The sequence below is a fragment of the Hyaena hyaena genome, unplaced genomic scaffold (assembly GCF_003009895.1).
Source record: "Hyaena hyaena isolate Hyena2069 unplaced genomic scaffold, ASM300989v1 scaffold_70, whole genome shotgun sequence".
NCBI classification, from domain to species: Eukaryota; Metazoa; Chordata; class Mammalia; order Carnivora; family Hyaenidae; genus Hyaena; species Hyaena hyaena.
The window spans coordinates 2067855-2209876 of record NW_024080701.1 but is presented as its reverse complement, the minus strand read 5'-3'; the positions used below and the strand labels follow the sequence as shown (position 1 = coordinate 2209876).

At 46.0% G+C, this 142022-nt stretch overlaps 5 protein-coding genes and 2 pseudogenes across 8 annotated transcripts in view; 3 read left to right on the top strand and 4 right to left on the bottom strand.

Annotated features, from left to right (window-relative positions):
* MGA (MAX dimerization protein MGA) overlaps positions 1–37998 on the bottom strand; it is a 166763-nt gene extending 128765 nt beyond the window's left edge. Inside the window, exon 1 of the mRNA XM_039232925.1 lies at positions 37959–37998. The gene's annotated coding sequence lies outside the window, so the exon portion shown is untranslated. The remainder of the gene's footprint in view (positions 1–37958) is intronic.
* LOC120232296 lies at positions 1336–1727 on the bottom strand (annotated as a pseudogene).
* Positions 30556–30992, top strand: LOC120232295 (annotated as a pseudogene).
* Positions 37999–76370: 38372 nt separating the features above from the next.
* TYRO3 (TYRO3 protein tyrosine kinase) lies at positions 76371–93378 on the bottom strand. 2 transcript variants are annotated; one of them, XM_039232826.1, is made up of 19 exons: positions 93140–93378; positions 91156–91339; positions 90794–90894; positions 89862–90032; positions 88292–88378; positions 87363–87478; positions 85639–85816; positions 84772–84932; positions 84121–84265; positions 83607–83736; positions 83423–83523; positions 82761–82856; positions 82343–82423; positions 81803–81895; positions 81271–81392; positions 80751–80860; positions 80404–80563; positions 80052–80188; positions 76371–77883 (listed from the first exon to the last, which is right to left on the bottom strand). In XM_039232826.1, exons 1-19 carry the CDS (start codon positions 93270–93272, stop codon positions 77493–77495), a joined length of 2697 nt encoding a protein of 898 aa, XP_039088757.1. In that variant the 5' UTR covers positions 93273–93378; the 3' UTR covers positions 76371–77492. The 2 variants fall into 2 exon arrangements, with proteins under 2 accessions (XP_039088757.1, XP_039088758.1); XM_039232827.1 differs by having other exon boundaries at positions 84787–84932; positions 93140–93377.
* Positions 93379–101321: 7943 nt separating this feature from the next.
* RPAP1 (RNA polymerase II associated protein 1) lies at positions 101322–118345 on the top strand. 3 transcript variants are annotated; one of them, XM_039232867.1, is made up of 25 exons: positions 101322–101365; positions 102406–102662; positions 102972–103120; positions 103403–103492; positions 104155–104275; positions 104985–105206; positions 106074–106211; positions 107279–107394; positions 107674–107772; positions 108619–108720; positions 108929–109096; positions 109343–109528; positions 109646–109780; positions 109875–110045; positions 110560–110717; positions 111181–111339; positions 111464–111665; positions 112086–112195; positions 112509–112704; positions 112916–113068; positions 113312–113454; positions 114041–114797; positions 117360–117536; positions 117684–117743; positions 117851–118345. In XM_039232867.1, the coding sequence occupies exons 2-25, from the start codon at positions 102482–102484 to the stop codon at positions 117998–118000; spliced, it is 4143 nt and encodes a 1380-aa protein (XP_039088798.1). In that variant the 5' UTR covers positions 101322–101365; positions 102406–102481; the 3' UTR covers positions 118001–118345. The 3 variants fall into 3 exon arrangements, with proteins under 3 accessions (XP_039088798.1, XP_039088797.1, XP_039088799.1); XM_039232866.1 differs by having other exon boundaries at positions 106074–106253; XM_039232868.1 differs by lacking the exons at positions 101322–101365; positions 102406–102662; positions 102972–103120; positions 103403–103492; positions 104155–104275 and adding an exon at positions 104527–104592 and having other exon boundaries at positions 106074–106253.
* Positions 118346–121581: 3236 nt separating this feature from the next.
* LTK (leukocyte receptor tyrosine kinase) lies at positions 121582–128737 on the top strand. Its single transcript, XM_039232886.1, is given in 16 exon segments — positions 121582–121653; positions 122140–122293; positions 122436–122563; positions 122787–122866; positions 122868–123147; positions 126115–126198; positions 126704–126859; positions 126952–127031; positions 127216–127345; positions 127434–127531; positions 127697–127788; positions 127892–127991; positions 128095–128229; positions 128305–128395; positions 128487–128616; positions 128619–128737. Coding segments are annotated over 16 exon segments (1929 nt in total).
* A 412-nt stretch (positions 128738–129149) lies between these two features.
* On the bottom strand, positions 129150–137810 carry ITPKA (inositol-trisphosphate 3-kinase A). The gene is made up of 7 exons (XM_039232929.1): positions 137197–137810; positions 131181–131277; positions 130879–131095; positions 130543–130747; positions 130212–130313; positions 129877–129948; positions 129150–129760 (listed from the first exon to the last, which is right to left on the bottom strand). The coding sequence occupies exons 1-7, from the start codon at positions 137683–137685 to the stop codon at positions 129557–129559; spliced, it is 1386 nt and encodes a 461-aa protein (XP_039088860.1). The 5' UTR covers positions 137686–137810; the 3' UTR covers positions 129150–129556.
* Between the last annotated feature and the right edge of the window lie 4212 nt (positions 137811–142022).

Genomic DNA, 142022 nt, shown 5'->3' with positions numbered 1-142022 from the left:
AACTGTCAGCACAGAGCCCAACATGGATCTCAAACTCACAAGCCATGAAATTATGACCTGAGCCAAAGTTGGACACTTAACCAACTGAGCCACCCTGGTGCCCCTCTTTTTCCCTACCAATGTACTGTATTCGGCATTGTTACTGTTTCCCTCTTCAAATTTTGGATTCATAAGCATATTGGTGGCACATGGTAGACACTCAAATATATTTTAATAAATTAATAAAAGTATAAAATGAAACAATACCATGAACTTTTCTATCGACAGAATGAGTTAAGAGTCAATATCCCATGAAACGTCCATGACAATTAACTACAATATCAAGGGCCAAATCTGACTCAGCAACATGTATCAATGAAGTAATTAGTTCAATTACATGGTTTTCTCCAGTCCTCCTCAGCACTCAGAAATCATAAATAGAAACCCGGGACTGATGATAACCAAGGGCAAAGGAATAGAAATGGTAACTGAACTTAAGAGTGTTAAGAAAAGCACAATGCAAACTTATTTATTTATTTATCTATTTATTTATTTATTTTACTAAATACCTTATGATAGACTCCCTACATATAAAAATTGTACCTGTAGGGGCACCTGGGCAGCCTAGTTGGTTTAAGTGACTGACTTCATCTCAGGTCATGATCTCATATTTCAGTTCATGAGCTTGAGCCCCACGTCATGCTCTGCATTGACAGAATGGAGCCTGCTTCAGATGGTCTGCCTTCATCTCTGCCTCGCTCTCTTGCTCTCAAACATAAAAAAAAAATTGTGTTAGAAATAAGCCCACTGACCCAATCAAAGGAGGGACATAGAGACTCGGAGCACAGTGAAGCGAGGCTTTAATCAATGTACTTGCAAGAGCTGGTGTCTCATGGACAGGCACACTCTGGGCAGTTATAGCAAACAATTTATTTCCTAGCATCCAAGTCCCTTCCCTGGTTCCTCATTGGCTGAGTACTACAGAGGTTACAGCCTAATCCAGACATCACCTATGCCCATGTAAGGTAAAAAGTAGTCTGACTGGAACAAATGTACATTCCCTGAGGTGACACAGACACTTTCAGTCCCTCCTCCCTTTGTTCTTTGGTACTTGCTTATTGCTAAGCCTGCAAAAATAAGCCTGAGAAACAGAGAGGAGGAAAAAGAACCAGGAAGTGAAGTGTCTAAAGGTCTGGGACTCAGGGCACCTGGGTGGCTCAGTCGGTTAAGCATCTGACTTCAGCTCAGGTCATGATCTCATGGTTCGTGAGTTCAAGCCTCTCATCCTCTGTACCCTTCTCTCTCTGACCGCCCCCCACACACGTGCTTGTTCATTTGCATGTATGTATTACATCCCTAGAAAAAGAATCCCAGGATTTTCCCTCCTGTGTGTTTTCATCTTGCTTCTTCATGGTCCACGATGCCGACTGAGGTCGTCAGTACAGTGAAACCAAACTGGTAGAATGGGAGCAGATTATTCTGCCATTTTCTAGATCCTTGAGTTTTAAGTCAAATCTAGGGCTGATCTCTCCACACTTGTTTAACCTGCCTGTGAGGTTCACAACAATTTCCCCAGCTCTGTGATCATCAATGATTTCAAATTCACTAATGTAACCGTGCTTCAGCATCATCATTATAAATCAGATGACAACTCTGGAACATGGCTTAATAAGACCCTGGTGTTTGCCTCTCTTTTCAGCATTGTTAACGCTCTTAAGAGCACCTGCCAGGACATTCCTGTGCATCATGGTGGCATGGAAAGATGGTGGAAAAAAGCTGAGCACAAATAAATCTGAGGCACCAAATCCTTAAGAGTTGTACTGCACTTTCATCTCTCCACTAAAATATTCCTTATTAAAGCTCACCAGTGATTTTCTAGTGGCCACATCCAATAACCACTCTTCAGTTATTATCCTCAGGTGTTCAATCTTTGTCCTAAGCTAACTGACACTGCTGATCACTCTAGCCTTTCTAAAACTTGCATCACTCCTGCACTCTGCTATGTCCCTCTTTCGTTATTTTCCTACCACTGACTTCCTTTTTAACATCATTTGCAAATTACCTACCTACCTGTTGGTTCTCTGCTGAAGCCCTCCCCATTGTCCTGCCCTTTTCTCTTCAGCTAAATACTCTCCCTGAACAATCTCTGCCACTTCCATGCCCTCAGTTTCTAACTATAAGCCTATGATTTCCTAAACTCTATGGTCTCAACACACCCTTTCATTCCTTGACAAAGAAGCTACAACAAAACACAAGTGACTATCAAATCTCTGGGCAGGAAGGCAAAGAACATGGAACCATTTTCTAAGCTTAGAAACAAAAATACAGATTTGACTGCATAAAAAATTTAAACTGTTAACTAAAATAATATGGAAAATAAAGTAAATATACATACACATATTAATCATACACATCCATTAATCTAAAACATCATAAATAAATGGAAAAAAATTTAGAAAGAAAGCTATTTTAAATTTTATTAAGTTTATTTACTTAATTTGAGAGAGAGCAAGCAGGGGAGGAGCACAGAAAAGAGAGAAAGAAAGAGAATCCCAAGCAGGATCACACTGATAGCACCGAACCCGATGGGGGCTCGAACTCAAAAACTGTAAGATCATGACCTGAGCCAAAATTAAGAGTCACATGCTCAACTGACTGAGCCACCCAGGCGCCCCACTTTCATAAAATTTTAAAACTGTTTTTGAACCCCTCAAATCAAGAATTAGTACTATTCTAGATAGATTTCTACTCATGTTCTAAAACTGCATCGGGCTTGTGTGTGGGTGTACGTGTATGTGTGGGTGTGCATGCTCTTATAACTTTGACAACCAGCAAGCAGATAGTTCTCATCCATGTTTACTATCTGCAGATTTTTTAGTACTCACAAGAACAAAGGTAACCAATATACAACACAGCCTGTTTGGTGAATCTTCATTCTATGTTTTTGGGACAAACACATACAGTTTACGGTAAGAAACATTCTTTATTCCTTTGGCCCAGACAGATGTGTTGAGCTTGGTATCAATGACCACATCTGGAGTTTCCATCCCCTCCATGGCAAATTTATGAGTCTCTCTGAGGGCCCAAAGGGTACCCTTCCTTTTTTTTTTTTTTAAGAAAGAGAGCATGAGCAGGGGAGCAGGGGAGAGAGAATCTTAAGGAGGCTCCATGCTCACTGCAGATCCAAAGGGCATACTTCTTGAAGTCCACTCCATGAATGTACTTGTTAATGGTGATAGTATAATCTTTGGTCACAACTTCACTGATAGCAGAATGGCCCTCCTTATTCTCACCACCATTCTTTGCAGGAGCCATTGTGTCAGGCCCCAGTCGGAAAGGAAGAGCATGAGGTACTGTCGCATTAACTTTTTAAACATTAAGCTATGTTCTTAACACTCAGAGTCACCTCCTACCACATGTGAGGCACTCTTATAGGTACTAGAGGATACAGGAGTGAGCAAAATAGATAAATTGTCCTACCCCCTGCTTATATAGGATTCTAGTATGGGAATAGGGAGAAGAAACAAACAAAATTAAACAAATATTATATATGTTATATGGTGACTAAGGCTATGGAAATGATGTAGGAAAAGGAGATTAGCAGTGCTGCAAAGGGTCATAAGTTTAAACAGTGTGGTTAAGGACTCGTTGAGAAGGTAACATTTGAATAAAGAGGTAGAGAATAAGCCATATCTCAGAGAATATTCCAGGCAAAGGCCTGCAAATGGAAGCTTTCCCAGAGTGTTTGAGGGATAGCAAGAAAGCATTAAGGCTAAAGAACAGTGTTAGAGAATTGAAAATTGAATTTTTTAATCTCATTGAAAATGGGATCACGCAGCCTGTGGTTTCAAGCCTCTCATCGGGTTCTGTGTTGCTGGCTCAGTCTAGAGCCTGCATTCGATTCTCTGTCTCCCTCTCTTCTGCCCCTCACCTGTTCACACTCTGTCTCTCTCTCCTTCAAAAATAAACATTAAAAAACTTTTAAAAAGTGAGACCAAAGGAGTAATGGGGGAAAGAGGCAACAGATTACCTAATGTCCACTATAAGCCCTAAGTATGTCTGCACATATTTTCTGAGTATGCTAAACCACAAGGCTTAACTGCCCTCTAATTCTAAGCCATTTCTGTGGCTATTCACATATACAACTAATAAATAAGTCAAGACAGAGTGACCACAGCTTGACTACTGTATGACTCCTAGCTCCAAGGGGGTGGCTGGAGAGTTGGAGATTTGGAGGCAGAAAAAGATCAAGGCTCAGTTTTGGACAAATTTAAAATCCTATTAGACATCCAACTGGAAATATTGTGTAGGTAACTGAACAGGAGTCCAGATTTCAGAGAAAAGGCCAAAGCTGGAGATATAAATTTGAAAGTCATTTGTGTAAGAGACTAAATGAGCTAAGGAAATAAAGTTTTCTTATTTTTAATTTATTTTTTCTGTAGTTTTTCTTTTTTTAATGTTTATTTGTTTAGAGAGAGAAAGAGAGAAAGCACACAACCAGGGGAGGCAGAGAGAGAGATAGAGAGAGAGAGACAGAGAGAGAGAGAGAGAGAGAGAGAGAGAGAGAGAGAATTCCAAGCAGTGGAAGCCCTGTGGAGCCCAACTCAGGATTCTATATGAGGTCATGACCTGAGCTGAAACTGAGTTTGACACTTCAGTGACTGAACCATGCAGGCACTCTCACCCCCACTTTTTTCTTCCTTTTCAAATTTTTATTTAAATTCTACTTAGTTAACACAGTGCAATATTGGTTTCAGGGGTAGAATTCAATGAGCACCCAGTGCTCATCATAACAAATGCCCTACCAACCCTCAGTTGGAAATAAAGCTGTTTTTCTTTCCTTCTTTCTTGAGAAAGAGAGCGAGCGAGCACACATGTGCAAGAGGGAAGGGGGGGAGAGAGAGAGAGAGAGAGAGAGAGAAGAGAGAGAGAGGAGAGAGGAGAGAGAGAGACAGAGAGACAGAGAGACAGAGAGAGAGAGAGACAGAGAGACAGAGAGACAGAGAGAGAGAGAGAGAGAGAGAGAGAGAGAGAGAGAGAGAATCCCAAGCAGGCTCTACGCAGTCAGCACAAAAACTGACTCAGGGCTCAATATAACAAACTCCAGATCAAGACCTGAGCTGAAACCAAGAGTCAGATGTTGAACCAACTGAGCCACCCAGGTGCCTTAAAATAAAGTTTTCTTTAAACACTATAATCAAGGTGTGAGCCATGAAGTATGCTAACACTGAGGGGTAGGTAGGTAAGGAAGAACTAGCACACAGCAAGAAGGACAGACCCTGAGATAAGAGTACAACTAGGAGAATGTAATGTCCTGGAAGCCAAGTGGGAAGCTGCTAACAGGCCATGTGGAAAAAGGAATGACTGATGGTCACAAAGTATAATTCTAGAAGAGAAGCAGGGACAAAAGCCTAATAGAATACAAGAAAAAATGTGAGGAGATTAACTGTAGACACAAGACAAGAGTTTCACTCTAAATAAACATACATTAATTGGGATGCCTGGGTGGCTCAGTCAGTTAAGTATCTAATTTCAGCTCAGGTCATTATCTTTTTGTTCTTGTGTTTTTGTCCCTCTTTTGGTTCTTTTCTGTCATCTCAGAGCCTGGAGCCTGTTTCAGTCTGTGACTCCCTCTCTCTCTGACCCTCCCCTGCTCACACTGTCTCTCTCTCTCTCCTAGAAATAAATAAAACATTAAAAAAAAAAAAATTTAAAAATTTTTTTAATTTACGGGGCGCCTGGGTGGCTTAGTCGGTTAAGCGTCCGACTTTTGCTTAGGTCATGATCTCGCAGTTCATGGGTTCGAGCCCCACGTCGGGCTCTGTGCTGACTGCCAGCTCAGAGCCTGGAGCCTGTTTCAGTCTGTGACTCCCTCTCTCTCTGACCCTCCCCTGCTCACACTGTCTCTCTCTCTCTCCTAGAAATAAATAAAACATTAAAAAAAAAAAAATTTAAAAATTTTTTTAATTTAAATAAACACATTCATTGAATGAATGATGGAAGAAAGACTGTATGATACTTGACATACTTTGCTCACAGAAGTATTAAACAGTACAACCTCTCTGGACAGAGCCCTAACATACACTTCAGCTGGTTTTTTAAATGTGTAGGCCAGGTCAGGTCATGATCTTGTGGTTCGGGCTCTGCAGTCACCTCGGAGCTGACTTCAGATCCTCTGTCTCCATCTCTCTGTGTCCCTCCCCCAAATCACACATTCATGTGCATGCTCTTTGTCAAAAATGAATAAACATATTTTTAAAATAATAACAATAATAATAGATAGATAGATAGATAGATAGATAGATAGATAGATAGACAGACAGACAAAATGTGTAAAATATGGTTGCCTCGCTGGCTCAGTCAGTTGAGCATCCAACTCTTGATTTCATCTCGGGTCATGTTCTGGTAGTTTGGGAGTTGGAGCCCCACATGAGGCTCTGCGCTGACACTGCAGAGCCTGTGTGGGAGTCTCTCTCTCTCTCTCTCCCTCTCTCACTGTCTCTCCCCAGTACTCTCTTTTTCTCTCTTTCAAATAAATAAACTTAAAAAATTCTTTATAGGGGCGCCTGGGTGGCTCAGTCAGTTAAGTGTCCAACTCTTGGTTTCAGCTCAGGTCACAATCTGTTTTGTGGGTTCAAAACCCACATCAAGCTCTGCTGACACTGCAGAGCCTGCTTGGAATTCTACGTCGCCCTCAGTCTCTGCCCTTCCCCCACTTGTGCTGTCTCTCTCAAAATAAATAATCTTTAAAAATCTTTATAAAAAAATAGGGGCGCCTGGGTGGCTTAGTCGGTTAAGCGTCCGACTTTCGCTTAGGTCATGATCTNCTTTATTGTTGGTTTTGATCTTTATATTTATATATTAGTACTTTAGCAGGCAGGTAAATGATAAAACAAATGAATATTGAAAAAAATGAAATTTGCTTTTAGGCAGCTGTGTACAATTGTGAGTTGATGAACTCTGTTAAAAACCCTAGAGCACAGGGGCGCCTGGGTGGCTTAGTCGGTTAAGCGTCCGACTTTCGCTTAGGTCATGATCTCGCGGTTTGTGGGTTCGAGCCCCGCGTCGGGCTCTGTGCTGACTGCCATCTCGGAGCCTGGAGCCTGTTTCAGTCTGTGACTCCGTCTCTCTCTGACCCTCCCCTGCTCACGCTGTCTCTCTCTCTCTCTCTCCTAGAAATAAATAAAACATTAAAAAAATTTAAAATAAATAAATAAATAAAAATCTTTATAAAAAAATAAAATGTGAACGGGTGCCTACATGGGTCAGTTGGTTAAGCATCCTACTCTTGGTAGCAGCTCAGGTCATGACCTCATGATTTGGTTCTTGGGATCAAGCCCTGTGTCAGGCTCTGCTTGGGATTCTCTCGCTCACTCGCTCGCTCTCTCTCTCTCTCTGCTCCTCCTGGCCCATGTGCTCTTGCTCACTCTCTCTAAAAATAAATAAACTTAAAAAAAATTAAAGTGTTTAAGATATACAGATAAATATTATAGATCTCTAGAAAGGAATACACCAAAATGTTAAATCAGTGGTTATCACAGCATTGTGAGATTCAAGCTGACTTCAATTTTTTTAATAATATTACTATATTCTTCAAATGTTCTAAAACAAGCATGTATAACTTTTTTACTTAATAGCTCTTTAAATGTTCATATCCTCCACCCCAGAAGCTATATTCAAGTATTGCTCCTAAGGAAACACCCTGAAACTTACAAAAAGTTTAATGCACCAAAAATTTTTAAATTTTAAATTAAAAATTTAATTTTTTTAATCTTTTTTTTACATAGGCTCCATGACCAATGTGGAGCTTGAACGCACAACCCCAAGATCAAGAGTCGCATACTCTGCTGACAGAACTAGCCAGGTGCCCCTATGCACCAAAATTTTTATTACGGTTTACCTAAACAGTAATATTAACACCCAAGTTTCCAATAGCAGGGGATAGTAAAAGTTTAAGATATGTTTCCTCAATTTAGAAGGATGTTGGTTAACTGGAAAAATGCTTATATTAAAGTGTTAACTGAATAGAGGCACATGGGCGGCTCAGTAACTTAAATGTGTGACTCTTGGTCTAGGCTCAGATCATGATCTCATGGTTCATGGGATCAAACCCTACATCAGGCTCTGCGCTGACAGCACAGATCCCACTTGGGATTGGGATTCTCTCTCTCTCTCTCTCTCTCTCTCTATATATATATATATATGACCCTTCCCTCTTTCTCTCTAAAAAATAAACTTTAAAATAGCTGAATGTTAATAAAAACTGAACACATACTGGACTAGTCAGATGTGTGTCTCTCTTTGCCTACCTAATCCCCTCTAAAACAACAGCGAAATTATTTTTAAAAGGGAAAAAGATGGGGCACCTAGGTGGGTGCAGCTTCTCTCACTCTCAATAAATAAATAAACTTTTAAAAAAGTGCGGGGAGGTGACAATGAAGACTATAAAAAGATAAAGAAGGGACAAAGGACTATTAAAGGACACAACAAATGATGTAAACAAATTCTGTAACTTAGAAAAATGTTCAAGTGATTAGCAGAACAGAGGAAGGGACAAATTAAATGCCTGGCAAGGGAGGTATCAAAAATGAACAAGCCATTTTACCTGATTGAATAAATATTTGTAATTAATTGACTATTCACATTCTTTCATTTCACAAATGTTTCCTAAATACCTACTAGGTGCCAGATTCTGTAATATGCATATAGTATAAAAAGTGAAAAAAGTCCTTTAAGGAGCTCACCTCTTATCATCTACATTTCCATTCTGAAGTTTGTAAACTAGGCTAATACTCTGCCTGCCATTTAAACATATACCGTCAGGAAGACAAAAGAAATTCTTCATTGAGCACACCAACTCTTTCTAGCCAATTCCAAAAAATGATACTAAATGTCACTGCACACTTCCTCTGGAGGTACACAATTATAAGTGCTCAGATTACCAGATGTCTTTGGCAACCTTTACAGAGACTCTGTACTTAGAATAAAAATGTACCTATTGGGCGCCTAGGTGGCTCAGTTGGTTGAGTGTCCGACGTCAGCTCAGATCATGATCTCACTGTCTGTTGAGTTCGACCCCCGCATTGGGCTCTGTGCTGACAGCTTAGAGTCTGGAGCCTGCTTCAGATTCTGTGTTTCTGTCTCTCTCTGCCCCCTCCCCATTCACACTCTGTCTCTCTCAAAAATAAACATTAAAAAAAAAATTTTTTTAATGTAGCTATTAACACATTATCCAGTGCTTTTAGTGTTCACTGTTTTGGGCTTTCATGTTTCTAGAGACATTTGTGATGTATTTCTTTCTTTATTTTTAAAGAGAATGAATTTTTTTTCTGTTTATTTATCTGAGAGAGATGCAGAGAAGAGAGAATCCCAAACACACTCCATACTGCCAGTGCAGAACCCAATGTAGGGCCTGATCCCACAAACCACAAGACCATGACACAAGCCAAAATCAAGAGTACGATGCTCAACTGACATAGGCACCCCTATGATGTATTTCATTTAGAGAAAAATCAAAACTTAATATTGTATCTTATGCAAAAGTGTAATTTACTTTTACTCATCTTTTTATCAGGTGAACCACACCTGAAAAGATTTCCATTCAGAGTGTCCATGAGGTTCTGGGACTGCCAAAGCAAGCAAGTGAAGGGGTTCCGTTAATAACATTAAAATCCATCCACATCAGGCGCCTGGGTGGCTCAGTCAGTTGAGCATCTGACTCAGGTCATGATCTCACATCTTGTGAGTTCAAGCCCCACATCAGGCTTTGTGCTGACAGCTCAGAGCCTGGAGCCTACTTCAGATTCTGTCTCTGTCTCTCTGTCTCTGCCATTCCCCTGCTGGCACATGGTCTCTCTCTCTCTCTCTCTCTCAAATATAAACAAACATTGAAAAAAATGTTTTTAATCCATCTACATCAATGAACTGGAGAAAGCAAATAGAGGTAAAAAGTTAAAAGCAAGATGACCATTATTAAGCACACCCCTAGTCAAAACTGGAAAATACAATAAAAATAGCTCCTACTGGGAGGAAAAAAAAAAAAAACAATGGGGACACTTGGGTGGCTCAGTCAGTTAAGTGTACGACTTCAGCTCAGGTCATGATCTCACAGTTAATGAGTTTGAGCCCCGCACTGGGCTCTGTGCTGACAGCTCAGAGCCTGGAGCCTGCTTCAAATTCTGTCTCCCTCTCTCTCTGCCCTTCCCCCACTCGCACTCGGTCTTTCTCAAAAGTAAACAAACATTAAAAAAAAAGAAAAAAAGAAATACAATGATGATTTTCATCTTCCAGATGGAGATTATGTAATACTGGGATAATTTACAATGGTGATCATATCACAAAAAGTATCTACATGAAAAATTAGAGCCAGTCATCCCAACAAAGTGGTTTCCTATATTATACTTCATAGTTAATGACAATCTCCTAATAACAAGGTATTTTCTACCACAATTTATATCAACATGTGATATACTAAGTGGTAGTGATGTATTATCAAGAACCTTTGCTTAAACCCAAAAGATGACTGAGAGAATTACTCAATTTAAAAATTGGTGGTACAGGGTGTCTGGGTGGCTCAGTCAGTTAAGCATCCGACTTTGGCTCAGATCATGATCTCACAGTTCATCTTGAGTTTGAGCCCCACATCAGGCTCTCAACTGTCAGCACAGAGCCTGCTTGAGATTCCTTTCCCTCTCTCTCTGCTTCTCCCCAGTTCACATGAGCTCTCTCTCCCTCTCAAAATAAATAAACTTTAAAAACAATTAAAAGTGGTACTACACATGATCATGGATGGGAAGAATACTGTTAAAATGTCCATACCACCCAAAGCAATCTACAGATTCATGCAATCCCTATCAAAATATTAGTAATCAAACCACAATGAGATACTTACCAGTTAAAGAAGACTACAATCAAAGAAACAGAAAATAACAAGCGTTGGCAAGGAAGTGGAGCAATTCTAGAACCTTGCACAATAGCAAGTGGGAATATAAGATGGTTCAGTCACTGTGGAAAACAAAAATTGGTGATTCCTCAAAAAGTTAAACCAAATTACCCAATAATTCCACTTCTGGGTGTATACCTAAAAGAACTGAAAGTGGGAACTCAGATACTTCTACTGCAATTTTCCTAACAATATTCACAGTAGTCAAAAGGTAGAAACAACCAAATGTCCACTGATGAATACATAAACAAAATATGGTATATGCATACAGTAAAATATATTCAGCTTTAAAAAGGAAGCAAATTCTAACACATGCTACAATATAGATGAATCTTGAAGACATAATGCTTAGTGAAATGAACTAGGCAAAAAAGGACAAATATTTTATATGATTCAACTTATATGAGATACCCAGCAAAGTCAAATTCATAGAGACAGTAAGTAGAATGGTAATTGACAAGGCCTAGTTAAAAAAGAGAATGGAAAATTAGTGGCTTTAATGGGCACAGAGTTATAGTTTGGACAGATTAAACAGTTTTGGAGACAGTTGGTAATGATGCACAATGATGTAAATGTTTTATGTACTTTTATATACTATTAAAAATGGTTAAACTGGTAAGTTTTATGTTTATCTATTATCAAAAAAAGAAGCACTGTAGGTAAAATTTTAGTAAAACTGAAAAGATAGGACTTTATCCTCTCCTTTGAAAAGAATCTGGTATAAGAATCAGCTACCTTTAAATAACCTTCGTAAAAAATGAATAAATCATACTGCTGCAAGTTTGCTCACCCATCTCAAAGAATAATCCTTTATGATTCTGAAATTTTATTTCAATACAATGCTCATAAATGAATTATTTTCATTTAACCTGTGTCCATTAATTGTCCTGATTTTCTTTTTATAGATACATATATGTTTGTTTATTTTGAAAGAATGAGAATGAAGGAGGTACAGAAAGAGAGGGAGAGAGAGAATCCCAAGCATGCTCCATGCTGTCAGTACAAAGCCGGATGTGGGGCTCAAACTGACAAACCAGGAGAGCATGACTGACCCGAAATCAAGAGCCAGGTGGTCAACCAACTGAGCCACCCAGGCGCCCCTACCCCATTTTTTACAGCGTTGATCTATTTTGAGAGAGAGAGAGAGAGGTGTTCTGATTTTCAAGATAATTCACACTGTGCTCTCAAAGAGCCCCTTCATCTTTTACTTCCTATCATTTCCTGCCATAAATAAATACTCCCCTTCAATTCTACTTTATATTGATCTTCCTCAGTAGGTTAAGCAGCCAACTCTTCATTTCGGCTGAGGTCATGATCTCAAGGTTCATGAGCTCAAGCCCTGCATCAGGCTCTGTGCCAGCAGCATGGACCCTGTTTCTCTCTCTCTCTCTCTCTGTCTCTCTCTCTCTCCCTCCCTCCCTCCCCCTCTCTCTCTCAGTCTCTCTCTCTCTGTCTCTCTCTCTTCTCAGCACCTGGGTGGCTCAATCTGTTAAGCATCTGACTTTGGCTCAGGTCATGATCTCACAGTTCTTCAGTTCGAGACCTGTATGAAGCTTTCTGCTGTCAGCACAAAGCCTCTTCAGATCCTCTATCCCCCTCTCTCTCTGCTCCTCCTCTGCTTCTGCGCTCTCACTCTTGCTTTCTCTCAAAATAAATAAATAAAAATTTTAAAACTTTTAATAAAAAAATGATTTAAAAAAAATTTTTATGAGCAAATCAGAGAACTCTAGATGCTGGTGAGGATGTGGAGAAACGGGCACCCTCCTACACTGTTGGTGGGAATGTAAACTGGTACAGCCCCTCTGGAAAACAGTGTGGAGGTTACTCAGGAAACTAACACTAGAACTCCCCTATGAACCAGCAATAGCACTGCTAGGAATTTACCCAAGGGATACAGAAATGCTGATGCATAGGAGCACATGTACCCCAATGTTCATAGCAGCACTCTCCACAATAGCTAAAACATGGAAAGAGCCTAAGTGTCCATCAACAGATGAATGGATCAAGAAGATGTGGTTTATCTATACCATGGAATACTACATGGCAATGAGAAACAATGAAATCTGGCCATGGGTAGCAACATGGATGGACCTTGAGGGTGTTATGCTGAGCGAAATAAGTCAGGCAGAGAAAGACAAATATCATATGTTTGCACGTATAGGAGGATTAGGAGGAACTTGACGGAGGAACAAGGGGGAGAAGAAGGGGGGAAATGGTGGGGGAAAGGGAGAGAGGCAAACCATGAGAGACTCTTGAATGCTGACAAAAACTGAGGACTGATGGATGTGGGGGGGAGGGGAGATGGGCATGGAGGAGGACACTTGTGGGGATGAGCACTGAGTGTTATGTGGAAACTAATTTGACAATAAACTATTTGTAAAAAAATAAAAATAAAATAAAAAGGAAAAAAAATTTTTTTAATATTTGTTTATTTTGAGAGACAGAGCATGAGCAGGGGAGGCACAGAGAGGGAGACACAGAATCTGAAGCAGGCTCTAGGCTGTTAGCACAGACCCAACCCAAGGTCTGAACTGCGAGACCATGACCTGAACAGAAGTCGAAGGCTTAACCCACTGACTCACCCAGGCACCCCAAAAATAATTCAAAAAATTAAGACTATGCTCAGGAAAAAAAAAAAAGAATATACCAAGCAAATTCTCTCTTTAAACCAAGTAATGATTTTATACTGTGATGACAGCAAAAACCAATGAAGCAATAAGAGAAGCTGTTTTAAACCTGGTGATCAGGAAAGACCTGAGAAGTGATTTAAACTGTGAACTGACTGAATGACAGGAAGGAACCAGAATTAGAGAAGAACACCTAAGGCAAAGAGAAGGTAAATCCAAAAGGCATTAAAGTCAACACAAACAGCCTATTTAAAGAAAAGAAATAGCTTGTGTGGCTACAGCTCAGAGAGTGAAAGGAAAAGTGGCAGAAGGTAAGGATGCAGAGATAGGCAAAGATAAGATCATGTAGCATGTTGTAGACCACAGTAAGGAGTTTGAATTTTATAAGCCATATTTTAACTATCTCATCTCCGTGCTTTAATTTCCACTCTCACTTCTCTCTTTTGGGGTGGGGGAGGGCGCAAATCTTAAGTTTTTTTTTTTTTTTTTTTAATGTTTGTTTATTTTTGAGAGGGGAGATGGGGGAGGGGAGAGGGAGAGAGATGGTGAGCAGGGGAGGGGCAGAGAGAAAGGGAGACAGAATCTCAAACAGGCTCCCCACTACCAGCAGAGAGCCCAACTTGGGGCTCAAACCCAAAAACCATGAGATCATGACCTGAGCCAAAATCAAGAGTCAGACCCTTAACCAACTAAGCCACCCAGGAGCCCATCTACTCTCACTTCTCAATTTCAGCCCTTACTGCCTCACTTCAGGACTATACCACTAATCTCCTAAATCATCTTCCTAATTTTAGCTTCTTCCCACTCCAAGCCATTCTTATCACCACAGCAAAATCAAACATTTTTATAAAAGCAGTGTTATACGCATTATCACTCTCCTTATCAAAAACCTTCCAAGGCAACAAGGTAAAAACATCATCTCCTTAGTCAGAAGCTCAAAGTTCCCTATAACAGGGCCATAATTCTCTCCCCCTCTCTAACTGTACCTTCTATCACACTCCTCAACAAAATCTCATTCTAGCCAAACTGCTCCCTGACGGTACATGTGTTTCCCACCGTATGACCTTAGTTCACAGTATTCATCCTTCCACCTCCCCAAACTTGACTCTTCTCTGAATCACCATTTTTTCTGCAAACTAAGTTCTACCTAAGTAGGCAGCAGGAAAGAAGAAAATTCCCACTGAGGAAATATCATGAAGGAAGGCACAGAAGCTTGAATATGTACATGATAATCACATACACAAAAATAATGTCTATGACTGAGTAAAGAAGGCATGGTGAGATATAATAGGAAATAAAGCCATTCAGCAGGCTGATTAAGAACACTGTGACCTTATGCAAATTATTTAACCTTTCTGGCCTTCAGTTTCTTCCTGCAGAATGAAAGCAGTAACAGTGCCCATGTCACAGTATAGTGGCAATTTATTCACTCACAAGGCAAACATTTCCTGAGCACTTATTCTGTACACCAGCATTGTTCTATCAGATGTAGAAACAGCAGTGAACAAAACAGACAAAAATCCCTGCCCTGTGGTACTTAAATTTTAATAATAGAAACATCAAACAAGCAATATAAATAAATATACAATATGATATGTTATCTAGTAATAAATGCTACAGAAAACAAAATAGAGAGGAGGAAAAGGGAAAAAAAGCAAAATTTGAATCAAGACGTAGAAGAATTTAGGAAACAAGCCATGCAATTCCAGACAGAAGAAACTAGAAATGAAAGGGAATGATCAACGAAAAACAAGGAGGCTAAGGAGATGGGCAGTGTGGAGAGTAAGCCGTAAATGATGGAGGTCAGAGAAGTTAAGAGGGGACCAGGTCAACACAGAACCCTACAGGCCACTGCAAAAATTTTAGCTCTCATTTTGCTAGAAATAGGAAGCCATTGGAGGGTTTTCAGCATGATATGACCATGACCTGACTGTAACAGCATTTTAACAGTCATCTCTGATTTAACAGCACCTCTGTATATTAAAATTATACTTAATTATATTAAAAGTATACATATAAAATTATGCAATACTAATTATACTATAAGAAACTAAGGTCAGGGAAGAGATCACTTAGGAAATTAAATTAGATAATGACGTTTAACACAATGCCCGGCATAGAAAGAAGTAGGTTATTTTTCCAGGAATGGGAATGAATTTCTCACACCATTGGATCAAACACCAGTAAAATAACCAGCTGAATTTGATATTGCTGATGTTTTAGGGCAAGGTAAATGTATCTATCTTAAGCTCATCAAAACTAAAACCTTTTTTTAATATTTATTTATTTATTTTTGAGAGAGAGAGAGAGAGAGAACGCTTGTGGGAGAGGCAGACAAAATCCCAAGCAAGCTCTGCACTGCCAGCACAGAGTCCCATGCAGGGGTCAAACTCACAAACCATGAGACAATGACCTAAGCCAAAATCAAGAGTCAGATGCTTAACCGATTGAGTCACCCAGTTGCCCCCAAAATAAAAACGTTTCAACAACTTTTTTGATTACCTATTTCCCATAAAGACAGTGCAGAGGAGGTCTCATGTTGTCCACATCTTTACTAGCATGCCAGTCTAAACGCAAATGTCATCAAAAAAATAAATAAGGGGAATTTTAGGAAATAAATTATGCTTCTATATAAAAATATTTCAGCTTAACCGACTGAACCACCTAAGTGCCCCAAAAAATAAATATTATTGATCAGTGAAGTATTTCTCTTTTCCCTCAGTTTATTAGATTCCTTGGGATTACATTTGTTATAACTTTCTGACTATGCCACATAATCACTGACATGATTGTTTTAAATATATCAAAGTTAATTGTAGCATTGGTAAATTTTTATACAGATTATTAATTCATAGAGGTTTTCCATTCCACTCATGTTACTTCTAAGAAAAATAACCTGCTCAAATAAAAGTTATTTTAAAATATTAAGTTATCAATAGTAAATGAATAATACATTCAAAAAAATAAATAAAAATATTTCAATCTGGAAGAATCCGCTTTTTTCAAATCTACTATTTGAAATGGCACCAATATTGGTTACCTCTTTTGACCTAATTATCTTAAATTCTCAGAGGCAATATAAAATGCCAGTTCTAAGAAATGACACTATTTAAAATGAAAAGGCAGTTGTAACACTTTAAAAGGAACTGAAAAGTGCCATACAATGCTGAAAACCTTTCATTTTGAAAATATAAATACAGTTAACAGCTTGGAAAACACTATGATTGACACTAACACAAATAATCCTGGTAAGAGGTCACCTGGCGGAGAGAAAAGTACACATGTACTCTGACCTCTCCCTCTAACTCAGGGAGTACAACTTGGGACCAAATTCTATGTGACTCTATTTTCTCTATCAGGCTCAGGGCTATAGGACTATCCCATTCCCATTTCCTGACCTTAAAATCTTCTAGTAACACTTCAAGCTATCCCAGGCTTCGTCTATGAAATCAAAACTCCACAATAACAACAACAGCAACAAAAGACTCCACACCATAGGAATCCTACAGTTGTAAGAGGAAGTTATAAACTGCCAAAACCACTAAAAAAGGCATTTCAGTTTGTAAGATGATGATTATATTGATAATAACAGCAACCACCATTTAGTAAGTGCTTCCTATATGCCAAGCATTGTTTCTAGCACTTTATATTCCTAATCTCATTAATCCTCAGAACACGCCTGAGGTAGAAATTATTATCCCTATTGTACTGATAAGGGAAAGTGATGAGAATTTAAGCAACGTGTAAGATGCATTCAGAAAGAGGTAGTGGGGGCTCCAAGGTGGCTAAGTGGGTTAAGCATCCAACTCATGATTTTGGCTCAGGTTATGATCTTAAGGTCATGAAACTGAACCCCTCATAGGGCTATGGGCACAATGACAGCCGGCAGAGCCTGCTAAGGATTCTCTCCCCCTCTCTCTGGCCCTGGCCACCAAATAAATAAATAAATAAATATTTCAAAAATTCTGAAGTAAAATAACTTCCAACCTAGATTTCTATTATTAGATCTTCATGAATGGTAAAGGTGGTGGGTCCATGGTAAGGGTCATCAAACTACTTGGACTAATGTTTGTTGGCCCGATGTTTGTTTTTGTTTTATAAATAGTCTTACTGAAACACAGCCATGTTCATTCATTTATGTATCATCTATAGCTGCTTTTGTGGTACAACAGCACAGGTGAAATGCTGAGGCATAGAACCTCTAGCCAATAAAGACTAAAATATTTACTATCTGGTTCTTTTTTTTTTTTTTTTAATTTTTTTTTTTTTTTATTTATTTCTTGGAAAGAGAGAAAGAGACAGCGTGAGCAGGGGAGGGTCAGAGAGGGAGTCACAGACTCTGAAACAGGCTCCAGGCTCCGAGCTAGCAGTCAGCACAGAGCCTGATGCGGGGCTCGAACCCACGAACTGCGAGATCATGACCCAAGCAAAAGTCAGACGCTTAACCGACTAAGCCACCCAGGCGCCCCTATCTGCTTCTTTACAGAAAAAATTTGCCAACTCCTAGTCTATGAATATAAAAACCAATGACAGCCAGGAAAATGGAGGGCCTACACCAGTTGACAAGAGTTTGAATATAATGTTGGGAAATCAGGATAAGACTATCATGCACATTTTCCTGGGGGGAAAAATATGTTTGCAATGTCACTTGTAGACAGTTCCGAAGAGATGAGTTTCTGATTTTTGTCCAGGTACTTACTTCCTGCCTTTTCAGGAATTCTAAAGAAGGCCCCCTAGGAAATGTATAGTCATTAAATTATTTGGAGAATAATTATAAAATGTGTAGATTTCCAGTGGTTTTATTTTCTGTCTACCCATCTTTTGAATAGCCTACTACTTTTTTTTTTTTTTTTTAAGTAAGCTCTATGTCCAACATGGGGCTTGAACTCACAACCTCTAGATCAAGAGTTACCTGCACTACCGACTGAACCAGCCAGGTACTTCAAATGTTCTACTACTTATTACCACTTCCAGTGAAAGTGAACAGGGAAGACAAAAATACATGAAAAGCAAGCTGGCCAGTTCTATTATATCAGCAAGTAAACACACTGGGAAAAGAATTGGCAATTCTTATAAAATGTATTAGGAAAAGTACTTTTCTTAAAGATTTTACTTTCAAGTAATCTCTACACCCAACATGGGGTTCAAACTAACAACCCTGAGATCAAGACTACACGCTCATCTGACTGAGGCAGCCAGGCGCTCCTAGCAAAACTAAAAATTTAAATACCCACAAAATAAGTTCGATATAAGCCAACATCTCCAAAGAACTCTAAAATGGAGGTGTGGCATCCAGATCCTAGAGGAAATAATTCTTCTATATGCTACACTGGTTTGTCAATCTGAACTAATATTATTGTTTGGGGCATCATTTTTTAATGTTTTTTTTATTTTTTCTTAATGTTTTATTTTATATTTGAGAGAGACAGAGACAGACTGTGAGCAGAGGAGGGGCATAGAGACAGAAATAGAACCTGAAGCAGGCTCCAGGCTCTGAGCTGTCAGCATAGAGCCTGATGTGGGGCTCAAACACACAAACTGTGAAATCATGACCTGAGCCGACGTCAGACCCTTCTTAATCAACTGAGTCACCCAAGTGCCCCTTTTAAATGTTTTTTTTTTTAATTTTTAATGTTTATTTTATTTTTGAGAAAGACAGAGCATGAGCGGGGGAGGGGTAGAGAGAGGGGGAGGCGCAGAATTCGAAGCAGGTTTCAGACTCTGAGCTGTCAGCACAGAGCCCGATGTGGGGATAGAACCCACAAACTGCAAGATCATGACCTGAGCCAAAGTCGGATGCTCAACCAACTGAGCCACCTAGGTGCCCCTTAAATGTTTATTTTTGAGAGACAGAGAGAGACACACACACACAGAGCCTAAGCAGGGGAGAGGCAGATAGAGAGGGAGACAGAATCTGAAGGAGGCTCCAGGCTCTGAGCTGTCAGCCCGACCGGGGGCTCAAACCCACGAACCTTGAGTCATGACCTGAGTTGAAGTTGGACCCTTAACTGACTGAGCCACCAAAGCACCCCTTGGATCATCATCTTTTTAAGAGGACCAAAGGAGGCCAGGAAAGGTGGTGAGAATATGCAGAACCTATGGTGTATTAAACAAAGACTGAAATCACTGAGGGGCATCTGAGTGGCTTAGTAGGTTAAACGTCTGACTTCAACTCAGGTCATGATCTCATAGCTTGTGAGTTCAAGCCCCAGGTCAGGCTCTGTGCTGACAGCTCAGAGCCTGGGGCCTGCTTCAGATTCTGTGTCTTCTTCTCTCTCTGCACCTCCCTCACACTTTGTCTCTAAAAAATAAATATTTAAAAAATCATTGACAAGTTTTTTAATTTTTGTTTTTAATTTTAATAAGCATTACTAGAACATTAAAGACATTAAAGCCATTAATTCATTAAACAATCACAAGTATTTACTGAAAAACTACTTTAAGCCACGAACTGTTCTAAAACAAAAATCCCTGACCCACTTCGAGCTTACATTCTAGTGAGGAACACAGAAAATAAATAAAACAATAAATAACACAATTTCAGTTTCCTACAATCTTACCACTAACCATAACCTTTGAATTTCCACATGCACATATATAGTTATACATATTTAACTTTTTCATAATTTAAAGCAATAATCTTGGCATCTGGGTTCTACTCTTCATTTAACATTATTTTGAGAACATATTTTCCAAGTTGCTACAGAGTTTTTAATTTGTATTTTTTTACTTTTTTTTTTTTTTAATAGGCTTCAAGACAACTTGGGGCTTGAACCCACAACCCTGAGATTAAGAGTCAGGTGTCCTATCAAATGAGCCACCTGGGCACCCCTGTATTTTCTGCTTTTAATACTACAATTTACTAACTATTCCTCTATTCTTCCACACACGTTATGTCCAGCCTTTGCTCTAAGTGCAACAAAGGACCAGAATGGCCATCACTTCCCTCTCCAGAGGAACGTGGGCAGAGTAGGCAGTGAGCTGCTGGTTTTGCAGCAGGATGTTAAAACTGATAGTAGCAAGCCACATTAGGGCTAAGATGCTTCAATAAGAAAGAAACAGGCCATATCCAATCACTCCAGGCAAAACCTCAGATATAAAAAGAATCTGTGTTGAGGCAAAGAGTAGAGAAATCTGGGCTCTTGTCAGGAACACTGGTTGACTACTGGTAAGGACAGAATCCTGTAGCATGTGATAGTGCTCTACCAAGTCCAGAGGAACTTTCCTCAAATTCCTTGAAAGTCTTTGCAGAACCAACAAATCGACATCCAAACAACAGTCACAAGCCACTCAACAGTCCACAAGAATGTGCAACCATTTGATGATAATCGGTCTCAAAATCAAAGATGATTTTCATTATCACTGCCTAGAAAATTTAAGATATGAGAATGGATCATGACAGTAATTTTTTTTTAGGATGATAATATAAAGGGTCATTTGAAGGCTGTCATAGAAATAGTAGACTATTCCTTATGTTCTAGAGGGTCCTGGAATGGAAGTTTCTGGGCAGAAGATTTCATGTCAGTACAAGGAAAAACCTCTGACCTCTAAAACTATACAATAGTAATACAAGTTTCATCACAAAGTGGTAAGCTGTCACCAAATATATTTAGCTAAAAATTAACTGATTGCCTTTTGTGGCTTTGTAAAGGAGACTCAGAATCTGACTGGGGGGTTTTGTTCTTGTTCTTTACTAGTATCTTTAATTTCATTTTGTTTTGTTTTATCAAAGCTATCCATAAACAGAGACTAAAGAGGTAAATACATACAATGGCTTATTACAAAAGACAGTGATCCTCCACTCCAACAATTTCCCAATTCCCAGCAGCAAATTTTCAACTTTTTTAAAAATTTTCTCTTAATGTTTACTATTTTTGAGCGAGAGAGAGACAGAGCATGAGTGGGGGAGGAGCAGAGAGAGAGGGAGACACAGAATCCAAAGTAGGCTCCAGGCCCTGAGCTATCAGCACAGAGCCCGACACGGGCCTCAAACTCACAAACTATGAGATCATGACCTGAGCCGAAGTCAGACGCTCAACCGACTAAGCCACCTAGGCGCCCCAGCAAATTTTCAACTTTTATGGCTGATTCTTTTACTATACACCTCCTTATCATTATATGCTTTTTTTCCCCTTTTCTCCAGTTTTAGGCACTATTCACTTTCCAAGATATGAGATTTAGCTCTTCTTCCTCTTCACATCTCCCTGTACATGCACTTCCCATCCCCTAGTCTTCCCAATATAATTATATAATTCTCATTAAATCAATACTCAAAGTTCAGGGGCTCCTGAGGGGCTCATTCAGTTAAGCATACAACTCTTGATTTCAGCTCAGGTCATGACCACACAGTTCAAGAGCTTGAGCCCCAGCTCTGCACTAAGAGCATGGATCCTGCTTGGGATTCTCTTTCCCTTTCTCTCTGCCCCTTCTCTGCTCTCTCACATGGCACTCTTTCTCTCTCTCAAAATAAATAAATAAACTTAAAAAAGAAAACCTCAAGGTTTATATAAATCCAAATCAGAGGTAAGCATGCAGTATACTTATTAGGGTAGGCTACACGAAGAGATCCCAAAATACTAGCCTGGTGAGTGAATATGCAGATCATTAATTAAGCTAATTCTCTTCCACAGTCATCCTAAGACTCAGGCTGACAACAGTTCCATCTTAAATACAAGGCTTCCAAAGCTGTCCCAGATACCTCCCATATAGTCAGGGGAGGCAAACAAAAGAACACATGAGGGAGATCAGGCCCACTTTCACTCACATTCCACTAGAGAAAGTATGTCATGAGATCTAATCAAACTACAATAGTGATTCAGGAATCCTGCCTAGCTATGTGCCCAAAAGAAAGGGAGAGAAAATCTGAGTACATAGTTAATGGTCTTTGCCCCATATACCTTGATTACTTTTCCTCAAAAATATTGAAAAAAATTGGAACAGACCTTAGAAATAGATGGTACAGGAAGAGGAAAGGAAGGATAGAAGGACAAATAAATCAGTTAACTAAATCTAAAGGAAGGTTAATGAACATCCCACAAAATTGGAGAAAAATTACAGGGCACCTGGGTGGCTCAGTTAGTTAAGCATCCAACTCTTGGTTTCGGCTCCGGTCAAGATCTCGCAGTCTTGTAGGCTAGAGCTGAGCTCTTTCTTCATCAGGCTCTGTGCTGACAGTGCAGAGCCTGCTTGGGATTCTCCTCTCTCTCCCCCTCTCTCTGCCCCTTCCCTGCATTCTCTCTCTCTCTCTCTCTCTCTCTCTCTCAAAATAAATAAATCAACTTTAAAAAAAAAAGGGAGGGGGGGCCTGGGTGCCTCAATCATTGAAGGTCCAACTTCGGCTCAGGTCATGATCTCACAGTTTGACAGTTCAAGCTCCACACTGGGCTTGCTTCTATCAGTGAAGAGCCTGCTTTGGATCTGCTATCCCCTCTCTCTGCCCCTGCCCCACTTACGCTCTCTCTCTCAAAAGCTAAACATTAGGAAAAAAGAGAGAAAAATTAAAAGGTGATTAATTTTTTCAAGAAACATACTCCTTTTGTTATGTACCACACTCCATGTTATGTATAATAAAAAATATATAGACTAAACGCAATACATTATCCTCAATTAGATCCTGGAATAGAATACGGACCTTAATGTAAAAACTAATGGAATCCAAGGCAAGTCTGGAGTTAACTAATAGTAATATATCAATAATGGCTTCTTGGTTTTGACAAATGTACCACAGTAATGTAAGACGTTAACATTAGGAGAGGGGCGCCTGGGTGGCTCAGTGGGTTGAGCAACCGACTCTTGATTTCAGCTCAGGTCATGATCTTGCAGTTCATTAGATCGAGCCCTGCATCAGGCTCTATACTGACAGTACAGAGCCTGTTTGGGATTCTCTCAATCTCTGTTCCTTTCCATTCACACTCTCACAAAATAAAATAAACAAACATTTAAAAGAAAAAAATGTAAATATTAGAGTAAATTGGGTGATGGGTATACAGAAACTCTACATGATCTCTGTAACTCTGCTCTAAATCTAAAATTATTCCCCAAAAAGGTATTTTTAAAAATCAGTAACAATGGTTCAAACACTGCAGTGCCACAAAAAATTAAGCAATATGATTCAACAATTTTAGGTCTGGATATCCACTCATAAGAACTGAAAGCAGAGGAGCACCTGGATGGCTTAGTCATTTAAGTGTCCGACTTCAGTTCAGGTCATGATCTCATGGTTTATGGGTTTGAGCCCCGCATCAGGCTCTGTGTGTGCAGCTCAGAGCCTGGAGCCTGCTTTGGATTCTGTGTGTCTCTCTCTCTGCCCCTCCCCAATCGTACTCTCAAAAATAAACAAATTTTTTTAATTTTTTTAAGAATTTAAAGTAGAGACTCAAAGAGATACCTGTACATCCATGTTCACAGCAGCCTTATTCACAATAAACAAAAAGTGGAAGCAATCAAAGTGTCCCTCAATGGATAACAGGATAAACAAAAAAATGTGGCATATACATACAATGGGAATATTATTCACCCTTAAAAAGATGCTACAACATGGATGAACCCTGAAGACATCAGGCTAAACAAAATAAGCTAGTTCCAAAAGGACAAATATTTTGCATGATCCCACTTATGTGAGGTACCTAGAGTAGTTAAATTCATAGAGACAGAAAGAAGAATGTGGTTTCTAGGGACTGGAGGGAAAGAACAGTAAGTTAGTATTTTCTGAATATAGAGGTTCAGCTTAGAAAGATGAAAACTCTAGAGATGGATGGTGGTGACTGGTTGCACAACAATGTGAATGTACTTAATGTCAAAAAATCTGTACACTTAAAAATGGTTACAATGGTATATTTTATATATATTTTACTACAATTTAAAAACTACAGCTCTATAAGCACAATGACAGAGGTTTGAACAAAATATTTCCATCACCAGAAAAACATCTAAAACAAATTCTGACTTCCCTGAGATTATGACATCTAAGGTAGTTTTGAGCAAAACAGTCACATTAGGGAAGAACATGGAAGGTAGGAGGTACTGAATAAGACAGAGGCACAGCAAGTTTGGTAGACTAGAGCAGGGGTCAGCAAACTGTAGCCCCATAAGTCATGTTCTCCCACAACTTTTTGTACAGCCCACGAACTAAAAACGGTTTTTACATTTTTAATGGTTGAAAAAAAGTTAAGATAACATTTAACGGCACGCAAGAATTAAATGAAATTCCAATTTCAATGTCCATAAATAGCTTCCCTGGAACACAGCCATAATCATTTGTTTACATGTTGTCTATGCCTAATTTCATGCTACCACAGCAGAGGTGAAGAGTTGTGACAGAAACAGGAAGACCCACAAAGCTTAAGGGGCGCCTGGGTGGCCCGGTCATTTGAGCGTCCAACTTCAGCTCAGGTCATGATCTCACACACAGTTCACAAGCTTGAGTCCCGCATCATGCTCTGTGCTGACAGCTCGGAGTGTGAAGCCTGCTTCAGATTCTGTGTCTCGCTCTTTCTCTGCCCCTCCTCTGCTCATGCTCTGTCTCTCTCTCTCTCTCAAATATAAATAAACATTTTTTAAAAAGTTTAATATTTACTATTTGACCGTTACAGAAAAAATCTGCCAACCCATCTACAGGCCTGAAAGTAGTACATATAGTACAGATAAAGCAAAAATATATATGAGGGAGATGCATGGCAAATAAGGTAAACTATACAGTAGCGGGCTTCATGTGCTAAGCTAAAGAATCTGAACTTGTCTCAGCTTGAGTCCATTCACTCTGAGAAGCCACTGAAGAACTGTGTAGAGACTAATCTGATTAGATAAACCTTATGTAAAGACAACAGCCACTTGCTTTTAAAGGTATCTAAGCTATTCGTTTTATTTACTAAAAGAACATAGCTTTCCACTGAAACAAAAAGGCATCAAATAAAATAAGCCTAGAAGCATATCAATAAGCATAACAGTGATAGCATATTAAAAATTTTTATCTCCTGAGGTGCCTGGCTGGTTCAGTCAGTGGAGTATGCAACTCTTGATCTCAGTGTTGTGAGTTCGAGCCCCATGCTGGATGTAAAAAATAAATTCATTTAAAAAAACTTATCTCCTTCTTTGTGCTTACCTAGGTTTTTCAATTCTTCAAATCTGAATTATCAAACTGCTTTTGTAATCCAAACCAAAAAAAAAAATCTGTATTTTTAAACTATTCACACACACACACACACACACACATAATTTGTTTCCTATGTTCTATAGTCTTCTCCCCACCTTTAGGTGGAAAAATATGTCTAGGAAAACTTACACATAGAAAAACTATTAAAGTATGCCACTGTCACACTTGTAAAGGATACATGACATTCTACCTTTTTCAAAATATGTATACATATTTGCTTTGCAGACATGAAAAAATAAAATGTTTGAATGCAAGTACTGGCAGAACAATCTCTTCCTACATAAGGCTTTTATTATATCCAACAAAGAACCAAATCAGTATCTTAATGAAACTAAAAATGTTAAAGGATAGAAGAAAATGCAGAGTTGGAAAATCAAGTCAAAATGTTGAAAACTGATGCAAGATAAGACTGCATATAACCCTGAGAATATAATTATGTGCTTAAGAAATGCAAAGTACTTGATTTATACCAAAGTACTTTGCACTTAATGATACACCGCTTGTTAAGATTAAATTATTTTTTAATGTTACGTTTCAGTTCTTGCACTAAGTTGTCAGAGATTCATGTGCAGAGAACCGTGTCTTTTATTTCTTTTGTGTGTCCCCCACAGCACCTCATACAGTGCCCATATATGGTAGGTGTTCAATACATGCTTAGGATTGAATGACAAAATAATGAACCCTATTTTGAGCTCACAGACTGAAACCCTCACACCTACAATTCACACCATTAAGCCTCCCTCTATGCAACAGTTTAATGGACATTCCTGGGGCGAGTACTGCTGACTCTACTGGATTTATTACATTAGGCTTCTTCCCCAGCAAAGAGCTCAAAGTACACGTGTAATGTTAAAATAGAATTCCTGACTACTGAGAAGGTGGGTGGAAAAGTAGGCAAGTGAAGGAAGAATCTATTATAATAGCCTGCCTCCAAAGAAATAAGCATTATTCAGCCCTAGAGATTAAAACACTCCTAAAATGTCTCCAAATTAAGACTTCTGACACCATTTCATTAAATATTGTACTAGGTAAATTCTATCACAATATCATTAAAACCAAAAACTGACCATTAAAAAAGTCCATCTCCGCTAACAATCCACACTACTGTGTATTGTAAGATCTAGCTGTAATTACTCTTTTCCCAAAAGAAAACTTCCAAACTTTTTCAAAGCATTATGATTGAACATCTACCACATGCTAAGCACTGAAAACACAAATGAATAAAAAAAGCAGCCAAATAGCAACTGACTTTGTGTTCTGCTATAAATTAAAGTACTAACAACAGAGCTGAGGCAGTACCATGCAGTGAGGAGCAAAGTTCTATCTGTGGAAATTACACACCAAATTTAAGCTGGACAATGAAGACTGAGTAGGAGTTTGAGGCAAAAGGCAAGACGGGGAGAAAAGAGTATTCCTGACAAATTCAGAGCTATACACAAGCAGACCACACTAGTCATGGCAGGATAGTGGAGAGAGAGGTAGAGTTAAACAATGATGGGTCTGGTATGAAAGCTATGAAAGTTGGAATTTAGGCCCCCAGGTAGTGGACACAACATGGAAAATATTCAGGTAGGCAGTAACAAAAACCTGCAGAATCAGTTCATAAAACACAAAGAGGTCATATTACAATCAGCTCAAAGGAATGATTTAATACTGTACCATACAGACATAGCTCAGCACTGTGCTGATGAAGATACAAAAGAAATCTAAGTAAGTATAGGGGCGCCTGGGTGGCTTAGTCAGTTAAGTGTCCAACTTCAGCTCAGGTCAGATCTCATGGTTCGTGGGTTCGAGCACCGCATCGGTTCTGTGCTGGCAGCTCAAAGCCTGGAGCCTGTTTCGGATTCTGTGTCTCCCTCTCTCTCCGCCCCTCCCCTGCTCATGTTCTGTCTCTGTCTCAAAAATAAATTATTAAAAAAATTTTTTAAAGAAATCTAAGTAGAACTTATTCTTCTGTCCATGCTTTCAACGGAGTCTCAGGGCTCAGCCACTGGCCCTCTTTACTCCCTGTCTAATGTTATCAAACCCATGTTTTTAAAACACTATATACTGATGGCATCCCAAATGTATATTATATTCACAGCCCTGACTTTGACTGTAAGCTCCAGACTTAAACAGTCAACTGCTTATTCAAAGGTTATTACTAGATATCTAGTGGTATCTCACATTCAACACTATCCAATTAAATTCTTCATATTAAACCCCAAACTAGCTCCTTCTAATTTTCACCTCTATACATGGCACCAGTTGCTCTAGCAAAAAAAGTTGTTACCATGTTTGATTCCCTCTTTCTCTCATCTCCCACAACTAACCTATCAGCAAAGTCTATTCATTCTACCTTCAAAACATACCTTGAATTGGACCCCTTCTTACTGCCTCCAAGCCATCATACTTCATCTTACCATTCCAGTGACTTCCTAAATGGTCTCCTACTGCCCCTCTTACACAGCTAAGTAATCTTTTTAAAATATAAATTAGACCGTATCATCTTTCTTTATAAAACCATCCAATGAATCCCATCATACTTAGAATAAAATACAAAGCTCTTCTGGTGTACCAGACTCTATACCATCTGAGACCACCAAATACCCAGTATCATTTCCTACCATTGTATCTCACCACTACCACTTCCAAATATTACTCCAGTAATCTCCCAACTACAGCACACTAGCCTTTTTGTACTTCCTTGAAAATCAGAAACTGATTCTCACCCCAGAGTCTCTGCGTTAGTACTCTGTCTCATCATTTGAAATGATCCATGGTAGCATGGCACACTCCTTAACATTCAGGTCTCTTTATGCTCAAGCATTCAGAGAAGCCTTATCTGACAACCTGTCTTTTTTTTAATTCTTTTAAATGTTTTATTTATTTCTGAGAGAAAGAGAGAGAGACAGCATGAGCATGGGAGGGTCAGAGAGAGAGGGAGACACAGAATCTGAAACAGGCTCTAGGCTCTGAGCTAGCTGTGAACACAGAGCCCGACGCAGGGCTCAAACCCACAAACCATGAGATCATGACCTGAGCCCAAGTCAGATGGTTAACTGACTGAGCCACCCAGGCGACCCACCTGACAACCTATCTTAACCACCAAACTCACCATCACCACTCACTATTCTATCATACTATTTTCTTCACACCATTTTTTTTTTTTAATGTTTTATTTATTTCTAGGAGAGAGAGAGACAGCGTGAGCAGGGGAGGGTCAGAGAGAGAGGAAGTCACAGACTGAAACAGGCTCCAGGCTCTGAGCTGGCAGTCAGCACAGAGCCGGACGCGGGGCCCGAACCCACGAACCGCGAGATCATGACCTAAGTGAAAGTCGGACGCTTAACCGACTAAGCCACCCAGGCGCCCCCTTCACACCATTTTTATAACATCTGAAATCATATTATTTATTAGTTAAGAGTCAAACCAGAATATAAATTCCATGAGAAAAAGGAGTTATTCACTGCTCAATCCCTAGACCTAGTAGAATACCTGGCATACAATAGGGCTCATTAATTACTTGTGGAATGAACAACCTAATTGGTCTAATCTTAAAATATTTCTATTTTGGGGGGAGCCTGGGTGGCTCAGTCAGTTAAGCATCCGACTTCGGCTCAGGCCATGATCTCATAGTTTGTGGGTTCCAGCCCCGTGTCAGGCTCTGTGCTGACAGCTAGCTCAGAGCCTGGAGCCTGTCTTTGGATTCTATGTCTCCCTCTCTCTCTGACCCTCCCCTGTTCGCGCTGTCTCTCTCTGTCTCTCAAAAATAAATTTTAAAAAAACATTAAAAAAAATCTTTTTTAAGATATTTCTATTTTTTTAGTCCCCCCCTCCCCCCGAGAAAGAACACACAAGCAGAGGAGGGGCAAAGAGAGGGAGAGAGAATCCCAAGCAGGCTCCACACCATCAGCACAAAGCCCAATGCAGGGCTTGATGCCACAAATCACGAGATCACAACCTGAGCCAAAACCGAGTCAGGCGCTTTACCAACTAAGTCACCCAGGTCCTTCAATCTTATTTATATTTTTCTCCTGTCATGCATAACTGAATAATTGCTTCCCCACTTTTGGATTTAGATCTATTTCATGATTATCAGGCTTTTCTTCCTAGAACAGAGATCTAAAATAGTTTAAAGACTGTTAAAACAAGCTATACTATACTAATGCCTTTAATTCCTTTCTATAATTAGCCCTGCCAGCAACTTGTTCAGTTATTTTCTTTGAACATACATCCATTATCCTCTTTCTACATTATCAGAATTTTCAATGTACTGCTTATTATAAATACTATAAATACTGACTGACATAACCATAAAGAAGGTTATAACATTTTTTACATTACAAGTAACACAAATTTTGGGGTGTTTTTTTTAAGAAAAACATAAGAAAAAGTACCAAAAAGGACATATAGAAAAGCAAACATTTAAGAAAACAAATTCAGGGGTGCCTGGATGGCTCAGTTGGTTAAGCATCCAACTTGAGGTCAGGTCATGATCTCACAGATCCTGAGTGTGAGCCCTATCAACGTTGGGCTCTCTGCTGTCAGCACGTAGCCTGCTTTGGATCCTCTGTCTCCCTCTCTCTCTCCTCCTCCTCCTCCATTCATTCTCTCTCAAAACTAAAATAAACATTAAAAAAACATATTTCAAAATATACACTAAAAAAAGAATTCACAAGCAGGTAATGAAGGTCAACACCAAGAGTAACATGTTGTGCTGATAGTATGTACTCTAATCCCAATCTAATCATGAGAAAAACACCAAATCCCAACTGAGGGACAAATTACAAAATACTGACCACTACTCTTCAAAACTGTCAAGATTATCAAAATAAAGTCTCAGCTCTTTTGCCCAGGCCCGTGGCACTGGCAAGATGGGCAAGTGTCATCGTCTTTATATTGCCAAGAAGCTCCATAGCCCTAGACGGGATCAGAAGTAGCATGGTAAACAGTACAAGCAAGCCCATTTAGGCACAGTCCTGAAGGCCAACCCTTTTGGAGGCACTTCCCATGCATAACGAATTGTGCTGATAAAAACAGAAGTTGAAGCCAAACAGCCAAATTCTGCCACCAGGAACTGTGTCAGAGTCCAGCTGATCAAGAATGGCCAAAAAAAAAAAACCACAGTCCTTGTATCCAATGATGGTTGTTTGAATGTTATTAAAGAAAATATGAGTTTCTAGCTGTTGGATTTGGTCACAAAGGTCATGCTGTCGGTGACATTCCTGGAGTTTGTGTTAAGGCTATCAAAGTAGCCAATATCTCTCTTTTCGCCTTATACAAAGGCAAGATGGAAAGGCCAAGATCATAAGTTTTGATAGTGAAAACATGACAATAATAAACTTTCATATGCCACAAAAAAGTCTGAGAAACTATGATAACTAAGAGAATCTCAAAGAGACATAATTACTAAAAGTACATGGCTGTGTAATAGTTCTAAAAGGCAATAGCTTCATGTGACCTCTCTGGGGATGCCTTGGAAGACCAAGCAACCAGCTTTGTTTGCAATGAAGCTATGGCCATCTTGATAGCACATTCCTTATTTGTTTTCACTTTTCCCCTACCTCATTTCCTTTTCCTCTCTCACACTTTCTTCACTGGAATTTCACCCATTAATAAAGAATATACCAACATTACCTACAATAAACAAATTATGGAAACCACCCAAGTGTCCATTGATTGATGAATGGATAAAGAAGATGTGGCATACATACACATACACAACGGATATTTTTTTTTTTTTTTTACAAATAGTTTATTGTCAAATTAGTTTCCACATAACACCCAGTGCTCATCCCGACAAGCGCCCTCCTCCATGCCCATCCCCCCTCCCCCCCACATCCATCAGTCCTCAGTTTTTGTCAGCATTCAAGAGTCTCTCATGGTTTGCCTCTCTCCCTTTCCCCCACCATTTCCCCCCTTCTTCTCCCCCTTGGTCCTCTGTTAAGTTCCTCCTAGTCCTCCTATACGTGCACACATATGATATTTGTCTTTCTCTGCCTGACTTATTTCGCTCAGCATAACACCCTCAAGGTCCATCCATGTTGCTACCCATGGCCAGATTTCATTGTTTCTCATTGCCATGTAGTATTCCATGGTATAGATAAACCACATCTTCTTGATCCATTCATCTGTTGCACAATGGATATTTTCTCAGCTAAAAAAAAAAAAATGAAATCTTCTCATTTGCAATGACATGGATGGAACTAGAGAGTACCATGCTAAGCAAAATAAGTCAGTCAGAGAAAGACAAATACCATATGATTTCACTCATTTTGTAGAATTTAAGAAACAAAACAAATGGGAGGCACCTGGCTGGCTCAGTCAGTGGCATATAAGACTCTTGATCTCGGGGTTGTGAGTTTAAGCTCCACGTTGGATGTAGAGACTACTTAAATAGATATTTAAAAAACAAAAACAAATGAGCAAAGTAAAAAACGGGGAGAGAGAGGCAAACCAAGAAATAAACTCTTAACTATAGAGAACAAGCTGATAGTTACTAGAAGGGAAGGCGGGGGAATGGTTAAATAAGTGATAGGGTGTTATGATGAACACCTTGGTGATATATCAATGTGTTAAATCATTATGTTGTAAGTTATATTACACTGTGTGGGGCGCCTGAGTGGCTCAGTGGGTTGAGCGTCCAACTCAGCTCAGGTCATGATCTCACAGTTCATGGGTTCAAGCCCCGCGTCAGGCTCCGTGCTAAATGCTGGCTCAGAACCTGGAGCCTGTTTCGGATTCTGTGTCTCCTTCTCTCTCTGCCCCTCCCCTGCTCATGCTCTGTCTTACTCTGTTTCTCAAAAATAAATAAATGTGGAAAAAAAATTAAAAAATAAAGAAATGTTTAAAAAAATATTACACTGTGTGTTAGTTAACTAACTAGAATTTAAATAAAAACTTTTAAGAACTAAAGCATTAGTACATTAAAATATATATATATATATAGTGATATCCTGGAATAGAAAAAGGACATCAGAGGGGTGCCTGGGTGGCTCAGCCGGTGAAGCGCCCAAATCTTGGTTTAGGCTCAGGTCATGACCTCGGAGTTTCATGATTTCCAGCCCCGCATGGAGCTCTATATTGGTAGTGCAGAACATGCTTGGGATTCTCTCCCTCCCTTTCTCTCTGCCCCTCCTCAACTCATGCTGTTTCTGTCTCTCTCAAAATAAATATATAAACTTTAAAAAAATAAAGAAGACAAAAGGACATTAGATAAAACTAAAGAAATCTGAGGCACCAGGTGGCTCAGTCACTTAAGTGTTCAACTCCTTGGTTTTGGCTCAGGTCATCATCTCGTGGTTCCTGGGTTCAAGCTCAGCTGGTTTTGGCTTGAGTCAGGATCTTATGGTTCCTGGGTTTGAGTTTGGCACTGAACTTGGGGTTCATCCAACTTGGGATTCTTTCCCTCTCACTTTCTTTCTGCCCCTCCCCTGGTCACACACTCATGCTCTCTCTCAAAATAAATAAATAACCTTAAAAAGAATAAAAACAGAAACTAAAAAGGGGGCACTTGGGTGGCTCAGTCAGTTAAGCGTCCAACTTTGGCCCAGATCATGACCTTGCGGCTTACAGGTTGGAGCCCCACGTGAGGCTCTGTGCTGCCAGCTCAGCGCATGGAGCCTACTTCAGATCCTGTGTCTCCCTCTCCCTTAAAAATAAATAAACATTAAAAAAATTTTTTTAAAGAAATCTTATTATACTAGAGACTTTAATTAATAATAATATATCAATACTCATCAATAATAACCAATGCTCATTGGTTCATTTTTTACAACACATATACCATACTCACATAAGATGTTAACATGGAAAACTGGGTGTTGGGTATATAGAAACTACATGATCTTTGCAGTTTTTCTATAAATCTAAAACTGTTCTAAAAAATGTTTATTTTTTAGGGGCGCCTGGATAGCTCAGTCGGTTGAGTGTCTGACTTCAGCTCAGGTCATGATCTCACAGTTCGTGGGTTCAAGCCCCGCGTCAGGCTCTGTGCTGACAGCTCAGAGACTGGAGCCTGTTTCAGATTCTGTATCTCCCTCTCTCTCTGACCCTCCCCTGTTCATGCTGTCTCTCTCTCTCAGAAATAAAAAATATTTAAAAAATTAAAAAATAAAAAAATTAAAATGTTTATTTTTTAAATTAAATTCATACAAAAACCCTACCAATCAAATAAAACCACCATTACTTTACAGTTGAAGTATGCCATTTTATTTCTTTTAATATCTATTTATTTTTGAGAGAGAGACAGAGCATGAATGGAGGAGGGGCAAAGAGAAAGGGAGACAGAATCTGAAGCAGGCTCCAGGCTCTGAGCTGTCAGCAAAGAGTGTGACACAGGGCTCAAATTCACGAACCCAGAGATCATGACCTAAGCCAAAGTCAGACGCTTAACCAATGGACTTACCCACGCAGTCACCCCTAATGTATGCCATTTTATTTTTTACAATGTTTTTAATATTTTTATTTTTGAAAGAAACAGAGTGCGAGCAGTGTAGGGGACAGAGAGAGAGGAAGACACAGAATCTAAAGTAGGCTGCAGGCTCTGAGTTGTCAGCACAGAGCCCAATGCGGGACTTGAACTCGCGACCCACGAGATCAAGACTTGAGCAGAAGTCAAATGCTTAACTGACTGAACCACCCAGGCGCCCCAATGAATGCCATTTTAGACTTTTATGTAAATTTTAGATTTGTAGACACATACAGGGATAGTCCTACAAAAATGTGATCTACTACATAAAATTTCGTAACCTTTTACTTAACAAAATATATGCTTTCTAAGTCATAAAATTTTTTTTTAATGTTTATTATTTTTGAGGAGAGAAACAGAGAGCAAGGAGGGGAGGGGCAGAAAGAGAAGGAGACACAGAATGAGAAGCAGGTTCCAGGCTCTGAGCTGCCAGCACAGAGCTTGATGCAGACTCAAACCCACAGACCGTGAGATCATGACCTGAGCTAAAGTGGGCCGCTCAACCGACTGAGCCACCCAGGCACCCCTCCAAGTCATTAGAACATCATGTCTTTAGCTACAAGGTATTATCCTGTATAAAAGTACATTTATTTAACCAACCCCCCATTATTTAACATTTAAGACTGTCCAGATTTTAGCTATGATAAAAAATAGTACAAAAACAATTCTTAAACATCTTTACAAACTTACAAATTAACCAAGAAGAGCAGCTGCTGAGTTAAAGGGCACACAGGTTTTTAATGCTTTTAATAGGTAGAGCCAAAATGCCCTTCAAAAAGGATGTTCAAAGATAAATATCCACTAACAGCAGTGTATGTGTGCCAATTTCCTCACTCGTATGCCAATACAATATTAACACTTTATTACATACACACTGCCAGACAGGGTGGGGAAAGTGGAGGAAGTTGTTTTGTGTTGTTTGTTGTTTTGTGTTACTTGTTTATAAATGAAAAATAATGTATTTATCTTTAGTTATTTTTCACCATCTATTCATGTCTTTTGCCCATTTACTAGATATATTAAGATCATTAAACTTATAAATCCAACACATGATGCAAATTTTCCCCCCACAATCTGCCTGGCCTTGCTCATCACTGGATCCCCTACAGCTGAGAAAATGCCTGTCACATGGTAAGCACTCCATAAATATGTTAAACAAATACTAAGCGAATAAATTTGTCTTTATGATGTTTTTACCAACTACAGGTTGTTAATTCAAACAATATGCACCATTTTATGGATTCTGCCTTTGCAGTCATGCTTAGAACAGCTCATCCCATTTCAAGATTGGAAAAATGTTTACCCATTTTTTTAAAGTAGCAATTTCCGACTTCACATTTTTTTAAAGATTTTATTCTTGGGGCACCTGGATGGCTCAGTCAGTTAAGTGTCGAACTCTGGCATGAGGTCATGATCTCCCAGTTGGTGGGTTAGAGCTCCCTCCACCTCAGGTTTTGTGCTGACAGCTCAGAGACTGGAGTCTACTTTAGATCCTGTGTCTACCTCTCTCTCTACCCCTCCCCGCACTCATGAGCACACTCTCTCTCTCAAAAATAAATTAGCATTAAAAAATTATTAAAGATTTTATTTTTTTAAATGTTTTATTTATTTCTGAGAGAGAAAGAGCACGAGCAGGGGAAGGTCAGAGAGAGAGGGAGACACAGAATCCGAAACAGCCTCCAGGCTCTGAGCTAGCTGTCAGCACAGAGCCAGACGCAGGGTTCGAACCCACAAACCGGGAGATCATGACCTGAGCTGAAGTCAGACGCTTAACGGACTCAGCCACCCAGGTGCCCCTTAAAGATTTTATCTTTAAGTAATCTCTACACCCAACATGAGACTTAAATTTACAACCCCAAGATCAAGAGTCAAATACTCTACCAAAAAAGTCAGCCAGGCACCCCCTGACTTCACATTTTATATTTAAGTACTTAATTCACGTTGATTTTATTTACATTTTAAGCTAAAATTCCATTTTATTTTTTTCAGTTAGCCAATTGTTCCAACACAGTTTTGAAATTCCTTCTCAACTAATGTGAAATGCCATCTTTATAACACTAAATAGCTTTATTTATTTCTAAATTTATTATTCTGTTCCAATGCTCTATTCCAGAGCTACTACTCATTGTTTCATGATAGGATAGTTTTATTTGTATACTCACTAATACAATCCCACACACACACTTTACTTTCAAAACTATTCTTACTTTATAGGGTCATTCTTCCAAATGAACTTTGGAATCATTCTGTCAAATTTTTCAAAAGGTATTATGGTTGGAATTCTGTGAAATTACCAGCCATATGAGCTAGTTCAAGTTACTTATTCTCTGTTGCTATTCTCCTTGCCGGTAAAATGGAGAAAATAGTACCACCTCATAGGTTTGTTAACAAAACTAAATGAAGGCATATAGAGTATTAAGCTAGAAAGATGTTAACTGTCACTATAATTGTTTAAAAATGGTAACTATTGTTATAATGATTACTCAAAAAATGTTTTCCAAATTGTGCTCCCACAAAACTCAAAGGCCCTTTAAGTTACATCAAAGGGTAACACAAAACATAAGCAGTGATACGAAAAACGCACGTCTGCATCATTTCACTAAAGCCCTGACTCTCGGTAAAATGAGGAGCTGGGAGCAGAAACCATGAAAAACATCAAAGGTTCGTGGAAGGAAGCCTCAAAAATTTTACAAATAATGGCCTACCAAGTGGAGAAGACGACTTCTAGGTCCTTCTAGTCAGCTTTATAGGACATTAGCAAATCCCTTCTACTTGTTTCCTAGCTCCACCATTAAGGACAATACTACTTACCTCCTGGTCTCTTTCCAGGAAACAGAGATTAGCCCTCTAAAACACAATACTTTTCAAATGACTGAGTGCGAAGGCACAGAATATAAATGCAATTGATAAATATGGACAAATATGCCCAGAATATTAAATGAAACTACATCCAGGTTTCCTACATCAATGCAATGATGGGAGGGATGGGGGGTGGCTTCTGGAGACAAGACTTATCGTTTCGTTGTTAATTCTTTTGTTATCTGCATAACATTGGGATTCGGTAGAGGTCACATACCACAGGAAGGACTTAAAAAAAATCCTACACAAAATACAAATGAGAAAATGGAGGATGGGAACGGCAACAGGGCTTGCTCATTACAAAAGTAGCCAAAGGCCTAGACCCCTAATTCCTAGACCACAGCTCATTCCACCACACCATACAGCCTCTCGCCGACGCTTGCCACGCTTCGAAGTGGGAGGAGCAAAAGCAGACGGATCCGGCCGCAGCAAAGACGCTAAAGAAAACCACAGGTCGGCTCAGTCGGAGGCACGTGACTGGCCACGCCTCTCTCCTACCACCCTCCCCCTTCCCCGCGCCAGCAGCACGCGCTGCCAACCTCATCATGTGACCTTCACGCGGCCCCAGCGCTCCCCCTGCTAGGCGACTCTTTCCAGCAGCCATTTTGCAGAGAACTTGCCGTCCGTGCTCACAGAAGGGCAGGACGCCACGAAAACCCGTGGCCAGATTTTACAGGCTGCACACGCGCTTCGAAAGTGCGCTCGCACCGTGAGGGCTGAGCCGAACCTCACTGAACACGTCGCACCCCGGGGCGCCGGGGAAAGCTGTGGGTGCGCCTCAGCCTGCGATTGGCTGTGGCATCCACGTGATGCCACGGCCCCCCCCTCCATTTTCTCCTAACGCCCCCCCACAAAAACACCCTGACTCTTAACACCTCGCGCCAAGTACACGCCACTGGGCGCGTGGGTACCAACGGGGCGCGTGGCAACCAAGGCGCCTGCGCGTACCTGCCAGGGCCGACCGGAACGGGCCCACGCGCCGCTCCGCTCACGGGTCCCGGAATCCTCGCGCTGCCGGACCACCCGGCTAGTCATTGGCCGCCAGGTTTGGTCACGTGTTAATCTCAGGACCGCCCCTAACCGCTAATCACCTGGCACCGTGCTCGAAGCGGCGCCGAAAGTCTTTCGCACGCGGAAAGGGAGGGTAGTTAAAGGATCTTCTTTTTTGCCGCTTTGGTGTTACATTCGTAAAGGGGAAACGAGAAAGCTGGGTCTCAAAACTAAGTAAGCTCACACCTACCGGTTTAACTTCGCGTGCCTCTCCAGGAGCCGAGAACCATCGCCCTTGGGCGCTCCCCGATGCACGCCGGGATACGTCTGGCGCCCCTCAGTGTGCTGCAGCGCATGCCGGGAAAGGCACCTCTCCTGATTTCCTGGCTCTCACCTCCAGGGTGTTCTTTCATGTCCCCTTGAAAGCCTGTTCTTGGGCTGGGAATGAAGCGACTTGAGTAATTATGGGAGTGTGACTGGATGTAAAGAGGCACTTTCAGTGCCCTTTCCCCTACTTGTTCCGTCTCTGTGGTCTTGGGAAAACCGCTTAACCTTTCTTCGTGGAGCGTGCTCTTAGTAAGTGCCTGCTGAGTGCCTTTGTGAATATTGCAAAAAACAAACAAACAAACACACAGGGAGAGTGCTTGCCTACAATGAAACTATCAGCCTTTTATGGTCAATGGAAAATAATGCTAATTTAAGTACAACTGAACTGCAAACCCCACTAAGGAGTAGAAATAATGCTTGGAGTTTGTCTTAGGATAGAAGACCAGGCTTTTCTTGCTAACCTTATGGCTATTGTTGCGGAAAGTGGGGGTGGAAGGAGCAGGAGGCATTTTAAAAGGGCCCTTTTCTGGTTCTACTTGCTCCAGCAATGGTATATTGGAACCAAGAAAAACACCATCTCCTAACAGTCTAACACTGAGAAAAAGTGGTCTTAGATCATAAGCAGTTAATTTTGTGATATTCACAGGCTGACTACCGGGCCAAACCCTGATATTTTATTCCAGGAAGCCCCCAATTAGAACAATTCATATCTCTTTTGCTTTGAACTCCATTCCTCAGCTATTCTGATTTCAAAGCTATTTTTTCAGTTAACAAAGAGATGATTAAGCTTGGGGAATTTGACTAGCACTGGTCAGACTCACAAGAGTGCTGATTTATAAAGTAGAAATTAAATGTATTAATTAACAATGTGGTTACTGAGACAAAACACAGTTTGGGACTTTTGTTTCAAGATAGTCAATAAGCCTACTTAGAAAATTATTGGGGCTCCTGGGTAGCTCAGTCGTTCAGCATCTGACTTTGGCTCAGGTCATGATCTTGCAGCTTGTGAGTTTGAGCCCTTTGTCTCTCAATCTGTCTCTCTCTCTCTCTCTCTGTGTCCCTCCCCTGTTGACATTCTCTATCCCTCTCTCAAAATAAATAAACATTAAGAAAGAAAAGAAAATTATTTTCTGACTAGAAAATCAAAAGAAAGGGGGGGGCGCCTGGGTGGCTCAGTCAGTTAAACATCCGGCTTCGGCTCAGGTCATGATCTCACGGTTCGTGAGTTCGAGCCTCGAGCCCCGTGTCGGGCTTTGTGCTGATGGCTAGCTCAAAGCCTGAAGTCTGTTTCAGATTCTGTATCTCCTCGCTTTGAACCTCCCCTGCTCGCGCTGTCTCACTCTCTCACTCTCTCTCTCTCTCTCTCTCTCTCTCTCCCCCAGAAATAAATAAAACATTTAAAAAAATTTTTAAGGGAATTAAATTAATACATTTAATAAAACCATAAGGGGCCCCTGGCTGGCTCAGTACAGCATGTGACTCCTGATCTTAGGGTTATAAGTTTGAGCCCCTACTTTACGTGTAGAGGTCACTTTAAAAAAAATCTTTAAAAAAATAAAACCATTAAATTATAAGCAAAACTGTGTTAAACTTGAAATTTATAAAACACTCCAGTATATTTGATTACATTTCATCCTAACAACCACCAGGAGAACAAAGTACTATACTAATATTATCATCTCCTGAAACAATCCTAAGTGGGAAGCTGGAAATATGTTTTAACATGTCCTCCTAATGATTTTCATGCACAAGTAGGTTTAGGGTCTGTTGGCTATAGCTGAAAGAGCCTAGGCCTTGAAGTCAGACCCATCTGGGTGAACCTGCATATCTCTCCTTTATTGTACGTTGACCTTGAACAGGTTTTGTTTTTTTTTTAACTTTCTGAGCCTCAGTTCCTTTATCTGCAGGTTGGAGCCAATCACACCTATTCTTCAATTGTCATGATGATTCTGAGAAAGAAATATTTAAATTTTTTAATGTTTATTTATTTCTGAGAGAGAGGGAGAGACAGAGGGAGACAGAATCTGAAGCTGTCAACACAGAGCCTGACATGGAGCTCAAACTCACAACCCTGAGATCATGACCTGAGCTTAACTGACTGAGCCACCCAGGCACCCCCTCTAAGATAAAAATATTTAAAACACTTGTCACAGTCCCTGATGCCTAGGAGGCATTCTGTAAATGTGACTACTAGTTAGTCGTAAAGGTTGTATTCTAACCAGTGTCCTGTACTCTGTCCAACAGCACACTCTTGAATCCTTTTTTCTCCACTATTCTGTTTCTCCCCTAGACAGTGCTAGAGGCACACTAACAGATTCTTACACTACAGATCTTTTTTAGATTTTGGTGACTGTTGCCCATCTGTTGGTGCATATTGTTACATTATCTCCCGCCTTCATTTCAAGTTTTTTTTCTCTGTCTCTTAACATGTTAAAATGCTGAACTGCAGACATTATTGAAGTAAAATAATGATGATACAGAGATACTTAGAGAGTGGAGAGGGCACCTGTGCTTTGCTTCAAGTAGGTTAAAAATTGTTTTCATTTAAATACCTCAGAGTGAAGACACCCTCAAAATTTGCTCTTTACTTATATAACACAGTATTTTAGATGTTCCCTTCCCAGTCTCCTTCCAATGGTTTCTTTTCCAGTATCTTCATATGTTTCTAACAAAAAGAGGGTTTAGCTAAGGCAGAGTTTCCCACAGACATCTGAAATGTAATATTTCCTGAGTCAAACTACCCATCCCTTCACTCTACACACCAGCTACTACTCCCTTCCCTTACATGGGCAGTGACAATAAGTCTCCCGGTCTAGGAAACCTCCATTATCCTTACCTGTTCCTTCTCATCTGTTTAGCACATTCAACTGGTTTAAAAAAAAAAAAAAAAAAAAAAAAAAAGATCTGCTGCTTCTAACACTTAAACATCTTTTAAATCCAAAACCTACTTTCCCTTTCTTCTACCATTACATTAGTTCAATCCTTATCTTTGTGAGACCCTACAAATACAAATATTTCATTATAATGATAAGAGCAGGTTAAAGTTGATTTCAGAATACAAAACGTGTCACCTATACTGTTTTACAATAGACCAGTGAAAGGTTTATAAGGGCCTACACAGTGAATGCTTTTCATAAGAATGAGTGAAACAAATTTCTTTAATATAAGTGAATATATCTAATTATATACTATAGGAAATTATAAGGTCTGGAAATTGTGGACAGATATTTTACTAAGTGCTGAAGAGTAGTAGTATTGATTTTTAGTATTAGTAGACATTTATGTTATTCTCAAATATTTCTGGTTCACCCAACTTCCTAGAACATGATATAATTGTTTTTTCTTGCTCCATTGAAGTTCGGAGTGACTATAAGGCTTGCTTTGGCAATGTATTTGAGTGTAAGTGACATGTATCACTCCTATAAAGAAGCTTTAAATAGCAGTGTGCAGTTTACCCATATTCTCTTTCCTTTTGCCACAGCTACTAGCAATGCTCCAAGTGGTACTTACACTATCAGCATTGGGCCCATAAAATGCAAGACACAGAACAGATACCCTCAGCCAGTTAGCAGAGAATGTGTAGTATGAACAAGAAATAACTTCTAGTGTTCTGAGACACCAAGATTTGAGATTTTCAGTTAATACACATAACCTAGCACACATCAAATAATATAGAAATGGAGGAAGTTTCCACAAGTGTCCAAAATCCATTTGGTTAGACTCCAATTGTCAGTGACCACGATGTAATACAAATTTACAAACACAGGACAATAAGAGGGACAACTGCCTGATTGTGGTATAAAAGAAGAGCCTGGAGGTACCTGGGTGGCTCAGTTGGTTAAGCATATAACTCTTGATTTCAGCTCAGGTCATGATCTCAGGCTGTGAGATATAGTGAGTCCTTTGTCAGGCTCTGCGCTGACAGCGCAGAGTCTGCTTGGCATTCTCTCTCCCTTTCTCTCTGTACATCCGCTGCTCATGCATGTGTAAGCTCTCTCAATAAACAAACAAATAACCTGAAGAACATTCATTGGAACCTTGCTTTTTATCTCCCCTCACTACATTATCATTCTGCACAGACACCCAAAGTGATCTTTTAAAAATATTACTGAGATCTTTTTTAAGAGAAAGGTCTTACCTGACTACCCTATCTAAAGTGGACTGCCTCCAACCGCTGGTCACCTTTGTCACCCCCTTTTCTTTTTCTTCTAATTTTAAGTATGTTTATTTACAAGCTCTACACCCAATGTGGGGCTTGAACTCACAACCCCAAGATCAAGAGTTGCATGCTCTTCCTATTGAGCCAGCCAGACACCCCTCACCCCATTTTATTTTCTTTATGGTACTTCTCATTTTCTCAAAGTACCTTATCTATTTGTTTCATTGTTTCCCTTCTGTCTCTACCCAAAAGAATGCAAACTTCATGAGAGTAGAAGCCTCCTCTATATTCTCAGCATTTTGAAAAGTATCTGGTACATAAAACACAGCCAGTGAGAAAATACCTGCAAACCATATATCTGATAAAGGTTTAATATCCAGAACATACAAAGAACTCCTACAACTCAACAACAAAAACTCTATTAAAAAATGGGCAAAGGGGGGGTGCCTGGGTGGCTTAGTCAGTTAAGTGTCCGACTTTCGCTTGGGTCATGATCTCGCGGTTCGTGGGTTCGGGCCCCGCGTCGGGCTCTGTGCTGGCTGCCAGCTCGGAGCCTGGAGCCTGTTTCAGTCTGTGACTCCCTCTCTCTCTGACCCTCCCCTGCTCACGCTGTCTCTCTCTCTCCTAGAAATAAATAAAAAACATTAAAAAAATTTAAAAAAAAATATGCTTGCTGTTTTGACCTCTGCTGACATATCACCCATAAATCTTCCATTTATGCATCAATGGAAATCTTTCAAAGAACAATAGTAAAACCAGGAAAACAAAACCTATATTTCAAAGGANGCCCCGCGTCGGGCTCTGTGCTGGCTGCCAGCTCGGAGCCTGGAGCCTGTTTCAGTCTGTGACTCCCTCTCTCTCTGACCCTCCCCTGCTCACGCTGTCTCTCTCTCTCCTAGAAATAAAACATTTTTTAAAAAAATGGGCAAAGGGGGCGCCTGAGTGGCTCAGTCGGTTAAGCATCCAACTTCGGCTCAGGTCACGATCTCATGGTTCATGGGTTCGAGCCCCGCATAGGGCTCTGTGCTGACAGCTCAGAGCCTGGAGCCTGCTTCAGATTCTATGTCTCCCTCTCTCTCTGCCCCTCCCCTGCTCATGTTCTGCCTCTGTCTCAAAAAGAAATAAACATTTAAAAAAATTTTTTTAATGGGCAAAGAATTTGAATAAATATCTCTCCAAAGAAGAGATATGAATGGCCAATAAGCACACGAAACAATGCTCAAAAACACTGACCTTTTAGCAAATCAAAAACACAGTGAGATACCACTTCACACCTCTTACAATGGTTACTATTAAAAAAAATTTTTTAAGAAAAATCTTTTTTTATTTTTTTAATGTTTACTTATTTTTGAGAAAGAGAGACAGAGTACAAACAGGGGAGGACCAGAGAGAGAGGGAGACACAGAATCTGAAGCAGGCTCCAGGCTCTGAGCTGTCAGCACAGAGCCCAAAGCTGGGCTTGAACCCACGAACCATGAGATCATGACCTCAGCTGAAGTTGGATCCTCACTCAGACACCCCAATTTAAAAAAAAATTTTTTTTAACAGAAGATAACAAATGTTGGCAAGGATATGGAGAAATTGGAACCCTTGTGCTTTGGTGGTAGACATGTAAAATGGTGCAGCCACTATGGAAAACAGTATGGCAGTTCCTAAAAATATATATATATAGCCATACAATCAAGCAATTCCACTTCTGAATATATACTTACAAGAATTGAAAGTAGGATGTTGAAGAGATATTTGTACACCTAGATTCACAGCGGCATTCTTCAGAATAGCCAAAAGATAGAAGCAACCCAAATATTCATGGACAGATGAAGAGATAAGCAAAATGCGGTATGTACATACCATGGAATATTATTCAGCATTCAAAAGGAGGGAAAAGCTGACACATGCTACAACACAGATGAATCTTGATGATATTGTGGTTTATGAAATAAACCAGATACAAAAAGACAAACACTTCATGTTTCCACTTAAACAAAGTATCTAGACTAGTCAAATTCATAGAGACAGAAAATAGAATGGTGGTTGCCAAGAACTGGAGGGAAGGAGTAATGGGGAGTTCTTACATAAAGGGCAGAGAGTTTCACTTTTGCAAGATGAAAAGATTTCTGGAGACTGGTTGTACCACAATGTAAATGTACTCAACACTATTCAACTATCCACTTAAAAATGCTTATTAGGATGGAAAAAAAATGGTTAGGATGGTAAATTTTATGTTATATATATTTTATCACAGTTTTTTAAAAAAGAAAGTCAGCAGATATTTGTTGATAGAATTAAGGAATGAATGAATATATAAGCTAGGACTGATGCTTTTGATAATCATTTACCATTTTAATTCACTGGAGTTGACCACTTCCAATGCTTACTAGTATTGGGCATTTGTGAGTGTGTGTGAGAGAGACAGACAGACAGAAAGATAGACAGTCCTCTATACTGCTCCCAGATTTAGGTTCCTTTCCTGAAGCACAGATCTCATCATATAATGCCTTAATTTGAAAACCATTGATAGGAGTGCCTGGGTGTCTCAGTTGGTTAAGTGTCAGCCTTTGGCTTAGGTTATGATCTAATGGTTCATGAGTTTAAGCCCCACATCAGGCCCTGTGCTGACAGCTCACAGCCTGGAGCCTGCTTCAGATTCTGTGTCTCCCTCTCTGTCTGCCCCTCTCCGGTTGTGCGTGCTCTCTTTTGCGCGCCCGCTCTCTCTCTCTCTCTCTCTCTCTCTCTCTCTCAAAAATAGATAAACATTTAAAAAATAAAAATAAAAAATAAAAAAACAAAAACAATTGATAAAGTGTAGGGGTGCCTAGGTGGATCAGTCACTTGAGCATCCAATTCTTGATTTCAGCTCAGGTTATGAGTTCAAGCCCGAGATTGGGCTCTGTACTGAGAGCACAGAGCCTGCTTAGGATTCTCTCTCTCCCTCTCTCTCTGCCTCTCCCCTGTTCTCTCTCTCTCTCTCAAAATAAATAAATAACCTTTATGAAAATAAATTGATAAAGTCCAATTTATTGACCTTTACTTTAATGGTTACTTTTGTGACTAGCCTAAGAAATCTTTGCCTACCCAAAGTTGTAAAGATTTTCTTAGCTTCTTTAAAAATATTTAAGTAATCTCTACGCTTATTGTGGGGCTCAAACTCACCACCCCCAAAACCATGTTCTACCAACGGAGCCAGCCAGGTGCCCCTTAGCTTTAGGTCTAATATCTACCTCAAATTAATATTAGTGTATGGTGTGAGGTAGGGGTTAAGTTGTTATTTTCATAAAAATATCAAGTTGATTCAACACTATTTATTGAATACTTTTTTCTACCTTTGAATTACTTATGCACCTGTATTCATTATCTATCACTGTGTAACAAATTTCCCCAAGATTAGCAGGTTAAAACAGCAAATATTTATTATCTGAGAGTTTCTGTGGTTAAGGAATCCGGGCATAGTTTACCTGGGTGCCTCTGGAAGAAAGTTTGTCATGAGGTTGCCGTCAAGCTATTGGACAGGTCTGCAGCTTATCTGAAGGCTTGATTCACGAGGAGCAGAGTCTGCTTCCAAGCTCATGCATATGATTCTGGGCAGACCTTGATTTTTTGCCATACTGACTTCTCTACACAGCTACTTTCAACATGTCAGCTAGCTCTTTACCAATAGCAAGCCACCCAAGAGAGAAAGAGTGTGCCCAAGCTGTAAACTGGAGTCTTTTTTTGTTTTGTTTTTAATTTTTTTATTTGTACTTTGTTTTTTTCAAATGTTTATTTTTGAGAGAGTGAGAGAGCCTGAGCAGGGGAGGGGCAGAGAGAGACAAGGGGACACAGAATCACAAGGAGGTCCCATGTTGACAGCAGAGACCAATTTGAGGCTAAACCATGAGATCATGACCTGAGCCTGAAGTCGGATGCCTAACCAACTGAGCCACCCAGGCGCCCCAGTCTTTTTTTTTTTTTTTAAATTTTAATGTTTTATTTATTTTTTGAGAGAGAGAGACATGGTGAGCAGGGGAGGGTCAGGAAGAGAGGGAGTCACAGAATCCAAAGACAGGCTCCAGGCTCTGAGCTATCAGCACAGAGCCCGACGCAGGGCTCGAACCCACAAATTGTGAGACCATGACCTGAGCCAAAGTCAGACGCTTAACCGACTGAGCCACTCAGGTGCCCCAACCCCAGGCTTTTTTAAACCTAACCCCAGAAGTAACATCCTATCACTTGTCAGCCTACACTCAAAAGGAGATCACATAAGGATGTGAATACCAGGAGGCAGGAATCACTGGGGTCCATCGTAGAGGCTGCCAACCACAACATCTGTTTTCAAAACTCAATTGACTAGGGATGCGTAGGTGGCTCAATTAGTTAAGCGTGCAACTCTTGATCTCGGTTCAGGCCATGGTCTCACTGTTCCTGAGATTGAGCCCCATGTCATCAGGCTCTGCTGACAGTACAGAGCCTGCTTGGAATTCTCTCCCTCTCTCTCTGCTTCTGCCTGTGCACATGCTCTCTCTCTATCTCTCAAAATAAAATAAACCTTAAAAAATCAATTGACTACATATTTTTGGGTCTGTTTCTAGGTTCTATTTTGTTTCATTGACCTGTTTATTTTTCCACATATTAATGCCATGCTGCCTTGGATTTCTGCAGCTCCATAATAAGTCTTGAGGTCAAATTGTTTTTTTATGTGGGTTTTGTTTTTTTAAACAAATTTTTTTTAATTTTTTAATGTTTTATTTATTTCTGAGAGAGAGAAGCAGCATGAGCAGGGGAGGGTCAGAGAGAGAGGGAGACATAGAAGTTGAAGACAGGCTCCAGGCTCTGACCTAGCTGTCAGCACAGAGCCTGATGCAGGGCTTGAACCCACAAACCATGAGATCATGACCTGAGCCGAAGTCAGACACTTAACCAACTGAGCTACCCAGGCGCCCCTGTTTTGTTTTGTTTTTAAGTAATCTCTATACCTAACTCAAGGCTCAAACTTACAACCCCAAGATCAACAGTCAGATGCTCTCCAGACTGAGTCAGTCAGGCACTCCTTTCCCCTTTCAAAACTGTTTTGACTATTCTAGGTCCTTTGTATTTCCACATAAATTTTAGAATCAGCTTGTTAATTATTATGAAAAACCCCCTGGTACGTATGTATGTATATATGTAAGAGTGTTTCTTTTTGAGAGAGAGAGAGAGTGTATATGAGCGGGGGAGGGACAGAGAGAGAAAGGGACAGAGGATCCAAAGTGGGCTCTGCACTGACAGCAGTGAGTCCAATACCGGGCTCCAACTCACAAACCATGAGATCATGACCTGAGCTGAAGTCGGACACTCAACTGACTGAGCCACCCAAGTGCCCCGAAAAAAAACCCTGGTATTTTAACTGGAATTGCATTGACTCCATAGATCAATTGTGAATAACTAATACCTTAATAACATTGTCTTCCAATCCATTAATATGTGCTCACAATACAGACATCTGACAAAGAACAAACATTTGAAACATATAAAAGAACCCCCTTAGCTCATAATAACAAGACAGCAATGTAATTTTTTTTATTTTTTAAGTGTTTTATTTATTTCTGAGAGAGAGATTAGAGAGAGACAGTGTGAGCAGGGGAGGGTCAGAGAAAGAGGGAGACACACAATCTGAACCAGGCTCCAGGCTCTGAGCTAGCTGTCAGCACAGAGCCCGACGCGGGGCTCGAACCCACAAACTGTGAGATCATGACCTGAGCCGAAGTCGGACGCTTAACTGATTAAGCCACCCAGGCGCCCCAACGTAATATTTTTTTATATGGACCTTGAATTGACACTTAACAAGAAATATCTACAAATAGCTAATAGGCATACAAAAAGATGCAAAATACTATTATCATGAAAATACAAATTAAAACCACAATGAGATACCATTCATACTCCCCAGAATGTCTAAAATTAAAAAGACTTGATGGGGCACCTGGGTGGCTCAGTCAGTTGAACATCCACTTTTGACTTAACTGAGTCATGATATCACAGTTTATGACTACAAGCCCAACATTGGGCTCTGCACTAACAGCATGGAGCTTGCCTAGGATTCCCTCCCTCTCTCTCTCTTTCTCTCTCTAACCCTCCTTTGCTCATATGTTATTTCTCTCTCTCTCTCAAAATAAATAAATGAACTTAAAAAAAAATTTTTTTTAAGGGGCACCTGGGTGGCTCACTCAGTTGAGCATCTGACTTCAGCTCAGGTCATGATCTCACGGTCCATGGATTCAAGCTCCACATCCAGCTCTGTACTGACAGTTCAAAGCCTGGAGCCTGCTTCAGATTCTGTGTGTGTCTCTCTCTGTCTCTCAACAATAAATACATGTTGGCTAGATTTGGAGCAACTAGAACTCTCATACATAGCTGCTGTGAATGTAAAATGGTAAAACCCTTTGGAAAGTAGTTTGGCAATTTCTTAGATTTAAACATATACTAGGGTTCCTGGCTGGCTCAGTCCATAGTGCAAGTGACTCTTGGTCTTGGGGTCTTCAGATCAAGCCCCACATTGTACACAGAGACTACTTAAAAAATAAAAAAGAGGTACCTGGGTGGCTCAGTCAGTTAAGCATCCAGCTCTTGATTTCAGCTCAGATCACAATCTTATGGTTTGTGAGTTCAAGCCCTATGTGGGGCTCTGTGCTGACAGTGCAGAGCCTTCCTGGGATTCTCCATCCCTCTCTTTCTGCCCCTCCCCAACTCCCTCTCTCTCAAAATAAAAAATAAACATTTTTTAAATAAATAAAATTAAATTAAAAATAAAAATTTTTTTGACATATACCTACCCTATGGCCCAAAACTCAACTTTTTGGTATTTACTCAAGAGAAAGGAAAACATGTATCTTCAAAAAAAAGTGTTGTGTAAGAATTTTTATGCCAACTTTATTCATAATAACCAAAAACTAGAAATAAATATCCAAATGTCCATCAATAGAAAAGTGAATAAACACTGATTATCAATGAGCTATTACTCAACAATAAAAAAGAGTGAACTATTGATATATGTAACAACATGGAGGACTCTCAAAACACATGTTGAACATAGGAAGCCAGAAATATAATACACTATGATTCCATTTATGTGACATTCTAGAACCAACAAAACTAATCTATGATATGCTGGAAAAAAGATGACCTAAATTCTTTGCTACTATCCTCACTTAAAAGTGAGATTTATTTCTCCACCCCTTTGAATTAAAAAAAAAAATCTTAACATTCATTTTTCAGAGACTGAGAGAGACAGAGTTGAATTGGGGAGGAACAGAGAGACAGAAGGAGGCACAGGATCCGAAGCAGGCTCCAGGCTCTGAGCTGTCAGCACAGAGCCCAACATGGGGCTCAAACTCACAAACCCTGAGATCATGACCTGAGCCGAAGTCTACCCCTTTGAATTTAAGCTGGTCTTGTGACTGGTTCGACCTATAGAATACAGCAGAAGTGATGCTATACCAGTTTGGGGTTCAATCTTTAAAGGAATTAGCAGCACCTCGCTGTCTCAGTCAGTTAGAGCACATGACTCTTGATATTGGAGTATGTGAGTTCCAGCCCCACGCTGATGGAGTTTACTTTAAAAATTTTTTTTACGTTTTTAAAAAAGTGGGCACCTGGTGGCTCAGTGTGTTAAGTGTCCAACTTTGGCTCAGGTCATGATCTCTCAGTTTGTGGGTTCGGGCACCATATAGAGGCCTCTTTAGACCCTCTGTCTCCCTCTCTCTCTGCCCCTCCCCTGCTTGCTCACACTGTCTTTCTCCCTCTCTCAAAAATAAACATTAAATAATAATAATGATGATGATAAATAAATAAAGGGCGCCTGAGTGGCTCAGCTGGTTAAGCATCTGACTTTAATCTCAGCTCAGGTCATGATATCATGGTTGGTGAGTTCAAGCCCCGCATTGGGCTCTGCGCTGATGGCACTTAGCCTGCTTGTGATTCTGTCTCTCCTTCTCTCTGTGCCCCCTCAATTTGTGTGTGTTTTGGAGGGAGGGGGGCACATGCATGCACTCTTTCTCTCTCACTCAAAATAAATAAATAAACTTTAAAAAATTATTTAAAAATTAAAAATTTAAAAAAATATATATTTTAAAGGAGTAGCAGCTTCTATTTCCTCCTTCTTGGAACCCATACTGTGAGGAAGTTCAAACAGCTGTGTGGAAGAAAAACAAAGTCCCTTACTGACAGCCTTAGCTGCATTCCCAGCCAAGAGCCAATCCCTACTTGCCAGTCATGTGAGTGAGTCATCTTGGAAGTAGATTCTCTAACCCCAACCTTAGTCAAGGCTCTCTCAGCTGATGTCACAGAAAGCAGAGACAAACTGATTCCACTGAACCCTAACTAAGTTGCAATACTGTGAGCCAATAAATGATTTTTATTGTTTTAAGTCACTAGGTTTTGGGGTGTTTTACATATCAATGAATAACCAAAACATATGGTAATAGAAAAATCATATTAGTAGTTGCCTTTGGAAAAAAGTGGGATAAGTTGCAAAACACAAAAGGGGATTTTCAGGAGTGATAGAAATGTTCCATATCTTGATTGGGGTTGCAGTTATAAGGGTATATATATATTTATCAAAACTTTTGAACTGTAGACTTGAAATCTATGTATTATAATGTATGTAAATTATACCTAATTAAATTATTATAAAAATAATAATAACTTTGATGATCATCTACTAACTAGAATATAAACACTAAGATCCTCACTTGCTGAGGCACTCTTCACAAAGTAGCCCCAGCCTGAATTCCCAGGATATTCCCTTCCCACCCTTCACACTAAAGCTAAACAAAATGATTGGCAATTCCACATGGGCCCAGGCTTATTGAGGTTGAGGTTGTTCTGTCTTCCTGGTATGTCATTCCTGATCTCAGGCTCCTAAAGTCCTAGTCATCCTGTGACACCCACCCTTATGTATCCCTGTGCTGAGACATTCTTAGTTACCACCTGCTCTTGCTCAAAGAACACTTTGTGAGAACTTTTATTATAATACTTTTCACAATATAGTGTAAGTTTTTGTTTACACGTTTCTCTACTAGACTCTGACTTCCTTCAGGAAAGAGAAAACTTTTTTTTTAATGTTTATTTATTTTTGAGAGAGAGAGAGAATGCAAGCAGGAGAGGGGCAGAGAGAGAGAGGAGACACAGAATCTGAAGCAGGCTTCAGGCTCTGAGCTATCAGCACAAAGCCCTACATGGGGCTCAAACCCATGAACCGTGAGATCATGACCTGAGCCAAAGTCAGATGCTCAACTGACCTAGCCACCCAGGTGCCCCAGGAAAGAGAAAACGTCTGATTCATTTTTGTGTCACCATATCTAAGTACTGGGCAGGGTAAAAGATGCTCAGTAAGTGATGAATGAATTATTATACATTAGCCAGAGGCTTTTTTGGCTCCTCTCATTATTTTACTGGTCTTTTCCAAACTTCTGTGGTGTAGGTGTCCCTTGTGTCTACATCCACTGCCATCCTCATCCTCCATTATCTGCTTCTCTCTCTCTCTCTCTCTCTCTCACCATTCGACAGTCTCTAAAGGCTCACCCAACATCATGGCTGCAATCATTTCCTTCACTACAGGTATTTCTGAAATTCAGTCATTATCAATACATTTTTACTGAGCATTGAGGACACTATACTAAAGGCTAGAATACAAAGACTTAACAAAAGAATCCAGAGGAAGTTGAGGATTTGAAGGGTCCTGAATGTTGGAAACAAGAGACCAAAAGGAACTGAAAATCTTCAAGAAACTAAGTCTGTGTGCCCTAGAGAGTGCAGAAGCATTAAAAAAATTTTTTTTAATGTTTTTTATTTTTTTTTTGAGAGAGAGAACATGAGTAGAGGAGGGGCAGAGAGAGAGGAGGACAGATATCCAAAGTAGGCTCCGTGTTGACAGGCTGACAGCAGCAAGTTTAATGCAGGGCTTGAACTTATGAACCACGAGATCACAACCTGAGCCGAAGTTGGACACTCAACTGACTGAGCCACCCAGGTGCCTTAAGGAAGCATTTTTTTTTATTTTTTTAATGTTTTATTTACTTCTGTGAGAGAGAGAGAGAGAGACAGCGTGAGCAGGGGAGGGTCAAAGAGAGAGGGAGATACAGAATCTGAAGCAGTCTCCAGGCTCTGAACTAGCTGTCAGCACAGAGCCTGACGTGGGGCTCGAACACACAAACTGTGAGATCATGACCTGAGCCGAAGTCTGACACTTAACAAACTGAGCCACCCAGGCGCCCCTAAGGAAGCATTCCTAAATGGGTAAGTATGAAGGAGGAATTGGTTTGGGGAGAAAAAGAATGAATTTTGTCTTAGCCACTTTGGGTGTCATACTCTTACATTGGAGTGAAACAGTGTTATAAACAGAGATACAGAATTGTATTCATTTTTGAATGTCTTCCCCCCCCCAAAAAAAAAAGATATATATATAGTTTTGCCTTCATGAGACTTGAGGTGACAGATACATATCAAACAATTCTTTAATATAAAATTACAATTTATAATAAATACTGCAAAGAGGAACATATTCCTGTGAAATATATAGCACAGAGAATTGACCTGTTCAAGAAACTGGCAATGATTGCTCAAGGAAGAGTAGAAGTTGACTGGGGGAGGGAGAAAAAAGGTTCTAAGCAAAGGAATAGCATATGTAAAAGACTATAGCATAGAAATAGAAAGTAGCCTGGGTGACTTAATTGGTTAAGCATCCAACTCTTGATTTCGGTTCAGGTCATGATCTCATGGTTGGTGAGTTTGAGCCCTATATCAGACTCTGCACTGGTAGCACGGAGCCTGCTTGCCTGCTGGGATTCTTTCTCTCTCTCCCTCTCTTCCCCTCCCCTGCTTTCTCTCTCTCTCTCTCTCTCTCTCTCTCTCTCAAAATAATTTTAAAAATAAGCATTAAAATTTAAAAATAAATTTTTTTAAGTTTTTTAAAATTTATTTCTGAGAGAAAGATAGAGAGAGCACGAGCAGGGGAGAGTCAGAGAGAGAGGGAGATACAGAATCTGAAGCAGGCTCCAGGCTCAGAGCTGTCCGTGCAGAGCCCAACACAGGGCTTGAACCCACAAACCGTGAGATCATGACCTGAGCCAAACTCGGACGCTTAACCGACTGAGCCACCCAGGCGCCCCTAATTTTTTTTTTAAAAATTGGGGTCTCAGGGATGCCTGGGTGGCTCAGTCAGTTAAGCATCTGACTCTTGGTTTAAGCTCAGATCATGATATTATGGTTTGTGAGATGGAGCCCTGAGTAGGACTCTGTGCTGACAGTATGGAGCCTGCTTGGTATTCTCTCTCCCTCTCTGTCTGCCTCTCTCCTGTTCTTGCTCTCTCCTTAAAATAAACATACATTAATAAAAATAAAAAAGTGAGTTTAAGAGAAAAAGATAATTTCTTGCTGCGATTATTCCTGGAGCCCTTATCACAGGTAACAAACCTTTTTAAAAACCAAGTATAAATTTGCTAAAAACTTTTTGTATGTTCCATAATTATTTACATCACCAAGGAAACTGAAGAATTTACAAGAAGCCAAACTGTCTCTATTCTCTTCTTCAAATGTCAGTGGTGTGTTGGCAAAGATTCCTAGAGGAGTGAGAACAGAAAAGCAGCAACACTAAAAAGCCAAAAACCTCCTCATAGAGAGACATCAATCAAAAAATGCCAAAACCCAAATTGTACTTCACAGAAAGGCAAATTGGATTCAGAATAGTTTCCAGGCAAATTTGCATCGTTGCTATTACTTCCTCCGGCAATATGCATTAGTAGTTTTTCACATGAAAACATTGTGAAGAACTAGCAACTTCTTAACGATAATTCTTTTGATGTAAGGACATAAACACAATTCAATATTCCAGTTCACATGCACAGGTAAAGCCAGCTTCATGAGGTTTCATGACTCAAAAGGATAAATACTGGCGTAAATACATTACAAACCGGGCAGCCTAGATACTCAGCTATACAACCAATTGGGAATCAAACTCAGATACAGAGATGTACAGATCCATTGTTCCTGAGATGCGAACAAGGAGCAAACACAGCACAGAATGGAATTGGGTGTAAGAATGTGTCATGTGAATCCGCCTACGGACAACTCTGGGAACTGTTCCGGAAATGGGAGGAGGCTGTCATCACCTCTCCCTCGGAAGCACCATGTGCTTCAGAAATCATTTTTGTTTTGGAAGTGCATGTTGATATGCCGGCTCCCTTCCCCCGTTTCCCTCCTCCCTACTCTGGGAAACAAACTTGAGGCTCATTGACCTCTGCATTTGCTGTCAGAGAAAGGAAGTAGGGGGAAGTTTTTGCAAACACCCACCCCGAGAAGCAGGGCATCACCCAGGCGGGCATGCTCTCTGACTCCTCCTGGTGGACACGAAGGAAAGACCAGTTCCTTACAATGAGGCGGAAAGACCTGAACTGTGGGTAACTGAGAGACCCGCAGCGGAGGTCAGTTCAAAGGGACTGATGAGTAAGTTTTGACCTACTTTGTTCTGTGTGGACAGACATAAGAGGAGTGATGAATGGCAACATCTAGTCCTTTACTGGGAAAAGAAGCCTACAGTTTCTCTAACTGTACATCAATAAAGATCAACATTGCCTGACGCTAAAGCAGACACAGTGTAGATGGCCCCAAACCATTATATTAACAACTTACCATTGCTATCCAGCCACAGTCCTTGGGACTTCTCACGTGTCAGCAAATACTTTTTGAAACAGAAGAAGACAGTGTTCTAATTACTGTTTCTAATCAGAGATGGCTGTTGTGCATCCACTCGAGCAAATAAATCACACATTGAGGATGACTTGTCATCATGCCATTTAACCTGAAGCTCTCATGTCTTTTCAGGAATATTCTATGTTGCCCTGAAGGCCCACCAAATTTCTGCCTCTCCCAGCAGAATAAGAAGACACCTATAGATTATAAAATCTGTCTTTCCCCCTGGTACTTTTGCTCCTGGACAGGCTAAAACCCTCTGCCTGAGTGTTTACATCATATTTCATTCCCTCTTAGTCACTGCTTAGCTACACAGATTTTGGTCTTTACATTTCTACCAGAGATCAGCTCTTCTTTTCTCTCAGCCACTTGTTCTACTCTCCTATTGTTAGAGTTATTTCAGCAGAATCGCTCAGAAAACCTGCTACTCCATTACTTATTTCTGTAGAAATTTCATGTTCATGCCCCTAACACACATACACACACTCAGTATTAATATGGAGTCCAGATGTTCTGGGCCCAAGTAGACTTATTCTAAGTGGGTTTGCAGAACCTGAATCCATAGCTCTTGGGGAATTTGGCCCCAGAATACCTGCTTAACTAAATGAAGGGAGGGCAAGGCTGTGGGTTGTGAATATGCAAGGTGGACCATTGTCCATAGGGCCAAAAACAAGACCAACTGAGAGGACAGACTTCATGTCAACCCCAGTGAGCAGGCAGTGGTTTCCCCAGTTCTCATTAACATTTCCGGCTGGCCTAGGAAATAGGGAAATTCTGAAAACATACCGGTAGCAACTTTTCTGACAATCAGACTGAGGGACAGCCAGCTTGTATGTTGGGAAAGCAATCTCATCCTAGGTTACAGCCATCACAATTAATACTTGGGTTGTAATTTGCAATGGGCAAAGCATTTTATGAGAGCCAATCTGATCTTTGCAGCACTCTAGGGAAAAGGCCCAAGAAACTGTTCTTGAGTAAAGAAGGTCCACAAAAGAGGGCACAGAGCAGAATGAGAGAGAAAATTCAGGAAAGAAAGAGACAAAGCGAATAGTCTTCAGAGAGCTGCTGACATCTCAACTGTTGTGATTGATATGGGACCCTCTGCCTGCACGGGGGTGCAGGAGTGCAGCAAAGCCACTTGGCTTTGCTAGTCCACCCAGTTTTTTTTTTTTTAGTTTTTTAAAATTGTTTTATTTATCTCTGAGAGAGAGAGAGAGAGAAACAGCGTGAGCAGGGGCGGGTCAGAGAGAGAGGGAGACACAGAATCTGAAACAGGCCCCAGGCTCCGAGCTGGCAGTCAGCACAGAGCCCGATGCGGGGCTCAAACCCACAAACTGTGAGATCATGACCTGAGCCGAAGTCAGACGCTCAACCAACTGAGCCACCCAGGCACCCCATCCCCAGTTCTGAACTCCCAGGTGTGTTACAGAGGAAACCCACCTCTATTACAGAGCGAAGTTAGCCCATACATCTTCCCAGGGATGGGGACCATGGACACACTGGGCTTTATCATTAATTAAAATTGCAAGCTTCCTTCCTTATTTTCTCACACATATTTCATGGGTCACTATAAAATGTTACCCAGGAATTCAGGTTAATGTTGTTATGAGCAGAACTCTGCCTTTCTGCCTTTCCCTCCCGCCCTCACACTCCTATTTTTTTTTTCTGCTCCTGCTGTTGCTGCTGTTGCTGTTTGCCTTTTTCTCCTCCCTCAGTATCACTCACTTCCTCTCCCTCTTCTGCATGAGTCTTTTTCTCCCCACTCCTCCTCCTCACTGTTTCCCTCCTGTGCTCCTTCAGGAACCAAACAGTTCCACTGTAAGGACTCTGAAACACAAGAAACAGACTGTGGTTGACTGAGCTGGTGAGTGGAAGACATCACAGGATACCACACGGGTGTCCCAGGGCCTGTCAACCTGAGTCGGGCTGGAGTTTTCCTGCTGTCCTGTTGGCAGCAACTCCAGGGAGTCCAGATGGTCCTAGAAAAATCTCTGGCCCAACAATAGACAGGGAGAATTTATTTTAAAGCCCTAGAAATGTCGAATTGGAATCAGGTTGAATCTGGGACCCCTGATAGCTGGAACATAACCTAAACATACAAGGAGTCCAATGTGGCCTCCCTCAAGGGCCATTAAACCCTGAGCATAGTCAGGAGCTCCATGGATGTTGGTGCTGGGGTTGCAGACTCAGAGGCACACAGGCTACTTCTCGATGGTAGTAATGGGGAAAGCCCAGAAACTTCCTGCTGGAAAGGAATATGGTTCAGGAGAAGCTACTCTACTCCCAAGGACCTCAAGAAGGGACAGTGCTGGGCTGAACACATCATCTGCATACTTCTACTCCTACATGGTGCCCAAATGCTGTCCTGAGACCACTATATCAGTGGTGAACATATGCACACATCTTCTCCTTGTGGACAAAGATGCCCTTTCTGGTGCTGGGAGCTGATTATATTTTGGTTTAACATTTGTTTTAAAATATTATAAGTGGCGCCTGGGTGGCTCAGTCCGTTAAGCATCTGACTTTGGCTCAGGTCATGATCTCACAGTTCGTGAGTTCGAGCCCTGCTTCGGGCTCTGTGCTGACAGCCAGCTCAGAGCCTGGAGCCCGTTTCGGATTCCGTATCTCCCTTTCTCTCTGACCCTCCCCTGTTCACGCTGTCTCTCTCTCTCTCTCTCTCTTTCTCAGAAATAAAACATTTTTAAAAAATTAATGTCAAAAAATTTTTTTAAATAAAATAAAATATTATAAAAGGGACGCCTGGTGGCTCAGTCGGTTAGGCATCTGACTTCAGCTCAGGTCATGACTCACGGTTTGTTTGTGGGTTTGAGCCCCGCGTTGGGCTCCGTGCTGACAGCTCAGAGCCTGGAGCCTGCTTCAGATTCTGTGTCTGCCTCTCTCTCTGCCCCTCCCCCACTCACACTCTAGCTCTCAAAAATAAATAAATCTTTAAAAAAATAATAAAAGAATGTCTTTAAGAATGTTTAAAATACATACATTATAAAAGGTAATACTGTGGCCTTATGGAGTCCATTTTCCACTTCCTCACCCCAACTGAGTGGATGTTTGCAGCTAAGAAAAGAAATCGCACCAAGTGAATGGGCAGGACTAAGGGCCATGAGCTAGACCTGAGTTGTGTGAGTCACCAGCCTTGGAGTTGGAACAGAGGAACTGCCAGAGCAGCTAAGAGAAGAGAATCTAAAAGACAAACGAAGAGAAGGTTTTTTGTTTTTTACCTAGTTAATAATGATAGTAGAAGTATCTGGGATCCCTAAAGACAAACTATATGGTACAGACATGGGCAAAATGGCAATTTCCTGACAGCAGTAACTTCTAGAGAAAATAAGCTGCAGACTGGGTTAGAATAATCTAGTAGAGAGATACGACTTCTTCATCCAAAAACTTACTCTAAGAATTTGGCTGGAGAACGTGGTAGAGACAGAACAACCCCAGAATCACAGAGCTAAGAAGGAACCTGAAGATTATCTACAGTCCTTTTTATTTACAGAACTAGGATATACTGGGGTAGAAGGACTACACACAGGGTATTTCAAGTCAGAGAGGTAACAGGGGTCAGTAAAGGAAGTCCTGATCGTGGCAACCCCAGCAAAGGGCAAAGGAAACTTCTGGCTTCTGCAAGATAAGAAGCCTGAAGTCAAGGCAGTCCACTTACTGAAGACCCAGATAAGACATAGCACAATGAACTTCCTAACTCTGGGACACAAAAGACTGCCCAAAACAAAACAGGAATGGCTGGTTCCCAAGTAAGACAGGAGGGTTCTCTAGCATTCAGGAGGAAAACTAGCTAAAAGATCCTGGTCTTCCCAGGATCGAGGTGACACAAAAAGAAACAGAAGGTAAGAAATGTACAGCTGGGTTCAGTCTTTCTGGGGCTTTTGTGTGCTCTGGGAAAGATCTGACCATGGAAAAAGTCAACAGCTTGAACTCAGTCATAGGATAAGAGTTAGAACAAGTGCTAAATGAGAATGAGGTCTTTTTTAATTCAGAAGAATTCTCTTTGCATATCTCTATGTGTATACTTCTCCCTTCTGCGCATATAGCATTTGCTTTAAGACAGTGATTTTCAAGGGGGTGGAGGGTGAGGAGAAGACAGGGCAGATTTCTTGGGTAGGCAAGAAAGAAGGGGATAGTGGGCATTGATAGTCTATAAGATTACCCAGCTGACTCTGATATGTTGATCCCTCCACTTCTTTGAGAATCCCTGTCCAAGAAGTCACCCAAACAGAAGAAGAAAGCAAGCTGCTTTGTGGGGATCAGTATGCCTTCTGTTGGCCCACCCAGAGGGGTAACAAAGGGAATATGGTTTAAATTATTACCATATTGGGGCATCTGGGTGGCTCAGTCAATTAAGCGTCCAACTCTTGGTTTTGGCTCAAGTCATGATCTCACAGTTTTGTGAGTTCAAGACCCAGGTCACGCTCTGTGCTGGCAGCCAGGAACCTGCCTAAGATTCTCTCTCTCTCTCTCTCTCTCTCTCTCTCTCTCTGCCCCTCCCTCACTTACACTGTCTCTGTCTTTCTCAAAATAAATAAATAAACTTTTAAAAAATAAAATAGGGGCGCCTGGGTGGCTTAGTCGGTTGAGCGTCCGACTTTCACTTAGGTCATGATCTCGCGGTTCGTGGGTTCGAGCCCCGCATCGGGCTCTGTGCTGACTGCCAGCTCAGAGCCTGGAGCCTATTTCGGAGTCTCCCTCTCTCTCTGACCCTCCCCTGCTCACACTGTCTCTCTCTCTCCTAGAAATAAATAAAAATATTAAAAAAATAAAATAAAATAAAATAAATCATTACCAAATTAATAGTGCATCCGAGCTGGAATTATCCCAAACTTCTTTTTAATCCATTTGTGCTGCTATAACAGAATATCATAGACTGAGTGTATCATAAACAACAGAAATTTCTTTTTTCCCCCCCACTGGTTGTCAAATGATCTTTCGTTGAAATATTTTCCTTGGTAGCCCTTAACTAGCTGGGCATTCCACTGTACCGCTATTGATGTCATCTATGATTTCATGAGGGTGGCGGCAATCAACATTGCAGCCCACAGACTGGGCAGTTCCTAGGATCTCTTTAATGGTTCCGGAGAGTTCTCCAGCTAAAGATGGGTGCCACATCTTTCAGGCAATGTTGACAATTTCATCAAAAGTGATATTTCTAAAAAAAAGAAAAGAAAAGTGATATTTCCACTGTGCTTAATGTTTTTCTGACTCTTTTTGTCTCTTGGCAGTTCCTTGAGGGCTTTGATAATCAGGGCAGAGGCAGAAAGTACCATTTCTATCTGGGCCTGTCTGTTCTGAATGAAGTTCCACTGTAATCCTTAGACCCTTCTAATCACCAGTTGCCTTGGCAATGTCATTACCAACCTTTTTTGGCTGATCTTCAGAGCCAGGGCACTGACCTCCCCACTGGTGCACCGCAGGTATGACTTTGATTTCATTAGGGTCAAACTTAGGCAGCATTGTGGAGATGGCTGGTGTCAGATGAACCTGGATTTGGGACAACCAAAGACAGTTTCACCTTTGCCTCCTCCAAGCCAAAAGCCAAAAGAGAAATTTATCCCTCACAGTTCTAGAGGCTGGGTGTCCAAGGTTAAGGCACCACAGATTTAGTATCTGGTGAGGGCTCACTTCCTGGTTCAGAGACAGCCATCTCCTTGCTGTGTCCTTACATGCTGGAAGGATCAAGGAAGTTCTCTGGAGTCCCTTTTATAACTGCACTAATTCCGTTCATAAGGGTTCCACCCTCATGACCAAATCACGTCCCAAAGGCCTCACCTCCAAATACTCTGAAATTAAGAATGAGACTTCAACATAGGAATTGGGGGGAATACAAACACTAACTCTTCAATCAACCTCAAAATCACTTTAGCACCAACCCCAAGAAGTCCATGTTATTTAAGATTGTGAGTACCTTACAGGGAGATAGCATGATCCAAACTAAATTTTCTTTCCTCTAAAATTAGAAGGATTATTATTTAAAAAAAAAAAAAGGTAGTAGATTTGTCCTTGATTCATTAATTTAGGTAGCCAACAAGCATTTATTCAAGACTCTACTTGTTTTCTATTTTTGCTACAACAAATTACCAGAAATTTAGTGTTTTAAAATACCACACTTCTGGGGCATCTGGCTGGCTGACTGCACAATTCTTGATCTTGGGGTTGTGAGTTTGAGCCCCATGTTGAGTGTACAGATTACTTAAAAAAAAGAAAAGAAAAGAAAAGAAAAGAAAAGAAAAGGAAGGAAAGAAAGAAAGAAAGAAAGAAAGAAAGAAAGAAAGAAAGAAAGAAATCTTTAAAATAAAATAGGGGTGCCTGGGTGGCTCAGTTGGTTAAGCATCCGACTTCAGCTCAGGTCATGATCTCACTGTTTGTGAGTTCGAGCCCCATTTCCAGCTATGTGCTGACAGCTCAGAGCTGAAGCCTGCTCCAGATTCTGTGGTGGGCTTTGTCAGTTGAGCATCCAACTTTTGGTTTCTGCTCAGGTCATGATCTCACAGTTTGTGAGTTAAGGCTCTCCATCAGGCTCTGCATAGGCAGTGCAGAGCCTGCTTGGGATTCTCCCTCCCTCCCTCTCTCTCCCTTTCTCTCAAAACAAATAAATAAGCTTTAAAAAAAAGAGTTTACTATGTCTTTATATACATCACCAACAGTTATACTCCTTATAACCCTCTGAGGCAGGAGATACTCTATTCCCATTCTATAGATGAACCTAAGGCTCAGAAAGATGAAGTGAACTCTCCAGGCTCAGACCTCTAATTAGTGGCAGAGGCGGGACTGGAACTAAGTCTGTGTGAACTCCAGAGCCTGTACTCTAACCTCCAGCCTCTTCCTTCAGTACATACTCCACACGCCACCAAGGTGGCCTGTGCTCATTTCACAGATGGTGTCCCCAAACTGCCACATCCATTCCCACAACCACATCTCTAAATGACTGTTCTAAAGCTACTACCTCTGAGGAGCCCTCCTCATCCCCTCACAAGTCTTCCCAGGGTCTCCCAGCTCTGCTAACCACTGCTCATAGAGCAGTTTTCAGTCTGTTTTATGATGGTATGTTATAGGTCACCTTCTTTCACTAGATTCTTTATCTTTCTGAGTCTGAGAGCCTTTCTTACTCATTTTTGTATCCTCATAGTGGCTCATCAGTTCATTGTTCACTGTGCATTCAGAAATATTTTTGAGATACTTTGAGTCAGGATGGCTCTGTAAGTTCGCTCTTTTGGCATTCCCTCTGCTATAAATACATAGCAGGGATAGATAAAACACAAAAAAAGAAAACAACAAAATGATAGTGCTGAGTTCAAAAACAAGATTATAATCTCTATAGAGAACTGAACTAAATAGAAACACAAAGTTATGAGTAAGACTAAAGCTATCTCATCCTAGTAGAGATGCAGGGGAGGCAGCCAGGCACTTAGGGGACAAAAAGTACTCCAGTCTAGGTCAGGAACTAGAGTCAGGCTCAGTGCTTCTAGCAGGGCTTGGGGCAGTTTCTTCACCCAAGGGAGAAGACTGACAACCATAGCTGCTAAAAGCATTCAGAGATGTAGGGGTGCCTGGGTTGCTCAGTCAGTTAAGCTTCTAACTCTTGGTTTCAGGTCAGGTCATGATCTCAAGGTTCATGAGTTCGAGCCCTGCTTCAGGCTCTGAGCTGACAGTATGAGGCCTGCTTAGGATTCTCTGTCTTCCCCCTCTCTGTCTGCCCCTCCCCCACCCCTTGCTCTCTATCTTTCTCTCAAAAAAATAAATAAACTTGAAAAAAAGAGTTCAGAGATGTACTTTATTTGGGTTATAAAGAAAATTTGGGTAAATAATAAAAGATTTAGGGTTGAATGATAATAGATGTAATATATAGCAAAATTAGTGGAGTGAGGGAAGAAGACAACCATGGTAGCAAAATGCAACTGGGATAGAAAACCAAAGATCCATGGATAACATCTCCAGAAACCTGGATGCCAAGGCATTCTTTTGAATCCACAAATTCAAGCTGGTAAGAATAAACCCGGTCAGCTATAAGACTTGTGTGGGATCAGAATCCGTGCAGAGGGAGGCAAATAGAAGGAACTCGGCTTTTGGCAACCCTGAAAGCAGACAACCCCACCCCCACCCCAAATTGACAACTCTCAGTGGAAACCCAGAGGGGATCCTGCAGAGTCCAGCTCACCAACGAGAGCAACAGGACCATGAAGATGCAATAAGGTCTCATAGTGATGGGGCAGATTGGGTCCTATAAACTCTCAGAAATACAAACAAAGCTCCTTCCAAGACAAAGCTCTTTAGGTCTTTGATGAGGAGAAACTTCTAGGGATGAAATCCCAGGGACAGGGACAAATAGGAAGAAGGTCCAAATAAAAGTAAGGGAGGAAAGTAAAAGAGGCAAATCTCATAAAATATAAGGTTATTTATTTTTTTAATTAATTTTTTTTAAATTTTATTTTAAAGCCACTATATGAATACAACCAGAAAAGGAGCTCTGTTCTAGAACTTGGAACTATATATTGAAAGAGCATGCCATGAATCTGGGTAAATTGATCCAGAATGACATAAGAAGACATGGTCCATTGAAACTATTGGACTTAAAAGAAAAATAAATGGTTATTAGCATCCAGGCAAAAAAAGACCAAAGGGAAAAAATTCTATTATACTTTTTGTTAGCTAACACTTTAGATCCAGAAAGTAACACAGTAACATTTTTAAGACAATGACAGAAAATGGGAATCACAGATTCTGTAGCCAGCCAAACTGATCTTCAAGTATAAAGGCTATAGAGAAACTGTTGAGAATACTGCAAGCACTCAGAGACTGCTGTTCCCATGAGTTCTTTCTGAGACATCAACCAAAGGAAGACCAGAGAGACATAAAGACTGGCAGCTAGAATGTAGTTGCAGGAGTAACCCAGCTCTGACCACACATAAGAGGTCAACACCTTCACCTTAGGAAAATGTGGGGGAACAAGATGGAAGGAACCTGGGTCCCTGAATCAGCATTGGGAACAAAGCAGCCTACAAGTCTTAGACTACTATCACCTCCGGACGGTTGGATGAGAGTGAAAGAAATTCCTATTTTGTTTGAGCCATTATGTTCTGTAGTCTCTTTGTTATATCAATTTACCATATAATTTAATAATGTAGAAACTGATACATGGAAACGGGGTTGCTGCCTTAACAGTAATCTAAAACGTGGGGTTTTGACTTATTGGTAAGGTAGACTGTGACAAAGAACCTGATTTTGAAAGCTGGATATTTGGGGACACATCAGATTTTTGAAAAATTCTTCCTTGTAAAAATATGGAAGACAGACCTATAGAGCTGATAGTTCTGGGGAAAACGGGTGGTAAAAGCCATGTTACTTGATACTGCCCTTAGACCTGCCAAGTCAGCTCCCAGCCCCAGACATTTGCTTGCCTCAGGGAGTCTGTACTGTGACATGCCTTCCCTTGGGTAGTTGGGAATGGCTGGGGCCAGAAAATGGCAATTGCGTGGGAAATCCAGGTCCCACAGCAGTCTAGATGACCAGAAATGCCTTCCTAAGGATTTTCTAAACCCTCCTCTGATGCCAGGACCAACATCATCTAGGTAGAGATCCTGAGCCCAGACTGGAGCTGGGTGGGCCCTAGGAACCATTTCTCCCCTTCAGAGCTCTCTCCAAACCTCTACACCCACCCACCCATACCCAGGCTACAAGTTATGGTTTGTCTTTTTTTTTTTTTAATTGAATTGTTCTTGACTGGTCAGTAAATGGTGCTGGGATTAAATATGCATAGGAAAAAAATGAAATTACCTTATACCATACACAAATATAATTCCAGATAAAGACTTTGATTTGAAAAGAAAATCTTTAAAACTTTTAAAAGAATGTATAGGAGACCAACTATATGACCTTGGGGGTAGGAAATAATTAACTTTATTACTTATTTTTAAATAAATCAACATTTTATTTATTTATTATCTATTTAATAAATAGGGAGAGGAAAGAGAGAGAATCCCAAGCTTCTGACAGAGCAGAGCCTAATGCAAGGCTCGAAATCACAAATCATGAGATCATGATCTCAGCCAAAGTCAGATGCTTAACTGACTGAACCACCCAGATGCCCCTATGTTTTATTTTTTAATTAATTTTTTAAAAAGTTTAATGTTTATTTATTTTTGAGGGAGAGAGAGAGAGACACAGAATCTGAAATGGGCACCAGGCTCTGAGCTGTCAGCATGGAGCGTGACCAGGGGGGTCGAATTCACGAACTGTGAGACCATGACCTAAGCCAAAGTCAGACGCTTAACAGACTGAACCACCTAGGCACCTCTCCTATTTTTTATTTTTTAAATATTTTATTTTTAAGTAATTTCTACACCTAACGTGGGACTCGAACTCACAACACTGAGATCAAGAGTTGCGTGCTCCAGGGACTCCTAGGTGGCTCAAGTGGTTAAGCACTGACTTCAACTCAGGCCATGATCTCACAGTTCGTAGGTTTGAGCCCAAGTTGGGCTCTGTGTTGACTCCAGGCCTGGAGTCTGCTCTGTCTCTCACTCTCTGCCCTCCTCAGCTTGTATGCTGTTTCGCTCTCTCTCATTTAAAAATAAAAATAAACAGGGGCGCCTGGGTGGCTTAGTCGGTTAAGCATCCGACTTTCACTTAGGTCATGATCTCATGGTTCGTGGGTTCGAGCCCCGTGTCGGGCTCTGTGCTGACAGCCAGCTCAGAGCCTGGAACCTGTTTCAATCTGTGACTCCCTCTCTCTCTGACCCTCCCCTGCTCACACTGTCTCTCTCTCCTAGAAATAAAAACATTTAAAAAAAAATAAAAATAAACATAAAAAAAAAAAAAGAATTGCATGTTCCACTGACTGAGTCAGCCAGGCATCCTGGAAATAATTCTTTAAGTCACAAAAAGGTATAAAGTAAAATATCAGTACATTTGACTACATTAACATTTATATTTCTGTCCAAAAATAAAAAAAGACAAAGTGAAAAATAAGTTGCAACCAGGAGAAGGTTGTTTGCCTCATATACAGCTAATATGTGATTAGTCCAGAATATGTGTACAATTTCTATAATCAGTAAGTAAAATAAAAATGAGCAAAGACAAATCAAAGAAAGAAAAATCCAGTGTCCCATAAACACCTGAAAAGATACTCAGACTCACTAGTAATTCAGGAATTAGAAATTAAGACAGAAATGGGGTATCATTTCACATCCATTTGGTTGTTAAAAATTAAGACATCAGACAATACTGCGTACTACTGAGATTGTGGCCCCAAAGGAACTCTCAGTTACTGCTGATGAAAATGTTACTGTTACAGCCACTGTGAAAGCCTGGCAATATCTAGCAGAGTTGGAGATGTGCATTCCTAAGAACCAGCCTGAAACTCTCTTGTGTATATAATACCTAAACAAAAATGTGCATTGCAGCATTGTTCAAATTACAAAAAGTAGGAACCAAATGTCCATCCATAGGAGAATGAAGTGATTGTGTTGTGACCATACAATGGAGAAGTCGCGGTTTAAATGAATGAACTAGACCTACATATCAAAGTAGGTAGGTCTTAAAAATAAATTGATGTATTTTTGTTTCATTCATAGGTATGTGAATGTAGTGAAAAGAATAAAACGTGAAGGGGAAGATAGATACCAATTTCAAATAATGCATGTCTGGGGAAGAGAAAGGAGAAATGGGAATGAAATCAGGGAGTAGTTACGGGAAACTTTCACTGCATCTACAATGTTTTATTTCTTTCCAAAATATCAAAATCAAATATGGAAAAAGACTGAGATTTATATTTGTCTTAAAACTTTTCTGAGTGTTCAAAACATTTTTTTAAATTTTTTGTTTATTTTTTATATTATTATTATTTTTAAAAATCGTTTTAATGTTTTTTATTTATTTTTGAGAGTCAGATAGAGACAGCACAGCAGGGGAGGGTCAGAGAGATAGGGAAACATAGAATCCGAAGACAGGCTCTAGGCTCTGAGGTAGCTGTCAGCACAGAGCCCGATGCAGGGCTCGAGCCCACGAACCTTGAGATCATGACCTGAGCTTAAGTCCAACCCTTAACCGACTGAGCAGCCCAGGCACCCCTATGTTTATTTATTTTTTGAGAGACAGAGAGAGAGAGAGAGCATGCGTGGGGGAGGAACAGAGAGAAGAGTAGACACAGAATCTAAAGCAGGCTCCAGGCTCTGAGCTATCAGCACAGATCCTGATCCTGACGCGAGGCTCGAACTCACAAACCATGAGATGATGACTTGAACTGAAGTAGTATGCTTATCCGACTGAACCACCCAGGCACCCCCAAAATATTTTTCTTCATGTTTATTCATTTTTTGAGAGACAGAGTGCAAGTGGGGGAGGGGCAGAGACAGAGACAGAATCTGAAGCAGTCTCCAGGCTCTGAGCTGTCATCACAGAGCCCATACACGTAGATCCCATACAGGCACGAACCTATGAACTGCAGGATCATGACCTGAGCCAAAGTCGGTCACTTAACTGACTGAGCCACTCAGGCGGCCCCAAAATATTTTCTAATTTAAAAAATATTGAGGGTTTGGGAGCTCCTGACTGGCTCAGTTGGTAGCACATGTGCCTCCTGATCTCTGGGTTGTAAATTCGAGCTCCACAGTGGGTGTAGAGATTACTTAAAAAACAAAAAACAAAAAAACACCTCGGGACACCTGGGTGGCTCAGTCAGTTAAGCACCCGACTTTGGCTCAAGTCTGACCTCATGGTTCATGGGTTCAAGCGCTGCATCAGGCTCTACACTAGCAGCGCAGAGTCTGCTTGGGATTCTCTCTGCCCCTCCCCCACTCAAGTTCATTCTTTCAAAATAAATGGATAAACTTTTTAAAAAAATCTTTAAAAAATAGAGATAATAGTCTCTACCCAATACAACTGTTAAGATTAAATATGTTAAGGGGCACCTGGGTGGCTTAGTCGGTTAAGCGACTGACTTTCGCTTGGGTTATGATCTCGCGGTTCGTGGGTTCGAGCCCCGTGTCGGGCTCTGTGCTGACTGCCAACTCAGAGCCTGGAGCCTATTTCAGAGTCTGTATCTCCCTCTCTCTCTGACCCTCCCCTGCTCACGCTGTCTCTCTCTCCTAGAAATAAATAAAAATATTTTTTTAAAAAGATTAAATATGTTAATATTATAAGGTTATATTGAAAAAAACCTGAGTGGTGCAGTGGGTTAAGTGACTCTTGAGCTCAGCTCAAGTCATGATCTCACAGTTTGTGAGTTCGAGTCCCACATTAGGCTCTGCACTGATGGCCTGGAACCTGCTTGGGATTCTGTCTCTCTCTTTCTCTCTCTCTGCCCCTCCCTAGCTTGTGCTTGCTCTCTCTCAAAATAAATATACTTAAAAAAAAAAAGCCACAAAGTAAACAGTTGTGTTTGCTAACTAAGCTAACACATACAATGGTTGAGAATTTAAAATAATGAAGTTTACAAAGGTACAAGAAGAGTAACTGGTATGTAATAAGTGCTTGAACAGAGACTGTTAGGAACAATGATTGTAGTGTCAAATAGTTTCAAGGTATCAAAAAAGGGGCATGATCTAATTAAAAGAAATAATAGTATAGAGAAGAGGTTTGGAAGAAAGTTGTCCAGTTCCAATAATACTCATTGTAGTTCTAGAAGACCGCTACTGATGCACTGCAAAATTCTATTTCTATGAGGTTTGACACTTTTCTCATCACAAGTTTGCAACTCAGGGTAATGTGAGATAGTGCTGGTAGAAATACATGTTCTAATGTTACAATGCAAGTTTTAGCAAATAAGAAATGATTCTGGCTATCCTTTTTTTCCCCCCTCTCGTTTGTTTTTTTCCTCAGTCGCCAGCCCAAGGTCCCTCAAGGTCAAGAACAAGAGAACATTTCCCAACAAACAATGAAGATTTTAAATGTTTTGAGGACCACATATATTTCCAGCCATTTTATATATTGATGTTATACATAATATTTCATTTTAATAAAAGACTTCTGGTACAAAATTTAAAAGAGATGAAAAATTGTTGAAGTGGATTATAGTTTATTTGTTTGATTTGTTTTGTCTTTGCTTCAGCAATTTCCTCGGACCCTTCACCTACTGTCTGCTCAGTGAGCATCTGCAGACCTTGTTTCGGTGCGGCATCCCCACAGCTCCAGCTACCCGGCTAGAAGGTCTTCCGGACTCCACTTTGTCCAGATGGCTCCAGCCACCCCCCTGCCAGCTCTCTCCCCCTCTGCCCTCCCGGGGCGCCTACTGTCCACACTGACCCTGAGCTCTTTCTGGACAAACTCTGGGACGCTTTGTTTCTCAAAGCCTAAGCTCGTAGGGCGGAAAAACCGGAGCTCACAGTTCTTTTATATTCCTCGCAACCAAGTCAATCCTTGAGTGAAAGTTTACCTCCAGAAGAGAAAAACCTCGGGCCGCTTTAACAAAAGCAGCGCGGGCATCAGCGCCGGTACCCTGTTCTGAGTGGCGGGAGGCCCCACCCAGCTGACCTGGAGCTGCCAGGCTCCCCCTCCCGGCGTCTCTAGGCGCCCCCTCCGGGGAAGTGCTCCCAGGGCCACAACAGCCAGGTGCCCCCTGGCCAGCCGCGCTCCGCCGCGGCCCTGCAGCTGGAGCCCCTCCACGCCACGGACAAAGAGGCCTGTGTCCCGCTGCCCCCACCCCCACCCGCACCCCCACCCCCCGCCCGAGCCTTTCCCAGCCGGCCGCCAGGAGGCCTCCGCTGAGGTCGGGGCTGAGCGAGCCCCGCGTGATCCTGCGTGTGGTTCGGCCCCTAGTGGGCCCGCGGAGCCAGCGTAGGTTAGGCCACGCTAGGCCCCAGCCCCAGCCTCTGCCCCAGCTTCCCTTGTCGGAACTCTGGTAGAAGGGCCCTCACCCGACATTTCTGCAGCCCTCGAACAAAGTTCAAGGAAGGGCGTCTGACTTGGGCCCTTTTGGGTTCTCAAGGGTGGAGACCTAAAATTCCTTTCTCCCTTTTAATGACCCATGGTCTTCCTCCACTTCTCTGTGTCTTGGGGGTGGGGGGTGGGGTGGGCAAATAGCTTCTTTTTTGCTTTACCCCAGGGAAAAATAGTAATTTGGGGGAAGGGTGAGAAATTGTGCCTAGCATTTACTGAACCTTGGGTACGTGCCAGGCCCTCCTCTAGGCACAGATACTTTGTCTTGGTTAATCATAAAAAGGATTTGTAAAATAAATATTTTCCCATTCTACCTTTCCATTTTTAGAAAACTGAGGTTAGGATTTTGTCCTAAGGTGCTGGGCATACTGCAATGAATAAAGAAGACAAGGTGCTGTGCTCACTCAACTCACATGGGGAGAGGGTGGATAATCACAACTAATTAATTAATTACAAAAGGGGAATGAGAGCCCCAAAGACAAATTCCCCAGGTGCTGAGGGATGGGGCTTTATAACCAGGAGGGCCACTGATTTGGGTTGAGAGAGGTCAGGAAGCTTCCAGAACTGTTGCAGTAGTTTGAAGAACAGGGGAGAGAGATCTGAGAAGCTGATGGCAGGAAGAACCCATTCAAAAGAAACTAGAAGAATGTACTCAAGAGGACTTAGAAAACTGTTAGTTGTGGATGGTGACTGAAAAGTCAATCCAGCCTTTCTACCATCTCTACCTCCAAGTCTGGGGCACTGGAAAGAGGAACTAGGTAAATCCCTGGTTTCTGATCCTGACTGTACCCCTTCTTTTGGGTGACATCATAGACAAATCACTCTGTTAAACCTTGGAAAGCCTACAGTCCTTCGGAAGACTGCAGGCATGCTATGCCCTATGAAGGTGTGCTTTAAACCTCGAGAGAACATTGCAAAAAAAATGTAAGAGGAACACGTAGGAAAACTACACCATACATCCACAGTAGTCGTACTGGCACATGGAAATGGAATATAGTCTAGAAATTAACCCAAATACACATGTGAACATAGTAGATGACAAAAGAAGTATATAAATACATAGAGATGGATTATTAAAGAAGTGTTTAGAAAATTTATATCATTCAGTATACACTGTTGGAACAATGGATAGCCATCTGGAAAGAAATAAATTTGGATCCAAATCTCACTTCTTATTCTAAAATACATTTTAGATGACTCAAAATAAAACAGTGAAAAATAAACTTTAGAAGCACTAGAAGAAAATGCAGGGTTTTAAAAATTATCTTGCACAGGGCACCTGGATGGCTTAGTTGGTAAAACATCCAACTCTTGATATCAGGGTTGTGAGTTCAAGCCCCATGCTGGGCATGAAGCCTACTTGAAAAAAATAAAAGTAATCTTGCAGTGGGGAAGTGCTTTCTAAGTATGACACAAAACCCAGAAGCTATACACATACACATTCAATAACCACAGCAAAAAACATCATCTACACCACATATCACAAAAGAATAATTTCCTTTATATAAAATGAACACTTACAAATTAGTAACAAGGGACCAAAAACTCAGTAAAGTCTATGACAAATGGTTCACAATAAAGAAGATCAAAATGGCTAAGACCATATGAAAAGATGTATCATTTAGAATAAGAGAAATGCAATCTGCACTTATAATGAAATACTGCTCTCACTTACCAGATGGGCAGAACTCACCTTGGATTCTTGGGCTCTTGGCAGTATCAACCACAATTTAAAATGCAGATTCCTTCAGCAGTTTTTCTTTAAGGAATTCTTCTATAGATACATCCTTACAAGTATGCAATGATATGCCTAAAAAGTTCATTGCAGCACTATTTATAATAGCAAAGTATTGGAAACAACCTAAATGTTCACTAATAAGGAACTTGTTAACTTATGACACATCACACAAAGGAGTAGAGATGCATACGTACAGCTAGGGAAAAAGCTTCATAATGGGCTCTGGAGGGTATACTAGATTTGAATTAATCCATAAAATGGAAATATTTTGTACCTACTGCACAAGGTTGCTGTGAAGATTACAGTTAAAATATCGAAAGCACTGAGAACAATATCCATAGTATATACCATTAGCTATTTACTTACATATTGTTCATAAAAAGAGCAAAGGGGCAAAACAACATGTACAATAACCTACCACTTGTGTGAAAGAAAAATAAAAGTGTATAGGTTATTGAAAATTTCACAATAAATAGGTAATAGTGGTTGCCTCTGGAAATAGAAACTTAAGAGCTAAGGACAAGGCAACTTATTTTCATTGAATACCTTTCTACATGTAATTTTTTAAATTTTTTATAATTTATTTAGTTTTGAGACAGAGAGAGACAGAGCACAAGTGGGGGAGGGACAGAGAAAGAGGGAGACACAGAATCTGAAGCAGGCTCCAGGCTCTGAACTGTCAGCACAGAGCCTGACGTGGGACTCAAACCCACAAACCACAAGATCATGACCTGGGCCGAAGTCAGATGCTTAACCGACTGAGCCATCCAGGCGCCCCACCTACATGTAATTTTTAAGGTTGATTTATTTTTGAGAGAGCGAGCGAATGAGCAGGGGAGGGGCAGAGAGAAAGGGGGACAGAGGACCTAATGTGGGCTCCATGCTGGGGCACTTGGGTGGCTCAGTTGGTTGGGCATCCAAGTTCGGCTCAGGTCATGATCTCACAGTTCATGGGTTAAAGCACCGTGTCGGGCTCTGTGTTGACAGCTCAGAGCCTGAAGCCTGCTTCAGATTCTCTGTCTCCCTCTGTCTTTGCCCCTCCCCCCCTCCCCTGCGCTCGCTTGCTCTCTCTCTCTCTCTCAAAAATAAGTAAACATTTTTTAAAAAATGGTTTCTTCAGTGGGCTCCATGCCGACAGCAGAGAGCCCAATGCAAGGCTGGAACTCACAAACCGTGAGATCATGACCTGAGCTAAAGTCAGATGCCTAACTGACTGAGTCATCCAGGCACCCCTACCTTTCTATACTTTAAACATTTTCTTACCATGGGTATTTGACAACTATTTGAAAAGATTAATTAATATTTTAAAGTAGAGAGATATCAATCAGAAACATAAAAAGTAATTAAATTTTATAAGATGTAGAAATCAAATTATGCTCCAATCTTTTCCATTAGTGTTATTTTTTAAGAATGATCCTATATTGCAGTCACTGAATGAGTTTGCAAGTACTTGCAGCACCCTTTCAAATTACTGACAGAGAATAGTGCTTGTACCTCAAAGTGTGGACCAGCAGTATGAGCATCACTTAAGAACTAGTTAGAAATGCAGAATCTCAAGCCCCACCCCAGACCTACTGAATCAGAGTCTACATTTTAATAAGAGTCTCAGGTGATCTGTCTGGGGATCTTGTTTGAGGTATGAGAGGCACTGAGCTAGGTACATAATAAAAAACAGAAATATAAAACAGAACAAAACCACCGTTCTCTTATCTCTTCTTTTTGACCCCACTTCTCAAAATTGCTGTGTTTAGATGATTCTGGAAAATACACTGCAAGTGCAAGAAAGCACACACAAAATAATCCAACCTATATGACTCTATATGAACTTTAAAAAGAAGTACTTTAATCCATGATGTTATCAATCTGGATAGAGGTTACCTTTGGGAGGAGGGAGGAGGCAGAGGCCGGGGCAGGGCCTAAAGAGTTGCTTCTAGAGTGCTGGGAATGTTGTCTCTTGATCTGGTTCCTGGTTAGTTGGATCTGTTTGTGAAAATTCTTAAGGACTGTGCACTTCTGATTGACGTATTTTTGGGGGATGAATCCTATACTTCAAAAAAAGGCTTTTTTTTTTTTTCAACATTTATTTATTTATTTTGAGAGAGCAAGAGAGTGGGAGAGGGGTGGTGGGCGAAGGAGAGAGAGAAACCCAGTCAGGGTCCATGCTCATTGTGGAGCCCAACACAGGGCTTGATCCCATGACAATGAGATCATGACCTCAGCTTAAGTCAAGACTCAGACGCTTAACCAACTGAGCTACCCACATGCCCCCCAGGAAAGGTTTTTAAAAACTCCACTATTGTGGGGCACCTGGGCGACTCAGATGGTTAAGTTTCTGACTTCAGCTCAGGTCGTGATCTCGTGGTTCATGGGTTTGAGCCCTGCATCACACTCAGAGCCTGGAGCCTGCTTCATTTGCCATGTCTCCCTCTCTCTCTACCCCTCCCCCATTCTCTCTCTCTCAAAAATAAACAAACATTTTAAAAAAATTTTTTTAATACCTTGTTGGTTAAGCAACAGGCTCTTGATTTCAACTCAGGTCATAATCTCATGGTTTGTGAGATCAAGCACTATGTCTGGCTCTTCACTGACAGTGTAAAGCCTGCTTAGAATTCTTTCTCTCTCTCTCTCTCTCTCTCTCTCTCTGCCCCTCCCCTGCTCTCTTTCTCTCTCCTTCTTTCTCTCTGTCAAAATAAATAAACATTTAAAAAAACCCTCCCCTCAAACCGCTTGATCATGGGAGGCCAAGACAGTTGAGGAAAAGAGACTGCGCTGAGAAAATTATTTACATAGATTTAATTACTGGTAGATAACTCCCACTTTGTCACACACATGCACACACACACACTCATATCATAACTCCTATACATTTTAAAAGGTACCTACATTCACCCAAATGATAATATGATTACAACAGAGCTGTTTAGGGTGCTCTCTGGAATGGTAGGGGAGAAAAAGACTCTTTAGGGTTTCAAGCCTGAATTGACCATTAGCTGCATAACCTTGGACAAGCTACTTATCCTGCATTTCTGTCGCATCAGAGGATGATAATTATATTCCCATCCTATAGGAATGCTCTCTGTAGGGGCGCCTGGGTGACTCAGTCAGTTGAGCGTCCGACTTCGGCTCAGGTCATGATCTCATGTTCGTGGGTTTGAGCCCGGCATCAGGCTCTGTGCTGACAGCTAGCTCAGAGCCTGGAGCCTGTCTTTGGATTCTGTGTCTCCCTCACTATTTCTGGCCCTCCCCTGCTCGTGCTGTCTCTAACTCTCAAAAATAAATAAAAAACATTAAAAAAAATTTTTTTAAAGGAATCCTCTCTATATTAAATGAGATAATACAGACGAAGTGCTTGGCACAGTGCCTGGCACATAACAGGAGCCCATTAATGGTAAACAATTATTTAAGAATAAAGGTCTTCTCAATCAAGAATTCTCAAACATTACCGCACAGATAATCCTTACAGGCAGTTAAAGCCAATCACAGCAGGAAACATTCTAAAAACCACTTCCCTGGAAGTGAATTCAGGTCTTATGATCCATGTGGGAACCAGAATCTGGGGTGCCAGCAACAGGTTTTTCAGGATATTTGCTTTCAGAAGCACCCGCCTCATTCCACTGCCCTCAGCCAGCAGGGCAATACCTGTGTCCCTCCCTGTCTTCCCACACCCCTCCACACAGAGAGGGGCCAGTTCTCACGCCTCCTGCTACATATTCCCATGAGTTTGCTCTCAAAGCTTCTAAACTAAAATTTCCTGGTGGAAATCCTTAGAAGCAAACTTCATGCTCTTATTTCTAATGCTTAAGAGGCATACCATTCTCTTTGCCCATTTCTTTCTGGAGTTTCCCCTGCGTCCCAGCAACAGTGTAAAGGTGAGAACAGTCCCCACACCCAGTGATAGAAGGAAAAGTCTGACAGAGGGGTAGGAGGCAGCCAAAGCAGTCTTTGTCCTTGTTCCAACATAAAGAACTTTTTCACAACATTTACATTTTAAAAGGTCAAGAGTGGTTATCTCTAGGTGGTAGGATTATAGGTATTTGGCATATTTAAAAATGATTTTCTACACTTACCTGTCTACAATAACTATGTATTATCTTTAACGTGATAATATCCTTTGGGCTCTTCTTTAATTACAAAAGCTTTTCTTTTTTTTTTTTTTAACTTTTTTTTAAGTTTATTTTTGAGAGAGAGCACACGCAAATGAGGGAGGGGCAAAAAGAGAGTGGGGAAAGAATCCTATGCAGGCTCCAGAAGGTCAGCACAGAGCCCAGTGTGGGGCTCAAACTCACTAACTGTGAGATCATGACCTGCGCCAAAACCAAGAGTCGGACATTTAACCAACTGAGCCACCCAGGCGCCCCTAATTACAAAAGCATTTTGTGCTCAATGCAGAACACTTGGAAGGCACAAAAGAAAACAAGTCCCTTTAACTCACATCATGTAAAGATAACAGCTGTTAACATTTTGGCATATGTCTTTCCAGACTTTTCTCTATGTAGAGATGCTTCATTTTTGTGATCTGGAAAAAAGTAAACAGTTAAGAGACAAAGCCTTGGGTCTTTAGTTCTCAATTTTATTTCTGTTTTTAAACAGCTTCTAACGGCTTGGAAATATCCCTAACAGCAAGGGCCCGCCCCATGCAATCCCGGGGGCTCCCCTAGCCAGTGCTGGGGTCCAGGCTCCAGTAACTCCCCCTCACCCACGTCAGCCATCAGGCCTATTTTCTCTCTGTCTCTGGAGACTTGGAACAGAAGAGGGTCTCCAGGGAGGGAAAATTGGAACTAAGGGATGCTGCGTGGAAGGACTGAGCTCAGACAGTTGCCTTTGTTAGTCTTAGGATATTTTGGGATTTGGTAGCATGCTCAGACAGACTGTGGGAGGGCGTAAAGAGGGGCTCCTGGACTCCTCTCCGGCCCCACGCGTTCCTGGGCAGGGCCTACAGCACCCCTTCCTCTTGCCAGGCTTAGCGCACTGCCCTTACAGGCTGGGCAAATGGGAGCCTGCAGTAATCCAGCTTGCCTTGCTGTGACCTGGTCAGTAAAGCTGTACTTTACTCCTGGCCTAGGCAGGGTGGGTCATCAGGAAGGGGATAACGATTCAGACCTGAGAATGCCCCACTGTCTCCTACCACAGGGCTTCGGACCTGCCTGTATCAACCCCTCAACAACTCTCACCTAGAGGAGAATAATACAAGGGCATCTCTTTGTGAGGAGGAGCAAACCTGGGCATTTAAATCCCCCAAGCATGGGCAGAGCTAGGCCCCCAGGTCAGAGACACCTCAATGCATGCACTAAAGCAGCAGGGGCAGCTCAGCCAGAGAGTAGGGGCCCACAGGGCTGGATCTACCCTCCCCCAAATCCTCTCCACACCCATGGTAACCATGGAAACATAACCACCCCCTCCTGCCAGCTGCCTGGGTTTAGACAACCAGGCCTGGCCCACCTCCACCCAGCCAAGGCCTGAACTGACGCCAGGCAGGCCAGAGTGACCGCAGGAAGAACTGGGATTGGGCGATTTGGTCAGTCCAGGCTTCCAGCGCAGCTTGGGAGGACTACCACAGGAGCCTCCATGCCTTGCTGCCTGGGCTGGGGTCAGAAAGGGCCTTCTCAGCCAGCGGCGGGCCAGCGGGCCGGCAGAGCCAGCAGCATGGCTCGGGACGCCCGCTGCCTGTGGGCTAACAGCTACTGTGGGGCAGTAGCCCTTGCTGCAGAAGCAGCAGCCTCTGGGCCTCACTGACGGGGCTTTCTGGCTGCTGCTCCTCCTGCGTGGGCCGCTCAGATAGCCCCCCAGGGCTGAGGATGTACCGATAGTCACTGGGGGTGCCCCCCACCGCCCCCACACCACTGCCATCCCCAGCCCCGCTGCTGGCCTGGTCCCCGCCAGGCAGCTCTAGGCAGCCTCCCTCGGCAGGCTCCTTGGCTCTCTCAAGGTTGATGTACAAGGGGTCCTGGCTGGTGGACAGCACTGACAGGTGGCCCAGGATGCTCTCCAGTTCCATTCGTAAGCATGTGAAGCTTGGGCGCTGCTTGGGGTCAGCACTCCAGCACTGGTACATGAGCTCATACCTGGGCAGAGAGAAGGGTGAGGGGAGGCAGTGAGGAGCCCGAAGGGGAAGCTGAAGCCCCTGAATCATATAGAACCAAGAGTTTGAAAACTCTTCTTTAACACACCCATATAAAGCCCTTACTGTGTATCAGACACTCTTCTAAGTATTTTACGTGTATTATTTAATTCTCACAACTCTGTGAAACAAATGAGCCCGTTTTCACCAATGTGGAAACTGAGGCCCAGAGAGGTTAAGAACCTTGACTAAGGTCACACATGTAGAAGCAGGTAGAAAGTGAGGCTCCAAGAGTCCCTCCAACGTTATAATGGGAGGGGGCTCTAGGAGTGTTTTTGTCTTGCAGAACACAGCATGGAGTCACTGTTATTTTAATGGGAAGGATCTGAATAGCCGCCCTTTGTCCTAAATCCTCCCCACTCAGACAGACTTAAATCTTCATTTTCATGGACACCTTTGAATATAGAAAAGCTTCCAACCCTCTCCCCCAGGCAGGAACACTTTTTACATACACTTTCAGGAGCCTTACAAATTCCCTGAGGTCATATCCCTGTTCCCAGGGAATGCCTCAGGCTGAAGGGAGAGGAAAAAAAAAAAAAAAAAACTAATAGAAAGGGGCTGAGACCAGATCCAGTCGGAGCAAATGCCTGACTCTCCTGTGCCCACAACAGAAGCCCTAAATGCTCCCCACACACTAGCCTTCCTGACAAGGGCCCCCAATGATGGGCGGAATGGTGCCAGACATCGAGGAGGCTATGGAAATGGTCCGGGGCCATGGGTATGTGGCCAGGCTGGGATACATTGTCAAGGCTGTGCTAGGAGCCAACTGGCGCCTGTCCACCAGGCTGCCTGGTAGGAGGCCAGAGCCCGCCCTATTGACAACAGTAGCTGCAGCCTAGGAGGAAACCAAGTCGGGCCTGGTCTCCACTGCCCAGCAGAGCCTCGACAGCTCCAGAAAGACTATAGCCACAAAGAGACCTCGGCTCCTGCCATGCCCTGAGCTGTGCTGAATGAGTAGGAGGTGCAGGGCCTGGCTTGTGCACTCAGATTTCCCTCTCACCCACAGTCCAGGCTCAGGGCACTTCAAACCCACTGCCCTAGAGAAAGAGGACCCCACCATTCAGGCTGAGACTTCCTCTGCCTGTCCATGTTCTTGGACCTCTGGTGGTCCCACCCCACAGAAATAGGGAGCACATTCCTTCACTGGATCAATGTGGATGCCCTCCCCCTGGTACTAGAGGAAAGGTCCTCCAGGGCCCCAGGGAAACTCTGGCTTGCACAGCGTGGGAAATAACACTAGAACAAACAAATTACATTTGGTGTCATAGTTAAGAGACACATATTCTAAAATCACAGGGATCTAGGTTCACATCCCAACTCATCTACTTAATAGCTGTATGACCTTGGCCATATTACTTAACCTCTTTAATCTCAGTTCCTCATCTACAAAACGGTGATAATGATAGTCTTTTCCTTACAGAGGTAGATGGGGATTACCTGAAAGAATGCCTGTAAAGTACCCAGCTACAGCTAGTAACACTGTCTTCCAGTCACGAGGGGCTCACAACACTCCCCTATTCAGTAGGTGTATCCTCACTCAGCCCCACTCCCAAAGGCTCTAGGCTTCCAGAAAGTTAAGAAGGCTGATCCCTTCTCCCCAGGATCTTAGGTCTCTCCACTCCCTCAAGAGGAGGCCAACCTCCCGCCCCCAGCGCCCCCTCCTTGTCTAGCAAGGAATGTGATAGAGCAGCAGTTTTTTCTTGCCCTGGTGCAGCCCTCTCTGAGAGGGAGGGAGGGCTCAGCCTAGGAGGTTTTCTATGACTAGCTGGGGACTGAGAAAGAGCGGGAGTGGGTAGAAGGTGACAGAAACTTGCACTGTTGCTCAACCCTGTACCTTCTGCCCTTGGGGTTCCTGGTTCCTCCTGGAAACTAGAGAAAATAAAGTGTAAGAAAAGGTGAAACAAGAAACACAGGATGGGCAAGGGGGAGAGAAAGAAAACAGGAGGTGACAAATAAAGAGGCAGTCTGGGACCACTCTGATGACAAAGACCAAAAAACAAATGGTCCAACTGAGGTTCTGAGCTCCCACTGGACCAGCAGCTGTGCTGGCAGCCAGGACCTGAACCCCTAAATTCCTATTTCCTCCCAGAATCCCCTTCTTAGGGCACTCACACGTCTTCTATACACTCCGGAGGCTGTTTCAGGCGGTTCCCGCCAATGAGGTAGTTGTAAATCTCAGCGTTCTCAATGCCAGCATATGGCGTCTGCCCACGTGTCATGATCTCCCACATGGTCACGCCGAAGGCCCACTGAGACAAAAGCAAGGTTGGAGGGGAGATGTCGTTAGGCTCCCTGAGCTGGGCAGACCCCTAAGGCAAGCACATCTTTGGGCTCAGGGGTCTTGTATAGGGGCAGCCAAAGCCCAGAGACCTGGCTAGGTCCCTGAGGATTCTAAAGGTCCACCCACACACTGGGGCCACACTGTTTATGTTACCACCAGGCTTCAGTGTGCCCCCTTGCTCACCACATCACTGTGCACAGTATAGATGTTGTCAGCCAGGCTCTCCAGGGCCAGCCACTTGACAGGCAATTTGGAGGCACAGCCCTGGCGATAGTAGTCCCCGCTATAGATCTTCCGGGAGAGCCCAAAGTCAGCCACACACACAGTCATGTCTTCTGCCAGCCTGTGAGGGGTGTTGGAGGGTGGAGTCAGCCTTCCCCCATCCTGGCAGCCTTACTAAAATCAGGGTATCTTTGCTCCCCAGCTGTCCCCACGCATAGCAGATACAGCCCTAGATGAGAGCTGACCATTAGCTGGTCCTCCTGTCACTAGCTGCTCCCTTCCACCCGAGCCCTCCAGAATTCACATACATGCAGTTCCGAGCAGCCAGGTCTCGGTGGATAAAGTTCCGGGAGCTCAGGTACTCCATGCCACAGGCAATGTCCACCATGAACCGGACCAGGGTCTGCAGGGGCAGGTTCTGGTGGGGCAGACAGGGCAAGTTCAGGCTGGATCCGCCCACCCAGACAGGGCAGAAGGAATGGGGTATCCTGGCCAAAAAACCTAAAACCTGTCCTTGGAGTTAATGAAAGAAGGAGGATAGTGGGACTTCCCAAGACAAAGAAACTATGGCAGATCTGAGAGAGAGACAGCACCTGAGAGTCAAGACTCTCCCCATGTGGAGTTCCACAGGTCTCTTCTCTCAGAAAGGGCCCTTGCCCAGACTAAAATTCCCAGCAGGGATCTGAGGGAGAAGGAAGCCTTCTAGCATAAAAAGGGTAAAACCCAGACTGCCTCTTCCCAACCAGCTTGATCAGCTCACCAAGCCAAACTCTCTCCCAGGGTCTCTGTCCCTTTACAACTCTTGGCCATTCCACCCCAGGCACTCACAAAGGGATTCTCCCCAATCCGGGAGGCGAGCAGGAAGGCGTGCAGGTCCCCATGCTTCATGAAGGGCAAGATGACCATGGGGATGGGGAGACGGCCTTTGGCTCTGCTTCGGAGGCTCACCCCTGGGGACAAGGGAGAGTCAGGAGCAGGGCACATAAAAGTCAAGAGATGGCTGGGTGTCCGCATGAGACCCCCTACCTGCTAGGTCCTCCCTCTAGCCTGGGCTCTGTTCCTTCCTTCCCCGGAAGTCCACAGTGGCCTGGTGACTACCCAAGATTTGGCTGCCCCCAGATCTCTGGAGCATCTTCTTGCCCCCTCCTTCTCCTCCTTTGTCCACATGGGCAGTCTTCATGTGCAGACCTTTGGTACAGGGCCTGCACACTAAATTCCTTACCTGGAGTCTGATCAGATTTCAACCAGGACTCTCCTCGCTATTTTGCTATCTACTTATTCACCAGGTTAAGTCGAAACTTCTCTCCCACAGGCTGCCCTCCCACCTCCCCATATCTGCCTACCATAAGAAGGAGCTCACCAACAAGCTTGGCCACATGTGGGTGGTCAAATTCCTTCATGCAAGCCGCTTCCCTGAGGAACTCTTCAATGTCGCTCGAAGCAATGATGTCAGCTGGAAGAAAAGATGGGAGGGAGGGAATGAGGGAGATGTGCCCACAATTCTGATCCAAGACTCCGAGGCCTTGTCCTTTCTGGGCTTCCCAGGGGGCTCAGGAAACAGAATGGCATGAGCAGGAGAAACCCCATGGAGTGGGACTATCCAACAATTTCTCTACTTGCTAAAAGGCTTGCCTTTGGTTTAGATAGCCCAGAAGCTCAAGCAACCACAGCTTTAATCACGTGGAATGAGCCCAAAGGACAGTCACTGCTGATGGCAGAGAGCAAAGGTTAGGGTGCAAACGTGTGTGGGTTTATGCCTTTGAATTATTCACAGGGTACACACAGCATCCTACTTAGTGCTGACTAACTCTTCTTTGAAAGTCTAGGGACCCAGCAGAGCCTGCTTCCAGATCAGTCACCCCTTCTACTCCTCACTTCATGTCTACTATTCTCTACTTACCTTTCAGCATCTTGACGGCCACTTTCACAAAGGAGCCATCCTCTTGCTTCAGCTGAGCCTCCCGCACTGAACCAAACTCTCCTAGGAACCGATCCAAATGATAGTGAGGCCACCGTGCCCCACTGCCCCCCACCCCCTTTTCTCCCAGATGACCCTCCACAGGAACACAAATCACTAGACTCTGGGGCCTTTACAGGAGGCTCCCTTGTATGTAGCCAAAGGAAGTATGCTGGGAGTGCTCCTTAGCCCTCCTCAGCCCCAGGCACCATTCCCCCAAACATCCCAAACTCAAGTGTCTACAAGTATATCCTGTTTATAGGAACTGCCCTAAATCCATACCCCCAAGTGACAGGAGTAACCAGACACACCCAGATATGGCAAACTCCACTCCTGCCAATCTCTACGCTGCCCCACACACCTTTGCCCAACATCCGGCCCAGGGTGAACTGCTGCTCTGGGATGAGCACATCCTCCAGTTTGTCCTTGAGTTCATCGCTGATGCCCAAGCTGTCCACTGTGGGGAGAGGGGTGGTAAGAAAGGAGAGGGGTTTCACCTGCTCCTGACTCATACCCCAGGCTCCACCCTCAGGGCAGACATGAGCTTAGTTTAGCTCTCCCATAGCTGGGTGGAGATACCTGTGAGGGTAGGTCTCTGTGTCTTTTTTACTACTGTGTGCTCAGGACTCATCAGTGTTCAGACACACTGGTCAAATTAATAAGCTATCAAAAAGAATACAGTTAGGGGCTCTCTCTGTCTCTCAAAAATAAACAAACATGAGAAAAAGGGTGTGTGTGTCTGTGTGGCTCAGTCGGTTAAGCCTCTGACTCTTGATTACACCTCAGGTCACGATTTCACAGTGGGGTGATCAAGCCCCTCATAGACAGAACCCTTTGTCAGGCTCCACGTTGGGTGTGGAGTTGGCTTGGGATTCTCTCTCTCCCTTCTCAGCTAAGGCAAATGCGCATACACTCTCTCTTTCTCTCTCAAAATAAATAAATAAACATTAAAAAAAGAAGGAAAAGAATACAGGTAGGGGCATGAAGACAGTCCATTTTTTTCTCCTGATTCCTCACACTCACGTGTGGCTTCGATGCGCTCAGGCCTTTCCCGATTGAAGGACCGGGCGGCCCGGAAGTGAACGGCTGGCTCCCCCCGGGCCATGACACTGTCAAAGGCTTGCCTAAGAGGAAACACAGGACTTGGAGTCAGCTCCAAGATCTACAGTCACCACTTGCCTCTTCCTCCATGGCCTCACCTCCTTACCCAAACCGTGTTTCCTTCCGCCTCTTTCGAAGCAGGATGAGGGCCAAGGCAGCAGCCGTCACCAGGGCCGTCAGCACACCCAGGACTACAGGCACCCAGGATGTGCGACTGTGGGGAGGGCCCTGCTGGCCTGTGGGAGACAGGGGGAGTGGTATAAGCTAGGCTGACATCAAGGAGTCCCCTGAGAACTTTCCAATGATGGCCATCTGGCCTGGTCAAGAGGTTCTCTTAAGTCAATAAAAGTCCCAAGTGGAAAGCAGCTCTAAAGAAGACCCAAGAGTTCCTACCCTGTCAGTGACTGGCTCTGGCTGTTGGGACTTACAACTCGACCAGGATTCCTATGCTAGTCCTGGAGCAGGGGGAGGAGAATGACTTATGGTTTAAATACCAACCCTGGCCCCAACTGCTGAGTCTTTGGGTCTGTTAGGAGGAAAGGTACTGCCAGCCTCCTTCCACCAGTCTAGGTTGCCCTTGAAAGCCTTGATCCCCTGTGCCCTTCCCCTGCAGGCCTTACCTGCATGGTCATGAGAAGAGACCACCAGTGGCTGACTCCAGGGCCCACAGCCAACTGCATTGGAGACGCACACACGTACAGTCAGGTCCTTCTGGGGGTCCCAGCCTGTCAAGTTGGCCCTGGTCCCCTCCACTGTTAGCTCACCCTGCAGCCAGGAAAAGCCCCCATCCCACACTTGAGTCTGAGGAAAAGGCCTCCAGCTGGGGCCTGAAAGGCAGAAAAAGGTCTAGCAAGGAACGCAGGAGGCAAGGGACACTGTGGGTTCAGGGGCTTCGCAACACAACCTGCTGGGAGCCATCACATTCCTGCTCCAGGCTGCAGAGGCTTCTCCAGAACACAGACAAGACTCAGTCCCAGAGGTGGGGGATGGGAGGGAACTAGGCTGGGGATAAGATGGCCTTATCTGCACCTCCCCCAGTTGGTGCAGGAATGTGCTTCCTGCTTTACAGAGTGGCCACCAGATGCAATCCTAACTGGAGACACCATCCAATAAGGAGGGAAGCCTGCAGGGGAAGGTGGGGAAAAGTGGACTCCGTGTCATGGTGGGAGGCCCAGCCCACTAAAGGACAGCCATTCAGAAGCTTTAAAGGCCTTCGAGTCCTGAAAGCTGACTCCGGTACACCTGGAGAATGGACGCTTGTCTCCCCTTACCTGGGTGCCTCTTACCTGGGTTCCGTTGTCTTGAACCCAGGACAGTTTATAGGGTCCCAGGGGGCCTTCCAAAGGGCCCTCAGGGATCACTTCTTCCCACTCCAGGATGAGGCCTGAGTCTGTGCGGATGGCATGGAGGTTCTGAGGAGCACTGGCTGGGGCTGTACCCGAAGAGAGAAGGCTACTAAGAGCCCTGTCCTTCCCACTATCACTATCCCATACTGGATTTTGGAACCAACTCCCAAGAACTGCACAGCTCAGAGATCCACAGGCAGGGTTTAAAGCTTGCCTCCCAGTTCTGACTGCTCTCACTTATAATCCTGGGAAGGACGAGTGAGCAATGACAGGACCCACAGCACTCGGCTAGGTATATAGTGCTGTTCTTGGTTACTGCCTCAGGACATCCTTCACCACTTCCCCCTCAAATCCCCACCAGCCTCTTTGCAATTGCTAAGACAAATACAAGCAGGTTCCTAACATAGGGTCTTTGCACTTGCTAAGCCGCTTCTGCACTGATTTTCCCCCAGTGTAGCTCCTTCTTTATCATTCGAACCTCAACCTCTTTATGGGGATATGCCTGGACCACTGTGGGGTACTTTTCAACAATCTTTTCTGATATCATCTGATATTTTATCTGATCTCTATTTTGCTTGTCCGTTCCACCCCCTAGAACTAAAGCTGCATGGGAAGGGAGCCGGATTTATCTAGTTCATAGGTATGCAGCAGACACTCAGTGTTTGCTGAATGAGGCAGGAACCTTCTTTTCAGTTGGCTTCTCTCTCAAACAACCTCATTCAGAACTGGAGCCAACATTGCCTCCTCCCCACTAGGGCCCTGCCCAGCCACTTTGCTCTTTAAGTTCCTTACCTAGACCCTTTGTCCGGAAGGGCACCCAGTCAGCATATGGAGAAGGCCCCAAGGCATTGGCACAGCGCACCCTGAGGCTGTAGTTGGTGGCAGGTGCCAGGTCCCGGAGCAGGCAGGTAAAAGGTGGCACAGGGACCACAACAGCCAGGACCTCCCAGTCTCCTGGTGCCTGTGTCACCTACAGAAAAGCAGCAAAGTAATGATGGAGAGGAGGGAGATAGAAAATGGGATTGTGGCAGAGGCATGGGGGGTGGGGGATCTTAGGTTAATGACTCCTCTAAGCCTCACAGCAAACATTGCAACCTATCCCCTCCCACTGGCCCCCACTCAAATAACACACCAGGTTCCACATCTCCATGCCTTTACAAATGCATGTTCCCTTGCTTGGAATGACCTTGCTTGCTCTTCCTAGGAAAGTCCAATTCATCTTTTAAGATTCAGTGCAAATACCACTTTTTCTGTCAAACACTTTCTCATCTACTCCAGAAAACTCATGCCCTTTTATGCTTGGTACATAACTGGGTTAGAATAGTTACCATGTATTGTAACCACATGGCAGTGCAAAGTCTCAGTTACTCAAGGGCAGAGTAACTGGGAGCCTAGCAGCACCATGAACCAAGACTTCACCTTACAGCTGGGGCACAGGGCAAGATTACAAATAGAGACCCATGTGCCACAAGGCTAAATATTTAAATGTTATAAATAAGCTAACAAATTATTAAATAAAATATTCCATCTTAGTATACTGACAAATAAAACCTCCAAATAACCTGGAGGGTCAGGTTTGCACTTATAATCCTGATTTCTTGGATTCCCAAGCCAGAAAGTGATGGCACAAGAGGAAGCCTCCGAGCCAAGGGTCTGCACCGTGAGGAACGTCAGATGCCCAAGTGTGGACAATACTGCCTGCACACCCCTCCCCCACAATGGGTGACCTTTGGACTTAAAGGTGCACAAACCAAAGGTGGGCCAGGGAAGAGACCCACACAGGCCCTGGAAGCAGACTGAAGAGCATAAGGCAAGAGAGCCCTGCTATCTAGAATATGGTATAGTGTGGCAGTTGGGGAAAGGGGAGGGGGTGTCCTCATTATCTAGATGGGCATATCCCCTTGGCTCTACAGACTCAGGGGCAAGGGGTGCAGCCAAAGAAGGGCTACAGTGGCATCCTCTAAATGATATAGCCCAGAGTAGTAGGGACTTCTGGCGGGGGTGGGGCAGAGGTGGGGGACTGCCTAGAAAAGTTTCAAGGTGCTCATTAAATACCTTTGAGTAAACAGATGAAAATAAACAAGGCTGCATGCATTGCTTCTTGTTTTTGTTATTACCTTACCCAGATTTTCCACTCAGGTGTTTAGAACCCCTCTGATCCCCTTGTTCTCTTCGGCATGAGTCGGGGTGGGGCAGGTATCAGCTAAATCAAAGGTTTGGGTTTTTGCCGACATAAGAAAAACCCTTCCAGGCATCCCAAATCTGCTCTAGTGATCTGCTTTCCAGCCTGAAGAATGTATGGGTTAGAGCCAACTTGCGAGTAACTTGGTTGCCAGAGCACCCTATAAGGGACAGTGGGTTGGGTTGTTCCTGGTAAGAGAGCAACACCTGAATAGGGCTAGAAACCAAGTCTCATGGGCAAGTGTAGGTAAAAGCAATACCACTGTGAACAAAGTGCCACAAGGCAGCCACAGAACAAACATGGCCAGGAGAGTCTGTCCTCCCTCTCAGCCTACCTGGACCGTACATGACTGGAGCAGGGCCAGGCCATCAGCACCTGGTGTCCAGGCCACACTAGCATTGCTGCTGGAGAGCTTTGTCACTGTGATGTTGAAGGGGGCTGCAGGCAGTGCTGTGGACAGGGAGTGAGAGTCAATGCCCTGGGGTTCAGTGCCCAGCAAGAATATGAGGAAGCAGAAGACATGGGAGTCCAGCCTTGAGTCCCTCCCTAAGGTCTGGAGTACCCCCAACCTAACGATGGCAACTAGATGCCTACTCGGAACTCCCAGGACCACAGTAATATACAAGCCAAGTAACCAGTAGGGCATAGCTGCTCCTACCCGGAAGAGTGCGTAGGCTGGGGAGTTAGGTTGCCTCTCTAAATCAGGGGCCCTGTCTGACCAAGGAATAGAGTCAGATAGTGGGTGTATGTGGGGACAGCACCTCGGCCTTGGGAGATACAAATGAGAAGCGGTCCCTGCAGCCACAAGCCATTCCTCCTCACACTGGCTCTCTTCCTCCTTTTTCCTTCCCTTTGTGCATACCAGCCCTTTGGATCTCCTCTATCAACCTGCTAGGCTGTTTTCCCCAGCCCCATTCCCTCCACAGGGGCTGGCAGAAGCAAGGTTGGGCATGAGCTTTGACCATCTCCTGCTCCTTCCCTCTCTCCCTCCCTCCCTCTCAAGGACTCTGCTTCGTGATGGGAAATCTGCTGTGACGTCAGGTTTCTATTCTCATCTCAGCCGTGGCAGGGTCTCAGGTGCTCTCACTAGGGATGGAACTCTGCCAATTAACCCCTCATCCCTCAGATCCCAGCAGGGCCGTGGGAAGCTAGAACACCAAATGACTGGAACTTCATACACTGCTGGACAGCTTGCTGTAAAGGCCCCTGCCTCGCCCACTCTCCCTCCCTCCCTCTCTCCCTCCCTCCCGCCAGTCCCCCTACCTTGAAGGCGAACAGTGGCTGGGCGAGAAGAGGCCAGGCCTTTAAGGTTGTGAGCTTCACAGGAGAACACCGTGCTCTGTGTCACCCCTGAGGTCAGAAAACCTCAGTCAGCACCCCCCAAGCAGCAACTTGCATTTACTCTGAGACCGAAGAAGGGGGATATGTAGGCTCTGGATCTGAATATCCTAGAAGTCCTCAAGCCAAAGGAGGGGCTAAACAATGGGATATGTTGGAAGGAACAGGGACTTTGTAGTCTAATGAGCCTGGATATAAATCCCAGGGCTGAGGCTCTGTCTTCTCATCTCCCAAATGGGAGAACTATGAGAACCAAACGACATAACACACATAAAGCGCATGGCACAGTGAGCACTTGAGGAATGTTCTACTACTCCTCCCTACCTCAATCCGACTCCCACAGACAGCACAAAGCTGCCTCCCTTTTCTGTTCACTCCTCTATTGCACATTCCAGAACCCTTCTTTATTTGCTCTGTGTGTATCATTGTTATATTTGCAAATTCTTTGCCTTGAAATAGTTCTCAGTTCCTTATGCATGTGTCTTGTCTCCCCAATTACACTAATTCCTTGGGGGCTGGGCTGATGGTTTCTATTTCTTTTGTATTCGCTCTATCCCCCGTGGTGCCTAGCTCAGTGTGGTATGTGGAGTAGGAGTTCACTGAGTGATTATTATCAGGCTGGCTGCCTGAGGTCCCAACCACGCACATCTGGAGAGAAATGAACCCAAATTTCCCTCTAATCTGCTCCATCCCAGCACCTCCTGAACAGGTCCCGCACCCCACCTCATCTCAAGATTCATATTGCTAGGGCACTTGGCCTGTCAGAACCTGTCCCTCTCTCCTTCCAGTATGTAAAACCAAGCTCAGATTCCCTACTTTTTTGGTCAGTTTAAGCCTTGGCCGGGGTACCTTAGCTTTATTTCATAGATAAACGAGCCTCACAAGCCTCAGAATATGCGTGAAGATCTTGGGGTCCAAGTGGGTGTACAGGTAGGTGTTACTGCTTTGGGTCTATCTGTGTGGAGGTATGCACAAATAGTTGCTTGAGAAAGTCTAGAAATTTCTGGAAAGGACCATTAGGAGAGGAGGCTCCTGTATCTTTGTGCTGCCACCCCCCACCTTTCCTTCTCCCTGCCATTCCCCACTCTGCAGCCCTAGACTCTCGTCTTCTAGGCAAGTCTGCCAGACACGCCTCCTAGTTCTGCGTGGGCTGGTTCCTGGCTCCTTCCCTTGGAAGGGGTGGGGGGAACGGGTGCCCCTGGTTCCACACGATTCCATCTCCCAGGGCCAGCTGCGCACGGCCGACCGGGACTACTGTGGAGGACAGCAAGAGGCTCCAGCACCTTCAAAGCACACCCAGCAGGATTACAGCTAATCGGCCCACCCGACCAGCCTAGCACACCTGACTAAATGAGCTTAGTAATGGTGCAGGTCAGGTACCCAGGGACCTGGGTGTTTTCTGGACACTTCCAATAGCATACCTGGTGATTTACACAGATTTGAACTCCGCCAGCCTCACCACCTCTGCTCAAAGCCCCCTCCTGATGCTGCTCACCTGTTACATTTAAAACAGAAGGAGAGGGAGCAGGTCCCCCAACCTTTGTGCCTCCTCTCCACCAGACAATGGTAACGGGTTCAGGGGGACCCACGGCCTCACAAGACAGCTGGAAAGGGGCATTGGGTGGCACTGCCAGATCTTTTGGCTCCACAGTGAAAAATGGCACACCTAGAGAGAAAGGGGGGGTGGGGAATGAGCCTTGCCACCTCTGGGTTTCCAACCACCCAAACCACAAGTTTGCTACCATTTGTGCCCTCTGTGCAGAGGTCCCACAGGCCCTCATGATTGGGTCAATTGCAGAACAGACCATCTAACTGGAGAGGGAGCTTCTCTTCTTTGTGCACCTTAGGAATATCCTTTATACTGTCCTCTTGGACATGGTAGATTCTCTCTTCCCAGACCTGCCCTGACAGCCCTTCTCAGAGCAAGGGAGGAAGCAGAGGGTGGGGAGGGTCAGAAAGGGAGGGGGAGTGGGCGGAAGCTTTAGCAGAGTTCTGCTGGCAGGCCCCAGATCCAGTTCAGAGCTCTTTGTTACTTTCTTAGTCACTTTGTTTTCCTGGGCTGAACAGCTCTGAGCTCCCGCAGCTGCGGATCCTTCCTCCCCTCCCCCACCCCTCCCCACTCCTGGCGGGGCCACTTGGCAAAACAGGGTCCAGCCCCAGATGGGTGATTGAGGCTTGTTGCTCAGACAACTGAATCTGACGGCACCCCATATATTGTAGTCCTAGTTGCCCCCTTGGCTCTGAAATACCCAGACTCCAATGGGTATGGTCTTCCAATGTCTGGGGTAGGTCTGGAGCCTGGTGCAATCAGGCCCTGAGGGCAGGTGGGCAGCCCAGCTTCTCACCAACCCTTCTGCAGAGGTGTAGTCACTAGCGGACAGCACCCTCTCCAGGCCAACGTGCCCACCCGTGTCTCCGCATCCTCACCTTCTACCGTGAGCCACACTGGCTGGGAGGTCTCAGTTTCACCCCCATCCTCCACTTGGCACCAGTACCGGCCTGCATCAGAGCGCTCCACTGACTTCAGGCTGTGGAAACAGGACACCAGGCTTGCCTCCCAGGGTCAAGAGGGGGCAGCTGTGTTGAGCAGACTCAGTGGGTTCAGCCTGCCCCCACTTCTGGATGTTTCCATACAGTGCCAAAACAAAAACAAAAAAACCAAAACAACAACAAAAACAAAAAAAACCCAAACCTCTGGGCAGCAGCATTGCCCCCAGTTCCCAAGCCCCCCAAAAAAGCATAACTTGCCCCCAGGCTGGCATGCCACACTTTTCCCCACAGTCCTGCACCTGAGGAAGCCAATCCAGTGCTGCTCACTGACTGGGATGTACACTTGATCCACACTCTGGACCACGGCCCCATCCTTCACCCACTGTATCTCAGGCTCCTCCATTCCCTCCACACTGCAGTTGAGCTTCACCGGCTGCCCCTGAGATACTGTCAGCTTCACTGGGGCTCCCATGAGCTTCAGGCCTGAGAGGTGGGAAGGAGAATATGTCAGTCTGCTTGAGAGGGCCCCTGTCCCTGGAAATATCACCCATCCTCTTCTAGAACTCAGTTTCGGGGTTGGAGGGCTCATTCTCATCTAATGGTCAAGAAAGCAGAGGTTGGACAGGGTGGGAAGGAAGGTGGCCTGGGCCTTGTATGGGGAGAGGAACATGAGAAGCTCTCCAGGCACCATTTCCGCCACTGCCAAGTCCCCCCAACCCCCACCCCCCAGCTGTAAGATAGTGACCTCTTCCCCATACCTCCCTACTGGGCAATGTTAAATTCAAGCCCAACCACCAAAAGGAAGACAAGCTGGACTTAAAAGGTGGGGCATCTTATACACCTCCGGCAGGTACTGCCCTGGGAATGACTGCTAAATCCATCTTGTGCAACAGGCGGCCAGCTCTCTGCCCAAGGTGTCAGGCCAGACCTCACACTGCTGCTGGCACCCCCTATACCCCAACTTGGCAAATTAAAGGAGGCTGAGGAAGAGAAGGAGGGGGTGCTCCCCTGAAGTGGAGAACATATGGCTGTAGAACCACGTCAGATCAAACACATGGCAGCCTTCCTGGCAGCCACCCGCTCTATTAATACCTGAATGTGTGCAGGGGCGGGTGCTAGGGAGGTAGGAGGTAGAAGGAAGGGGAGGGGCCCTGAACAGGGAGTCCAAGACCCCTGAGCTACTGTCACACCAACAGGAGCCACCCTGTGGAGCACTACCTTCTGCATGCATCCACACACTCACATACTCAAACACAGACACACAGGCGCGCGCGCACACACACACACCCCTCCTGGCATGTTTTTAAAGCAGAGAGGAACACGTGAACTATCCACATAGCTGAATCCGGTCCTGCTTCTTCCTACCCTTCGCTGTGCAACTCTAGGCAAATTCCTGGGCTCTCTGATTCTGAGATATACACCTTTCAGCTTATAAATACTTGTCACTCTTTCCCTTCCCTTCCTTAAGAATCTGATATGGCAGGGAGTGCTGGCTCTAAACAAGGCGCCAGCTCCGTGGCTGCTGCTTTAGTCTGTGTCACAAGGCCAGTTACAGGGCAAGAAGGGATAACCTCACACCGCATGTACACTCAACCATCCCAGAGGTGTGTAGTGTGAACTTGGAGATAGGAGTGCTGCAAGAAGCACTCCCACAACCGGCAAATGCCTCAGTGGGCATGTGGGAACACAAGGCTAACCTAACCTCCACAAAGACCAGCAACCTTCGTTCAGCCCATACCTCCAACCATCCCCGTTTCAGGAAGCTCTGAGTGGGTACAGGACCTAGAGTAAGTCCAGATGTTTTCTGTGACTGGGCACCCTCACAGCCCCTGTACCCTATATGGTGCATGGTTCTCCTGGGCGTTCAGTCCAGCTCCAGTGATTTCAGAGTGGGACCTTCGTGTGTTGGGCCGGCAGAATTGGGGTCTCCAGGACTGGGAGCGGAGAGTAAACAACTAGGTACGTCGAGGCGGGAAAATCCAGTCTCGAACATCCCCCTCTGACCACTCAGCCCACAGCCCCACTCCTTTCCCTTTCACCCCGCCAGAAGAGCCCCGGACGCGAGAAAGTTGGGGGTGGGGCCCCGGCCCGAGGGCCGGCAGCAGATACGGCGCTGAGCCCCTTCCCCCTGCCCCCAAGCCTTGGCCTTCCAGCTTCGGTCCCCCTACCCAAGTCTCCGGCCCGCCCAGGCCCGGGGCTCGCTTGGCTGCGATTCCTGGGCGCGCGCCCGGCCGCGCCCCTCCGCAGCCCCCTGCGTTCCGCCGCCTCCCGACCAAGCCCTACCTGCGGCCACCGGCTCTGCGAGCAGCAGAGCGGCCAGACTCGCCAGCAGCAGCAGCGGCGGCGGCGGCGGCGGCGGCGGCGGCGGCGGCAGCGGCGGGAGCCCCGGCCGCCCCATGCTCCGCCTCAGCGCCATCGGCGGCGACGCCGCACCATGCCGGGCCCGGCCCGCGAGCGACAAGGGAGGAGGGAGGAGGAACTGAGGAGGAGGGACGAGAAAGGAGGGCCGCGGGAGGGGCGGGGGCCGGTACGGGGGCGGCGCTGGGGCCCGCGCCTGAGAGACCCGCGCGCGCAGCGAGTCTCGGCGGCCGCCGTCCGCAGCGCCGGGTCCCCGGGGCCGCTGCTGGGCCACCGCGCTCCTTCCACAGCCGTCGCCGCCGTCGCCGCCGCCGCCGCTGATTCATGTTCTTCGAGCCGCCGCCTCCTCCCCAACCAGCCCGCCCGCAAGCCTGAGCTCGTACTGCCCCCCCGCGGAGCCTCGAGCGGCTTGCTCCGAGCGCCTAACCGGCTGCCGCCTGCCCGGCCGGCCCCCGCTCGCGGGCCTCCCCTACCGCGGCTGCACCCCGGGCCAGCTTCGCCTGAGCCGACCCGAGGATCGGTGGTGCCCGGGTGGCGCAGCCAGCCACGCCCCTCCTTTCCCTAAACACACAGCACCTTTTCAAACCTAGCACTCCAGATCCTGCCGTCAAACCTCGCTAGAGCCTCTACCGCACCCCAACTTTTGTCCAGGCTCTGATGCCATAACCTCGTCCCCCCTCTCAAAACATAAAGCATCTCAATAGACTAGATTCCCACCCATCAGAGGCCCTGAAATCGTGACTCAAGGCTTCCCCCACTGGACTTACTAACACCCCTTCGTGCTTCTTTCTTGAGCCTTTCACCCAAATTTCCCTTTTTCGTGCTCCATATCTCACCCCTTTATCTCCAAGATCTTGGGCCTTGGGTCTTGAGTTTTCCAAGATCTTTTTGGTAATCCTCAGGTTTTAACTGACATCCCCATTGCTACTCTACATAGGCCAAAACCCAATGGCTTTCGGGGCTGTCCTTCTTCCTCGTTACTTCCTCTGTTTCTATCCCCCATTCCCTAGGACATGGTGTGAAAGTTGGCCATATCATCACAGTATCCAATAAAACATTAGCTATTATTAGTAGATCACCTTGCACACAGTAGGTATTCCATAAATAAACAGACTGATGCCTGTTAAATTAATGCATAATTGCCTCAGAGCTTGGCCTGCTCCACAACCAGTAATCACCGGGGTGGCTGTGCCCAAAGACATCTTGTTAGGCAGATACAGAGCTGGTTCCAAATGTAGCCTGACAAGGGTTCCCCTCGCCTTGCCTCCACCTGTCCCCTGGAGCCTACTCCAGAGGGCTCTTCCCAGAAGTCCTGGGTAAGGAGGAAGGACAAGCCACTCCTCCTCCTGTTTCCCGCAGCCACACTGGATCTTATCAGGGATTCTCCTGAGCAGCAGGGGCCTGCCTCTTCCTCCACTTGGCCCCATCAGTGCTTGCTTATTAATTATACTAATGATAACAACAACAGCAGTGCTGGTGGCAGCCTTAGACCCAGCTGGGGGCGCCCCCAGGTGGCAACACAGGGAGAGATTCCAAAAGGGCTGTCAAACATGGTTGGCAGGGGACCTGAGGTCTGGTTTAGATGAGCACTCCGCCAATTTCCTTGGGTAGCATGGGTGGGCTCCAGGACCCCTAAAGGAAAAAAACTTGCTCCATTCCAGAATCCACAGCTTCTGAGTTTGGGCTGAGTTGGATCAGGGGAGGCAGACAGCAGTCTGGGGCTGAAGCCAGGTTCACCAGGGTCATGCGACTGCGGCAAAGTGGCTGCTGCAGCTCTACGCTTAAGCTCTTGTCACTCCTCCACCTCTCCTGTCTCCAGGGGATTTCAAGTTTCCAGTGAAAGGCAGCCTCCTCCTATTGACTCTCGTTGACATTGGAAAGACGTCTCCTAGAGGATGTTGAACCCAGAGCCCAAATCCAACCTTCCACTTTCTTTTCTCCCCTCATTTCCTCCCCATCATTTCCTGAACTCTTCTAGGGAATGCCAGCCTAAGGACCATCCTTTGCCATCAGTCAAAACAGGCTTCCTGGATATGTCATAGAAGCCACTGCATTCTGTACTCACAGCCTTGACAAACTTCCTATCTCAGCTGCAGCCCTCAGGCACATCTCTGTCACCCTGGGGCAGCACACTTTCCATGTGGGGTCAGGAGCCCTGAGGCCCTGCTTCCTCTACCCCTGCTTTTGAATCGTTATCAATTCTTAGTGTTTCTACTTACAGGGTAGGGGGTACTGTGGGGTCCTGGTCTTCTGACTTTCCAGCTCCCACATAGAGGGCTTGCTTTCCTGAGCCCTCGCAAGAGCCCTCTTCTTACCTATCTACCCCGTCTCTCTCTTTGTGTATCTCTACCTCTCTTTCTCGGCACGGAACATGCTTTAAGGGTATGTGAGCAGGTGTGATTTTGTGGAAGAAGTGTGTAGGTGGGTGAGAGGGTGTGCATTGTGATATACGAGGGAGGGTGTGCATTTGTGCAAACTCTAAATGTGACTGACACTTTGTGGGTGGATGGGGAGAAAGTGTGTGTGTGTGTGTGTATGTGTGTGACTGAAGGAGGTTGGCTGCCTGTGCAAATTCATGCCTGCAAAATCTCCCTTCCTTTCATAAATGCATTGCTTCAAGGAAACTAATCAAATCAACAGGAAATGTATTTGACATAATGCAGGAGCAGCTGTCCCAAGAGTTCCTGTCCTCAAAACAGAACCAAAGCCAGCTCTGATCTATCCCAGGGGAGTAATAAGGGGCCATGGGGAGAGGAAGGGCCAGCAGCAACCCATTATTATGGATGGAGCTAGGTTGGGCCATGGCATCTCCCTACTTGGGTGAAGTAATATCTGCCCACTCTGCCTTTTATGATCCAGGACTGCTCATAAAGTCCAGAGATAGAGAGAAGACACAGACAAACCTGGAAATAAAAACCATCTGCCCATAGTAGCAGAACTCCTTGATGGCAATTTCCAGCAGTTTCAGGAAGCAGCTGCTTCAGCTTCTTTTTCAGAGTTAGGACCTTCTACTCCTTTCCTTCCTACTCAGGCACGGGGTGGAGGGGGTGGGGGTGGACCAAGAAGTAACCAAGGTAAGCCATGGGGTCAAGGTAGTCTCACTGCCCTGTGACCAAGGACCCATTATTTCCCAACTACTAAAAAAAAAAAAAAAAAAAAAAAAAAAAAAGGATCCTTGGGACCCATTGAGGGTTGGGAAATCCCACTTAGGGAATGGGAAGGTCACAGACTGTGCTCCCCATCACCTTAGAGAAGGCAGGGAGTCCACTCCAGGGCTTGGAGGAAAACTGCCTGCAGGTGTGATGCCAGTTGCACCTGCAAAACACCCCTTGCCTGAGACTTCTGAGTCAGAAACAGTGCCATTCCTTGCCCAGTTGAAGATGACGCATAAAGGTAAATCCCTTGGAGAAACCAAACTTAGATGGAGTGTCACAGAGAGACTTTCAAATGGTCAGAGTTTTTCCCCAAAAGGAACCTTAGGAGGTAGGAAGAGAGCAATAAGTTTGAGGCTTCTGAAACCGCAGATGGGTCTAAATGAATGGAAGAAAAAAATTGTCCTCTTCAAAATTTCATCTAGGGAATCACCCTGAAAGCAAGACTTCCATGTGTAAGGGCCCTTGTCAGGTGTCAAAGGAAATATATGTGAGTGTGAGTATATTTGTTTGAATGCCCTATATCTAGCTGTCTGTATTTTTCTTTTTGGCCTTCTTTAACTACAGCCTGGCCAGTAATTTTTAAAAACTTTTTATAATGAAATATTTTAAACATATACATGAGTAGAGACCAAAGTGCAGTAGAATCCCAATGTATTCATCACTCCACTTCAATGATTATCTTAGCCAATTGTGTTCTATTGTCCCATTTTTTGAGTTCTTAAAAGCGAATCTTAGCCATATTATTAACTTCAGCTATAAATATTACACTGTAGCAGACTTAAAAAAACCTCATCCATATGTAGATTCAGTTGGTTACATATAGAAATATTTATAGGTATGTGCATATAACAATATACAGATATATTTCCTTTGTCAGTTGAGAAGGGCCTAAAAGCAAGATACCCCAGTAACAATGAGCATACCTATCACCCAAATTTTGGTTTCTAATCCCATTTCCCAATAAAAGGAACCAAGGAGTTTTGGACAAATGGCTGATTCCGTGATTGGGGCATGAAATATACAAAATGATCTCAGAGCATCTTGTAGTGCCAAAAAGAACTGCTCAAAAACCCAAACCCAAACCCTCCCCCATCCTCCCCACACACAGTGATGGTATCTATCAAAGGGTCAAATATTTTGAATAAATAAGTTAATGGGGAGCATAGACAAATCTGCCATACAGAAGAATTACAAATAACTTATGTAGACACTCCATACTTAAGGAGAGGTAGCACATCTCCACACTCAAGTGTGGGCCATTTCTTCCAGAGGATGGGATGGGAAGCAGGGGTAGTATAAGTAACTTTATACTAGAAAGATCTGAAATTTCCTCAGCCAGGCAATTAGGTGATTAAGGTTAATATCCACAGTGGTAGGTCATATTGATAGTAGGTGCCCTTGATATAATATGATAAAAATAGTATTTCATCTCTGTGGTCTTCTTCTCCAAAACCCATAACCCCACTGTTATCATGAGAAAAACATCAGACACATCTCAAATAAAAGACATTCTGTACAATCCTACCAGTACTACTCTGTCCAGCTCATCAAAAACAAACAAACAAACAGTCTACAAAACTGTCACCATCAGGAGGAGCCTAAGGAGACATGACAACTAAGTGTACTTATGGAACAGAGGAAGGACATTAGGGTACAGTTGAGGAAATCTGAATAAAATATGGACTTTAGTTAGTAATAATGTATCAATATTGGTTCATTAATTCTAACAAATGTACCATTTAACATTAGATGTTAAAAACAGGAGAAACTGGGGCACCTGACTGGCTCAGTGCGTATAACACATGACTCTTGATCCTGGTGTCCTAAGTTCAATCCCCACATTGGGTGTAGACTTTATTTTTAAAAAACTGGGTGGTTTACTTGGTTGAGCAACTGACTCTTGACTTTTGCTCAGAGTAGAAGGATCCTAAGATTGTGGGATGGAGCCCAGCACGAGTGTGGAGCCTGCTTAAAATTCTCACTCTCTCTCTCTCTCTGCCCCTCTCCCTACCCCTCTCTCTCTAGAATAAATAATGAAATAGAAAGTTAAAAATGGGGGTGTGCCTGCCTGACTCAGTTGGAAGAGAGTGTGACTCTTGATCTCAGAGTTGTGGGTTTGAGCCCCATGTTGGGTAGAGATAACACAAATAAATAAATAAACTTTTTAAAAAATTTTTTGTAATGTTTTATTTATTTCTAGGAGAGAGAGAGAGAGACAGCATGAGCAGGGGAGGGTCAGAGAGAGAGGGAGTCACAGACTCTGAAACAGGCTCCAGGCTCCGAGCTGGCAGTCAGCACAGAGCCCGACGCAGGGCTCGAACCCACGAACCGCGAGATCATGACCTAAGCAAAAGTCGGACGCTTAACTGACTAAGCCACCCAGGCGCCCCATAAATAAACTTTTTTTAATGGGGGGGCAGCTGGCTGGTTCAGTCAGTGGAGTGGACAACTCTTGATCTCAGGATTGTGGGTTCGATCCCCATGCTGGGTATAGAGATACTTTTAAAAAAAACTTTTAAAAATGGGGAAACTATGTTTGGGCTAAATGGAAGCTCTTTGCAATTTTTCTGTGAATCTGAAACTATTCTAAAATAAAGTTTATTTTTCAAAGAAACACATCCATACCCAATAATTTTTTTAAAATCCTTAATATTATATAAAACCCAGTTTGTGTTTAATTTTCCCCAACAATCTCAAAAAAATCTTTTTACATTAGGTTTGTTTGAATTGGGATCCAAACAAGGGCCATATATTTCACTGATAATCTCTTATGTATTTTTAAATCTATTAAGAGGTTCCCCCTCTCTCGAACATGAAATGTATAGAAGAAACTGTGTCATTTGTAGAATTTTCCACAGTTTGGGTTTTGTTCATTGTATCCTTGTATTATCATTTAATATGTTCCTTTAAGACCCATATTTCCTGTAGATTAGTAGTTAGACCTAGATGCTTCACTATATTCAGGTCCAATTTTTTGGCATGACACCTCCCTGGGAAGTGTTTTGTACTTTTAATTTCATCACATTGGGAACACGTTATGTCTAGTGGCCTCACTTTTAGTGATGTTAAGATTTGTCATTCATTAAGTTGGCAACTGGATCCATCATATATAAAATCCTCATTAACCTTTCACCTAACAGTTTTTTTTAAGTTTATTTATTTATTTTGAGAGAGAGACAACCAGAGTGAGCAAGCTGGGGGGAAGGGCAGAGAGAGAATTCCAAGAAGTGCAGAGCCCAATGTGGGGTCGATCCCATGATCCTGGGATCATGACCTGGGCCGAAATCAAGTATCAGATGCTCAACCAATTAAACCACCCAGGCACCCCCCACCTAATAGTTTTATCAGTTATTAATGATCATTGCCTGGAGAGATTATTTCATTAGTGGTTGCAAACAATGATTTTCTACTATCATTCTTCTAGCATTTCTGGTTCCATTTCCCCTTCCTCACTCCCCATAACTTCTGACTGGACCCAGGACTATTTTGGACTCCAAAGATGGCTAAGTGCTAGTAGCTGAAATTTACTGCTGCAGTTGAGACCAAGAGAACTGAATATAGAAGATTTAGAAATTTGTTAAAAATGCAAATTCTTGGGTCCTATCCAAGACCCTACTGAATCAGAAACTCTTGAGGGTGAGGCCCAGTAATCTTTTTTAACAAAACCTCAAAGTGATTTTGATGCTTGCTATAGTTTAGAAACCAATGGACTAACACTGGCTGCCCTAAGGTGGCCTTCAATCAAGCAATGGTTTACTAAGGTCCTATGTGCATGGGAATATGCTGGGTGCTGAGCACTATGGATGCAAAAAAGAGAGCCTGGTGCCCCCAAGGAACTCAGTCTATTCAAGAGAACAGCACATATGCTTGTGAAAAGGTGACCAGTGATCATTGATAATTGGCAGCGCATTCCCAACAAGCCACACAAGTAGTGCAAGCTGTAAGATTTCAAGGAAAGTTCAGTGAATAGATCTGGTTGGCAGAGGTTTTAGAGTTCACTCCAGCTAGGCCTTATATATATATTTATGTTTGAGAGAGAGATACAGAATGCAAGTGGAGGAGGGGCAGAGAGAGAAGGAGACACAGAATCTGAAGCAGGCTCCAGGCTCTGAGTGGTAGGCACAGAACCAACGCCGGCTGCAACCCATGGACCATGAGATCATGACCTGAGCCAAAGTCACACTCTCAACTGACTGAGCCACCGAGGCGCTCCACTCCAGCTAAGCCTTAAAGGGAGAGAAAAACTTTGGGGGTAGGGTGTGTGAGAGAAGAAAGGGAATTTTTCCAAGAAGAGACACTGCCGTGAACAGAGGGAGGATGCTCACGAAGGGAATCATGAGGCTGTTTACTTATCTCTCCTCACCACCATCACTCCTACAGTGTTTCTTTCCTTAAGCTTTGCCTTTCCTTGTACATGCTTACCTTCTTGCTCACCCATAAATGCACTGGCGGGGGGGGGGGGTCACCTTGGTGTGTGCAGGTTTCTGGGTGCTGGCCACGAACTTGGGTGCTGGGTTTAGGATGTGATTATCCAGGCTGGTGAGTGCAGAAGGGCATCTGAAGTACACTTTCCCTCTGTCACGAGTTAGTGTGTGTAGAAGGGCCTGTGCCTGCTGTACATCCAAAGGATGAGCGTTCTCTGTGTTGGCATGGAGCTTACGTGGTGGGATAGTGCAAGGCAGGGCAACCCGTGCATCCTCTCGCTCAAGGGTCCAAAGTTCTTAGGTGCCTGGCTTGTCTCAGCTGAAAGAGCACGCAACTCTTCATCTCCCGGTTGTGAACCCGAGCTCTAAGTTGGGTGGAGACATTACTCAAACTTTAAAAACAAAACAAAACAAAACATAAAAGGGTCCTGGGCGCCCCGCAGGCTACCCTAGAAGGGGTGGAGCCAGGCCGGGGAGAGGCGGGGCTGGGCTGCGGGGCGGAAGTTCAAATCTGGTGGCGGCGGAAGCGTGGCCCTTGCGGGGCAAGATGGCGGCGCCCAGGCGGTCGTAGAGTAAGTAAGGGGCTGCGCTGGAGGAACGTATTTCAGGGTTCCCCGGGAGAGGACTCTGGTGCAGGGTATCCATCTCCTTTGTCCGAGCCTCCCTGAGTGTATTTGCTCTGCACTAGAGGGACTGCGGCCTCTTCGATGTGGCGATCCTGGCCGCGGCCCACCATCCGCGGGCTGCATAGGCTGAGACTCGGTGATTTCCTTGCTGATTCCAGTGATCCAGAAGTATCCGCGACCGCAGAGCCCTAGGGGCAGTTTTGGGTCTCGGCAGTGTATAAGTCTTTTTACATTTTTATTTTTTTAATTTTTGAGAGAGAAATAGAGACAGCGTGAGCACGGGAGGGTCAGAGACCGAGGGAGATGCAGAATCTGAAGGCAGGCTCCAGGCTCTGAGGTAGCTGTCAGCACAGAGCCCGACGTGGGGCTCGAACCCACAAACCGTGAGATCATGACCTGAGCCGAAATCAGACGCTTAACCAACTGAGCCACCCAGGCGCCCCTCGGCAGTGTATAAGTCTTGTACTTATTTGGTGAAGTTTATTCATAAGTGTTTGTTCTTTTTGATGCGATTGTCAGGACATTGTTTTCTTAATTTCATTTCCTGATTGTTCTTTTTGCTGGTGTATAAAAATACAGATGATATTTATGGGTTGGTTTTGTTTTTTTTTATAGCCCAAGGGTTTTTGTTGTTGTTTAATTTGAACATCTTTACTCCAGTTATGTTCTCTCCAGTTTGATACAGCATCATTACTCTTTGGTATGACATTTATCAGTCTGTCTCCTGATGGCATTTTTCTTAGCTTCCCTACAGTTGTTCATGAGAATTTTTATCATCCACAGATTGTAAACAACCTTAAGTTGGCAGTAAATGTTGTTGTTAGGCTGATGACATCAGGGAGGGCCAAATAGGTAGGGAATTGCCATAAGGTATGCATGGGAAGGAATGAGTTGATATGAACCCAAGAAAAAAGCGTCTTTTCTGATGCACAATAAAGGGAATCGGGATTCAGTTGCAGAGGGCCCATCAACTGTATTGCTTGTAGGTGTAAATGAGAGAGAATCACCACAACGAAGCAGTGCTGGAAAGAGTTTCTCTAGAGAGGCAGCTGGAGTGTCAAGATGCTGTCCAGACCAAAGCCAGGGGAGTCAGAGGTGGACCTGCTGCGTTTCCAGAGTCAGTTTCTTGCAGCGGGTGCAGCTCCAGCAGTACAACTGGTGAAGAAAGGAAGTAGGAGAGGTGGCGACACTAACCTGGACCATCCTCTGCTACAAGATCATCGGGATGTGGTGACGCTGGACAGTGAGTGGTTGTGGGTGTCAGGCTGAAAAGGAGAGAGTATATGACCCGAACGTCCTCTCCCTATTCCTGATGTGGCTGGATTTTTCCCCGTCGTTATTTCAGACACTGCATAACCTCTGTTGCCGCAGCCGCATTTTCCACACGCAGATACTAAGGTTCACAGAGGTTAAATACCTTGCCCGAGGTGACGCAGCTTGAGCCAGAGCCCCATAGCAGCTGTCTTTTGTTTCTTTGGCTTCCTCCTGCCCTCAGTCTCTTCCTGGGAAGGTGTGGGTATCCTCACATCTGGGTTTTTTTTTTCTTTCCCAGATCTCCCAGATTTGCCCCCAGCTTTGGTTCCTGCTCCCCCGAAGAGAGCCAGACCCAGCCCTGGCCGTCCCCCACCTGAACATGAGGACCCTGAAGAGAGGCTGAACAGGCACGATCAGCACATCACTGCTGTCTTGACTAAGATCATTGTGCGTCTCACCCTTGTTGAGTGGGACAAGGTGTCCTAGAACAGCAAGGATATTTGGGTGGGGGTGGTGAGCCTTAGGAGTAAAAGGTGATTCAGAAAGGTGGGACTTTATTCCCCCTGCATTCAATTTGGGGTCTCCTTTAGAAACACTGTCCCCTAAGAAGCAAAGTCGGTTCATTACTCCCTAGAGAGAGATTCTAGTCATACAGATTTGGGGCTGGGGGATACTGTCCAGCCTGGGGAAAGCTCAATATCTTTACTACTTTGTGCTTTGTTGCTGCAGGAACGAGATACAAGTTCAGTGGCTGTGAATCTGCCTGTGCCCAGTGGTGTTGCTTTCCCTCCTGTGTTCCATCGCTCACAGGAGAGACAGGTAGGCAGGGTGCTCAGATGGCACTTAGGGGACATTCAGCTGAGCCATATAGTGCTTCTTTCTTTTTTTTAACATTTATTTTTTTAAGATAGAGACAGAGAATGTGACCAAAGGAGGGGCATAGAGAAAGGGAGAAAGAGAATCCTAAGCAGACTCAGTGCTTTCAACACAGAGCCCAGCGTGGGGCTTGTGGAGCTCAAACTCACAAAATGTGAGATCATGACCTGAGCTGAAATCAAGTCAGACACTTAACCAGATGAACCACTCAGGCTCCCCATAGTACATCTTCCTCAGGCAGAGAATCTGAATAATGATAAGCAACTCTCTTAAAGCAGCACCATGCTAAGCACTTACACGTGTTATTTAATCCTCAAAACAGCCGTGTAAGGTAGGTATCATTATCCCCATTTCCAGGTGAGGAAACTGAGACCCTGAAAAGATAACTAACTTGTCCAACACCACACATCAAATAGAGAGAGGAGCCATAAATCCAACCCAAATTTGTCAGATTTCACAACCTGTCCTATAGAGCCCTGCTTTTTGTGAGAACTATGGTTGTGACTTTTGCAGATTAAGCAAGACGCTTTTATCTCTTTGTTCCAGGGACTTTAGTAAAGAGGTTGAGAAGAGAATGTCACCTGGATTTTCTTTTTGCCACACAGGGGAAGTCAGCAACATCTGGTAAGAGAAGCATCTTTGCCCAAGAAATTGCAGCAAAGAGAGTGTCTGAAGCTAGGGTCCCACCAGTTAGAGAAACTGTGTCTACCCTGGATCCACCAGAAGGTAAGCTGAGGTTGAGGAGGCTTGGGCTTGACCTTTTTGTAATACACAATCATAGCATCACCTTTGGGTATACGTCTTCTTCCCCTCAAATATGAAAGCATATTTATTTATTTTGGGGGGGAGAGGAAGAGAGAGAATCTTAAGTAGTTTCCACCTGTTACAGAGCCCAGCATGGGACTTGATCTCAGGACCGTGAGATTATGTTACGAGCTGAAATCAAGAGTCAGACACCTAACTGGGCCACCTAGGCAACCCATGAAGGCACATTTGAGCCATCTGAAGAGGAAGCTGTCCCTTATCTCTGCATACAGTATTGGGTATTGATGGCTTGGGTCCACATCTGAGTCTTAGGTGCAGGGAGAAAGCAGGCCATCATTCAGACCTAGGAGAAAGGAAGGAGACAGAGATGTCTGGCAGAGACTATAAAATAAAGATATAGGCCAAGATTCCTTTAATGATGTAAATTATTGGCAAAAGAGCTAGAGGCAAGCTTCTGGAGGCAGATGACTATCTGGACATCCAAGAGGATTTAGAAAGGGGGGAAATGAGTGGAGAAGTCACCACCTAACCCAACCTGTGTTTGTGTTGTGGGGGGGTGGGGAGAGCCTTTACTCTGTGCCTGGGAAATCTCTGGGGCCTTCATCTGTCTCCAGGCCTAATGGGATTAGGCCCCGGTGAGGCATTGAAACTAATCCTACACTTCTTCCAGGTGCTGCATCCTGTCAGGCCCTCACACCTCAGGAGCAGGACCCCCAGCCTCCACGGGGCAGCCACACCTTCCAGGGACCCCATCTGGTCACAGGAAAGGGGCTCAGGGGCCAGGATGCCACGCAGGAAGCCCAGACCATCCATGAAGAGAACATGGCAAAACTGCAAGCCATGGCTCCTGAGGAGATCCTGCAGGAACAGCAGCGTCTGCTAGCTCAGCTCGGTATGCCATTCCATCCTTTGCGGCTGAGGCCGGGCTAGAAAGGGACTACCACTTATTGATGAAGGCTTACTGCGAGTGCCAGGCTTTTTGCTGAGTACTTGAAGGCATTATTTCATTCTGTCCTCAAACAGTTTCTGTAAGAACTAATTTCATTTACTTATGGAAAAAAACTGAGGCTCAAACTTGAAGAAATTCTCCCCCAGGTCATATGGCTGCTAAGAAACATGGATGAGACGTAAGCCCAGGTCTATGAGATCTGACAGTCCCTGCTCTTAACCACTGCACTTTGTATCCTGTACTACTCTAACGTAACATATTCTAGTGTAACATAGCTATGCTCTATCTAGTACAGCTATGACATGTCCTATTATATGACACTCTTTTCTGCTATACCTGTCTCTTAGTTTCTGTTCACCAAAATAGTAGCACCAAGTCAGTCTTGTTCCAGAATATGTATCTAGCACCTTAATAGAGCATACATAGATTAGATTTCAGTAAATATTTGTGCATAAATAAATTAGCTAAAAGAGAGAGAAATTGTCCCCTTGAATGCCTTCTCTTTGGCGCTAGTCAACATTCATTCATTTATACCACAGCCACTTACTTTGGGCCTCTGACCTGGAGCCAAGCACTGGGATAGGTGGAAACCTGGGCCAGGGGACTGTGAAAGATGGAATGTGGTCAGGTCCTAGTGACAGATGTGGGTCATTGAAGCCCCAAGAGAGCCAGGGGGTTCAGGCCAGGGGTAGGAAGCAGCTCGTGCCGGCCTTGGCTCTCTTAGGCAGGCGGTATTCAGCAGGTGTCAGGTCTGTACGAGGCTGGGGAGGATCTGCCAACACCCACTATCCCTTCCATCCTCTCCCCTAGATCCCAACTTGGTTGCCTTCTTGAGGTCCCACAGCCACGCCCATGAGCAAGCAGGAGAGAAGGCCACAGAGGAGCAGAGGCCAGGAAGACCCTCTGTCGAGGTCACTGGAGAGAAAACCATTGTGCCAACTTCTGCATGTGAGCCCAGGCAGGAACATGAGCTGGAGCCAGAAGCTCCAGGTTTGGAGAAAGGGGGACATCTTTTGGGGAATAAAAGTAGAGGAAAGTATCACTTTAGGCTTGGCAGATGGGAAAACAGAGACTCTTCTCTGTCCTTGGACATCTAACATTAATCTTCCATTACTGTCTGGAAATAAGCCTTCATTTGCTAATGCATATATTCTTCCAGCATATGCTTTCTGTTTTCTTGCTTTGTTACTGCTCCTTCTCACCCTTCCCTGGTAAGCAGCAGCAGGGCTTGATGGCTGAATGGTCCCCTCCCCAAGCAGATCATCTCCAACCCCTTTGCAAGAGTTGTCCCAGCTCTGGCTCTAGCCATCCTATAGTTTTCTGCCTCTGCTGTCAGTGCTGTGGGCAAGATGGCAGGGCCAGGGTAATGGGAGAAGAGTCTGACGCAGGTCTTACGAACATGCCAGACCCAAAGCAGAGAGGCCAGTGGGAGCACTCATTTCCCAGGACCTGGATTATCTTATTAGTGATTAACAAAAGAAGAAATTGGATTATGGAAGCCAGGAACCTCCTGCCCCTCATTGAGCTCCAGGCCAGCTGAGCAGGTTGGGTGGGGTTGGCAGAGAAGGAGGGGCTGTCCTGGATGTGTTTCTGTATCTTCCCCTGCGGAAGCAGGATAGCTGTCCCTCGTTGCCCCGCTCCCCTGCTTCTTAATAAGGTTGGTACTAGACAGTTGAGGACTGTATCGTCGTCGATGTATGTGGCCCTTCCTTCTTCCTCTGCTCCCTCTCTTTCCTCTTCCTTACCTCCTCCACTTTCTCTTGCCCCTGCCAGCAAATCCTTGGGATGAGCAAGGGGCTAGAGTCCTGGGCTAGGTGTGTTCTGCCATATCTGAGAGATTTGCCTGGTTCCCAGCGGTTCTAGCCACTGGGCTGTCACTTAACTGTAGCTGAAGGCAGAGGCTGCCAGACCCTTGGGCAGAGGTGCATGTGGCAACTGCTGGGTGATGGCCAGGACCCCAGTGGACCACCGAGCTGAGCCCCTTAGGGTTTACTACTCTGCTTCCATCACGCCAGCTCTGGCACCACCTGTGACACCCCACAAAGAATGGCTGCACATGGACACTGTGGAGCTGGAGAAGCTCCAGTGGACCCAGGACTTGCCCCCACTCCGGCGGCAGCAGACACAGGAGGTGAGGAGGGCCAGCTGGCGCATAGGGGGTGGAGTGGGCTGGAAGTGGGGCTGGGGCTCTTGCACCCAGGACTCAGGCCGTTTTCTTCTCCGGAGCTGGAGAAACATTTCTCCTTTGTGCTCCTCCTCTCCCACCACCCTGCCTGACCCCTGGAGCCAAAGGAGTTCCATTTTCACCTCAGGGTAGAGTCAGGACTGGAGGCCTGGGAGATAGGTGAGGAGTGAATGTGGGGAAGTTGCTACTGTCCCCAGCCCATAGTCTTCTTTCTCTTCCCATTAGAGGATGCAGGCTCGATTTAGTCTTCAGGGAGAGCTTCTAGCCCCCGATGTGGACCTGCCCACCCATCTGGGTCTACACCACCATGGAGAAGAGGCGGAGGTAGGACATAGGGCCCAGGGAGGACTGGGCAGCTCTTGGCAAATGGAAAAGGATCTCTGGTCATTTGTCTTGGACCTTCTGTGTACTCTGTTCCAGTTCTCAGCCTTGGTGTCCACAGGTTATTAGGCTCAAACTGTTTCTCCTTGTTCCTTCACATTCTGTTCAGTTGCCCGAACTTGCCAGTTCTATGTTGCCTCCTCTGAGGCTTTCTAAAGAAGTCTTGCTCCCTCTTACCTGCTTCATCACCATGTCTTCCACTCTCTCAGCCATGCCATCCATCCCTCATGAGGCTGCCATACTGATTCCCTCTGGCCCAGCGCAGGCCGTGCTGTGTCTCAGAAAGTTTCCTGGCTCCCTTCTGCTCACAGAATAGTCTTGGCTCCCTAGCCTGAGAAGGCAGTCCTTCGACACTCTATCCCTGCTGCCCTTATAGCTCTGCCTCCCTCACTCCTGTGCCATTCTGAAGTCCTCTCGCCAGATACACCATGTGCTAAAGGACCCCCAGGGCCCAGTTCTTCAGGGCATCAAAGCTCTACCCACCCACTGAGACCACATCACTTTCCCAGGCCCCCCTTGTCTCTCTCTCCTCTTCTCTTGTTAGAAATGAAACACTGATTACTACATTCCTCCCTACCTGCCTTATGCCATGGTTACTCGTGTGCAAGTCTCATCTTCTTTACCAGTTTGAGAATCCATGGAGAGCAGAGGCAAAACATATCACTTACTTACCTTAATCTTCCCTTTGACAACTAAGTGAGTGCCTGGAATGTAGGGGTATACAATTCTGTGTATTGGTGGGGCGTGCTGCCCCATGTTCTGGCTTCTAATTTCTCATCCCTGCCCCAGAGAGCAGGGTACTCCTTGCAGGAGCTGTTCCACCTGACGCGCAGCCAGGTGTCCCAGCAGAGAGCACTAGCACTGAATGTGTTGGCCCAGGTCATCGGCAGGGTGAGTGGACTGCTGGCTGGTCCTACCTGTCCCCACACCTCACCCCCCACCTCTTGCCCTTTTCATTCTGACCCCTTAGCCCACACACTGACTCTCTGGGGCAGACTGGGAATGGGATAAACCCAGGGTCATAGGTGGGCAAGTGAAGGCTTAGGACAAAGACTCTGTAACTTCTACATCTTCAGCAAAGTTTTATCCTGTCCCCAAGGCCCAGGCTGGCGAATTTCGGGACCGGCTAGTGGGCAGTGTTTTGCACCTCCTCTTGGATGCTGGTTTCCTCTTCTTGCTGCGCTTTTCCCTGGATGACAGAGTAGACGCAGTCATTGCAGCTGCCATCCGGGCTCTTCGGGCTCTGCTGGTGGCTCCTGGAGATGAGGTACAACCAGGATAGGAATAGGGCTTTAAGTCCTCATGGCTCCTACTCCTGTAGCTGGATGTGCCCTCACTGCCAAGGCTTTGCCAGGCAGGGCAGAGAATGGGATGGCAGCACCACCGCCTTCTTCTAAGAGCCCCAAAGCCCAACAGCCTTGCCTTTCTGTTCTGGGTGGGTGGCTGCTGCTGCTGCTTTTTCTGGACCTGACTCCTTCCTCTTCTTCCCACACCCTTCTCTTTCCATTGTCAGGAGCTCCTCGATAGCTCCTTCTCCTGGTACCAGGGAGCTTTGGTGTTTCCTCTAATGCCCAGCCAGGACAACAGGGAGGATGACGAGGATGAAGATGAAGAGCCCCCAACAGAAAAAACAAAAAGAAAGAGCCCTGAGGAAGGAAACCGGCCTCCATCTGACCTGGCCCGACATGACTTCATCAAGGTAAAGCTGCTGGGGCAGCTGCACCTGTCCCATGACCTCGAAGGCAAGCACATCTTAGGCAAGAGCAGCCTGGAGCTTAGTTCGATTTGGCATTGGTTTTATCTCTCTGATCACCAGGGCCTTCTGGCTACCAACCTGCTACGACGGTTACGCTATGTGCTAGAGGTAACCTGCCCGCCCCCTTCTGTGGTCCTTGACATCCTGGCTGTGCTCATCCGTCTGGCCCGGCATTCCCTGGAGTCAGCCACAAGGGTAAGAACAAGGAGACAAGGAATGCACAGAGCCTAGCTGACCCTGGTGCTGACCCTCAGCCTCCCTACTTCCATTTTCTTCCTGACCCCCACAGGTCCTGGAGTGCCCTCGGCTAATAGAGACCGTGGTTCGAGAGTTCCTGCCCACCAGCTGGTCCCCCATGGAGGTGGGGCCTGTCCCCAGTCTGCACAAAGTGCCCTGTGCCACTGCCATGAAACTACTTCGTGTCCTGGCCTCGGCTGGTAGGAATATTGCTGCTCGGCTGGTGAGTAGGACAAAGGTTGAGGGATGCGGGGCTTAAGACAAGGCTGGCTTGGGAACTAACCATGGCCTCTGGACTGTGGGTAGCTCGCTCATGCCATCTTCCTGTTCTGATTTCTGATCCAGTTGCTTAGAAATGTAGTAGGAACCACCAGCCAGAGACCTAGTCTAGAGTCTAGTGTATCCTATAGGCCTACTGTGCTTTCATTATCTAAAAGGCCCAGACCAAAAGAGCCACTTACAGATAGGCAGCCATCACCCATAGCCAAGTAGCCCTAGAAAAGGTGCTCAGCAGGTGCTTGCTAAAAAGAAGGAGGGGGGGGCGGAGAGGGGGGGAGGGGGGGTGGGAGGGAGTAATAGATGATAGTTTCTTTCATCCTGGCCCAGAGTTAAGACCCTGTAGCAGGAGAGTGGCCTGGAACAGGGTTGAGTTGAGTCAATCTCCATAGTAAGAGAACCTGAGACTACTTGGGCTCCCTGCTGATTGTGATGCTGAGACTCTGCCCTCTCACCCTCAGCTGAGCAGCTTTGATCTCCGGAGTCGCCTGTGCCGCTTTATAGCAGAGGCTCCCCAGGAAATGGCCTTGCCCCCAGAGGAAGCTGTGATGCTGAGCACTGAGGCTTTCCGTCTGTGGGCTGTGGCTGCCTCCTATGGCCACGGTAGTGACCTTTACAGGTGAGGAGAGATGAGAGTAGGCTCCCTTGTAGACCTCTCCAGTTCTGCACTGTGGCCTAATCTGAGGACTCAGCCTTGCTCAAGGTTTGAAGCTCAGAGGGAGGCTGAGGATGAGGAAGAGGGGATTCTGGGAGGAATGAAGAAGGCTTGGGGGCCAGGACTAACCAGAGGACAGTAGAACAAAGCTGAGTTAACCACATTCTGTGCACAACAGCCTTGGTAGCTTGGTGAAATCAGATTTAAATCCCCTGTTGGGAAGAGGCCTGAAAGGTCTACCTCATTCCCTTCATCCTTCAACTTTTCCTCCCTCTGAAGCCTTCCAAGAGTGCCCAGCCCTGGAGCCTCTCTCTCCCAAGCCTCCTTAACCAGACTGCACGTCCCTGGGGCAGGGCCTTACTTTGTGTATTCTGTCTTCAAGTCCAGTGTCTTTGTACACTGAAAGGCAGTAATTGTTCTCCCCCAGGGAGCTATTCCCAGTGCTGATGCGGGCCCTGCAGGCTGTGCCAGAGGAGCTCAGCACCCAGCCCCCTCAGCCCCTGTCTGTGCAGCGAATAGCCTCCTTGCTTACTCTGCTCACCCAGCTGACTCTGGCAGCCAGTAGCACCGCCCCTGAGCCCAGCAGGTAGGTTATAGCTCTGAACTCCAGGACAGGTGGGAACACTCCTCCGGAGGGAAAGGGTGGGTAGACCTTATGGGGGAATCAAGGCAGCCAGACTTTGACTGTGACCCCTTTGGCACTCCTGTAGTGACTCTGCTGAGGCCAGTCTGTTGGCCAGCCCTTCCTTGATCACTTGGACACAGGTGTCCGGGCTCCTGCCTCTTGTGGAGCCCTGTCTAAGGCAGACCTTGAAGTTGCTGCCCAGATCTGAGAATTGGGATGCTCTAAGCCTGGTGCCCACTGCCTGCCTGCTCTTCCTGAATGCATACTACCAGGCCTGGAGCCAGCAGGTGAGTGTGCCTGCCTACCTTCCTCCATGCCCTGGATGCCTGCCTGCATCTAAACACACTACTCTGTGTCTCCCTCTCTGTGTCGACCCCTCCACTCCTACCTCCCCCTTCCACCTTTTCCCACTCTCCACCTTTCTTCTTCTTTCCCCCCCCACATCCACTGGAGCTGTCAAGGGGCTGTGTTGGTGGGGACCAGAGAACCCCAAGCAGCAGCTCTGTCTCCCTGGAGACTTCATGCTGTGAGGACAGTGGATGTTGGGGCAACCTCAGGGTCTTTTTTCTCTCCAGAAGGGTCAGAAGGCAGAAGCCTGCAAACACTGACTCTTGGGCTCTTAGAGTCATGGTATTGGCCTTGGTACACAGGGTCTAGGAAAATGTGTGTCCTGGACTGTCAGCTCAATGAGCCCCTTGGTCTTCTAGCCAAGCCTGTGCCCAGGGGATTGGCTTCAGGATATGGAGCGCCTTTCAGAGGGGCTACTGCTACCCTTGCTGCACCCACCCACTCTGGGCAGCCTGTGGGATTCACTTGGGTATGTATTTGTGTGTGTGTGTGTGTGTGTGTGTGTGTGTGAGAGAGAGAGATTAGGCAGTGCGGGCAGTACGAAGGTGGTTTGACTCCTTGTGGGACTCCTAAATCTAGCTCCCTGGCCCATCCCAAGTAGAACTTCTCAACCTGAAGGAAACCTGAATCCCTAGCAGGCAGTACTTGAGGGCTCTGAGGAATGTGGGTCTTGGTCCATATAGCCGGGTTCCTGCGGGCCTTGGTTGCAAAACACACAGCTCTTTTCCAGCCTGGCGTACATCAGGCCAGATCCCCCCTCAGCTCCTTCATTCTGCCTCCAGATGCTGCTCCCCTCTCTGCAACCCGCAGTTCTGTGTTCCGGCCCCTGAAGCTCTCCCCAGCCTTGTGTCAATGGGCTGCACAGGAGGATGCCCCTCTCTCAGTCTGGCTGGCTCAGCCTCACCCTTCCCATTCCTCACTGCCCTCCTCTCTCTCTTCAACACTTTGGCCCGGATCCACAAGGGGCTGTGTGGCCAGGTGAGACCTAGGCGCCTGGTTAGGGATTGGGGGCTGGGGTGGAGGGACAAAATGGGAGAAGTCAGAACAAAAGGGTGAAGGTATCACTTGAGGCAGAGAGGTCTCTCTTGCCAACACCCATTTCTCTGAGTTTGGCTGGGGAGGGGGCAGCCACCTGGGGAACCCCAGGAGAGATCAAAGTTTAGATCTGAACAAGTTTGCTTTTCTCCAGCTGGCTGCCATATTGGCTGCCCCAGGACTCCAGAACTACTTCCGCCAGTGTGTGGCTCCTATGGCCGCCCCACAACTCACTCCCTTCTCTGTGTGGGCCTTGCACCACGAATACCACCTACAGTACCTGGCACTCACCCTGGCCCAGAGAGCGGTGGGTATGCCCCAACCCCCTCCCCACCTCTGTCCACACTCACCCCCACCCTCATTATCCCCACCCAGCTTGTTTGGAACCGGTGCTGCTTCTGGCAGCCCCTGCAGTTTGTCCCATCCTTTAGACGTACCCGGGATCTGTACCCTTCAGCATATATCCTCTTTGCATGGACCCTCACTTCCTTTTGCTCTGATCCCTCTCACATCCTACCCACCACCCTACTCCCTGCTCTTCTGTTCATAGGCAACAGTCCAGCCAATTCTGGCTGTCAACGCCACCCTCCATCATTATATGGTGTTGGCCCTGCTCAGCCGACTGCTGCCTGGAAGTGAGCACCTTGCCCATGAACTACTGCTAAGCTGTGTATTCCGGCTGGAGTTCCTCCCGTAAGTCCAGGGTGGGTGACATCAACTCAGCCCTTTGAGGAGCTGCTGTGTCTATTGACAGAGCAGCCCTGAGTTTCCAGCCAGGATACCTGGATTTAATACCCTTCCTTGCATGAATTACACTTTACCTATCGTAGCTTCCATTTTCTCATTAGTAAAGCGAGGATGAAGATATGCACACTAGAGAATTAGAATGAGATTTCAGTGTGATTGTATAGCTAAAAACAGGTGCATAAACTAGCTATACTTGAGTAATAGCTAACAGTTACTGAGTACTGACTTTGTGTCTGGCATCGCCTTAAGTATTTGTATTTTAAGTGTTTCACTTGTACTGTGAGATAGGTATTGTTATTATCCCCATTTTCCTATGAGGAAACTGAGGCACAGAAGTTCCTTAAACCTGCCTCTAGGCAATTGACTTTACTGTCCATTCTCTTAACCTGCGTACACAACATAGAAAGCGATTAGGGGAATAGGAAGGAGCAGAATTGGACCTAGGGACCTCTGGGAAGCCCTGGAGAGCTGGCATGATGTTTGGAGTGCCACGGTTCAAGCCCTCATTTTTGGCTTTTGGGTTCTTTTGCAGGGAAAGAGCATCAGGTGGTCCAGAGGCAGCTGACTTCTCCGATCGGCTGTCCTTAGGGAGCAGCAGGGACTCTGGGTGTGGGCGAGGGGCTCTGCTGGCTCAGGCCTGCCAGGACCTCCCCAGCATCCGCAGCTGCTACCTGACCCACTGCTCACTGGCTCGAGCCAACCTTCTAGCCTCTCAGGCCTTATACCGAGGGGAGCTACAGCGAGTCCCAGCCCTGCTGCTCCCTGTGCCTAAGGAGCCACTGCTGCCCACTGACTGGCCTTTCCTGCCATTGATCCACCTCTACCACCAGGCCTCAGACATGCCCTCAGCGCTCCCTCCTGCTGACACCGTAGGCACAGCTATGCGGGCTCTGCAGTGGGTGCTCGTCTTGGAGAGCTGGCGCCCCCAGGCCCTCTGGGCTGTGCCTCCTGCTGCCCGCCTGGCACGGCTCATGTGTGTATTCCTGGTGGACAGTGAACTGTTCCGGGAGACCCCAATACAATGTCTGGTGGCAGCCCTCCTTGCCCGGCTCTGCCAGCCTAAAGTCCTGCCGGACCTCAAGCTGGATTGTCCGCTTCCTGGCCTGACGTCTTTCCCTGACCTCTACGCCAACTTCCTGGAGCATTTTGAGGCTGTCTCTTTTGGGGACCACCTCTTTGGAGCTCTGGTTCTCCTTCCCCTGCAGCGTCGGTTCAGTGTCACTTTGCGCCTCGCCCTCTTTGGGGAGCATGTGGGAGCTTTGCGAGCTCTGGGCCTGCCTCTGACCCAGGTACTTTCTCAGCCCAGCACAGCCTGTACTCTACTGGCCTTCCTAGACTGGACCTTGGGGGTGCTTCTGAGCACTGGGGAGCTTTGGTGGCCCTCAGGTTCCTTACCTCACTTCTTGGGGATTTTTGAGGAGATTTTAATAAGAGAATCCATGAAAGAGGTTTAACAGGGTATCTGGCATATCGTATGTATTGGATATTATTAATAAGCTACAACTCGTTCGTGAGATGCTACAATCTTAGATAAGAGACGTGCTAAAAATGAATGTAGTTCTAAGTTATTCAGATTTTAGGTATTCGGTCAGGATTCAGAAAAAGGAAAGATCATACTGGGCTTGCTATAAGCAGAAGGCTTTGGGGAAGAGTGGGGATTGTCCTGGGCACTGAAGGTTGGATAGAATTTGGATTGTTGAGGATGAAGGACAGAATGTACCTAGTGGAGGGGCGCCTGGGTGGCTCAGTAGGTTAAGCGCCTAACTCTTGATTTCAGGTCAGGTCATGGTCTCACAGTTGTGAGATCCACCCCTATGTTGATTGTGGACTATACTCGGGATTCTCTCTCTCTCCCTCTCTCTGCACCTCCCCAACTCACAAGCTCTCTCTTAAAATATAAAAGAATGTACCTAGTGGAACAGCATCAGCAAAAGCTGAGAGGTAGGAAGGAATATAACAGGGTAGGAAGAGGGAGGAGTCTAGAACAGATTTTAGTTTAGGAACTTGTTGGAAACAAGGCTGATAAAATTTTAGAGGGACTTAAAAATCAGGCTATAGGGTTAAACTTATAAGCCGTAGAGAGTTCTTTTTTTTTTAAGGTTTGGGTTTTTATTCTGGTAAACCTTTGTTTAATTTTTTCTAATGTTTATTCTTTAAAAGAAAATTTTTTTAATGTTTATTTATTTTTGATACAGAGAGAGACAGAGTATGAGCAGGAGAGGGGCAGAGAGAGAGGGAGACACAAAATCCAAAGCAGGCTCCCAGGCTCTGAGCTGTCAGCACAGAGTTTGACTTGGGGCTTGAGCCCACAAACCATGAGATCATGACCTGAGCTGAAGTCAGAGGCCTACTCAGCTAAGCCACCCACGTACCCCTAATGTTTATTTATTCTTTAGAAAGAGAGCACAAGCAGGGAGAGGAGCAGAGAGATAGGGAGACACAGAAAATGAAGCAGGCCCCAGACTCTGAGCTGTCAGCACAGAGCCCGACGTGGGGTTCAAACTAACAAACTATGAGATCATGACCTGAACCAGTCAGACCCTTAACCGACTGAAACACCCAGGTGCCCCTAAACTTTTTTTTTTAAGTTTATTTATTTATTTTGAAAGAGAGCGAGAGAGTAAGCAGTGAAAGGGCAGAGAGGGAGGGAAAGAGAGAGAATCCCAAGCAGGCTCTACACTGTCAGCACAGACCCTGATGTGGGGCTTGAACTCATGAACCATGAGATCATGACCTGAGCCAAAATCAAGATTTGGGCAATTAACCTATTGAACTACCCAGGTTCCCTATTCTGGTAAATTTTAAATATTTTAATAAATACATTTAACTTGTATATAAAATGTAAGTATTTTATATAAAAAAACAAAGAAAATATAAAATATTTTTAAGGATTAGTCTTTTTCTGTGCATATATATTTTTATAAAATTGGATAACTGCATAAAGTTTTCTTCACTTAACGTTACATAATAAGCATTTCCCAATCATTAAATATTCTAAGAAATCAAGATTTTTTATTATGTAATAATCCATTATGTAGGTACATCTGTTTATCAACCCCTTAGTGGGCATGAAATTGTTTCTAATTTTCTGCTGTTTGAAGTAACACTATGATAAATACCACTGGATGTCAGCCTTATCTCTTTTCTCTCATAATCATTTCTCTTTTTTTATGCTTATTTATTTTTGAGAGAGAGAGTGCAAGCAGGGTAGGGGCAGAGAGAGAGGGACACACAGAATCTGAAGCAGGTTCCAGGCTCTGAGCTGTCAGTACAGAGCCTGACGTGGGGCTCAGACTCAAGAACCACAAGTTCATGACCTGAGCCAAAGTCGGATCCTCAACCGACCGGGCCACCCAGGTGCCCTAATCATTTCTTTTTTGTTTGTTTGTTTTTATTTTTTTTAAGTAACCTCTACACCCAGCATTGGGCTCAAACTCACAATCCCAAGGTCAAGAGTTGTGTGTTCCACTGACTGCGCCAGCCAGGTGCCCCTCTCATAATCCTTTCTACATGGAATTAAGGGTGGTTTTTTAGAGTTACTGGTCCTAAGAAAAGGAACTTTTAAAAGGTTTCATAATATAATCGAGCAGTTGAATGTGACATTTTGAAAGCTTTAAGTAGATTAAAGTAGTGGTAGGCAGTAGAAATTCAGTATTGCTTCTTAGTTTCCCAGTTTCCCCTGCTTCTCAGCTCTTTGGTTTTTAACCTCGATCCTATGACAGACAGGAATAGATGTCTGTCCAGAACCTGATCTCTGCCCTCATGATTCAGTCCATGTGACCATCAGCCATCCTGTCGTCCAGTGATAGACATTCCACCCTCACCCTCAGCGTGTCTCATTCCCGTCACAGTTGCCTGTGTCCTTGGAGTACTATACAGAGCCTCCTGAAGACAACCTGGCCCTCCTTCAGCTCTACTTCCGGACCCTGGTTACTGGTGCACTCTGTCCACGCTGGTGCCCTGTGCTCTATGCTGTGGCTGTGGCTCATGTCAACAGTTTCATCTTCTCCCAGGACCCAAAGAGCTCAGTAAGTTATATCCTGGTGTCCAAAGGGAGGAAGGGAGACTGCAGTTGAGCTGCCTCTGGGTCATCTGGGGAGGAGATGAGGGCCAGACAAGACCAGTGATGGGTAGAGCCCTTGGCCCAGTGTCCCCTGTCTCTGTTCTGCCTCTAGGACGAGGTAAAGGCTGCCCGCAAGAGCATGCTGCAGAAGACTTGGATGCTTACGAATGAGGTAGGGTGGGGCACATCCTGGAGGGTGGGAAGACAGTAGGTCTTGGGGCACAGAGATCTCAACAGGATCTCACTACCTACTTCATAAAGTTTCTGCCCCTTTTGCAGGGCCTCCGGCAGCACCTTCTACACTATAAGCTCCCTAATCCTGCCCTCCCAGAAGGCTTTGAGCTGTATCTCCAGCTGCCCCCTCTGCGTCAGCAGTACCTCCAGAGACTGACCTCAGGGATGCTCCAAAATGGGGTATCAGTGACCTAGCACAGCTGCTACAGATGAAGAGACGGATACATTCTCCTGGAGTTCACCAACACGGGCCTGGCCAGACAGAAGGTTTTGTGGCTTAAGGATGGGCGGGAGACAAGGGAGCAGAAGGCTTGCCTTCCTGGGAGAAGGCTGTGTGAGCTTTTTTGGAGCAGTGAACCCTCCCATTATATCCTGATGTGTGAAGCTCAGGATCTGGTCCATATGGGACTGAAGGGTGACTTAACTACTTCCCCCTCTCTTGGAGACAAGACAAACTATGTACACCTCTCCTTCCCCTGCCCCAGACCAGATAAATAAATGCTGTAGATGTGTACTGAAATAAAAAATGTTTGTATCTCCTAGGAATCTGATTTGGACTGATTTCACACATGTTTAGGATTGGTATGGAGGGATGGGCTATCCCAGGGGAGAAGCTGGATTCCTGTGAGAGAAAAGAGAGATGAAAACAGAGTCTACATCTATCTGAGACAACAATAATGTAGGTCCCAGTTCTGCAGTAGAGCCAGGCCAGAGTAATGTTCTTGGGAAATGGTACTTCTGGAAGGACTCGTAGCAGTCCACTTGGAGTATAAGTATCCTTAATGAGGTCAGCATCTTGTCTCCTTATGGTCAGTTAACTGCTGAGATATGAAGAAACCGGAAATAAGACTGTGCACTGACTCTTAATCTATTTGGGCTGCTGTAATAATACCGTAGACTGAGTGGCTTATACACAACAGAAATTCATTTCTGTTCTTGGGGTTGGGAAGTTGACTAAGGTGTTGGCACAGTTGGTCTCTAGTGAGAGAGTCACTTCCTGGTTCGTAGACAGGCTTCACATGGTAAAAGGGAAATGAGCATGGAACCCTTATGACCTAATCACTTTCCAGAGACCTTGCCTCCAAATACCCTCACATTGGGGATTAAGGTTCAACCTACAAAGGAGGCAGGGATGAGAGCACAAATATTCAATCTATTAGTGTTGTCACACAACACCCCTTCCATTGTGGACTTTAGTGGTGGTAGGTAAGGGCTGGGAAAGAGTGGATCAAACCATGAATTGACTCATTGGTTCATCTCTTTGTAGAGTTTTTAGGTTCTTTTGTCTAAATTCTAACACGCTTTCTTACAGTGTCATTTTCTATGTGGAATTACCTATAAGTGTGTTTACAGGTCATCAGAGTGAGGGCAGTGTGCCCTGTCAGTAGGCAGAGAGAACCCATTTCCCATAAATGGAGCTGATGAACACAGAATTCTCCAGTAGGTTTATTAAGAACTACTTCATCTGCAAACAGCAGTAGTTCCCACACTGTGTCTCCAAGTGTGTTAAAACGATTGCTGGCCGTACACCAGTGTTTCTGATTCAGTAGATCTAGGGTGAAACCCAAGAATTTGCATCTCTAACAAGTTCCAGATGGTGCTGATGCAGCTATCTGAGCCCAAACACACTTTGAGAACCAATAGTTTACCGGAACCTTAACAAGGAAATTCTGTGACCTCCTAGTGGGCTACCAACAGTTTTAAATAGGGTTTGGGTACTAAAGTGTTTACAAAATCACTTAGTGTCTTTATCTACTACTATATACTCAGGGATGTAACCAGTAGCTAACTACTATCACTTTTTTTTTCAGTGCTTTATATTAAACACAGGTCTCAGTCTTTAAAATTAGTATTTTGGGGAGCACCTGGGTTGTTCAGTCAGTTAGGCGTTGGAATCTTGATTTCAGCTCAGGGCATGATCTCATGGTTCATGAGTTCAAGTTCCACATCCGGCTCTGTGCTGACAGTGCAGAACCTGCTTGGGATTCTCTCTCCCTCCCTCTCTCTGTTCCTCCCATCCTCTCTCACTCTCTCAAAAACAAATAAATAAAACTTTTTAAAAAATCAGTATTTTGGAAAAAGAATAAAGAAGACACAAAACCACTCGAAGGCTAAGTAACCTTCACAGTTAAAGGGTCCCTTGTGGTTTACAGAGCAATCCCCCTTCATATGATTTTAAAGGTGGTGGGGAAACCATCTCAGCACAGTGTGACCTGAGCAGCATCACTCACTGACTAGAAATGTTAGCCCTAGCACTTAGATCTTTGACATCAGGATTCAGGTTTTCACCCCATCACACTAAGAACTTGTACAAAGAGTTAACACAGGCAATCAATTGTATGAGGTGAGCTGAGAGGCCCATGTTTCTGAGGGTATCTGGAGATTCAGCCTTTTAGTCAAAAAGGCACTGAAAAGACACAAGTAATGACAAGTAATAATGCCTTACTTGGGGCAGTAAGTACACATCCCACCACCAATGAAGCAGTCACTCCACTGCTCCTGATGTGAGTTAGAAAGACCTAGAAGCTTGGGCAAGGTGTCTGGGGTGTGGCTTACCATTTTCTCAGGCTCCAGCCTCAAAAGGGTGGGGGGGGGGCACTTTCTCCCCTACCTTACACTCACCCCATTTTCTGAGGCAGCCAGCAGACAACCCAATGGATTGAGATGCAGAACTAAGACAGAGCCCTTAGGATGGGTGCTTGAAAGCCTCTTCCTGGCCCCGCCCTTCCCTCCTTCAGCATCCTGGGGTCTGAGGTGGGAGTGGCCAGGCAGGCTTTAGGACCACCAGTTTCTAGCAAGTTGCTGGATGCTCCTATAAGGGGGAGTCCGGCAAAGTGGCAAGGTCTGAGCCCACAACCCTCAGCGCAGCAGGCTAAACAAGCTACGGGCTGCTTGAGCTGGCTGCTGCTGGGGATTGGAGCCACAGCTGAGTGCCTTCTGTCAAGGAACCACCTGGCTAGAGGCATCTTCCTAGGCTTGGGAACAGCGGTGGAGGCAGACAGGTCCTGTCGCTCCCCTGGATACCTGGAACCCTCAAGGCCAGCACTTCCAGGTCAGTACTCCAAGGAGAGTGCCAAGAAGCATGGTGCGTTTCTCCATCTGAGGTCCCCCACTGCTCAGTTTGGGAAAGAGGGACAGGCCTCAGGGTCTCAGCACTGCCTAGGCATGAGACTACCTAGCTAGGTCAAGGAAGGGGTGGGGGACCTGCAGGACCAATCTGCTTGTGGCCCCCAAGTCATTCACAAGGACTCCGCAGGGGAGAAACTTGCAGAGGTATCAGCAGGCACGCCATGGGGCTTCAGTAACTGCAGTTGGTGGTGGCCTGCTTCCGGATGCCGGTGTGCCCCCGCTGGGTGGGGTTAGGATTGTGGCTGTGAGAGGCAAGTGTCGGCATTTATCTATCTACATCTCCTTTCCCCCATTTAACATCCTGCCCCCTCTCCCAACCCCACTATCTCGTTGCCACCTTTCAAGAGCCAGTCTCTGCTCCAGCTCATTGTCCCAGGCATCTTTTCTGCCATCCTTGCCTCTGTCGCTGCCAGCTCTAAGCCCCCAAGACTCAAACATCACGACCCCACCTAGTGGCTTGGAGCCAGCTTCTCCCCTAATTCCCCAGGTAAGCTCCAAGCTCCTTCCTCCCTTCTCTGCTCACCTTACCAGTCTAGGGCAGGTGCTTATATGAGCTTTTCCTCCTTCCCTGCTCCCCACCATGGAAGTGCCTTGGCTGTTCTCCTGCGCGACAGTGTCGTGGAGGACGCACACAAACAGTGCGACAAATGGTACACAGGCAGCGGCCTGGTGTCGACAGTGGGGGTCAGGAAGACTCTGAAAGGCGTAAAGTTGTGGAGGTAACCACCTATGGGTATCTGTAAGTGCAGAGCAGGGGGGAGTGGGTGGTGACCTGTGAGTCTGAGGTTCTAAAGTCAGGGGACCAAAGGCTTCATGCACACCACACTGTCTTAGGGTATTCTACAACCATGTGCTCCCAGGACTTTGTCCCTACTTTCAGCAGAATCGGGGAAGAGTGGCAATAGTCGCCACAGAGTTAGCCAGTACCTCGGAGCCTGTTCCCACCAAATGAACAGCCCCTAACCACTGGAGGCGCCAAGGGGTGGCTTGAGCCTCCCCTCCTCTCCATTACGCCTGCTAAAATAAGTGTAAAATCTAATTTTCTGGTGTGCAAACCTAGTCTCCCCAACCCTTCAAAATAGACTATGGCCTAAGTCCCTGAGATAAGAAATTCTGGAGCCGCTTCTGTCTCCAACCTCTGCCCCAGGCGGGTAGCCCGACGACCCAAGATGTAGGGCTGGGGACTGAGCGCCCGCTCTCCGCAGGCCCTCAGCTTACGGAGCCTTGAGGGGGCCAAGAACCACCTGTGGCGGGCGCACAGCGTCTTCGTCTCCGCCCTCTTCTCCCTCTGTCGCGGGGAGCCGCCTTACATCCCAGTGGGTCAGCGGGGAGAGGATGCCTGTCCCCGAGGGAGCGCAGCCAGTGGGAAGGGCGGCTCAAACTCCGCAGGGCTAGGGCCGGGCGGAGGGCCAGGCACTCCTCGGTGCTGAGACAGCGGCACCGCGAGAGGCGCCTCGCGGCCCAGCTGAATCCCGCGCCCGATGCCCTCAGAGGAGCCGGCAGAGCCAGCGCGTCTGCGTCAGAGAGTCTCGGGCCGCTGAGGAGCACGCGGCGACGGAGGGGACCGAAGGGGTCCTGGGGTCGCGGCGCAGGGCGGGAGGCGGCGGGAGCGCCACCTACTTCTTTCGGGTACGGGTTTGCCTCCACGCGGTCAGCTTCCGCCCTCAGCGCTCCACGTTGGGGTCCCAAATCTCTTCCTGAGGACGCGCGCACACACGCTCTGCGTCCCGGCCTTGGGGTCCCCAGTCCCCGGGCCCGGACGGCAGCCCGTTCCCTTACTCAGGTGCCTGGTGCTCCGGGTCTCCCTAGACAGCTGGAGGACGCGCCCTTCAACGCGTCCCCAGCCCCATAGCTGTGCTCCGGGGAGCTGGAGCCGCTGCTGGTGGCGGCCGGAGATGGCGGGCGGGCCTACCTGAGGTTCCAGGACGGAGGCGGCTTTGGGCCGCCCGAGGGAAACTGAAGAAGCCCTCGGCGGCGCCGGAAGCAGCGGGAGAGGCGGAGCCGCAGGGGAGGGCGCTGGGCCATGGCGGAGAGGCGGGCGTGCTCCGCATCCTCGCTGCAACCATCCTGCTCTCGCCCCGCAAGTGAAGGGGGCGGAGGACGGCCAGGGCTGTGCAGTGGCCTGGGCTACGCTTGGCTGGGCCGCAGCCGAAGGCTTCGGGGGCGGCGGCTGCTACCGGGGCAAGTGCACTCTTGCGGAGTTAGCTCCCAGGGTCAAGTGAAGTGAGACCTTAGTTATTAAGCCCTCTGAAGGACAGGTAGGAAAGGGCTTGAACCCCGCCCTGGGCCAGAGCAGATAAAAGCTCTTAGAAAAAAAGAGTTAAATTCAATTGCAAATAATACAAGCAGACAGGACTCCCTAGATTTTCATTTAAATCCGGGACTATTTTCATCACAACCGGTCTCCTTGTCCTACAGCAGCCCCAAGAGCTTAGAGCTGGCTGAGTTAGCAAGCTGAACAGGGAGGCAGAAAGGCAGGGATAATTTAAATCAGCAGTTCTCAAAGTGTGGTTCCTGAACTAGTAGCATTAGCACCAGCTAGGAAGTTACAAATGCGAATTCTCAGCCCCTCTCCAACCTACTGAATCAGATACTCTAAAGGAGACTCCTAGCCAACTGTGTTTTAATCAATCCTCTGGGTGATTTTAATATACCCCAGAGTTTGGAAATCACTGGTGTAAAGAGACAGAGCCATTGGGTCTGTCTGAGCCATACTGTTCATGAATACTTTATACACATCTCCATTATCACAAAAATGGAACATGTGGTTTGATCCTCTTCCATTTCATATCTGAGGACATGAAATCAGAGGGTTTCAGGCAGACCAGGGGGTTGTCCCAGCTCAGACTGTCCCTGAGCAAAGCCTTCAGGTTCCAGCTGATTACTCCCATCTCACCTCCCAGGCTCTTGGCTCCCACTTCTGAGCTGGCAGCACCTGTATTATAATGCTAGTGTAGAGAGGGCCACAGGGGATTGGCACTGGGAGACAACAGCTTCCCCTCAGTTGGCAAGCCAACCTCCCATCTGTATGTCCCTTCCTCCCCTCCTCCCCCATATTGTGGCCAAACCCTCTACCACTTTCAATTTCCAGGACTCAGAGACTGACATCCTCTGGGTTGATGAAGAAAATGGGGTATCCTTCATACACCCCAGCAGTGAACCCTACTTGCAGCCTCTGGCAGATATTGGCCCCCACCCCCACCCCCAGCTTTCAGCGGGGTCTAGCCTTCTTCCTCAATTTCTGAGCCCACTCCCATCTGAGCCACCAACTCTGCTGTGCTGATTCTTGGACAGCACAAGAGTTCTCAAGAACTGGGTGGTCAGTTGTGATGCCAGTATAGGTCATTCTGGGGTGCTTGTCAAATATCTCCTATTATGAATTCTTTTTTTTTTAATGTTTATTTATTTTGAGAAAGAGTATGAGCAGGGGAGGAGTAGAGAGAGAGAGAATCCCAAGCAGGCTCCTATCATCAGCACAGAGCCCAAGATGGGGCTTGATCACGACCTGAGCCATTGAGGCACCACTCTACTATGAATTATTTAGCTCAATCCTCCAAGCTCCAGAATCCCAGAAGAGGGAGTATACTGGTTTGCCAGAATCCTCCAAGCCCTTCTGCTACCCCTTCTATGCCTGATATTGCTCATTGTTCAAAGTCCAGGGCTAGAATTAACCACAGAGCTGGAAAAAGTATGTCTGTCCCCCACCTTCACCCTACAATATCAGTATTTTTTTTAAGGATTTTTTTTTTATGAGAGAGAGAGAGAAAGCGTGAGTAGGGGAGAGTCAGAGAGAGAGAGGGAGACACAGAATCTGAAGACAGGCTCCAGGTTCTGAGCTAGCTGTCAGCACAGAGCCCGATGGGGGGCTCGAACCCACAAACCGTGAGATCATGACCTGAGCCAAAGTCAAACGCTCAACCGACTGAGCCACCCAGGTGCCCCCAATATCAGTTCTTTTACTCATAGTCGTAGAGAGCCACAGAGAGGCAGAGATCCGACTCCCCCTCAACTGCAGTCATTGACATTGCCAATGGCAGGCAGAGCTCTGGTTATCCAAATGCATGTGCCCAGAGGACATGGAGCTAGCTGCAGATAACATGCATTGGTAAGTCCTTCCTTTGTCCAAGGTCTGGAATTCTGGGGCCATAGGCTGGGAGGAGCAGTAGGCTGCTTGGAAAGCTGACTGGTATGTTCCAGGCACCATTGTAGGTGCTGGGCAGGAAGCTGGATATGCATGCATCAGTGCATGCTCTGCCTTCAAGGAGTATGTAGTCTAGTATGTGGTCTACTAGTGGTCTAGTATGGGAGGGGTGATATCTACCTACCCACCTACATATCTTCCTATTTAACTATCTAGATCTGGATCTAGATCTTTATTAAAGTGACAATCGTCATGGGAGGTTTAAAATGTTTTAGGAGTTCTCAGGAAGGAAGTGTTGCTTTTGTCTAGGATAAATAGGGAAAGCATCATGGAGAAGTTAACAGTTTGGCTGAGTCTTGAGGCCGGGGTAAAATTTGGGTCGGGGGATAGAGAGGAGCTTCCCACTGGAGGCATCTCTCTTTCTCCCTAGACCTGCCCCCTCCACCAGGCCTTTGGTTCTGTTGGTGACTGTGCTTGTGACCTCTACATTGAGCCTTCTTATGGTGTGTGGGGTTCTGATTCTGGGTAAGCAACATCCAGAAGGTATGGCTGACTCAAGGCTGCCCACCTCTTCACTGAGCTGTGTGAGCCCCCAGAGACAGACGAGGCTGATTTCAAGACCCCTGCTTCTGGGGAGCCTGGGTGGCTTAGTCGGTTAAGTGTCCAACTTCGGCTCAGGTCATGATCTTACTGTTTTGTGAGTTTGAGCCCTACATTGGGCTCTCTGCTGTCAGCATGGAACCCCACTTCAGATCCTCTGTATCCCCTCTCTTTATGCCCCTCCTCCACTAGCATTCATGTGCACACACTCTCTCTCAAAACAAAACAAAAAACCCTGCTTCCAGCAGAGCAGTGGTGGATTCCTCTAGTGTTCTAAGAGTAGAAGAAGCTGTGGAGGCCCAGGAAAAACATTTGCCTTAATGGGCATCTGGAGAGATGTCCTGGGCACAGGGGTAGCAAAGCAGGGTGGCTGGATAGGCAGGCAGAGTATTTGCCATCTTCCTCAGTGAACCATAAGTAGTGGCAGGGCCTGTGGCAGATGAAGCTGCAAGGCCCTGAGCTCCAGCTGAGCGAGTTTCGAACCTCTACCATCAGAACAGCCTTCAACCCCTACTACTGCCAGGTGGGGTTTGGCTCAGCCCAGGCCTGGCCTCTGGCCCCAAGGGCTTACAGAGGTTTCCTCAGCCAACGTCACTCTGCTCAGGTGAGTGTTCCCTCTCCTGAGAACCTATGCACTCTGAAGGTCTCCCTCCTCCATCCCATTCCCTGCTGTGGTCAATTATGGTTCCCAGAGAGAATCTGGCCCCAAACCCCTGTGTAGAGGAGACAAAGGCCAGAGAAGTTCCAAAAGGCACAGTAACTTGTCTAGGTCAGTTGTCATCCCCAGTCCTGGGATGGTAGGGACACTATGATTCCTTTGGAGCAAGAGTTGCTTCTACCCAGGGTGTCGGCAAGGACATAAGAAAACCTCATCACAGACTCCCACCCCCACTCTGAGCCCAAACCTGCTCTCTCTTCTGCCTTAGTTTTGTGCCAGTCAGTATCACCTCTGCAGGGCTTGTACCTGGGGAGATGCCATGATGCAGAAAAACCTCAGAGTCCTCAGAAAGGGCCACCTGGGTATATAGGGGGTGGCAAGGGAGGTAAAGAAGGCACTAGACCCTCTAGGGGGTCCCAGCCACCCACTATGTTCCAACCTGGGCCATGGTGCCTTTGGAGGAGTTTATGAGGGACTGGTAACTGGCCTTCCCGGGGATCCCAGGCCCCTGCAGGTGGCTATCAAGGTGAGAGGGGTGGAACTTCCGGCTGGAGGGAGGAACAGTTGCTAGAACTAGGGTCAGCCCACCCTCCTGAAATGTCTGGGGGAGCTCAGGAGCCCTTTTCCTCCCCACACCCTGCCAGAACTTGCTCTTGTCAGGAGGAGCTGGATTTCCACATGGAGGCCCTCAAAATCAAGTGCACCTGGGCCCAAGGGCAGGGGTGAAAAGTGAGCACAGAACTGCCTGCTGGGACAGCTTCTCTTTGCCCTGGGACTGAGAGGTAGCAGTTCTAGGGATATAGAGCCTCTGTCCACTTTTGTGGAACCTAGATCCTAGTTTCCTTTCCTGCTGGTGACTTGGGTCTGGCACCTCCCACACAGCAAGTTCAGCCATCAGAACATTGTACACTGTGTGGGGCTCAGCTTCTGGACTGCCTCTAGCCTAATTCTGCCGGATTTGAGGTCTGGAGGGGACATGAACACTTTCCTAAGGAACAACTGGCCACATTTGGTAAGACCCAGCTTTCCTGGCCCATCTAAAGACCCCATCCATGTGTCCCAAAACAAGCATGGACTAACACACCCTCTGCCCTACCCAGGGCCAGCCATCACCTCTGGCCATGAGGGACCTGCTCCAGCTGGCTCAGGACATAGCCCAGGGCTGCCACTACCTGGAGGAAAATCACTTCATCCACAGGTTGGAAGTGATCCTGGCTCAGAGCGGGTAGGGGAACAGCCCAATCTCTAATCTCTAATCCCCAAGGAATAGCTTTTCCACATAACTTTTAAGGAAATAGTCCAGGGTCAGAGGTTCTGAGATCTGGCAGTGATTTTTTTTTTTTTTTTTTTTTTTTGCCTGCAGGGACATCACTGCCAGGAACTGCCTCCTGAGCTGCACTGGGTTCAGCCCAGTGGTCAATACTGGGGACTTCAGGATGGCGAGAATATCTGCAGGTGTGAGGTCTGGAGACGTGGAGAAGGCTGCTGCTCCAAGGGATGTACCAGCACTCAGGTGGCATTTGAGCCACTTATCACTTCCCTCCTCCCTCCTGTAGAGCCAGTTATTACTACAGAGGGGGCTGGACTCAGCTGCCAGTCAAGTGAATGCCCACAGAAGGCTTCCTGGAAGGCATCTTCACATCCAAGACAGATACCTGGTGATAACAAGCCCGCCCCCTTCTTTGGCCTTGGGCCACCTCATGTGACGGAAAGGGGAGGCTTTCAGTGGGCTTCATTGAGTTTCCCCCACTCATGATGCAGGTCTTTTGGTGTCCTGCTCTGGGAAATCTTCTCATTAGGTTACGTGCCCAACCCTGGGTGCACCAACCAGGATGTGCTGTACTTTCTCATTGGAGGGGGATGGATGGGCCCTCCTAGAGGCTGTGCAGGGCCTGTGTGAGTATATAGTGTTGTCCAGGGAGGGAGGTTCTTCACAGCCGTGGGTGGTTACGACATCCTGCCTTTCTGCAGGTACTGTATCATGACCCAGTGTTGGCAGCACCAGCCTGAATTCTGCCCCCATTGTGCCAGCATCTTGGAGCATCTTCAGTACTGCATTCAGGTGTGCCCCCTCACCTGCCTTGACCATCTTGATCTTGAGGGCCGGAAGGGAAGCCATAAAACAATGCTGCTCCTCTGCCCTTCCATTATAGGGCCCTGATGTGCTGAATTCATTCCTGCCAATGGAGCCACAGCTCACTCTAGAGGAGGAAAAGGATTCTGGGCTGGGGAGCAGGTCTTTGGAGGGGCTGAGATCCCCACAGGCCCAGGAACTGAGTCTGGATTGCTTAAGAGATGGGAAGGGAACTTCCTTGGCCCCTGGCTACCCTCTAGCTCCAGGGACCTCCAACCTCAGAACATTTGGAATCCCGCCCTATGCCTCTTGGGCCCCAAGGGGCCCTGAAGATGAGGACTTAGGCATTGATGGTAGTAATGGTTCCTCCCTACACTCTTCCTTGGGCTTCTAGGCAGCTTGTTCTTCCATTAGCCTCTGTCCCCTGCAGTCTGTACTGAATGTCTGGGCCTGTCTCAGAGCTGGCCAGGCACCAGTGGACTCCCCATCCTGGAAACCAGCCTAGGCTTCTTGGAGAAGAGCTTGGACACTCCTAGCCTTAGATCTTTGGGACCAGAGGTTGAAACTGCCTCCCTCAGGAAGCCTTCTCTGGATTATCCTTTACCCCATGAATGTCTTTCATCTGGTCAGCCCTCAACCCTACCGACACCTCTAATAAAGAGCTCTTCTCATATCCTCCAGTGATCTAGCTGGACATGAAGGATGCTAGGGAAGTGAGAAAGGGACCAGAGGAGGGAGGGGATGAGGCCTGAGTCACCAAAACTGGTGTCTTTGAGTTTTATTGGCAAAGGCTGTCCATTGTAGTGTGGGAGGTTAGACCAATAGATCTAGTGCCTGCAAAATAAAATTCATTATCTGGCCTCTCTAGAGAGATAAGCAGCTCCCTCAAAAGAGCTGGGCTCAGGAAGGAGCCCATTGTCCCAGCCACCCTCCCTACCCCCCTCCCTGGGTTAGTTAGTGCCAACGGTTCTGGGAACTCTGGGGCTTGTATGGGGGACAGCCCCCAGCGCGTGCAGTGTGTCCCATTGAGGTTGGCACTTGGCCTTCAGAACCGTGTGAACCTCCCCGCATCACGGGGTTTCAGTCTCTGGCTGGCATGCATGGTGTGGACACAGCCGCAGGTCCATCTGTCAGAGCCAGGGCCCAGCCTCATCTCTCAGCTAGGCTGGCCAGGATGCTAATGAGATTGTCCAGCCCCAGCAAATAGCCGTCCTCGCGGTTGCCCTCCTCCCAGGGCCGCCGGTGGTCCAGGGTTTGGCCGTCGGGGAGGGGCGTGGTCTTGCCGAAGTCAATGAGCCACACACCGGCGCGGTGGCAGTGATCGTGCACGAAGAGCAGCGAACTGCCGATCACCTGTCGAGCCCCACACGGTCAGGCCACGACCCTTTCCTGGAGAAGCCCCCCCATCCTAATCCTGCTGTAGCCCTCACAGACCACAGTCCCCACACCGGAGTCTACCCTCCTCTTACCTCGTGCCTCCTAAAGAACTCAGAGACCTCCAGGGTGTCCCGGATCTGCTGCAGGCGGTTCAGATACCTCCTCTGGAGAGGGGAGGGTAGGAGAGGAGGGCAAATTAAACACTAATTAAGCCTCTGCTGATATTAGTGGCCACGAGGCATCCTTAACTTGGCAAATACCATGGTGAAGAAGACACGGCCCCCAGGTGGGATAAATGCTAGGATGGTGTGGGGAGGGGGGGGCGGGGGAACGTGTCACAGAGGAGGGAGCTAAACCGGATAACCTAGGGGCACCCCTCATTTTCGGATTTCCCCAACACCCCAGGGTTCTAGGATGCGGTGCTCACCAGCACTTCTGCATCCCCTTGCACAAATTCCTTGAAGACGTGAATCACCTGCTCCCGGCTTCGCGTCGTCTTGAAGTCCGTGCTGCAGGAGCCATCGGCTTTCTGATGGAGGTGGGACAGGAAGTGTCAGGGTCCTGTGTCTCTCCTCAGCTCGAGGGGAGAGGATGAGACTAGAGCAGTGATACCTCCCAGGACGCTGGGTGCTAGGACGGCGGGAAGGCCGTCGGAGAGCACCTCATGGTGGGGGTCAACAAAGAGGGCAGAAACCGCGCGGCAGGGTTAGGGCTGAGGGAGGGGCAGGGCGCTGCAAAGCGAAGCGGGCCTGGCGCACCTTGATGCCTTCGATGCGGAAGCCCAGCGTGGTGCTGGAGCTGATGCCCTCTCGCCACTGCATGTAGCGTGGCTTGGTGACCGCGCGCTGCGCGTGCTCCTCCTCAGTAGGCGCCGCCGGGTCTACTGCCAGCATCTTCTTGTACATGTCCTTCCGCAGCTTGGGCCGCTCGCGGGCTTTGGTCAGCTCCTCTTCCAGGTAAGTCCTGCGGGGGCGCAGGCAGCGGCGGGGCATAAGAGAGCGCACACCTGAACCCAGTCCAGCGCGGCTCTGGGCACCCGGTAGAGCGCTCATCCCCTCCCTGTGTGCGCGCCCAGCCAGGCATGGCATGTGTACCTGACGCCCATCTTGCAGTCAAGTACGCAAGGCCCATCGAAGCCGTCGAGGAGGTCCTGCAACTGCAAGTAGCTCTCACCATCGCGCTCCACCACGCCGTGGAAGGCGGGCACGCAGCCGCGCAGCGCGTCCGCCATGAGCCGAGCCAGGCAGTAGCGCTCCGGCTCTGAGCTGCGCTTCAGGATCAGCCCGCTGGTGCCAGCCGCCTTGAAACTCCCTGCAGACTAGCACCAGTTAGCACTGCCTGGTCCCTGCCTACCCCAGGCACCCACGCACCCCACCGGCGCCTACCCTGTGCTCACCCGTATGCCCAGCCAGCTGCACCCAGGCATAGCGCCTCTTGAAAGGGCTCATGACGGGCAGATTCACCATGGTCCGGATCTTCTGCCAGTGGCTTTTCTGAAAGCGACACGGTCCGGCATGCACGTTGGCGCCTCAGAAGTGCATGCGCCCTCCCTCCTTTGGATTAGGGTCTCCTTCTGCCCCAACCCACCGCAAGTAGCTAGGGCTCCACGATTGATTCATTCATTCACTCACTCACTCACTCACTCACTCACTCACTCACTCACTCAAGGAAAGTTTATTGTGAGCCTATGTGTAGGACACTGAGTTGGGCACAGGGTGATGACAGATACCCAGCTTATCGATCGTGCTCAAAAGAACCTTGAATTGAGTGCCAAAAGGGCTCAGGTTTGGCCCCACGTCTGCTGCCCTGAGCTGTGTGGGCAGGTTACTAAAGTGCTCTGTCGAGGACTTAGAACATTCCTGAGCTTGAGCATTCCCTGACGGTCACCCCTGTTAAAAAATACAGAGCTCAGGTCTGCCCCCAGGGAAATTCTAAGTAGGTCTGGGTGGAGCCAAATTTGCATTTCTAACATTGCCTGGGGAGATTCTGGGGACTGAGAAACAGGCCTCTGAGTGTCAGTTTCTTCATCTGTATAATGGGGAAATAATCACTCTCCCTGGGTTGTTATGAGTAGTAAATAAGGCCTGAGTGTGACAGGCTTCCTCCTCCCCCGAACCCCTTTCCTTGACATGAAGCAGAAATGGACAAATCTGGATTCTTGCTTCATTCACTTTGGACTATTGGTTACTCTCATTTAGGGAGACAAACATGGAAACAAACCTTTGCAAAGGCCCAGGGCAGAGAGGCTAGCCTGGAGGGGCCTGGGAAAAGAATGGCTTGGGGCTCCGCAGACCCTCTTGCTACTCCTGGATGCCTTATCACTCCTCACCAGTTGGCAAGGCTCAGGGCATCCTTGATCTTGATCTAGACCCAGAAGCTCCAGCCTTGAAAATGGGATGCAGAGCTGAGAGCCTGTCATCTTAGATGAAAACAGGAAGGAAATGTAGATTTTGGTGTACTTCTTGCCTCATGACCATTGCTTCTGGCCTCCATGCAATTCAGAGAGGATTTCATATTCTGGACCTTTCCTTTTCCCACCCCAAACTCATCAGCCTTGTGTCCACCCTCTAAAGTACACGGGTTTGCTCATCCAAACTATGTGTATGCTGCCTCCTCCCAGGGGAGCTTGCCTCAGAGGAGTTACATATGTGTGCCAGGAGTTATAGGGTTGGGACACAGAAATCCAGCCTCCCTGATCAGAGAGAGTTCCAAGAGGGAGGGGGAGAACTCTGCCAAAACAGGGGAAGATTACTGACTATAAAGCCTTTTCCTGTGGGGAGGAGATGGGGGTTAGTGACAGGGCACTGGAATCAGGTGGCTCGATCACTTTTTAGCTGAGTGAACCCAAGTAAGGATTTCATCTGTGTGAGCCTGTTTCCTCTGGGAGGATAGAGCTGCTGCCATAACATGAGCCACCATTTACTGACCGCCTACTGCCTGCCAGGCACTTCTCATCTTTCATCAGAAAGCACTGCTCCTACTTTCCTACTCAAGTCCCTACATGGCACACTAAGGTGTGATCACGTGTCCAACCCCCAGGGATCTGGGGGTGTAGCCAGAAGCAGCCCACTAGAAACATGACATCTCTTTCAAAACTCCCTTTTTTACTCTTTAAATACATGCAAGGTTTGCATTCTGCTGCATAATAAATCCAAGTTTTATTATAAAACTCTCCCACCTCCAAATCCTCAAGTAAAATTCCAGGAAGATGTATGTGCCATGTGTATGCAGTGGCACCATGCTATACCCTCTTCTCCCACTCAGGATTTTCAAATCATTCACATTCACAGCAAGAGCATGGGGTGGCAGCATTATTGCCATTTTACAGAAGGAAATCAAGGCTCAGAGGAGTTAACATCCCCTCACTCCCTACCTCCAGCCTCCTGACCTCTGGCTGAAGTTCTCTACCAGCCCAACCTCCTACCCCAGGTTCCAATTACCCCAGCAGCTTCCAAAATCCATGCTACCACCCCAATTCCCTTTGGGGGTCCAATGGGACCCTGCATGAGAAAAAGCTTTGTATAAGATGAAGCAATCTGCAGCCACAAGGCGGGGTGTCTGCTCTCTGGGGAAACACTGAGACCTACCTGAGCTCTGTTGGCTGGACATCTCTGTCTTCATCCAAAGAAGTGGGTTTAAGGGTATGGTTTCAGGAAGCTTTAGGGGCCTACTGGCAGAAGCTTGGGGACAGTCAGACTTGGAGGGTATATCTAGTTCTGTAGCCACCCCAGTGGAAAAGGGAGCCAGCCCTGGTCTAGATGAGCTGAGAGAACCTCACCATCCTTTCTTCTGGGATCATGTGGGAGCAGTGAGTGGGGCTGGAAGGTGGGAGGTGGGCCCAGTAGAAGAAGATTTAGTGCCTGCAGTCCTGGGCTACTGTCACTTGATTGATCCGTGATAACACAGCATTGATTTGCTCCCAAGCTGAGGTAAAATAGGGTCATCACCTATTCTCCTCCAATTTTGTAAGGATCATAACAGCCAAGAGTAGCAGCAGCTAAGGCTGGTTCCAGCCATGCAGGTTACAAGCGGGTTTCATCTGAGTCTTCCCAGCCACCTCCTGAGGTTGGTAGGACAGGATTTGGCTCCCCTGCCAGTGAGGGATACATCAAACAAGGAAGGAGTTTATGCAAGTATCAATGAACTCACCACCATCCATCTTAGGGAGCTGCCTCCTACAGGGAACATAATGCAGATAAAAATGCATGTATCCAAAAAGGCTCCTGAAGAGTCATTCTTTAGTGGGTGGGCGGGAATTTTGGCACATGAACAACAGCAGGGAAGATATTTTTGAGCAGGTAAGGCTTTTATTGTATGGATATCAAAAAGCAGATTTGTTATTTCTAGCTGGAAACAGGACCAAAGCTCCACCCTTGGGCCCAGCCTACCCTCCATAGAAGTCTGGGAAACCAACCCATAACCATAGGCTACCTGGGCATCTTGGGCCAAAAAACCCAGGGGAGCTGACTATGTGAAAGTCTTTGAGGAAGTCACAGGGGCACCTTCTGATCCTTACCCCTGGGGCTGGACAGGGACCATCTCTCTCTGGGGGCAGGGTTTGGCTGGACACTAGCCTCAGAACCTCCTTTTTCCAACCTCTATTTGGAAGCCCCAAGAACTCCTGCTTCTTATAGCATAACAAATATTCAGTGTATTTTCCACCAGAATGGACCCTTGTCTTTGGTACTTAACCCCATTCTTGCTGACTCAGGCTCTGGCTCCCTACCTCCTGCTATTCAGTCTCTGGCTGAAGCACTCTGCCAGCCCAACCCCCTCCTCATGTTCCCAATGATCTATCAAACCAGCACTCCCTGTGGTCGTGGTGCTGGTGGTGGTGGTGAGAGCAATCAGTTTAAATTTATAAAATGATTTGCACTAAGGTATAAGTGACCCACGACTTCATCCTCCCAGGGGCATTTGTTTTTAAAAAGGAAGTCTGTTAACCTAAATTCTGCTCTATAATTAGTGAAAAGTGAAGCGTGGGAGTTCTGGGGCCAGGACAGGATGGCATCGAGGTCTCCTTACCCATCCTAGAGCACTGAAAGAAGAGAACCAAATGAACAGGAACCAGATACTCTCACTTTTGCTACAGCAACACCTCAAAATTGTTTTAAGAGGCAGGCAAGGCCTAAGAGTACAGTCATGCCGGCTGCTCTTCAGGATAGGCCCCCAACTCCTTTCCTGATCTGTCTTGGTTTCCCTGCCCGTGACTTTTCCCTCTGCCAGAAGAAAGGCGCCAGGAGGGAGGCAGGCTGCCCAGTCCCAGGTTAGTACCTTGCGGGGAGCCCAGCTCTAGGCTCTGGGCAGGCTGTGTAGTGCTCCTAGCAGCTGGGCAAAGACGTATGCGCCAGGCAGAGGCAAGGTGGAGACTTCCAGGGCCGCCTCTTGCTTCCAGCTATTCTGTTACGGACCAAGGCCCTAGTGTAAGGGGCTGCCAAGCTGGGAGCTCCGAGCTCTGCTGCAGGACCCTTCTCCCAGGCACATCTTTCACCGTCAGCCAGCCAATGGCCTCAGCTTCCTGACCGGGGAAGCCCTAAAGGCAGCCTGGGCGGGCTCTCTGTGTCCTCCCCAACCGGCCGCGAGGCAAAGTCCGGGCCTGGCCCTCCACGCGGATGCAGTCAGCCTCTGTCAACACCTACTGGCTTATCTGCCGCCGCCGTGGCTGTTTGCCTTCGGGGAGGCCCCGGCGGGCTGGGGGTTGGGAAGGCCTGGGAGACGCAGCCTTGGAGCTGGAAGGGCCCTCAGCGGCCATCTGCTCCGGCTCCTGGGCCATGCTAGAAGAAGGCAAAGCTCGGGGAGCGAGAGGCCGGCGGAAGACGCCTGGGGCACAGCTGCGGCTGGTCTTCGGAGTCGTGCCCCAAGCTGGGCTGCCTATGTTGTAGGCAGGCTTGGGCCCTGGGCCCTCCTCCTACTGTGGGCGGAAGGGGGAACTGGGGGGGCTGCCCTCGTGGCGTCCTTTCTCCTGCACCCGCCTCTGCGCTGTCAGAGATCTGACCCGCGGAGCGGTGCACCCAGAACTACTGCTCTGGATTTCGGAGGAGGTGGGAAAGAAGGATCTTCTCGCTGCCCCCACATTCCACCGCCATGGAAATCCCTCGATGGCACCCGCATCCCTCTATGAGCCAGGGCTGTACTAGGAATGATCACGGATCAGGGGTATCCTTGTTAGCGGCGGAGGAGAGAAGGACTCTCCGCACCCTACACCTGACTGCGGCGGAGTGTGTGCATGTGTGCGCGCGTGTGTTCCTGCTCTATGAGACTTTTTCCTTTTGTACCTTACAAACCACGCTGCCTCCTGAAGACTAGAAGTCTCAGCGGGTAACTGAGTCACAGATCCATTGCAAGGAGTTACAGCGTCTCCTCCGCCGCGTCCAATCCGAAGGAGCCGCGAAGCCCGGGTTCAGCAGTCAGAGGCCGCGCCTCAGGGCTTTCTCCCCACTGCGCCCAGGCCACCCTAGCGCGTGTCCGCTGCACTCACCGCCCTTCTGGGTAGGCTCAGAGCCACCAGAGCCTGAGGGACGCCCTTCGCCTCTCCCTCCCCTCCAGGGACACTTGCATAACGTGTATCTAGAGCAACTCCTTCGCGTTGACCGCGGATAGTTATTTAAAGTATTTGGCCTTTGTTAAAACGAGGGGGTCAAGATGGCTATCCAGGGCGCCGCACACCCCGAAGGGGCAGGCATGGGAATGACGTCGCTGCACCTTGGCCCGGGTTATCCGAGGGTCAAACCTGGCGCCGTAGCAGGACAGGTTACCACAGGCGGAGATTAGCAGGCGGATCCTGCTTTTCAGCCTCAGTTTACCTTCTCCCGGCTTTACTTTGGGGCAATAAACCTGGGGAGGGCTGCGTTCCACTCCCTGCCGGAGCCCCCAGCCCCGAGCACCTCCTTTCTCTGCGTCCACGCCTTGTGCGGGCGCCGGGAGCAGACAGCGGCGGTTCCCTAGCAGAGCCTAGAGCGCCTCTCCACTCCCACTCAGGAGAGGGAAACCGTGGCAACGGCGGGGGTGGGGCCGCCGCGCGGGAGAGGGGGTGGGGAGAGAGGGAGAGTTCTTCGCCCCTCTCTCGCAGAGAGTTCGCGGGGCAAGGCCAAGCCTCTCCGGTCCCTCCAGCTCGACTTCGCAGCCAGTAAATCACGATCTCCACCCCCGCCCCACCCGGTGCTCGCGGCCGGTCGCAGACTCCTCCTCCCTCTCCTTCTTAGACGCCTCAGGGCCGGGGCAACGACCCGCAGGTGGAAGCCGGGTGAAAGCTGCCAAGACGGGAGGTCGGACCTAGAGAACCCCTGCCCCTGCTAAGCGGGACCCCAGGCGCAGGGAGCGGAGCGCAGGAGTCGGCGCTCGGCCAGCTCAGAGCTGGGTCCGCCGCACACAGCCCCCGCGCCCCGCGCTGGCCCCGCCCCCGCGGCCCATACCTGACCCATGTCCTCGCTGGCTTCCAGCTGCACGTTGCCGCGGCTCCGGCTTTCGCTGTCGCTCAGCAGATCGTCCTCCGAGTCTTCGGGCAGCGACGAAGAGCCAGTAGAGGAGAGCGACGAGGTGGAGAGGCGGCGCGGCTGCTGCAGGTGCGAGGAGCCCACGGCCGGGAGCCAGCCACCCTCCGGCTCCGGCGGCCCCGGGCTGGCCGGGGGTACGTCCGGTTCCTCGGCTGTCACAGTCAGCTGCGGGATCACCGGGGTAGGGGGAGCCCGCGGAAGCCCGTTCGGGACCTGTCCCCCACGCCTCTTGGCCCCGCGGGCCCGGGGATCCCCTGCGGCGGCGGCGGCAGCTACCGCCGCGCAGCGTGCCTCGAAGAGCAGGCGCAGCTCCCCGACACTCCGGCGCGGGGCCCGCTCCAGCCCTGGGCTGCAGGGCCCCGCGCCCCCCGGCCGCGCCATGCTCGTCGGGCCCCCGGGCAGGGTCATTTCCCCGCACGCGAGCCGCAGCTGAGACCACCAGCCCGCGGCGCGGCGAGGACTGGAGAAGCTCAGCGCCCCCGGCGCGAGACTGCCCCGAGGCGGAGCCTGCGCGGCTACCCGCCTGGGCCCCGCCTCGGCCGCGCCCCCCGCCCACTCCTTTCACTTTCAGAGAAAGCGCGGGTCTCCAAGGGCTCTCGCCCGGCGGGGAAGGCTCCCTGTTGCTCCTCCAGGCGGCCGGAAAGCCCAGACCTCGTGGACACAAAGCCAGGGCCTGGCCCTCGCAGCCTCTCTGTGCCCGCCCTCGAAGAGAACGGAGAGGTCGCTCCTCCCCTGGGCCCTACTGCCTTGGAGCTGGTCCTTCTCTCGCTCTCCCACCCAGTCCCTCCGGCTCCTTTCCGCGATCCATCCTGGGCCAAGGCTTCCTGGTCTCCGGGCTTTTCTTCAGCATGGAATGCAAGGCTATCAGCTTCCTGAGGAAGCCTCACCCCAGGGCGTGCGCCCAAGTGGGGACTCTGTCCTGGGCAAGACTGAGGCTTCTTCCCCCAAGCTCCCCACTTCTCAGCGGGCAGAGAACAAGGTCAGGGGGGCGGGGCCTGAATCTCGCGGCGAGTCCTGGCGGAGACCTGGGCAGCATCCCTTGGCTACTGGCTGGCGGGGGCTGTGCCCTTCTTCCTTCTTTTCCTGTGGAGTTCGGAGCGTGGAGTCCGCTGTGTGATCCTAAGCAAGTCATTTCACCTCCTTGAACTGTTGATTGTCCTCCGCAGGGTTGTCGTCCACCTCACAGGATTTCTATGAGAATAAAATAAAAAGAAAGATGTAAAATCTATAAAATGTTAGAATGGTTTTAGTGTGGGTGGTCAGAAGAGCCAGTCTCAGGTTCGTCACACTCTAGATGTGATCTTAGGCAGTCTCTTCCCTTTGTAAATTTAGAAAACCTCATCTGACCCAGAGTTGTGGCTGTGATAGGGGAAGAGCCCCGATGCTGGCTCATCAGTGGCATCGTGGTGCGGTCTTTGGCCAGTTCACAAGTTAGTAGTCAGCTGAACTGCAGGGCTGCTTCGAGTAGAGTTTGTATTTTACAGCATTTCTTGTCTTGCCCCCAAATGCCACTGGGGAGGACCGCTCCTCAGGTGCCCTGTGTCTCAGGATTGTTGAGGGCCTTGTGGGGAAGTATGCCCCAGAAGGATTGCCTCTGATGCTGATGAAGGCCAAAAGGAGAAGCTCTCCTTCCCCTTATCTCCCTTTAGGAAGATTCAGGGATGGCCCACGAGGAGACAAAAGGAGGGTTCAGAGAGAGAATGGAAAGCTTTAGCAGAGCAGAAAGGAGAAGATCCTGGGGGAATTGATGAAGAAAGTAAAAGTGTGGAAGGATGAGTGGAGGGGAAGGAGGGAAAGCAGGAGTGGGAGAAAGAAGGAAATACAGGAGTTTGAATATTCGGAGAACCTGGGAAATCGCATGGTTACCTTCCCTGGGCACAGAGGTCTGGAGGAGCCTGGGTGTGTGTGAGGAGTATACTCTAGAGCTTGACGGCTCAAAAGCACCCATGTCTCCTGCATTCACTTTCCTCTTTCGGGGCTACCCTGGTCTTTGGTGGGACTGGTACCGCCCTCAGAGCAGGGGCAGGTTGGGGGTAAACCTAGGGTAGGGAGAGTCAGAAAGGACCCACCAGAACCGGAAGGTGGGAGGGAGATGAGAGGAGGGAACATGCACTGTGCACTTGTCAATGTTTGTGTACCCTATATACATATATATGTATATGTGTGTGTATATATACATATATATGTATATGTGTGTATATATACTCATATATACATATATGTATGTGTATATATGTATATGTATACATATGTATATGTATACATATGTGTATATGTATATGTATACATATGTATACGTATACATATGTGTATATGTATATGTATACATATGTATACGTATACATATGTGTATATGTATACGTATACATATGTGTATATGTATACATGTGTGTATGTGTATACGTATACATATGTGTATATGTATACGTATACATATGTATATATGTATATATGACAGTGTTGGAGACAAGCAAGTCAGGAGCTTGCTGCCAAGAGAAAACTCAGGGGTAATTCGCTTTTTTCTTCTATCAGGCACTTGTCCTACGACCAGAAACCAAAGAAGAAAGCTCTTTGCCATATTTTCCAAGTATCTCTCAGTGGAAAGGTAAGGGCAAATCTGGGAATGGGTATTGAAATGAGAGCTAATTTCATAGACTTTTTAGGAAATGTTTATTTATTTATTTTGAGAGAGAGAGAGAGAGAGAGAGGAAGGGGCATAGAGAGAGGAACAGAGAGAATCCCAAGCAGGCTCCCTGCTGTCAGCATGGAACCCAATGCAGGGCTTGATCTCACAAACTGTGAGATTATGACCTGAGCCCAAACTGAGAGTCGGCTGCTTAACTGACTGAGCCATCCAGGAGCCTCAATTTCTAAGACTTTTAGAGTGGGAAGGGTGGACCGTTAGATGCATCCTATTCTCAAATACAGGAGAAGAAACAAAGGAGTTAAATGGCTCAACCCAGAAGGTTAAGGTCTTTGCACAAGGCCACACAGCTAGTTGGTGGAGAAGCCAGAGAGTCTTGGCTAGATCCCCTGACTTCTATTCCTGTGCCGTGCATACTTTCTTTTATTAGCATCTTATAGTTCAGTCACTAGTTCCTTAACCAATGAAGGCAGAGTCTTCTTCCAGCTACTAGAGGCAGAAAGCATAAGGGCACATACTGGGGCAAGGCCGGGGGTCCCAATATAGCAGTGGGACAAGGTCAGGGGCCTTTCATGTCCTCTCAGTTGAGCCAGGAATGATCTTTCAAATCCTAGAATCCTGTTGTTTGTGCCTCAGTTTCCACAGTTCCTGAAGCTGTGAGTAGATGGCTATGCATAGAGCGCTGCGGAGAAAATCAGAGTACTATATAGATGGAGGAAAGGCCTCTTGTGTGCTGCAATATTGAGAAATGGGGGCATAGAGGAATGTTGCAAGGGTTTGATGGACATGAGATGGCTGATCTGGGATAGGCCATATGCAGCCCTCTGCCTTATTCACAAGGCCAGTTATGTGTCTGAGGAGAAAACTGATCTATCTTCTGTGGCATCTCAGTTCAGGGATCCTCCTGTACCCTTGAGGCCTGCTCCCCGGAGTGTCTGAGTCTTCACCCCTCTCCATGGCCTTCAGGATTTATCAGGCCTGGGAGCTACAGCCCTCCTAGGCAGTAACCAACAGTGGGCACAAAGTCTGGGAGAGGGGGAGGCCTGGAAAACGGGGTGTGTGAGGTGAGGGGTTTCTGGGGCTTGGTTTCATTCCCCCAACCTGCCTCATTTAGCTCTGCCCCCCTCTCCCACCCCCAGGGGCAGGAGTAAAGTCACTGATTGCCATTCCCTCCCAGGCACAGTGCCAATTGCTCCTTCCCAAGAGCCACAGGCAGGACCTTTCACCTGAGGGAGAAAGGACGGAGCACTGCCTTTGCTTTGAGGGACCTTGAAAGCTTCCCCAGAGAGAGCAGGGCCTCTATGGTATGTGTCTGTGTGTGTGTCTGTGTCTGTGTGTTGGTGGGGGGCAGGGTGGTGGCACATCTTCCTCTGGACCAAGTGGTACAGGTTCTTATTCTGGTCAACAACTCCTGGACATGCTCTGTGGGACTTGGTGTCCTCCAAGGGACTTCCTGACCCCAAGATTCCAATATCTTGTGACAGTACCTGTGATTCATTCATTCGTTCACAGAGAAAACAAACTTACATTGAATAGTTTCCTCAAACCAGGCACTGTACTAGGTGAAAAGGATACAAGAATGAGTAGCTCCTATAATGAATGACCTCCCTTCCTTACTTGGAATGCTGGTGTCTTATTTTACATTGTCTTCTAGAGAAAGAAAACCAGAAAGGACCCAACCAGAAAACAGGCCCATGATGCTACATGGCTCTTTTTCCAAGGGACTGTCAGCGAGACCTTGCCCTTTCAAGGACTCCATGCATCCCAGCCATTCCCCATTCTGCTCTGAGGCCCTTCTCTGCCCAGAACATACTAGAGAGGGCGCTGGAGGACTGGCCAAAGACAGGGCCCAATGGCAACTTGAGGGTGGGGTTAGAATTGAAGGTCTTCTTCCTCCTGGGAAGAGGAGTGAATGGCTGTTTTCAGTAACAACACCAGACCCTTTTCCTTGCCCCCGAGTTTCTCTTCCCTCCCCATGCAATCTCTGACCCCATTTTGGAAAGACCTGGTGGGAATATTCTGGGATTTCGAGCTAGGCTAGTTTAGCAGGACTAGGGATCCAGCAGCCTTTGCTGACCCTTCACCATCTGAATCATTCTAG

Bases quoted from the DNA above. Each gene is read 5' to 3' on its own strand.
- TYRO3 (XM_039232826.1), bottom strand. From the start codon at position 93,272: ATGGCGCTGAGGCGGAGCATGGGGCGGCCGGGGCTCCCGCCGCTGCCG. The intron at 88,379-89,861 runs GTGAGCAGCATC...TTCTGACCTCAG, and splicing joins TTCTGTTTTAAATGTAACAG to GGGTGACACAGAGCACGGTG. The intron at 77,884-80,051 runs GTGAGTGCCCTA...CTCTCTGCCCAG, and splicing joins CCGGAGTGTATAGAAGACGT to GTATGAGCTCATGTACCAGT.
- RPAP1 (XM_039232866.1), top strand. From the start codon at position 102,482: ATGCTGTCCAGACCAAAGCCAGGGGAGTCAGAGGTGGACCTGCTGCGT. The intron at 107,395-107,673 runs GTGAGGAGGGCC...TCTTCCCATTAG, and splicing joins GGCGGCAGCAGACACAGGAG to AGGATGCAGGCTCGATTTAG. The intron at 117,744-117,850 runs GTAGGGTGGGGC...CCCCTTTTGCAG, and splicing joins CTTGGATGCTTACGAATGAG to GGCCTCCGGCAGCACCTTCT.
- ITPKA (XM_039232929.1), bottom strand. From the start codon at position 137,685: ATGACCCTGCCCGGGGGCCCGACGAGCATGGCGCGGCCGGGGGGCGCG. The intron at 131,096-131,180 runs GTGAGCACAGGG...GCTAGTCTGCAG, and splicing joins GCAGCTGGCTGGGCATACGG to GGAGTTTCAAGGCGGCTGGC. The intron at 129,761-129,876 runs GTAAGAGGAGGG...GGGGCTCGACAG, and splicing joins AGTTCTTTAGGAGGCACGAG to GTGATCGGCAGTTCGCTGCT.